At 39.8% G+C, this 120,816-nt stretch overlaps 7 protein-coding genes, 7 long non-coding RNA genes and 1 pseudogene across 15 annotated transcripts; 2 read left to right on the plus strand and 13 right to left on the minus strand.

Moving 5' to 3' along the window:
• Positions 1 to 384: 384 nt before the first annotated feature.
• Positions 385 to 2,222, minus strand: LOC145653804 (phospholipid hydroperoxide glutathione peroxidase-like). The gene is made up of 5 exons (XM_081708047.1): positions 2,198 to 2,222; positions 1,950 to 2,094; positions 1,437 to 1,461; positions 1,210 to 1,269; positions 385 to 1,009 (listed from the first exon to the last, which is right to left on the minus strand). The coding sequence occupies exons 1-5, from the start codon at positions 2,220 to 2,222 to the stop codon at positions 977 to 979; spliced, it is 288 nt and encodes a 95-aa protein (XP_081564173.1). The 3' UTR covers positions 385 to 976.
• A 2,679-nt stretch (positions 2,223 to 4,901) lies between these two features.
• On the minus strand, positions 4,902 to 6,524 carry LOC145653805 (abnormal spindle-like microcephaly-associated protein homolog). Its single transcript, XM_081708048.1, is given in 7 exon segments — positions 4,902 to 5,387; positions 5,478 to 5,518; positions 5,521 to 5,627; positions 5,629 to 5,651; positions 5,901 to 6,055; positions 6,146 to 6,335; positions 6,498 to 6,524. Coding segments are annotated over 7 exon segments (726 nt in total). The 3' UTR covers positions 4,902 to 5,204.
• Positions 6,525 to 6,878: 354 nt separating this feature from the next.
• On the minus strand, positions 6,879 to 9,798 carry LOC145653898 (uncharacterized). The gene is made up of 4 exons (XR_014120138.1): positions 9,699 to 9,798; positions 9,357 to 9,548; positions 7,438 to 7,574; positions 6,879 to 6,958 (listed from the first exon to the last, which is right to left on the minus strand). It is a non-coding gene; the product is annotated as an uncharacterized LOC145653898 (long non-coding RNA).
• Positions 9,799 to 18,497: 8,699 nt separating this feature from the next.
• On the plus strand, positions 18,498 to 20,032 carry LOC145653878 (leucine-rich repeat flightless-interacting protein 1-like). The gene is made up of 4 exons (XM_081708502.1): positions 18,498 to 18,544; positions 18,821 to 18,991; positions 19,563 to 19,642; positions 19,904 to 20,032. The coding sequence occupies exons 1-3, from the start codon at positions 18,539 to 18,541 to the stop codon at positions 19,638 to 19,640; spliced, it is 255 nt and encodes an 84-aa protein (XP_081564628.1). The 5' UTR covers positions 18,498 to 18,538; the 3' UTR covers positions 19,641 to 19,642; positions 19,904 to 20,032.
• Positions 20,033 to 28,239: 8,207 nt separating this feature from the next.
• Positions 28,240 to 32,313, minus strand: LOC145653806 (phospholipid hydroperoxide glutathione peroxidase-like). The gene is made up of 6 exons (XM_081708049.1): positions 32,213 to 32,313; positions 30,362 to 30,411; positions 29,805 to 29,949; positions 29,292 to 29,316; positions 29,065 to 29,124; positions 28,240 to 28,864 (listed from the first exon to the last, which is right to left on the minus strand). Exons 1-6 carry the CDS (start codon positions 32,311 to 32,313, stop codon positions 28,832 to 28,834), a joined length of 414 nt encoding a protein of 137 aa, XP_081564175.1. The 3' UTR covers positions 28,240 to 28,831.
• Positions 32,314 to 32,349: 36 nt separating this feature from the next.
• Positions 32,350 to 33,329, minus strand: LOC145653889 (uncharacterized). The gene is made up of 4 exons (XR_014120130.1): positions 33,144 to 33,329; positions 32,899 to 33,053; positions 32,476 to 32,649; positions 32,350 to 32,385 (listed from the first exon to the last, which is right to left on the minus strand). It is a non-coding gene; the product is annotated as an uncharacterized LOC145653889 (long non-coding RNA).
• A 556-nt stretch (positions 33,330 to 33,885) lies between these two features.
• On the minus strand, positions 33,886 to 36,918 carry LOC145653895 (uncharacterized). The gene is made up of 4 exons (XR_014120136.1): positions 36,706 to 36,918; positions 36,364 to 36,555; positions 34,445 to 34,581; positions 33,886 to 33,965 (listed from the first exon to the last, which is right to left on the minus strand). It is a non-coding gene; the product is annotated as an uncharacterized LOC145653895 (long non-coding RNA).
• An 18,339-nt stretch (positions 36,919 to 55,257) lies between these two features.
• LOC145653807 (phospholipid hydroperoxide glutathione peroxidase-like) lies at positions 55,258 to 56,971 on the minus strand (the record flags this gene model as incomplete). Its single annotated transcript, XM_081708050.1, has 4 exons — positions 55,258 to 55,882; positions 56,083 to 56,142; positions 56,310 to 56,334; positions 56,823 to 56,971. Coding segments are annotated over 4 exons (267 nt in total), but the record flags the coding sequence as incomplete, so codon positions are not given.
• A 2,839-nt stretch (positions 56,972 to 59,810) lies between these two features.
• Positions 59,811 to 61,433, minus strand: LOC145653808 (abnormal spindle-like microcephaly-associated protein homolog). Its single transcript, XM_081708051.1, is given in 7 exon segments — positions 59,811 to 60,296; positions 60,387 to 60,427; positions 60,430 to 60,536; positions 60,538 to 60,560; positions 60,810 to 60,964; positions 61,055 to 61,244; positions 61,407 to 61,433. Coding segments are annotated over 7 exon segments (726 nt in total). The 3' UTR covers positions 59,811 to 60,113.
• A 354-nt stretch (positions 61,434 to 61,787) lies between these two features.
• Positions 61,788 to 64,313, minus strand: LOC145653900 (uncharacterized). The gene is made up of 3 exons (XR_014120140.1): positions 64,266 to 64,313; positions 62,347 to 62,483; positions 61,788 to 61,867 (listed from the first exon to the last, which is right to left on the minus strand). It is a non-coding gene; the product is annotated as an uncharacterized LOC145653900 (long non-coding RNA).
• An 11,187-nt stretch (positions 64,314 to 75,500) lies between these two features.
• Positions 75,501 to 77,215, plus strand: LOC118240838 (leucine-rich repeat flightless-interacting protein 1-like). The gene is made up of 4 exons (XM_035523394.2): positions 75,501 to 75,547; positions 75,826 to 75,996; positions 76,621 to 76,700; positions 76,962 to 77,215. Exons 1-3 carry the CDS (start codon positions 75,542 to 75,544, stop codon positions 76,696 to 76,698), a joined length of 255 nt encoding a protein of 84 aa, XP_035379287.1. The 5' UTR covers positions 75,501 to 75,541; the 3' UTR covers positions 76,699 to 76,700; positions 76,962 to 77,215.
• A 9,428-nt stretch (positions 77,216 to 86,643) lies between these two features.
• Positions 86,644 to 88,248, minus strand: LOC145653884 (uncharacterized). Its single transcript, XR_014120123.1, has 4 exons — positions 88,212 to 88,248; positions 87,699 to 87,723; positions 87,472 to 87,531; positions 86,644 to 87,271 (listed from the first exon to the last, which is right to left on the minus strand). It is a non-coding gene; the product is annotated as an uncharacterized LOC145653884 (long non-coding RNA).
• A 3,093-nt stretch (positions 88,249 to 91,341) lies between these two features.
• Positions 91,342 to 92,598, minus strand: LOC145653874 (abnormal spindle-like microcephaly-associated protein homolog; annotated as a pseudogene).
• A 556-nt stretch (positions 92,599 to 93,154) lies between these two features.
• On the minus strand, positions 93,155 to 96,187 carry LOC145653892 (uncharacterized). The gene is made up of 4 exons (XR_014120133.1): positions 95,975 to 96,187; positions 95,633 to 95,824; positions 93,714 to 93,850; positions 93,155 to 93,234 (listed from the first exon to the last, which is right to left on the minus strand). It is a non-coding gene; the product is annotated as an uncharacterized LOC145653892 (long non-coding RNA).
• A 21,996-nt stretch (positions 96,188 to 118,183) lies between these two features.
• LOC145653885 (uncharacterized) lies at positions 118,184 to 120,311 on the minus strand. 2 transcript variants are annotated; one of them, XR_014120125.1, is made up of 5 exons: positions 120,227 to 120,311; positions 120,059 to 120,111; positions 119,239 to 119,263; positions 119,012 to 119,071; positions 118,184 to 118,811 (listed from the first exon to the last, which is right to left on the minus strand). It is a non-coding gene; the product is annotated as an uncharacterized LOC145653885 (long non-coding RNA). The 2 variants fall into 2 exon arrangements; XR_014120124.1 differs by lacking the exons at positions 120,059 to 120,111; positions 120,227 to 120,311 and adding an exon at positions 119,752 to 119,796.
• Positions 120,312 to 120,816: the final 505 nt, after the last annotated feature.

Below are 120,816 nucleotides of genomic sequence, written 5' to 3' on the forward strand. Positions count from 1 at the left end.
AGTTTGTATGACAGATGTTAAACATTGTTATACAGAGATAGAATTCTGTATTAGGGAGAGTTTGGATATGGAGAAAATTGTTTTGTGGTAGTTATGTAGCTTGGTATGGAACTGGGTATGGATTTGTGTACCTGCTTTTTCAGTGTTCATTTGGAGGCATGATTACTGTAGAATATTAATTACCAAGGTCCAGATTGAGTCATATTGAGTGGATTTGCCAATGCGGAACCATGCTCTACATTTCACCTAGCATGTTTTTACACCTAATTTAGATTTTCATCATAATCAAAATTATATCACTGATGATATACTGCAGTGGTTTGATTAATGTTCCAGTCTTTAATGATGATTTGGACTGATACACAAGAACACACAAACAATATATTTAAAATAAAATATAGTTTAATAATTGTAATAATCTTAATACAAGCGCTATTCATTATGATTTAATGTATGTGCAACATTAGATGCTTTATTATTATTGTTGTTGTTATTTAATGCAACACCACAAGCAAAGAGCTATGGGTCAGCTTCATTTGGAAGACGGCAATAAGTATGTCAACAGATTCATATTCTGTATTATCTATTATGTATGTCTACAAGGACAGAAGAAAAAACAGAACATTAAATACAGAAAAATCCAGTTTAAATGCAAGATTACGTTGTAAGAGTTTAACTCTTATGAGATTAAGAATGTATTAAGAAATACTCCTTTGTGAATTATCATGATGTGAATGCATCAGTAGGGTAGTGGGGGAATCAGGTTCCTGTCCGGTTGACTGGTTGTGCTCTGGTGATCCTCCCAGGATGGAGTGCACGCCAAATGCATCAGGTCTGTCTTTTCCGCAGAGCGGGTTTCAAGACAAACCATCACAAATTCATGGGGTTACACCGCTGACGCACAGAAGTCCACAGGAAAGCCCGGAAACGGGAGGGGGATGCTAAGAAGTTATCTTGCCCAGTGGGAACACAGAGTTTACAAATACTTGGAAAGATCATTCTCTACCACCTGAAATGGAAGAACAGCTATAGCTGCATAATTCTTGAGACAATTCCAACATCTCACTCTGTAAAAACAATCTGATATCATTTGGGTGAATTTGGGTGAAATCTACGAGTACATATGCAATCTTTAAGAGTATAAACAAATTTCTACAATAATTTATGGTGATTTTATGGAGGGTTTTTTGTTGTTGTCTGTTTTCTTACGCTGGGATTATTCAGTGGAGAATATCTCTTCACAACTTGGCCGTCTCGGTCAATGAGGAACTGCACAAATGTCACACACAAACATCAGTCACAACATCACAGCACCTTCTAAGCCAAAAGAGCAGACAAGCAGTGAATTTAAAAACAAGGAACCAGATAGAGAGATACAATGTAATGGTTCTAAATTTCCATAAATAAATGTGAATAGGAGCTAAGGAAGGACATACCTTAGTGAAATTCCACTTGATGCCACTGGAAGGGATGGGAAAGTATATGTGTTTTACCATATGAATCACTACTAGTAATTATGTCAGCCATCATAATGCAGTTACAGAGAGGTAGTGACAGAAAAGTGACAGAAGAATTAAAGCATTAATCCTGCTTTGTCATGTCATGGTTATTGAGCCCTTTGTGAGAAGATATCTGACTTGGCATGTCCCCTTTTGCTGAGTGGGTGCTGAGATGCCAATGTGGCATTACAGCATGTCCATGCAGTGCCATCACCTGGAAAGTGAGTCTGTCCAGTGCCTACACCAAAACCACCCCAAACCCTGCCCGCAAATCAGATCTCTCCAGTATTCAGATCTAACAACGTTCTCTTCGTCCAACCTTAACATTGTACCTGAACCAAATATTCTTGTGGAAGTCAATAGAACCAAGATTGAGACAGCTTTATATTAATTATTACGGGAAATAAATGCTTCTGCTTGTATCACTAAATGGGAATAGTGCTGACTTACTTTCCCAGAAATCCTTTGCCATTAGGCTGTTCCTTTAGCCACTTCCATAGTGGATGTGCATTAGGTCCATTCACATTGATTTTGCTGAACATGTCAAACTGCACATTGTATGACTTCGCAAATTCTTTGATTTGTGCACTGGTGCCTGGTAGTTAAGGTTTTGTTGCTGTTTGCCTCTGTTGTGTTCTACATTTGTTGTGTTGTTCAAAAAGTAAAAGGTCAAAGTTCTTCAATATTCAAAGGCTTACCGAATTGTTCTGTAAATGAGATCATTTAAGAAAAAAAGGTTCTAAGACATTAGGGTTAGGGTTAGAATAATCATATCACCATTTCTCTATAAGGAAGTAAAGTTTCTTTAAAATTTGTGTAATGCAATTCTGGTCATTACCTGAGCTCCCGTGTCACAGATTATTTCTACAGGATACAGGAAAAAAATATGTATCTAAAAGAAAAATGATTATGTAAAAGTTCTGTCAGTTAATAGAAAAATATGTAAATTCTCTAGAACTGCTTAGAAAGATACTGTTAAATGTCTGTAATACAAGTCTGTTCTTTACCTGAACTCCAGAGATCTCCAGTGGGGGCAATCAGGCCATCTGGATCCTCCCTGTGTATTGGATGCTAGGGTTAGGGTTACAGAATATAGAAAACATGCATATTTTAGGAAGGAAATTTTAAAAAAGATTCTGTAAACATTATGACAGCATATAGAAAATAATATATAAATTCTCTAGAACTGCATAACCCATATAGGGTTAGGGTTACAGAATATAGAAATAAAAATATGTCAGTTCTCTTTAAGGACATAGAAAGATTCTGTAAAGGTTCTGACAGTGTGCAGAAAAAAAAAATTTATCTACAAGGATATTAAAAGATTCAGTGTACAAGATAAAATACGTAAATTAGGTACAACTCCTTAGAAAGATTCTGTAACCAGAAAATGTGAAAAAAAAAATAAAAATAATTTCTAACCCTGATCTTAATCTGTTTAATTTCTTCATTTCAACACTTCCACTTGTGGGGGTGAGACATTTTTTGAATTGCATTTTTTATATTTAGTTTTTCCAAAGAAATACGTAATTTCTCTACTAAAGGTGATTAAAAAAGAAAGAAAGAAAGATTATGTAATTATGTAATATCCCATGATGTAATACCCCGAAAATTCCCGCTTCTGAATCTGCGGCTTCACAAGTTCACGTATTTTTTCCTTGGAACCTCACACTTACAAGTCGCAGTTTATCGCGTCTCACGACCTATTTCGTTGTGTCAAGTGTATCGTGTAGCGTGTTAGCTTTGCGTGTGTGTGAAAGTACGGTACGCTACATCCAGAAGAACGGAGCGGCTATTAGACATACCGTTTCATCAAGTTTCCGTGAAACTGCTAAAAATGTATCCAACGTTAGGAATAAATACATCGTTAGGATGTAATCTACGTTTACCTGTACAATTTTAAAGGGTGATGTAAATTATAACATCAATTTTTAAATGAACTTGAAGTGTTTTGGGGAGATATTTAAGGTTTAACATATGAAGATAGGTCCTTTTAGGCCTTTATTAGTTGTCCGTCCAAAATTCGCATTTTTGGACGGACAACGAACATATTCAAAATTCGCGGTGGGGTCTAGGAACGTAACCCCCGCAAACTTTGGGGTACTACTGTAATTCCTCTACCTGTGGTAGCAGTCCCTAGTTATTGCAATTTGTCACATAAACATTACCAGAGTTCTGATGCTGAAAATGTTTAGATTTTTGCCTTTTTCCGATTCCTCAGGCATGGGCTGCTACTGTTGATGGTGGTGCTCCTTATGCTGCTGTCAACAGTAGCACTGAAGATCTTTCCAAGTGATCCCACAACTGTTCATAAGGCAATTGGGAGCAGGGTTATTCTTGGATGCCATTTTACCTGGGAAGATATGGATCACGGACCTCTGGAGATAGAATGGACACTTAAATTTGACCTTCATAAGTAAGATCCTACCATCCTTCTTTATACCTCTGATAAATTATATTCTAACTTCCATTTCCCTTGATGGACAGAGTTTACTTTAACTCTTCGGATCCAAGTCAAGCAGATACATCGGTTATCAATGAGGGGCTCAAGAGGTCAGATGCAGGGACCTACAAGTGTCAGGTGAAGATGGTTCCAGGTATTGAACACCGGAGCCAAAATCTTCATCTCATAGCGGCTCCATCGTTGCCAATCTGCACTGTTGAGGGGACAACTTATATAGGGTTAGATGTGTTTCTTAAAGTGTCAATCAAATGGAACAAGACGAGACGATTTTCTACTCCTGGAACAGTACAGATGGACAGAAAATGCACGAGAACATTCCAGCAAAAACCTTCCCAACTCCCCAGTCTAGTCACGCCTCCTCATCATGGATAGGTCAGTGACAATGTCACTCAGTCTTAGCAGCCACCTAATTGCTTGACTTGGTGAAAGGCTGGCAGTACCCAACAGCTGACAATGTTATCTGTAACAAATAAAAACACTTCAGTTGTGAGTAATGTAAATTAGCTGATGCTTCATAAGTCATGGAACATTTATATATTAGAAAAAAATATATTAAAAATGACTAATACCAAACTATTCTAAAAATATTCAAATCCAAAGTATTTGTCATAGATAGTCATCCAGTTTTTCATCATCATTTAAGTACAAGTAAAAATGTAGTACACAGAAAAGACACGCCTTTTATTGAAATCAATGGTTTAGCATCTGTTTTTATAATATTTCCGAGCTGGCAATGAGCCACCAAATTATGCAGAAACAACGCATATAAAAATGTAAAGGCAAGTACAACAAAAATGTTTCTGAAAGGTTAGATAAGAATATAAAAGTATGTACGAGGTCAGTTTAATTATGAAAAATAATGTTATATATATATATATATATATATATATATATATATATATATATATATATATATATATATATATACACACGCACACACAGAGACCAGCAGCTGGATGGCAACAAGAAGGTCTACAATATCTTCCTGCTTTGCTTTCTGAAGAACTGTTTAAGTACAAAACTGTTTCAAGAACAATCAAACAAAGACATGATACAAAAGAAAGAATTCATGAAATTAAAGTAAAAGTTATCTCTAGTCTTACTCTCCAACAATATAGAGCTTACAGAATTATAGGGAATTTATAAAGTCGGTGACACAGCTTGGCTAGCTAGCTTTTAGTGGTTAGAATAACACGTACAGTTAAGCACACATGCATAGTGTACAATCAAGTAAAGACTTCTCAAACATACCTTGCCATTGACTTGGATTTCTGGGGAGTGGCTTGCAGAAGGATGTTTCCATTTTGTGAGACATTCATCCTCTGTTTGACTTTGGTGCTCTGGGTGTCCATTTTGTACTTTCGTATTGTAAGGTGGTAAACGTTGCATATACGGTCTGAGGCCCTGGGAAGCGTTCTTACCCCCTAGTGGGGGCAAAACACCAAATTAAGTACACGCACCAGCATCAAGGCTTGAATTACTCCGTGTACTAATGACATCCTGGAAATACCCACCATTGCACGTCCTTCATCCTGTACCAAAATCACCAAAATAAACATGCTTTGGTAAAGATGCTGCCTCCTTTGTCAGCCACCTTGTCCCCAGCTTTCTCTCTGTAGATCTGGAGCAGGTCCAAGAGTGTGTCCACAGAGTCCTCCACCTCAAACCGTATCTATGGTTTTGTTGTACTACAGCAAACGGCAAAGCAGTCACACAAGAGACTTGAGACAAACAGAACTCTTCTGACCACATGAAATACAAATGTTTGCATTTGTAATTCAATCAAACAATGACCTATGCATGCAACATTAAGCATAGCATGCAAGGACAAAGCAGAAAACTAAACAGCAGAAAAATATATATAAAATGCAGATCTTTGCTGGCAACAGCACAAGATGCTGCGGATGAATACTGTATATTAGGACATGATCACGTACCTTTGATAAATTGAAAAGAACTTGGATTGCCAAGGTGATGATCTCCATGGAAGGAACACTGCGGTCGCAGCTCCTTATCAGGGTGAAGACGGTGCATGTGGCTCCACTGTTCACAAGGCGCTCACAACACCCTGGTGAAAGTCTGGTTGCAGTCTCTTTAATCACAATCACAACAAAGATGTTGTTTGATGCTCTCACCTTGAAACGACAGTCATGTTTGTGTATTCTGCCCATGGTTCTATTACCTGAATTCTTTAAGGCCATAAGAATGTGGGTATAATTGTGATATTCCAGAAGGTAACTCAGGGCAGTCTTGGTCTTGTGATACAGCTTGTCTTCTTTGGCTTTCCTGTTGACTTTCCTGAGGCAATGTCGGATGGAAATGACCTTGGAGGTATCATGGAATTTTCTTGAGCTATGACCTCTCCAAAGGGTCTAAAGATATCATAAATGTCATTGTTGCATGATATTACAGCTTCTTACAAAAGCATATTGTTAAATTCTGTGTTTTCCCCTGTTCTATTGAAATTCAAGCAGGACATCTCACTGTAATTTCACCATTTGGCAGGACACATTAGCTTGTTTTTGATTACTCACCATCAACTTTCTATCCCCATTTCTCATCTGTCTATAACACCCTCACCTAGAACTGTATAAAGAGTTTGGCAGGCTCTCTGATCACCAGAGAATGATGCAGTGCCTCATCATGTGCTCTCTGTTGGCCAAGTGTTGTCAAAGTTTACTGTGATGTTTCCAAGGTAATTGACACAGCAACCATATGCAATCTAACTATGTAATTTAAGGCAACCAGAGAGTCACCAAATAAATTTTAAAAAACGCAAAACAGACATCCAAGAAAGTTATTTCCCTGCCTGCGCCTTTATAATTCCATGCCGAAACTTTTCTTTCCTGCGTCTCAGAAGGAATCTTCTGGCCATGTGCTGGATAACAGTGGCAGCTTGACTGCGGCGGTGAAACCAAGCCACTCTCTGTACCTTGATGATGCTCTCTCTTTGCTCAAGGTATTGCTTTCTTTGAAGCTTCGCCCTGACCCAATGCTGGATCAACACAAACAAGGCAGAGAGGTGGGCATTTTAGATGGTATAGTAGCATGTCAGGTCTTTATGTTGGGCTTACTTGTTAGTTGTAAATAAATACAAGATCAGTAAAATAGCTTAGAATGTGATATATATATTGGTTGTGTCAGATTTGAGTCAGGTTGTCCAGTCTCAAAAGGCAGCTTCCATGCTTAAATTGAAAATAGTATACTTTTTCCTCCGAAGGCACATCCATGGCCAAACTACCAGTCCCCTGTACTACACCATCCATGAAAAGGTAAAGATTACCAGGTTAGCAGGTACATAGTCATTATTGAATAAAGCTCAGATGTTTGAACACTGCTGTTTGAGTCTATACTGCTGTGAAGACAGAGCATCGGGGCACTTGGACATGCTCATTTTCTGTTGGACATGTTCATTTCATCACACTGCCAAAGCCTTAGCATTAGAATCGCCCGAGTGTGGAAAGAGTTCTGTACCTGGATGTACAGGACGGAGGAGAATTGCCTCCGGGCTGCTGTCAGTGCCCAGTGAGCTCGCAGGGCCCTCTGGATCCTCACCGCACAGAGATGCACTGAACCGCCGACGCACCACAAGCGTGTGCAGCTTCCTATGCCTGGAGACAGGGGTGATGAGAGTAATGCAAAGTTAGAGCTGAAAGGGCATTTTCAGCCATTGAATCTTATGCAGTCCAGTTGCACTTGTGATTGCACTGAAGGAGTGTAATATAAATGTTCAGGTTGTATAAAACAGTGGAGGTCAGGGAGTCTGTTACCTAAACAAACAAAGCTCAATTGAGGACAGGCTCAAGGACTGCTGGGGTCATTAGTGTTAAAGATGACATGCCATGGCTTTGACTTCAATCATGTTCAATCATGTTTACGTGACTGACAATATGAATGGTCACCACCCTCTTTTTAGAAGCTTGTTCTCCCTAGAATGTTGGTCAAAAACAGGCTGCAGTGGCAATATCGAGCACAGCCTGGCAATAGCCAACAGATGCACTGCCCATCATCAATGCAAAACTGTTAGAGTAAAGGAGCAACTACAAAAACAGGTAGAAACGCACGTTTCAGATTTAGACGTTTAACCTGGCTAGAGATGTCTCAGAAACAGTATAAAATATTTATTAAATTGTTCTACAAACATATGATGTTGACCAGTTGGGAAGTGATGCTTCCCAACAGTGATTTCACAACAAAGGTTCTCTTTTCCAATGTATGTAATGGTCATAGATACAGAAAATTGACTGCGGAGTACTTATGCGTTGCCTTGCGAGCTGGCCACGGCAGAAGGCCTGCAGAGTGACGGCGTCAGTAACCCACCTCCTCTGACACTCCTGCTTCACTCTGGCCAGCAGGAATGCTCGGAATCTCTCCTGGAGAATGCCCACTGCCCACCACTGTCCTCGGAATGCACGTCTGTGCTTGTGCATTTGTAAAGCAGCCTGAATGACGGTGGCAACGTTGTGCATCGCTGTTATATTCTGACGTATGCAGTGCCATCTGAAAGCTGCCTGAATGAGAATAGCACACCTAAGCCTCACATATTCCTCATGGTCATTCGTCGCCTGAATATATAACCTGTAATGTTTCTGTATGATAATGGCAGACAGCCTCATGACCTGGAACTTGGTCCATGCCTTCTGAAAGCAACCTGAATCAGAGTAACTGCTTGCTGCTTAAGAGCAATTTCTCTCCTGACCTTCTGACCTCTGTAGCAGGCTTGTAGGAGAACCGCAGCATGGCACAGTCTCAGGAAGTGCTCCCTCTGCTGGCGGGCATAAAGTGTGGCACAGTGTTTTTGCTGAATGGCAACAGCAGTATATTTCATGCATAAATACTGCATCTGGGCACAGTGGGCCCAGAACAGTGGCAGCCTGATGCTTTTGGCTCAAAGAGTGGCTGGCTTTCATACCACGGAACGCTGCTTGTAAAAGCACAGCAGACCGCTGCATCCCCTGTAAGTACAACTTGGCCTTCCTCATCAGTGTGTCTGCTCAGTGCTGAATAGTCCTGGCTGCCCACAGTAGCCTCTGTTAGTCTTGTTTGTTGATTTGCTTCCTGATGTGGGACGGAATGATTACTGCAACCTTCCTTTGTTGTTCACAGAGAAGACATTAAGAATGAAGAGAAATTCAGCCACAGAACAGGGCGGTGGAAGGGAGCTCAGCGATACAAGCTAGCAGATGGAGCCATCTGAAAATTACTCCTCTCATCCTCAAGAAGCACCTTGAAATCCACTGATGGTGACTCATTAGCTAAGATATTAGCTAAGAATTGTTACATTTTTAAAAGGCAGTGCAACTTCCTACCATAATCTACTCACATAAAACATAAATATAATCAGTATACATGTCCTCCTAATGCAGGTCATAAATAATGGGGAGAAATGTTACCATTTTGCTCCATTGCAAAGGAGCAGTCTGAGTCACTGGAGATGTTTAGTTTCACTTTGCCCTGATAGCCACACTTGATGGTCTGGGTGGTTTCCTGGTGAATGTCCTCAGCCGGCAGGCGGCTTGGATGGTAGTGATGAATCAGACAGCAAAGAATTCTGCCACCCGAGAAAGCAACTGTGACATTTTCAGCTTAGAGAGGAATCAAAGACACAGGCTCCATTAACCTCGATTCCAGCCACAATAAACTGTAGTAAATCAATGAAACATTATTGGTGCTTGAGGGGGAAAAGAAAAATCACCCCCAAAATAAACATACACACACAAACAACCACCACCCACCTTTAAACTGTAAAATTCACAGACAGAGTTGACCCAGTCCAGGAGCAGATGTATTTTCTCTCTGGGATGTTGAAATGTTGGCATTTCTTTTGTGCAACTCACAACACATTTATCAGCCCTCAAACAACACCAACATCTGTTTTGTTTTCCATGTTTTCCAGAGGACGCAGATTTTCCTACTGTGGCAGTCAAATGGACGGTCACCCATGTCAACAGAAATAAATGTTTACAAGATAATTACGGTATGTACAGAGCAGAGTTCATCATGGTAGTTAATATCATCAGCATTACAATTTGGAACTATTAATATTAATATTAATTAATATTAAAATTAATAGTTAATAGTAAAATTAATGTTCAAACTATTAATATTAATATTTTAAAAAGTACAATTTTAAATTATTCACCAATAATTAAATACAAGCAATAACATGACTTATCTCTCCATGAGGCTTAGATGTGAAACCTTATAGCTGAATTATATTAGCAATATTGTATCTTATGACAATTCTAATCAATTTTTTAAATGAAATTATCATCCAAGTTTAGAATGCAGTATATAAATGCTGAATCGATGTAAATCTAATGGGTAATGACCAAATCAATTTTACACTGTTGTGAATTTATAAACACAATCAGAGCACACAAAGGATGTAAATCAGAATAAGACAAAATACTTGAAAGTTAAAAATGATTTTCCACAGTAGATTAAGGGTCTTCTCGCTGAGTCCATCTACTATGTCTCTGGCATCGGTGACTGTCCCTAAAATGATTCCAACATTTTATGGCTCATCTAAAACCTCCCACAGAAGGGAACACTGATGCATGTGTACAGGGCACATGGATGATGATCTTGAGTGTTCTAGTATCGTGCTCATCAGACAGGCCATTCCCCTAACCGCCATCAACATGTATACGAAACCAAAGCACTCAATCCCATGTCCCTTCCACTAAAGGTCAAGTGGACCTTCTGACCTAGAATTAAGGCAAATCTCTTGTATCATAGCAAAGAACAACCTAGGATCAAATAAACATATACTGAAGACAAACATTGAAGCGCCTTTTAAAGCTACGCTAAGCGAACGCCGCATCTCAGGTCAACGGCGAGCTTCTGCACGGCGAAGCTGAACTCAGCCAGGGGCGTCTGGCTGTGGGACACAGCGAGACCTAGAAGAGCAAGGTGGAGTGGGAGATTGCCCTCACCACTGAGAAAGTCCCGCGAGAACGCCAGCAGGATATCTTTACTCGTCTGAGGGACCACCATGAAACGATGGAAATCAAAATCAATTCCATGTTAAATTGTGATAGAAATGTAAGAATGAGACGAAACAGATTTAGCACAAACACTAAATCTGACTATAAATACAAGAATGGGAAACAGAGATACAATTAACAACAAACTGTTATGTTCACATGTTTTATTTGGGTGTGAGTCTGTAAAACAATGTGGAATAAGAGCAAAAAATATTTGGCCTTTGGAAGGTTAGTGACTGATAATCACATATACCCTGTTTCAAAGTCTCTTCTACCTTTGGCATAATATAGTTTAGCATTTATTTGTTGCATTGTGATCAGTTAAATCAGAATAGCGCCACTGCAAGGATATCAGAGGAAATGCTCTATTGCTCTCATGCTTATGGTTGAATTAACAGTTGTTTCAGTATGGCTTTGAACGCTAATGTTTTATCTGCTCACACATTTTAGCTACTTAACCTACATAACTAATCCTTACTTTTCCTAGCTCTAGCCTTCGTGTAATATCAACGATGGCGTTTGACGAGAAAGTTCAAGCTTCCTGTACGCGTATTTCTTTTTTGGAAGTCACACAAATCACATACATTTAATTAGTCATTTAATCATGTCGACTTTTTTAGTTTACGTTTTCTTCCACGTAATAAAACACCAGTTAGCCATCTAATGCTATCTCTGAAACTAATAAGAGGCATGTCAAATCCTTGATAGGTTCATCCATGTAACCAGTCTTGTTTGAACGTTCTATATAAATTTGACAGAATGTGTATCCGTATGTTTGAGTTAAGCCCATCATACACAGGATAACGGGGAAATGAAAAAGCTACCGCAGGCAATGTCTGAGATTGAACGCCTTATTTTTAATCGGTCTTTTAGGTTTTCCACAGAAAAGTTATGAAAGAATAATTCTTCACATACAAAATATATGAGGTAGCCTAATACATAGCACCGGCGCAATTTTATGCTTGTTTATGAGTAGGCCTACATTTTGGAAACTGCCGTTTCAAATTGTATTACTGAATGTTTACAGAATCTTTCTATGGAACTGCAGGGAATTTACTTTTTTTTTCTATACATTGATAGAACTTGTACAGAATCTTTCTGTCCTTATAGAGAACATACATATTTTTAGTATAGACTGTAAGAAATTTCACATTTCCTCATAGAGAATACACATATGTTTCTATACTGTGTAACCCTGAGCCTATTCTTTATATGAGGGGAAGCTCGAAGGACTTTTACAGACTTTTTCAACGTTCTTACAGAGAATATAAATAGTTTTCCTATACACTCATATAACACTCAAAGGTTTGGGAATTGAATTAGATGCTTCCCTTTGGAATTTTTTTGAGTCTTCCAAGCTGAGCACAAATTCCTGTATTTTCAGTTTTCAAAGAGCTAAATTAGCACGTGTGGCTTTAGGTAGTGAGCATACCCCATTTCTCCTTGTGCATGGTCTGCTGGTGAACTGTGATTTCTTCGTCCAGTGATTTGAGCTCCATGGACAATGTGGAAAGGATAAGTTTGGAGGCTGCTTGGTTGAGACGGACACCTCTACTGGTGTCGTATTCTCGTATGTGCCGAATTATAATTTTTGTGTGCTAAATATACAGTGCTTCTGAGTGGTTGCCGCTTTGTCCTCTTGCATCTGCAACCACAAACAGGACATACTAAGCTGCCAAATAATAACTGAAGGATTTACAACTTAAGTCTTTCCACGTTTCCTATGAAGGAGAGGTCTCTGCCAATTTCTTTTGTTTTGTTTCACAAGAAGTTTAAAAAATGTATTGACATGACTTCTTGATTGAGCTACGTTTTCTATTTTTTTCCTTTCAGGTCAGCTCCCATCATATAAACTCTGGAACTTCATGAGCACGATGCCTGCAAATATAAAAGAGCAATAATATAAGTGTTAGAAGTAAAATTAGACTGAATCTTGATTGTGTTCAATAGATCAACCATACTGATTGCTGAATGTTTCTTTAACAAGATGCCCAAGTCATTCGACTTGAGGTGTACTTAAATATTTGATTTTTTCTTGTCTGGATCATGGATCTCTCTCACTAGTTTTTTTTCTTCTAGGTTTCTCTGAAGTTGGTTGAAGTGGACAGATGTTTTCATCTCACTGGATGAGTCTGGTGAGAATGATGCACATCCTTCTTTACATAGTTTTTATCATTTAAGGGTTAGGCTTCTCCACAGGGGGCTTGGAGGGGGCAGATGTTTCTCCATCAGTGGAAAGGGTCTGGAGTGTAAGCACATAACTCTTCCTTGATTGACCGCTTGGCTCCATTTTCTGTCGCTACACATCTGGCACTATAAAAAAGATATGGTAGGTGCTGTAAAAGTTATGACCGTATATAAAAAAAAAAAAGTAAATTCTCTACAGGACCTGAAAAATCTTTATACATTTTATGTAATCCATGTCTGCCCTCTGTTTTTCCCTGGTTCTGTTTGGCTGTTCATTTTTGGTTCTTTGTGTGCCCCCTCGCTCTTGTGCCAGTGTTTGTTTGGTTCTGACTGGTGTTTTTTTCTTTGTGGGTTTGGTATGTTTGTACTGTTTGTACTGGCTATTGTGTGCTATGGCTGCCACATTTCATTTGTCTGCTTTTTCTATTTGTTCTTCTGTTGATGAACAGCAGATCTTTCACTGGTGGCTGCTTTATATAAGTTGCTTGTGCCTCACTCTGCTAAGGCGGTTAGCTTCAGTGAAAATGTGGCAGTAATGAAGCAGTTCTGCCTTTTCTCCTCTCATTTGACCTTTCCAGCTCTAGCAGGAGACTCATTGTTCAAGGATGGACAGTGTTTAGATGCACATGAGGTTTAAGCTGAGTGCATTGTGATTTCCATTAATTGAGACAGTGATTCTAAGATATGGTTTCTACACTAATATAAAGAACAATGTAGTCAGTTTGGCATATTCAGCACGCCATGATTTGCACGTTAGTCTTTAGTAAGACGTAAGGCAGATATCTCCAAAAATATTGTGCTAGTTCCTTTTAGTCCTTTCATGAAAATAGTTTCTATTATTGTTAGAAATTGGGCAATGGCTGTCAGTGAGTTTTTGTCTTCTCTCCCAGAGGAGCCTCCCACTAGTGGGGAGTCAGGAATCGGTGAATGTAATGCTCCTCCATCGCCTCCCCTGCAAATGTCCACTGACACCAAGGAAATGAACGTTATCTCAGGTTGTGCTGACTCCTGGCACTAGCCGAGGACAGGGATACACCCCCCCACCCCCCCACACCAAGGGCACCACCTCGTTTAGACGCTTCGGTGCATCCAACAAACCCGGCAACCTGTTCCTATAGGCGGCGGGGCAAGGCAGCTCAGGCCTGGTCAGGAAGGGTGAAGAGGCTGAGGCTGATCACACGAACAAGGTTGAGTTTGCCGTGCTGGACGAGCTGGAGTATTTCAGCGAGAACTTTCTGGAAGCGGAAGACAGGGAGACGAGCGAGTTCATGCCTGAGATGATTGTTCAACAGGAGCAGGTGAACAAGGAGGACCTCAGTTACTTTTATGAGGTGTGTGGGATGTTTCTGTTATTGTCTGCTGAGCAGTTAATTGGCACAAAATTGATTTTGATAGCACTGTAAAAATGCTTCAGTTCAATACTACACTGTAGTGTGATTTGCTGATGATGGCTCTTTGATGGCTTGTCACTAACATATGCAAACATCATTCAAAAACATTGCACAGTAATCCAACATTGCATGATTTCAGTGGGGGATTTGCTACTATGTCAGGGTCATTTAGTCCCAAATACATACCTTGAATCCATTTCCTGGTACAATCTATGATTAAATCTGTGCAAAAATAAAGGAGTTGACTTCCACGTTTAAGAATTATGGTGCTGCTTGAAATTTTATTGTGTAAATAATGAGATATTGGGGCCATTTCCCAGAGAGATTTTAAACCTAAGTCTAATTTCTAAAGGTGAGTTACTTTTGGCTCTGCAGTTTAGTGCAGGACTAGGTTTATTCTATGTGAGTGAAACTGACGCACAATGTGAATCCATTTATTAACTACTGAAAGTGATATTTTGATTGACATTTGTATCATCCAGTCATGTGGCATCACATGATCAGTAAATGGTCGTGTATGGTTTGGGTCTTTTGTGTAGGTCGTGGGCCTCTTCCTGACAGGTGGATCGTGACATTCCACAACTCGGGCATCCCAGTCCACCTCCCTCGGGAGATGAGGGAGGTTACCTGGTCTAGACCTTACTTCCTTGGAACTGAAAGCATCAGAGTATACAGAGTGTTTGGGTCATTCTCACAAAGACCTTCACTTCGCAGCTCTCTGTCACAAAAGCAGGAGCAGGAAAATGGCGACGCGGTAGCACGCCGCGGCCACTCCAGGTCCGATAATGGCGCTATTGTGCTACTATCTGTCGTCTATACTACTTTTTTCCAGCAACTTAAACCACACATACATAGAAACAACAAAGCTCCCTGTATACCACCGCCATAGCCTGCTACACTTAAGACACCATGCACAAACCTACCTGGACGACGGCGTGCTTCAGACGCTCTGTGAGCTCGGGTTGCTATGCGTACCAGGCCTGCAGACCACGGCGTCGCCTAAGTCCGGATACCGAAGGGGAGACACCGCAATGGGACTGAGATCTGGGAAGTTTCCTGGTCATGGACCCAAAATTTCAATATTTTGTTCACCAAGCCACTTTGGTTATCACTTTTGCCACTTGTGACATGGTGCTTCGTCATGCTGGAAAAGGCATTGTTCATTACCAAATTGCTCCTGGACCGTTGGGAGGAGTTGCTCTTGGAGGATGTTTTGATACCATTCCTTATTCATGGCAGTGTTCTTAGCCAAACTTTTGAGCAAACACTCCCTTGGATGAGAAGCAACCCACACACATGAATGGTCTCAGGTACTGGCGCTTGCATGACTTTTTTGGACACCTTGAAGCCTTCTGTACTGCAATTACCCTCTCTCCTTGAAGTTCTTGATGAGTCGATAAATGGTTGAATTTAGGTGCTATCTTACAAGCAGCAATGTCCTTGCCTGTGAAGCCATTTTGATACAATATAATGTTGACTGCATATGTTTCCTTGGAGGTAACCATGGTTATTTAGGGTTTTCCTTCCATGCAAGCTGGAAGAGTAAAAGTTTAGTGCCATTTTACATTCTATTTTTAGTTTCTTGTTTTAAATTGCAAATGTGATCACTGTAACAAAGTACTAATTCCCCCCCCCCCCTAATTTTGTCATTCTTAAGTGTATTCTTAAGCAACAATGTTATATTTACCACAATCTCCGGTGGCAAGCCATACATGGTTCCTCCTACTACTAATTCAGAAGCACTTTGCTTGCACAGCTGATGAAGGACATCTGTCCAAAACATCCTGTACCTCAGTACCTCGGAGAGTATTATAATTACTGGGGCTAATAGGAAAAGCTATTGCTGGCTTATATTTTCTGATAATATTGAGATTAAACAATGGCCTCACTCATTTACATTTACATTTCTAGAATTTAGCATATGTTCTTAGTTGTGTCCTCCAAATGTATCCCTAGCTGGCACAAACAGGAGTCCAAAATCGCCTTGAAACTATGACACTGGCTGAAGCTGTGGCTCAGATGTGCACGAGTGTAAAGGATTCTATCAGTGCAAAGAAGAATGAATTTATTGCACTTTTCACCCATTTAAATCAACAGACCATCTGCTTGCACTACCAATGAACACATTAGTGTTGGCAATGGCATTGGTAAAAGAAGGCCAGGAAAAACATCAATTACAAATGGCAAAGAAAAAGATAGAAACAATGTTAAAAAAAAAAAAGATGTCATAATGATGTCCCATGTCATAATGTCACAAATGAAGGGCATCCCACGCACACTACCATTCCAGATCAGTCTGTGGAAAGACATTGAAGAGGATGGGTCTAACAATGAAACTTTTCAGGTGGTGTTGTGCTAGAGGCATTGAAGATGATTTTGAAGACTATTACAAAGACACAGAAGAGGTGGAATCCAGGAGAGACCTAATTAATGGACGAGCTGAAGGAGCTGAGGGTACTGAAGCAGAGGAGCCCGAGACACGAGCAGCAGGAGGAGCCAGAGCTCCTACAGCAGCACAGCCAGCTAGAGCAGCTCTGCTCACAGCAACATCGACAGGTCACACACACACACACACACACTCAAAAGCTGAATATATCTGAGCTGGAGAAAATGGTTGGTGTCAGTACTCAGTATAGCTGAAGATATCTGAGCTGGAGAGGACCATGACATTCGTCATATATATATTAGTTAGATACATGAGTTTGGGGCACTCAATCTGGTAAAACTATGCACTCCGTATGTATACTATATACTCTGTATGTATACTATATACTCTGTATGTATACTATGCACTCTGTATGTATACTATATACTCTGTATGTATACTATATACTCTGTATGTATACTATGCACTCTGTATGTATACTATATACTCTGTATGTATACTATGCACTCTGTATGTATACTATATACTCTGTATGTATACTATATACTCTGTATGTATACTATGTACTCTGTATGTATACTATATACTCTGTATGTATACTATATACTCTGTATGTATACTATGTACTCTGTGTGTAGTACCTGGTTTAACAGTATACACTCTGTATGTATTAAGTTGCAGTCAGCTCATAATCAAACTTACAAATGTATATATCATCCTACTTAGTGTGTCTGCAGATGTGAAGAAATTAAACAGTACACAGTAAACACAAACATAACCACATTAAACACAGTCATTACCACATTAAACCCAAACCATAAATATATCTTTCAAACTACATAAAATGCCTTTTGCTGTAGGCCATGTTTCCGCAGACACTCACATTTGATGAAAATGTTATTTATTACCTTGTCTGTGGTTTTGAAATCTCATCATCACCATACAAAATGTGTTTTTTTCTTATTGGCATTCTTCATTCTTTTAATACTCTTAGTTGGAGGACATCCAGAATGTGTGTGTATGTGTGTGTGTTAGAGAGAGTGAGGGAGTGGGATAGATAGATAGATAGATAGATAGATAGATAGATAGATAGATAGATAGATAGATAGATAGATAGATAGATAGATAGATACTTGCCTTCAACTACAATGCAGGGTTTCCATATATATATATATATATATATATATATATATATATATATATATATATATATATATATATATATATATATAGGTGGCGCTGTTGTTGATTGCCACTGTCAGCCTTGGCATGCTCACTGGGGGTTTGGACTTGAACAGTTGTAAAGCTCCTTTGTGACATCTGTTGTCAAGAGAGCTATATAAATCAATTTTGATTGATTGATATTCTACTGTTCTGTTCTATTCTATTCTATTCAGTTCTATTTCACTTATGTTCTAATTACAAATGTCTATAGTAGATGTTTAATTACTGCAGATCTCTACACTGACTGACTGTCTCTTAAATCGGGCTGCACCTTGTTAGGCACCCAGGACGGCGTCCACACTGTCTGGTGCCACCCTCGCTTCCTGTGGGGAGGCTTGTTCCAGAGGGGCAGCTATGATGCCTCCATCTCAACAGACAGCGAGGCCTCCATACAGGAGATGAAGGTTATTTGTGTACATCATTTATTACTTACTTGATCACGTACTGCTTTTGCATATATGCATATGTCTGTGAATGCATCTGTATGTTTTGTTTTTTTTGCTGAGTCATGCTTTGAGTTCCTTTGGTTCGCCACTAATGCACATGTTCCCAGAAGTGTGTTTGTGTGTGCATGTATATGTGTGTGTGTGTGTGTGTGTGTGTGTGTGTGTGTGTGCACATGTTTGTACAAACACATAAAAATGACTAAGGCAAACACCCTTTGCTTGGTGATCTTCCAGGATTCACTGGCAGAGGCTAAGGAGATGTATCAGCTGGCTATGGTGTCCAATGCCCAGCTGGAAAATGAGAAGACCGTGTTGATGTACCAGGTGGACACGCTGCGGGAGACACTTCTGGAGCTGGAGGAGCAGCTGTCTGAGACACAGAGGGAGTGTGAGGAGAACACAAAGGTGAGCGAGAAGAAGAAGCCCAGGGTGTTGTGAGTTGGGCGTGGTTCTGTGGGAAACACAGAGTGGTCTAGACCAGGTTTTCTGTGGGTGGTCGTGGCTCTATGAGAAACACAGAGTGGTCTAGACCAGGTTTTCTCTGGGTGGTCGTGGCTCTATGAGAAACACAGAGTGGTCTAGACCAGGTGCTCTGTGGGTGGTCGTGGCTCGATGAGAAACACAGAGGGTTCTAGACCAGGTTTTCTGTGGGTGGTCGTGGCTCTGTGAGAAAGACAGGGGTCTAGGCCAGGTGTTCTGGCGTGGGCATGCTGCTTTTAACACACCCATAAGAGGCTTGACTGTTAGCAAGTGAGCACGGTTAGAGAAAGCCAAGTGTAAATTGTTGTAAATCAATATTTTCATATACTGCTTGACCAAAATAATAATTAAATAACTAAAAGACACCACATTAAATTTCCTCACTGAGTATGAAATGGTGGTGTTCCTTTGGCCGAGGCCAACGGCCAGAGTTAAGACACTGTGAGAACTTTAACCCTCATGTTTGAAACTGTTCCACCCCATGTCTGTGTGCTAGGAGTATGAGCGAGAACACCACGCACATACTGTCCTTCAGTTACAGTTCAGTGAGCTGAAGAAGACGTTGAGATACTGAAGGTAAGGGTTTCCTGTTACCATTACGAACCGCAGGAACCACACTCAGCCACGCACTGCCACGCCTACTTGCAAACACCCCCCATCTGATTCACCAGAGTTCGAGCAAGCACCTGATCCTCATTCTCCTCATTACTGCCCCCTTTATAAGTTTCCCTACCCCACATTCACACTGTGAAATATTGCTACTCTATGGTGCATACCGAGTGCTCTAGAATTTTCTTTGTCTTCGTGGTTTCTGACTTCTGCCAGTTTTTTTTTTAGAGCTCCTCTCCCGCCTGACCCCTGGACACTCCTCACCCCCAGACTCTGCCCCGTGTTATCGACCTTTGAACAACCTGACCTTGAATACCTGCCTGACCCCCACTGATTTGTTTGGTTTCACTATTAAAACCTCTTGCATTTAGATCCTCTTCCTCATGTGTGTGTGTGTTCAATCGTTACCATTTCCAAGCCCTGACCAGCCACTGTCTGGCCAGCTTGAGCTGGAGTTCTCTACGTCGTTTGGTTTAACTGTAAAGTTGCCGACCACTGATTCCGGGCATTTTAAAATGTCCTTCTGCTTAAAGAAATAAAGGCTTTTCTTTATCTTCCTCGAGCTTGAATAGGCCAGCACTGCCATCCAGTTCCACCTAACATATGAAATGTGACACTTGGTGTCACCCACACCTGTGGAGGAACATACTGTCCTTCTTATCCCCACCCAGCTGTTCCTACTCTGTTCACTCGTCTGCTCTCTCTGCTCTGATCTGACTCGCCTGGTGTTCTTCCAGCTCCGTGTCCTGTGGTACTATCACTGAGTTTCAGATCAGTGCTCAAGCAACTTGTCTCAGTTTACCTCATGCAGGTTGCAAATGACATCCATATAGACTGTACAAAGCATACGGACTGTAGCCGAACAGAAACTGTTCAAGGAGGTGTGAGTGATAGACAAAGTCAAGGCGATGTATTGAGCAACAAGTCAAGGAGTGCAAATGAGTGGAAAAGTGGTGGACCTTGCCGAGCAACCTCTCACACAGGAGGAGGGAGGAGCTTTAGAACCTCTCACACGGGAGGAGGGAGGAGCTTTAGAACCTCTCGTACAGGAGGAGGGAGGAGCTTTAGGACCTCTCGTACAGGAGGAGGGAGGAGCTTTAGAACCTCTTGTACAGGAGGAGGGAGGAACCTTAGAACCTTTGGTACAGGAGGAGGGAGGAGCTTTAGAACCTCTCGTACAGGAGGAGGGAGGAACCTTAGAACCTTTGGTACAGGAGGAGGGAGGAGCTTTAGAGGATATGAAAGTCCCAGATAACCAAACTGAAAAGACCACATGACATTTCAATGAAAATATAAAAGAGGCACTTTGAGCACAGCAAAACGGCTCCGAGCCTATTCAGTCTTAGCTGCTGGAGTCTGCATTCATTCCTCAGAAAAGCAAGGTGATGAAGGTACTGTTAAGGAAATTAATAGACCAGGGCTCAACAGAAAAGATCAGGAGCTCATAAAACCCCTGATGGAGCTGAGGTGGCGATGACCAGCACCAGTTGACTGTGTGCGACGGAGCCTGCACGTGAGGTGCTCAGCAGGTCACTGCAGGAGGAGGAGCAGGGAGTTGCTTTATTTCTAGATAGCTGCTAAGAAGCTGGAGCTCTGGACTTTGAGGTATTCACACCAGAGCAGGAGGATGAGCCCAGTGCCGAGACCCGGAAGGAAGCAGATACTACTGGGGACAAGGTGAAAAGCACCAGGATGAAGCTTAGGACAGACAACACACACAACTGCTGTGTTTCATAGCATGGCCAGACAACACACACGACTGCTGTGTGTCATATCTTAGGACAGATTACACACATGACTACTTTGTGTCATAGCTTTAAAAATTTTTTAAATTTTATTTAATCTTATTTTGGAAGATCATTCTTCTTAGTATCAGATATTTTCTTTCTACTACCAATCAGTGTCAGATGAAGAAGTTTCCAGGTATTGAACACCGGAGACGAAATCTCCTGGCGGCTCCCTCGTTGCCAATCTGCACTGTTGAGGGGACAACTTATATAGGGTCAGATGTGTTTCTTAAGTGCCAATCAAATAGAACAAGGCAAACGATTTTTCTACTCCTGGAACAGTATAGATGGACAGCAAATGCTGGTTTCTATCAGTGTGCACTTTGCAGTTTGGAGGATCCTTGGCTTTGATTCTGCTGGCAGGGCTATAATTCTACTGTTGCCACAAAAGGAACAAAAATAGCACCCAAGATATGGGCAATGACATTTTCAAGGATGCCTTGCCTCCAAAAAGAAAGTCTGTGACCTTCAACATCGAAGAGGATGGCGTATAGTTCTCAATGAAGGACATTCGGTTGTGAGACGTGGACTGTGTGATGAAAACCCCTTGTATATACTATATATTTGTTCTGTGTGATTTTGTTCCACAGTCTGTTCCTGCACATTACATATCTATGATTACTTGTGATTAATTCACTATACAACAATTTACATGCTACCTCACAATATTCTAAATCAACTTTTAAAAAAAGTAGAAAAATTGTAGAAAATTGTATGTGGTTTAATCTTTAAATCATGTCAATTTCATTAAACTTACAAAATCTTTATGATGATTAAATATAAACATAAGTTTGAGATACAATTACAATGTTTACACATTTAAAAAAATATATTTTCTCTATAAAGACAAATAAATATTCTGTAAAAACTCAGATTATATATATTTTTTAAAAATGTAAATTCTCTAGAATGCCATAGAAAGATTCTGTAATTCAAGTCTGGTCTTTACCTGAGCTCCAGAAGTCTCCAGTGGTGCAGGTCAAACTATCTGGATCCTCCCAGTGTATTGAATACTAGGATTAAAGGCAGGCTTACAGAATATAGAAAAAATAAAAATAAATTTACTATAAGGACATAGAAAGATTCTGTAAAAATTATGACAGCATATAGACAAGAGTACAGAAAAAATATGTAAATTACCTCTAAGGACAAAATATTACATAACACCGCCACCTGGTGGTGAAAAAATAGTCCTACAAAAAAATGTATTACTTATAAAAACTAGAAATATGTAATTGTTATGTGTTTGTTGTGGAAATATTACATAATTTTCAATTATGTTAATGATATATCTATCATGTATTTTTGCTTTCTCACAATTACCTAAGCTATATTGAAAATTACAGGAAAAAAATGAAAAATGTAACAACAAAAAAAAGACACAATTAACAGAACAAGTCTGTACAGTTAGTAAGCGGACCCTAACCCTAACCCTAACTAAACCTGGCACTGATCCACCTTTAGGCCCTTTGTAAAAGGCTGAAATTACCTCTGCGGTCCGCCTATTACCTAAGAGTCCCATTAGGGTTTCTCGCCTGCCAAAGCTAAAGAGGTTGCCAGGTCCACCAAATCTGACACAGTGGGTTATGAGGACATCCTGGACAAGACTGACTGGTCAGATCGGACATTATTCGATTTTTAGTCCTGTTTTAAAGGCTGATATTACCTATGCAGTCAGCCTATTACTTACGTGTCCCATTAGGCTCTCTGCCAGGACCACCAAAACCTGTGTATCACGAGCATATCCTGGCTAAGAGGGTGTGGTCCACTTTTAGACCAAATTTGCTACAGTATGTCATCAGGCCGTGCTAGATGAGCCACTGTAGTCACCTCTAAGATTGGACTATTTTTGAAGAGTTGGGGCCATATGTCACCAATGAGTTCCAGGTATTAACACAACCCCTAACCCACTGCTACAATGGCCCAAGATACCATTAGATTAAAAAAGATGTCTTCCTACTTCATACATCTTTTGAATATATAATTATTATTGGTAACATCCGTTCCAACTGAACATGTGCTCAGCAAACTGCAAGATATATTCATCCATTATGAACAGTGCAGTACACATCATGTCATTTAGGACAGACTATGTTCTAAACTTCACAGAGCAAGATTGATAATATGCAACTTAATATACAATCTTGTTCCCGTAATCACTACTTTGCCAGTATGCATAAAGCACATAATCTGGAACCTACATTAGTGATGTATATTTTAAAAGTATTCCAATAAACTTAATTTAATTTTAGTATTTGACCTATGGCTCAAGATGTGTACTAGGAAGCAAGAATCATGAGTTAATACATCAGCACCATACACAATGTGATTTTTCAGCCCATTTTTCAATTTATTCATTTGACTATATGGCAGGCTATGTGGCAACTATAAATTAAGATAGTGTTTATTATTGTTTATATCTGATTGGAATTATTTGTACACAAAGTTTTGTCCCATATAAAATGTATTTTACAATGGAAAAGATCTAGAATGATATAATAATGGGAAGCAGTACAATATTTTGAAAACTAAATCACTAATGGACTTGAAATGGGGGCAGCAGTCTTTATTGACTGTTGACAGTGTTTCACAGATACCATTATTCTCATTTTAAGTGATTTATCATTTATTTATCATTTATAAGTGACTTGGCAGGTTGTCCAGATAAAGTACTTCCTTTAAAAAAGTTTGGACTTGGCCGTGCTATATTAAAATGTGCAAAATGGGTTAATTTAATTGCAAAGATGATTGTCATTGGACATGGTGACTATGTTGAAAATACAACATTGTGCAAATTTGACCGATGTGATTAAATTACTACAATAGTAAGAGGTATACACAGACTACGAGGTGGTGTAGCATCACAAGCTGCTGGACAACCTACTGTGTGTGACTGCAGAAATGTCCAGAAGAATCAAAACATTTTTGAAGCTTTGGTAGCATGAAGATTCTCTGTCGCTGCTATGAGGGCTGTTTATGGTGACTGTGCCGGTTTGTGCCGGTACCCAGACATATTGGGATCGTGGAGCTGTTTCTGGGAGAGGAAAAGAGATGAAAGGAAGCAGATCTCTTGAGAGGAAGAGAGTGGAAGGAATTGGATCATGTGGCCATGTAGTGAGGTTGCTGGAAGTCAGACGTTTGTCTGAAGAGAAGAGAAACAGAAGCTAGACACTTGGATGTGGGGGTATGAACACTTTTTGGAAGAGTGGGAACAGAGGAAAAGAACTGGAAGATTGCCGCAACCTTCTCCTGAAAGCAGGTGATGAAATCCTCGGGAGTGAAAGATGAGGGTGGAGGGGGAGGGTTAAGGACCGAAGAAAAAACACTGAAGAGCTCGTATGGATCAGATGCTTATGATTAAAATGTTCTTCTGTAGCAGCATGACTTTGCAGATGGTACTTCCAGTGAGTACTGGTATGAGCTGAGGTCTGAATCCAGGAGAGGTTGTTTTTTTTTCCCCCACTGTCTCTATGCAGTCCTTTTCGATTAATATGACTGAAAATTTGAATTGTAATGACATTTTGGAGTTTTCTCCTGTGGTAATACAGAGCACAGAAGAATCATTAATGAGGGGAGCATAGAAAGGAAAGTATTAGTAACTGTATCCAGGGAGACAGAAGAAAGTGCGTTTTGAGCTCCAACATTTTCTTGGAGCTCAAACTTCACTAGAGGTGTGCTAAATTTTCAGAAGTTCAGAGTGTGCTGAACATTTAGGAGGTGCTCTGTGCAGCACTCTGTTTATTGTTTAGTGTGAAATAGGCAGTTTGATATCAACATAATGGATTTAAATCACAGTATGTTAAAGATCCCCTCAAAAATATACAGTTGTGGCCACTTTGAAGTCGCAAAACAGTGTGGTAATGAACTGTATGATTATTTACTGATATCCTAATCAAGAGCTACTCCATTAGCCATTCTCTGCCATGGTTTTGCGTTGCATAGCCTTGAGAAGCATTCAGCCAAAATTACAATGTCAAAGGCAACGAGAAGTCTCATATTCTCCAGGTTTTATGAAGTGTGGTGCAATTTCCACGACAAATTATAGCCCTACATTGAAGTAAATTTTGCGCACAAAAATGCTTCTAAAATTCTTGTCTGTCTACTGGGAAGTCAAATTTACTGTCTGATATAGACCCTTGTTGAACAGCATTTATCTTGTTTCCATAATAGTCTACACTAACAGATGTTATGTGACTTGTCCTTTATATAGTATATAGTGTGAATTGCGACTATAAGTCTTAGGCTTAAATCTTTACAACATAATTAGCTTTACACAGATGCTTAATTTTTGCAGGCCAATCTAATTTTTTAATACCATAACCCAAGGACCTAAACACCAGAACTCTACATGACAGAGCTGATGCAATGAAATATAGTTACACTTTTGATTTTAAAATAGAATTAAACTTCCATGTGACAGTTGCATTTTCACACCACTATTTCTTCATGCATACCTTCACAATATTCAGCGTATTACTTTCGATTGTTAAAGAATAAATGCTCAAGAAGTAAACAAACAGCAGAACTGTTTGAAAATTAACTTTGAAAAGATTGTCAACTGTTTTTACCTTATAGTTGCAGAAGGAGCATGTGGTGAATTCACTTTGACCAATTGATTCATACAGTATTCCAAAGACGATGATGGATGCCAACGTGCTTCCTATTCATGTGACACCGGTTACAAAGCATTTGATGAAAAGTGGCGGGGAGTAGTAACCTGCCAACAGCCTGACTACAGGGTCGTCCACAGCTTCTGGCGTGTCCACAACCCAAGCTGGGCCAACATCAACACCCAGAGACAGCTCCCGTTCTGGCAGAACTCCAGGCGCAACAAGGGAAGACTCGACTAGTCCTCTCCCTCTGATTAGCAGAGCGAGGTATAACCACGTTATACAAAGCAGCTACCAACAAAAGATCTGCCTTTCTCAAAAAACTGCTCAAAAGACGGACAAACAGAAAAAGCAGACAAATCCAATGTCGCAGCCATAGCCAGTACAAACAGCACAACACACCCCACACACAAAGAAGGAAGGGGGGAGAAATAAAAAACACCAACCAGAACCAAACACCAGAGAGAAGGGGCAAAACTAAAAGGAACAGGCTAAAAAGGAACTACCAGGAACCAGAGGAGAAACAGAGGACGAGCCCCCAATTGTTACGACCCCGTCTAGGCTGTGAGGCCATAACACTGAAAAAGAAATGCAAACGGCTAACTTAAACACACAAAATATATGCTGAAAATGCATTGTAATAAAAACAGGAGTTGGAATAATATCATAATGGCAGAAGGAAATAGTTAAAAATAACAGTCATAGAACTGACATTTATGGTATAACTCAATAAATGTAACTGTAGACTTATATGTAATGAGTCATAATTAACTCCACCCTTACCTTATATATATATATATATATATATATATATATGATGTGATATGATGTGACAGTATTTCCTGTGTGACATAACACGGCATACATTTGAATTTGCATGCTAATTTCTGCTTGACGATCATTATTCATATAATACTCAGGGGTTTAACTAATTCCAGTTTAACCGTGTCATCTCCTTAAAACTTGGGATGTCATTCATGATGGCAGGGACGCAATGTGATCAAGTCAGCATAGTGTTGTCAAGTTCTTATTATTTTATATCATTATGATATCAGAGGAAATTATGTATTTGTTGTTTCTGAGGGAAAAAAGTTTCATATTAAACTTTCATATTAATATAATTTACTCTGATACTTCAAGGAAGAGTATCTGATTTGTTCACAGCATTCATTTGAACTCAAATTTAAATTATTATGCTAAATTATTAGTAAAAAGTAGTGACAGTACGTGAGGGAAATGTGTGGGGAGGCTAACATGTAAATGACTACTAATCAAGACCATTTTTGTTACCTATACAAACAGACAGTAATGCTGAATTAATTTTCTAAGAAACGTTCACAGCCATGTTATCCAGCTTTAATCGTGAACTTAAGAGATCTGATGATAGCAACACTAAGTGATTCTAAATGATTCTCTAATTGGTTTCCAAGACGCTATGTAGCTAGCTATATTATAGCTGAATATGAATGGGTATTATTACAAACAGGTACATAGCAGTTATAAATTTGAAACTGCAAATGGAATTCCAAAATTTGCTTCTCAGTTCTGACTGGTCAGTTTCCCTACCAAAGGTTGTAGGCTTTCAACCTCAATATTTTTTTTGTTAGTGTTTTGTTTTTGTTTTTTAAATTTATCTATTGGTCCACCACCATCCCCCTCTTTAGAGGACTATTAAGACTTAATTTATACTTATGTATTGTTCATGAGGGAAGATACATAAGCGCAAATAAAGAAACAATAAAAAAATAAAATTTATTAATAACACCAGCAGTATAGTATGTACAGTTTGTATGACAGATGTTAAACATTGTTATACAGAGATAGAATTCTGTATTAGGGAGAGTTTGGATATGGAGAAAATTGTTTTGTGGTAGTTATGTAGCTTGGTATGGAACTGGGTATGGATTTGTGTACCTGCTTTTTCAGTGTTCATTTGGAGGCATGATTACTGTAGAATATTAATTACCAAGGTCCAGATTGAGTCATATTGAGTGGATTTGCCAATGCGGAACCATGCTCTACATTTCACCTAGCATGTTTTTACACCTAATTTAGATTTTCATCATAATCAAAATTATATCACTGATGATATACTGCAGTGGTTTGATTAATGTTCCAGTCTTTAATGATGATTTGGACTGATACACAAGAACACACAAACAATATATTTAAAATAAAATATAGTTTAATAATTGTAATAATCTTAATACAAGCGCTATTCATTATGATTTAATGTATGTGCAACATTAGATGCTTTATTATTATTGTTGTTGTTATTTAATGCAACACCACAAGCAAAGAGCTATGGGTCAGCTTCATTTGGAAGACGGCAATAAGTATGTCAACAGATTCATATTCTGTATTATCTATTATGTATGTCTACAAGGACAGAAGAAAAAACAGAACATTAAATACAGAAAAATCCAGTTTAAATGCAAGATTACGTTGTAAGAGTTTAACTCTTATGAGATTAAGAATGTATTAAGAAATACTCCTTTGTGAATTATCATGATGTGAATGCATCAGTAGGGTAGTGGGGGAATCAGGTTCCTGTCCGGTTGACTGGTTGTGCTCTGGTGATCCTCCCAGGATGGAGTGCACGCCAAATGCATCAGGTCTGTCTTTTCCGCAGAGCGGGTTTCAAGACAAACCATCACAAATTCATGGGGTTACACCGCTGACGCACAGAAGTCCACAGGAAAGGCCGGAAACGGGAGGGGGATGCTAAGAAGTTATCTTGCCCAGTGGGAACACAGAGTTTACAAATACTTGGAAAGATCATTCTCTACCACCTGAAATGGAAGAACAGCTATAGCTGCATAATTCTTGAGACAATTCCAACATCTCACTCTGTAAAAACAATCTGATATCATTTGGGTGAATTTGGGTGAAATCTACGAGTACATATGCAATCTTTAAGAGTATAAACAAATTTCTACAATAATTTATGGTGATTTTATGGAGGGTTTTTTGTTGTTGTCTGTTTTCTTACGCTGGGATTATTCAGTGGAGAATATCTCTTCACAACTTGGCCGTCTCGGTCAATGAGGAACTGCACAAATGTCACACACAAACATCAGTCACAACATCACAGCACCTTCTAAGCCAAAAGAGCAGACAAGCAGTGAATTTAAAAACAAGGAACCAGATAGAGAGATACAATGTAATGGTTCTAAATTTCCATAAATAAATGTGAATAGGAGCTAAGGAAGGACATACCTTAGTGAAATTCCACTTGATGCCACTGGAAGGGATGGGAAAGTATATGTGTTTTACCATATGAATCACTACTAGTAATTATGTCAGCCATCATAATGCAGTTACAGAGAGGTAGTGACAGAAAAGTGACAGAAGAATTAAAGCATTAATCCTGCTTTGTCATGTCATGGTTATTGAGCCCTTTGTGAGAAGATATCTGACTTGGCATGTCCCCTTTTGCTGAGTGGGTGCTGAGATGCCAATGTGGCATTACAGCATGTCCATGCAGTGCCATCACCTGGAAAGTGAGTCTGTCCAGTGCCTACACCAAAACCACCCCAAACCCTGCCCGCAAATCAGATCTCTCCAGTATTCAGATCTAACAACGTTCTCTTCGTCCAACCTTAACATTGTACCTGAACCAAATATTCTTGTGGAAGTCAATAGAACCAAGATTGAGACAGCTTTATATTAATTATTACGGGAAATAAATGCTTCTGCTTGTATCACTAAATGGGAATAGTGCTGACTTACTTTCCCAGAAATCCTTTGCCATTAGGCTGTTCCTTTAGCCACTTCCATAGTGGATGTGCATTAGGTCCATTCACATTGATTTTGCTGAACATGTCAAACTGCACATTGTATGACTTCGCAAATTCTTTGATTTGTGCACTGGTGCCTGGTAGTTAAGGTTTTGTTGCTGTTTGCCTCTGTTGTGTTCTACATTTGTTGTGTTGTTCAAAAAGTAAAAGGTCAAAGTTCTTCAATATTCAAAGGCTTACCGAATTGTTCTGTAAATGAGATCATTTAAGAAAAAAAGGTTCTAAGACATTAGGGTTAGGGTTAGAATAATCATATCACCATTTCTCTATAAGGAAGTAAAGTTTCTTTAAAATTTGTGTAATGCAATTCTGGTCATTACCTGAGCTCCCGTGTCACAGATTATTTCTACAGGATACAGGAAAAAAATATGTATCTAAAAGAAAAATGATTATGTAAAAGTTCTGTCAGTTAATAGAAAAATATGTAAATTCTCTAGAACTGCTTAGAAAGATACTGTTAAATGTCTGTAATACAAGTCTGTTCTTTACCTGAACTCCAGAGATCTCCAGTGTGGGCAATCAGGCCATCTGGATCCTCCCTGTGTATTGGATGCTAGGGTTAGGGTTACAGAATATAGAAAACATGCATATTTTAGGAAGGAAATTTTAAAAAAGATTCTGTAAACATTATGACAGCATATAGAAAATAATATATAAATTCTCTAGAACTGCATAACCCATATAGGGTTAGGGTTACAGAATATAGAAATAAAAATATGTCAGTTCTCTTTAAGGACATAGAAAGATTCTGTAAAGGTTCTGACAGTGTGCAGAAAAAAAAAAATTTATCTACAAGGATATTAAAAGATTCAGTGTACAAGATAAAATATGTAAATTAGGTACAACTCCTTAGAAAGATTCTGTAACCAGAAAATGTGAAAAAAAAAATAAAAATAATTTCTAACCCTGATCTTAATCTGTTTAATTTCTTCATTTCAACACTTCCACTTGTGGGGGTGAGACATTTTTTGAATTGCATTTTTTATATTTAGTTTTTCCAAAGAAATACGTAATTTCTCTACTAAAGGTGATTAAAAAAGAAAGAAAGAAAGATTATGTAATTATGTAATATCCCATGATGTAATACCCCGAAAATTCCCGCTTCTGAATCTGCGGCTTCACAAGTTCACGTATTTTTTCCTTGGAACCTCACACTTACAAGTCGCAGTTTATCGCGTCTCACGACCTATTTCGTTGTGTCAAGTGTATCGTGTAGCGTGTTAGCTTTGCGTGTGTGTGAAAGTACGGTACGCTACATCCAGAAGAACGGAGCGGCTATTAGACATACCGTTTCATCAAGTTTCCGTGAAACTGCTAAAAATGTATCCAACGTTAGGAATAAATACATCGTTAGGATGGAATCGGCCAGAAGAATCATCTACGTTTACCTGTACAATTTTAAAGGGTGATGTAAATTATAACATCAATTTTTAAATGAACTTGAAGTGTTTTGGGGAGATATTTAAGGTTTAACATATGAAGATAGGTCCTTTTAGGCCTTTATTAGTTGTCCGTCCAAAATTCGCATTTTTGGACGGACAACGAACATATTCAAAATTCGCGGTGGGGTCTAGGAACGTAACCCCCGCAAACTTTGGGGTACTACTGTAATTCCTCTACCTGTGGTAGCAGTCCCTAGTTATTGCAATTTGTCACATAAACATTACCAGAGTTCTGATGCTGAAAATGTTTAGATTTTTGCCTTTTTCCGATTCCTCAGGCATGGGCTGCTACTGTTGATGGTGGTGCTCCTTATGCTGCTGTCAACAGTAGCACTGAAGATCTTTCCAAGTGATCCCACAACTGTTCATAAGGCAATTGGGAGCAGGGTTATTCTTGGATGCCATTTTACCTGGGAAGATATGGATCACGGACCTCTGGAGATAGAATGGACACTTAAATTTGACCTTCATAAGTAAGATCCTACCATCCTTCTTTATACCTCTGATAAATTATATTCTAACTTCTATTTCCCTTGATGGACAGAGTTTACTTTAACTCTTCGGATCCAAGTCAAGCAGATACACACAGAGACCAGCAGCTGGATGGCAACAAGAAGGTCTACAATATCTTCCTGCTTTGCTTTCTGAAGAACTGTTTAAGTACAAAACTGTTTCAAGAACAATCAAACAAAGACATGATACAAAAGAAAGAATTCATGAAATTAAAGTAAAAGTTATCTCTAGTCTTACTCTCCAACAATATAGAGCTTACAGAATTATAGGGAATTTATAAAGTCGGTGACACAGCTTGGCTAGCTAGCTTTTAGTGGTTAGAATAACACGTACAGTTAAGCACACATGCATAGTGTACAATCAAGTAAAGACTTCTCAAACATACCTTGCCATTGACTTGGATTTCTGGGGAGTGGCTTGCAGAAGGATGTTTCCATTTTGTGAGACATTCATCCTCTGTTTGACTTTGGTGCTCTGGGTGTCCATTTTGTACTTTCGTATTGTAAGGTGGTAAATGTTGCATATACGGTCTGAGGCCCTGGGAAGCGTTCTTACCCCCTAGTGGGGGCAAAACACCAAATTAAGTACACGCACCAGCATCAAGGCTTGAATTACTCCGTGTACTAATGACATCCTGGAAATACCCACCATTGCACGTCCTTCATCCTGTACCAAAATCACCAAAATAAACATGCTTTGGTAAAGATGCTGCCTCCTTTGTCAGCCACCTTGTCCCCAGCTTTCTCTCTGTAGATCTGGAGCAGGTCCAAGAGTGTGTCCACAGAGTCCTCCACCTCAAACCGTATCTATGGTTTTGTTGTACTACAGCAAACGGCAAAGCAGTCACACAAGAGACTTGAGACAAACAGAACTCTTCTGACCACATGAAATACAAATGTTTGCATTTGTAATTCAATCAAACAATGACCTATGCATGCAACATTAAGCATAGCATGCAAGGACAAAGCAGAAAACTAAACAGCAGAAAAATATATATAAAATGCAGATCTTTGCTGGCAACAGCACAAGATGCTGCGGATGAATACTGTATATTAGGACATGATCACGTACCTTTGATAAATTGAAAAGAACTTGGATTGCCAAGGTGATGATCTCCATGGAAGGAACACTGCGGTCGCAGCTCCTTATCAGGGTGAAGACGGTGCATGTGGCTCCACTGTTCACAAGGCGCTCACAACACCCTGGTGAAAGTCTGGTTGCAGTCTCTTTAATCACAATCACAACAAAGATGTTGTTTGATGCTCTCACCTTGAAACGACAGTCATGTTTGTGTATTCTGCCCATGGTTCTATTACCTGAATTCTTTAAGGCCATAAGAATGTGGGTATAATTGTGATATTCCAGAAGGTAACTCAGGGCAGTCTTGGTCTTGTGATACAGCTTGTCTTCTTTGGCTTTCCTGTTGACTTTCCTGAGGCAATGTCGGATGGAAATGACCTTGGAGGTATCATGGAATTTTCTTGAGCTATGACCTCTCCAAAGGGTCTAAAGATATCATAAATGTCATTGTTGCATGATATTACAGCTTCTTACAAAAGCATATTGTTAAATTCTGTGTTTTCCCCTGTTCTATTGAAATTCAAGCAGGACATCTCACTGTAATTTCACCATTTGGCAGGACACACTAGCTTGTTTTTGATTACTCACCATCAACTTTCTAGACTATCTATCCCCATTTCTCATCTGTCTATAACACCCTCACCTAGAACTGTATAAAGAGTTTGGCAGGCTCTCTGATCACCAGAGAATGATGCAGTGCCTCATCATGTGCTCTCTGTTGGCCAAGTGTTGTCAAAGTTTACTGTGATGTTTCCAAGGTAATTGACACAGCAACCATCTGCAATCTAACTATGTAATTTAAGGCAACCAGAGAGTCACCAAATAAATTTTAAAAAACGCAAAACAGACATCCAAGAAAGTTATTTCCCTGCCTGCGCCTTTATAATTCCATGCCGAAACTTTTCTTTCCTGCGTCTCAGAAGGAATCTTCTGGCCATGTGCTGGATAACAGTGGCAGCTTGACTGCGGCGGTGAAACCAAGCCACTCTCTGTACCTTGATGATGCTCTCTCTTTGCTCAAGGTATTGCTTTCTTTGAAGCTTCGCCCTGACCCAATGCTGGATCAACACAAACAAGGCAGAGAGGTGGGCATTTTAGATGGTATAGTAGCATGTCAGGTCTTTATGTTGGGCTTACTTGTTAGTTGTAAATAAATACAAGATCAGTAAAATAGCTTAGAATGTGATATATATATTGGTTGTGTCAGATTTGAGTCAGGTTGTCCAGTCTCAAAAGGCAGCTTCCATGCTTAAATTGAAAATAGTATACTTTTTCCTCCGAAGGCACATCCATGGCCAAACTACCAGTCCCCTGTACTACACCATCCATGAAAAGGTAAAGATTACCTGGTTAGCAGGTACATAGTCATTATTGAATAAAGCTCAGATGTTTGAACACTGCTGTTTGAGTCTATACTGCTGTGAAGACAGAGCATCGGGGCACTTGGACATGCTCATTTTCTGTTGGACATGTTCATTTCATCACACTGCCAAAGCCTTAGCATTAGAATCGCCCGAGTGTGGAAAGAGTTCTGTACCTGGATGTACAGGACGGAGGAGAATTGCCTCCGGGCTGCTGTCAGTGCCCAGTGAGCTCGCAGGGCCCTCTGGATCCTCACCGCACAGAGATGCACTGAACCGCCGACGCACCACAAGCGTGTGCAGCTTCCTATGCCTGGAGACAGGGGTGATGAGAGTAATGCACAGTTAGAGCTGAAAGGGCATTTTCAGCCATTGAATCTTATGCAGTCCAGTTGCACTTGTGATTGCACTGAAGGAGTGTAATATAAATGTTCAGGTTGTATAAAACAGTGGAGGTCAGGGAGTCTGTTACCTAAACAAACAAAGCTCAATTGAGGACAGGCTCAAGGACTGCTGGGGTCATTAGTGTTAAAGATGACATGCCATGGCTTTGACTTCAATCATGTTCAATCATGTTTACGTGACTGACAATATGAATGGTCACCACCCTCTTTTTAGAAGCTTGTTCTCCCTAGAATGATGGTCAAAAACAGGCTGCAGTGGCAATATCAAGCACAGCCTGGCAATAGCCAACAGATGCGCTGCCCATCATCAATGCAAAACTGTTAGAGTAAAGGAGCAACTACAAAAACAGGTAGAAACGCACGTTTCAGATTTAGACATTTAACCTGGCTAGAGATGTCTCAGAAACAGTATAAAATATTTATTAAATTGTTCTACAAACATATGATGTTGACCAGTTGGGAAGTGATGCTTGCCAACAGTGATTTCACAACAAAGGTTCTCTTTTCCAATGTATGTAATGGTCATAGATACAGAAAATTGACTGCGGAGTACTTATGCGTTGCCTTGCGAGCTGGCCATGGCAGAAGGCCTGCAGAGTGACGGCGTCAGTAACCCACCTCCTCTGACACTCCTGCTTCACTCTGGCCAGCAGGAATGCTCGGAATCTCTCCTGGAGAATGCCCACTGCCCACCACTGTCCTCGGAATGCACGTCTGTGCTTGTGCATTTGTAAAGCAGCCTGAATGACGGTGGCAACGTTGTGCATCGCTGTTATATTCTGACGTATGCAGTGCCATCTGAAAGCTGCCTGAATGAGAATAGCACACCTAAGCCTCACATATTCCTCATGGTCATTCGTCGCCTGAATATATAACCTGTAATGTTTCTGTATGATAACGGCAGACAGCCTCATGACCTGGAACTTGGTCCATGCCTTCTGAAAGCAACCTGAATCAGAGTAACTGCTTGCTGCTGAAGAGCAATTTCTCTCCTGACCTTCTGACCTCTGTAGCAGGCTTGTAGGAGAACCGCAGCATGGCACAGTCTCAGGAAGTGCTCCCTCTGCTGGCAGGCATAAAGTGTGGCACAGTGTTTTTGCTGAATGGCAACAGCAGTATATTTCATGCATAAATACTGCATCTGGGCACAGTGGGCCCAGAACAGTGGCAGCCTGATGCTTTTGGCTCAAAGAGTGGCTGGCTTTCATACCACGGAACGCTGCTTGTAAAAGCACAGCAGACCGCTGCATCCCCTGTAAGTACAACTTGGCCTTCCTCATCAGTGTGTCTGCACAGTGCTGAATAGTCCTGGCTGCCCACAGTAGCCTCTGTTAGTCTTGTTTGTTGATTTGCTTCCTGATGTGGGACGGAATGATTACTGCAACCTTCCTTTGTTGTTCACAGAGAAGACATTAAGAATGAAGAGAAATTCAGCCACAGAACAGGGCGGTGGAAGGGAGCTCAGCGATACAAGCTACCAGATGGAGCCAGCTGAAAATTACTCCTCTCATCCTCAAGAAGCACCTTGAAATCCACTGATGGTGACTCATTAGCTAAGACATTAGCTAAGAATTGTTACATTTTTAAAAGGCAGTGCAACTTCCTACCATAATCTACTCACATAAAACATACATATAATCAGTATACATGTCCTCCTAATGCAGGTCATAAATAATGGGGAGAAATGTTACCATTTTGCTCCATTGCAAAGGAGCAGTCTGAGTCACTGGAGATGTTTAGTTTCACTTTGCCCTGATAGCCACACTTGATGGTCTGGGTGGTTTCCTGGTGAATGTCCTCAGCCGGCAGGCGGCTTGGATGGTAGTGATGAATCAGACAGCAAAGAATTCTGCCACCCGAGAAAGCAACTGTGACATTTTCAGCTTAGAGAGGAATCAAAGACACAGGCTCCATTAACCTCGATTCCAGCCACAATAAACTGTAGTAAATCAATGAAACATTATTGGTGCTTGAGGGGGAAAAGAAAAATCACCCCCAAAATAAACATACACACACAAACAACCACCACCCACCTTTAAACTGTAAAATTCACAGACAGAGTTGACCCAGTCCAGGAGCAGATGTATTTTCTCTCTGGGATGTTGAAATGTTGGCATTTCTTTTGTGCAACTCACAACACATTTATCAGCCCTCAAACAACACCAACATCTGTTTTGTTTTCCATGTTTTCCCGAGGACGCAGATTTCCTCTTTGAGTTGTTCCACATCAAGCTAAATGATGTCAACCTAAATGATGAATTATTGCTATTTGATCCATATAAAAAGAAAGAAGCCTGCCTGCTTATTTAAATCACTGCAGTGCAGGGTGCAGTCTGTTACTGTGGCAGTCAAATGGACGGTCACCCATGTCAACAGAAATAAATGTTTACAAGATAATTACGGTATGTACAGAGCAGAGTTCATCATGGTAGTTAATATCATCAGCATTACAATTTGGAACTATTAATATTAATATTAATTAATATTAAAATTAATAGTTAATAGTAAAATTTATGTTCAAACTATTAATATTAATATTTTAAAAAGTACAATTTTAAATTATTCCACAATAATTAAATACAAGCAATAACATGACTTATCTCTCCATGAGGCTTAGATGTGAAACCTTATAGCTGAATTATATTAGCAATATTGTATATTATGACAATTCTAATCAATTTTTTAAATGAAATTATCATCCAAGTTTAGAATACAGTATATAAATGCTGAATCGATGTAAATCTAATGGGTAATGACCAAATCAATTTTACACTGTTGTGAATTTATAAACAAAATCAGAGCACACAAAGGATGTAAATCAGAATAAAACAAAATACTTGAAAGTTAAAAACGATTTTCCACAGTAGATTAAGGGTCTTCTCGCTGAGTCCATCTACTATGTCTCTGGCATCGGTGACTGTCCCTAAAATGATTCCAACATTTTATGGCTCATCTAAAACCTCCCACAGAAGGGAACACTGATGCATGTGTACAGGGCACATGGATGATGATCTTGAGTGTTCTAGTATCGTGCTCATCAGACAGGCCATTCCCCTAACCGCCATCAACATGTATACGAAACCAAAGCACTCAATCCCATGTCCCTTCCACTAAAGGTCAAGTGGACCTTCTGACCTAGAATTAAGGCAAATCTCTTGTATCATAGCAAAGAACAACCTAGGATCAAATAAACATATACTGAAGACAAACATTGAAGCGCCTTTTAAAGCTACGCTAAGCGAACGCCGCATCTCAGGTCAACGGCGAGCTTCTGCACGGCGAAGCTGAACTCAGCCAGGGGCGTCTGGCTGTGGGACACAGCGAGACCTAGAAGAGCAAGGTGGAGTGGGAGATTGCCCTCACCACTGAGAAAGTCCCGCGAGAACGCCAGCAGGATATCTTTACTCGTCTGAGGGACCACCATGAAACGATGGAAATCAAAATCAATTCCATGTTAAATTGTGATAGAAATGTAAGAATGAGACGAAACAGATTTAGCACAAACACTAAATCTGACTATAAATACAAGAATGGGAAACAGAGATACAATTAACAACAAACTGTTATGTTCACATGTTTTATTTGGGTGTGAGTCTGTAAAACAATGTGGAATAAGAGCAAAAAATATTTGGCCTTTGGAAGGTTAGTGACTGATAATCACATATACCCTATTTCAAAGTCTCTTCTACCTTTGGCATAATATAGTTTAGCATTTATTTGTTGCATTGTGATCAGTTAAATCAGAATAGCGCCACTGCAAGGATATCAGAGGAAATGCTCTATTGCTCTCATGCTTATGGTTGAATTAACAGTTGTTTCAGTATGGCTTTGAACGCTAATGTTTTATCTGCTCACACATTTTAGCTACTTAACCTACATAACTAATCCTTACTTTTCCTAGCTCTAGCCTTCGTGTAATATCAACGATGGCGTTTGACGAGAAAGTTCAAGCTTCCTGTATGCGTATTTCTTTTTTGGAAGTCACACAAATCACATACATTTAATTAGTCATTTAATCATGTCGACTTTTTTAGTTTACGTTTTCTTCCACGTAATAAAACACCAGTTAGCCATCTAATGCTATCTCTGAAACTAATAAGAGGCATGTCAAATCCTTGATAGGTTCATCCATGTAACCAGTCTTGTTTGAACGTTCTATATAAATTTGACAGAATGTGTATCCGTATGTTTGAGTTAAGCCCATCATACACAGGATAACGGGGAAATGAAAAAGCTACCGCAGGCAATGTCTGAGATTGAACGCCTTATTTTTAATCGGTCTTTTAGGTTTTCCACAGAAAAGTTATGAAAGAATAATTCTTCACATACAAAATATATGAGGTAGCCTAATACATAGCACCGGCGCAATTTTATGCTTGTTTATGAGTAGGCCTACATTTTGGAAACTGCCGTTTCAAATTGTATTACTGAATGTTTACAGAATCTTTCTATGGAACTGCAGGGAATTTACTTTTTTTTTCTATACATTGATAGAACTTGTACAGAATCTTTCTGTCCTTATAGAGAACATACATATTTTTAGTATAGACTGTAAGAAATTTCACATTTCCTCATAGAGAATACACATATGTTTCTATACTGTGTAACCCTGAGCCTATTCTTTATATGAGGGGAAGCTCGAGGGACTTTTACAGACTTTTTCAACGTTCTTACAGAGAATATAAATAGTTTTCCTATACACTCATATAACACTCAAAGGTTTGGGAATTGAATTAGATGCTTCCCTTTGGAATTTTTTTGAGTCTTCCAAGCTGAGCACAAATTCCTGTATTTTCAGTTTTCAAAGAGCTAAATTAGCACGTGTGGCTTTAGGTAGTGAGCATACCCCATTTCTCCTTGTGCATGGTCTGCTGGTGAACTGCGATTTCTTCGTCCAGTGATTTGAGCTCCATGGACAATGTGGAAAGGACAAGTTTGGAGGCTGCTTGGTTGAGACGGACACCTCTACTGGTGTCGTATTCTCCTATGTGCCGAATTATAATTTTTGTGTGCTAAATATACAGTGCTTCTGAGTGGTTGCCGCTTTGTCCTCTTGCATCTGCAACCACAAACAGGACATACTAAGCTGCCAAATAATAACTGAAGGATTTACAACTTAAGTCTTTCCACGTTTCCTATGAAGGAGAGGTCTCTGCCAATTTCTTTTGTTTTGTTTCACATGAAGTTTAAAAAATGTAATGACATGACTTCTTGATTGAGCTACGTTTTCTATTTTTTTCCTTTCAGGTCGGCTCCCATCATATAAACTCTGGAACTTCATGAGCACGGTGCCTGCAAATATAAAAGAGCAATAATATAAGTGTTAGAAGTAAAATTAGACTGAATCTTGATTGTGTTCAATAGGTCAACCATACTGATTGCTGAATGTTTCTTTAACAAGATGCCCAAGTCATTCGACTTGAGGTGTACTTAAATATTTGATTTTTTCTTGTCTGGATCATGGATCTCTCTCACTAGTTTTTTTTCTTCTAGGTTTCTCTGAAGGTTGTTTGAAGTGGACAGATGTTTTCATCTCACTGGATGAGTCTGGTGAGAATGATGCACATCCTTCTTTACGTAGTTTTTATCATTTAAGGGTTAGGCTTCTCCACAGGGGGTTTGGAGGGGGCAGATGTTTCTCCATCAGTGGAAAGGGTCTGGAGTGTAAGCACATAACTCTTCCTTGATTGACCGCTTGGCTCCATTTTCTGTCGCTACACATCTGGCACTATAAAAAAGATATGGTAGTTGCTGTAAAAGTTATGACCGTATATAAAAAAAAAAAAGTAAATTCTCTACAGGACCTGAAAAATCTTTATACATTTTATGTAATCCAGGTTTGCCCTCTGTTTTTCCCTGGTTCTGTTTGGCTGTTCATTTTTGGTTCTTTGTGTGCCCCCTCGCTCTTGTGCCAGTGTTTGTTTGGTTCTGACTGGTGTTTTTTTCTTTGTGGGTTTGGTATGTTTGTACTGTTTGTACTGGCTATTGTGTGCTATGGCTGCCACATTTCATTTGTCTGCTTTTTCTATTTGTTCTTCTGTTGATGAACAGCAGATCTTTCACTGGTGGCTGCTTTATATAAGTTGCTTGTGCCTCACTCTGCTAAGGCGGTTAGCTTCAGTGAAAATGTGGCAGTAATGAAGCAGTTCTGCCTTTTCTCCTCTCATTTGACCTTTCCAGCTCTAGCAGGAGACTCATTGTTCAAGGATGGACAGTGTTTAGATGCACATGAGGTTTAAGCTGAGTGCATTGTGATTTCCATTAATTGAGACAGTGATTCTAAGATATGGTTTCTACACTAATATAAAGAACAATGTAGTCAGTTTGGCATATTCAGCACGCCATGATTTGCACGTTAGTCTTTAGTAAGACGTAAGGCAGATATCTCCAAAAATATTGTGCTAGTTCCTTTTAGTCCTTTCATGAAAATAGTTTCTATTATTGTTAGAAATTGGGCAATGGCTGTCAGTGAGTTTTTGTCTTCTCTCCCAGAGGAGCCTCCCACTAGTGGGGAGTCAGGAATCGGTGAATGTAATGCTCCTCCATCGCCTCCCCTGCAAATGTCCACTGACACCAAGGAAATGAACGTTATCTCAGGTTGTGCTGACTCCTGGCACTAGCCGAGGACAGGGATACACCCCCCCACCCCCCCACACCAAGGGCACCACCTCGTTTAGACGCTTCGGTGCATCCAACAAACCCGGCAACCTGTTCCTATAGGCGGCGGGGCAAGGCAGCTCAGGCCTGGTCAGGAAGGGTGAAGAGGCTGAGGCTGATCACACGAACAAGGTTGAGTTTGCCGTGCTGGACGAGCTGGAGTATTTCAGCGAGAACTTTCTGGAAGCGGAAGACAGGGAGACGAGCGAGTTCATGCCTGAGATGATTGTTCAACAGGAGCAGGTGAACAAGGAGGACCTCAGTTACTTTTATGAGGTGTGTGGGATGTTTCTGTTATTGTCTGCTGAGCAGTTAATTGGCACAAAATTGATTTTGATAGCACTGTAAAAATGCTTCAGTTCAATACTACACTGTAGTGTGATTTGCTGATGATGGCTCTTTGATGGCTTGTCACTAACATATGCAAACATCATTCAAAAACATTGCACAGTAATCCAACATTGCATGATTTCAGTGGAGGATTTGCTACTATGTCAGGGTCATTTAGTCCCAAATACATACCTTGAATCCATTTCCTGGTACAATCTATGATTAAATCTGTGCAAAAATAAAGGAGTTGACTTCCACGTTTAAGAATTATGGTGCTGCTTGAAATTTTATTGTGTAAATAATGAGATATTGGGGCCATTTCCCAGAGAGATTTTAAACCTAAATCTAATTTCTAAAGGTGAGTTACTTTTGGCTCTGCAGTTTAGTGCAGGACTAGGTTTATTCTATGTGAGTGAAACTGACGCACAATGTGAATCCATTTATTAACTACTGAAAGTGATATTTTGATTGACATTTGTATCATCCAGTCATGTGGCATCACATGTTCAGTAAATGGTCGTGTATGGTTTGGGTCTTTTGTGTAGGTCGTGGGCCTCTTCCTGACAGGTGGATCGTGACATTCCACAACTCGGGCATCCCAGTCCACGTCCCTCGGGAGATGAGGGAGGTTACCTGGTCTAGACCTTACTTCCTTGGAACTGAAAGCATCAGAGTATACAGAGTGTTTGGGTCATTCTCACAAAGACCTTCACTTCGCAGCTCTCTGTCACAAAAGCAGGAGCAGGAAAATGGCGACGCGGTAGCACGCCGCGGCCACTCCAGGTCCGATAATGGCGCTATTGTGCTACTATCTGTCGTCTATACTACTTTTTTCCAGCAACTTAAACCACACATACATAGAAACAACAAAGCTCCCTGTATACCACCGCCATAGCCTGCTACACTTAAGACACCATGCACAAACCTACCTGGACGACGGCGTGCTTCAGACGCTCTGTGAGCTCGGGTTGCTATGCGTACCAGGCCTGCAGACCACGGCGTCGCCTAAGTCCGGATACCGAAGGGGAGACACCGCAATGGGACTGAGATCTGGGAAGTTTCCTGGTCATGGACCCAAAATTTCAATATTTTGTTCACCAAGCCACTTTGGTTATCACTTTTGCCACTTGTGACATGGTGCTTCGTCATGCTGGAAAAGGCATTGTTCATTACCAAATTGCTCCTGGACCGTTGGGAGGAGTTGCTCTTGGAGGATGTTTTGATACCATTCCTTATTCATGGCAGTGTTCTTAGCCAAACTTTTGAGCAAACACTCCCTTGGATGAGAAGCAACCCACACACATGAATGGTCTCAGGTACTGGCGCTTGCATGACTTTTTTGGACACCTTGAAGCCTTCTGTACTGCAATTACCCTCTCTCCTTGAAGTTCTTGATGAGTCGATAAATGGTTGAATTTAGGTGCTATCTTACAAGCAGCAATGTCCTTGCCTGTGAAGCCATTTTGATACAATATAATGTTGACTGCATATGTTTCCTTGGAGGTAACCATGGTTATTTAGGGTTTTCCTTCCATGCAAGCTGGAAGAGTAAAAGTTTAGTGCCATTTTACATTCTATTTTTAGTTTCTTGTTTTAAATTGCAAATGTGATCACTGTAACAAAGTACTAATTCCCCCCCCCCCCCCCCCCCCCCCCCAATTTTGTCATTCTTAAGTGTATTCTTAAGCAACAATGTTATATTTACCACAATCTCCGGTGGCAAACCATACATGGTTCCTCCTACTACTAATTCAGAAGCACTTTGCTTGCACAGCTGATGAAGGACATCTGTCCAAAACATCCTGTACCTCAGTACCTCGGAGAGTATTATAATTACTGGGGCTAATAGGAAAAGCTATTGCTGGCTTATATTTTCTGATAATATTGAGATTAAACAATGGCCTCACTCATTTACATTTACATTTCTAGAATTTAGCATATGTTCTTAGTTGTGTCCTCCAAATGTATCCCTAGCTGGCACAAACAGGAGTCCAAAATCGCCTTGAAACTATGACACTGGCTGAAGCTGTGGCTCAGATGTGCACGAGTGTAAAGGATTCTATCAGTGCAAAGAAGAATGAATTTATTGCACTTTTCACCCATTTAAATCAACAGACCATCTGCTTGCACTACCAATGAACACATTAGTGTTGGCAATGGCATTGGTAAAAGAAGGCCAGGAAAAACATCAATTACAAATGTCAAAGAAAAAGATATAAACAATGTTAAAAAAAAAAAAGATGTCATAATGATGTCCCATGTCATAATGTCACAAATGAAGGGCATCCCACGCACACTACCATTCCAGATCAGTCTGTGGAAAGACATTGAAGAGGATGGGTCTAACAATGAAACTTTTCAGGTGGTGTTGTGCTAGAGGCATTGAAGATGATTTTGAAGACTATTACAAAGACACAGAAGAGGTGGAATCCAGGAGAGACCTAATTAATGGACGAGCTGAAGGAGCTGAGGGTACTGAAGCAGAGGAGCCCGAGACACGAGCAGCAGGAGGAGCCAGAGCTCCTACAGCAGCACAGCCAGCTAGAGCAGCTCTGCTCACAGCAACATCGACAGGTCACACACACACACACACACACACACTCAAAAGCTGAATATATCTGAGCTGGAGAAAATGGTTGGTGTCAGTACTCAGTATAGCTGAAGATATCTGAGCTGGAGAGGACCATGACATTCGTCAAATATATATTAGTTAGATACATGAGTTTGTAGCACTCAATCTGGTAAAACTATGCACTCTGTATGTATACTATATACTCTGTATGTATACTATATACTCTGTATGTATACTATGCACTCTGTATGTATACTATATGCTCTGTATGTATACTATATACTCTGTATGTATACTATGCACTCTGTATGTATACTATATACTCTGTATGTATACTATATACTCTGTATGTATACTATGTACTCTGTGTGTAGTACCTGGTTTAACAGTATACACTCTGTATGTATTAAGTTGCAGTCAGCTCATAATCAAACTTACAAATGTATATATCATCCTACTTAGTGTGTCTGCAGATGTGAAGAAATTAAACAGTACACAGTAAACACAAACATAACCACATTAAACACAGTCATTACCACATTAAACCCAAACCATAAATATATCTTTCAAACTACATAAAATGCCTTTTGCTGTAGGCCATGTTTCCGCAGACACTCACATTTGATGAAAATGTTATTTATTACCTTGTCTGTGGTTTTGAAATCTCATCATCACCATACAAAATGTGTTTTTTTCTTATTGGCATTCTTCATTCTTTTAATACTCTTAGTTGGAGGACATCCAGAATGTGTGTGTATGTGTGTGTGTTAGAGAGAGTGAGGGAGTGGGATAGATAGATAGATAGATAGATAGATAGATAGATAGATAGATAGATAGATAGATAGATAGATAGATAGATAGATAGATAGATAGATAGATAGATACTTGCCTTCAACTACAATGCAGGGTTTCCATATATATATATATATATATATATATATATATATATATATATATATATATATATATATATATATAGGTGGCGCTGTTGTTGATTGCCACTGTCAGCCTTGGCATGCTCACTGGGGGTTTGGACTTGAACAGTTGTAAAGCTCCTTTGTGACATCTGTTGTCAAGAGAGCTATATAAATCAATTTTGATTGATTGATATTCTACTGTTCTGTTCTATTCTATTCTATTCAGTTCTATTTCACTTATGTTCTAATTACAAATGTCTATAGTAGATGTTTAATTACTGCAAATCTCTACACTGACTGACTGTCTCTTAAAGCGGGCTGCACCTTGTTAGGCGCCCAGGACAGCGTCCACACTGTCTGGTGCCACCCTCGCTTCCTGAGGGGAGGCTTGTTCCAGAGGGGCAGCTATGATGCCTCCATCTCAACAGACAGCGAGGCCTCCATACAGGAGATGAAGGTTATTTGTGTACATCATTTATTACTTACTTGATCACGTACTGCTTTTGCATATATGCATATGTCTGTGAATGCATCTGTATGTTTTGTTTTTTTTGCTGAGTCATGCTTTGAGTTCCTTTGGTTCGCCACTAATGCACATGTTCCCAGAAGTGTGTTTGTGTGTGCATGTATATGTGTGTGTGTGTGTGTGTGTGTGTGTGTGTGTGTGTGTGTGCACATGTTTGTACAAACACATAAAAATGACTAAGGCAAACACCCTTTGCTTGGTGATCTTCCAGGATTCACTGGCAGAGGCTAAGGAGATGTATCAGCTGGCTATGGTGTCCAATGCCCAGCTGGAAAATGAGAAGACCGTGTTGATGTACCAGGTGGACACGCTGCGGGAGACACTTCTGGAGCTGGAGGAGCAGCTGTCTGAGACACAGAGGGAGTGTGAGGAGAACACAAAGGTGAGCGAGAAGAAGAAGCCCAGGGTGTTGTGAGTTGGGCCTGGTTCTGTGGGAAACACAGAGTGGTCTAGACCAGGTTTTCTGTGGGTGGTCGTGGCTCTATGAGAAACACAGAGTGGTCTAGACCAGGTTTTCTCTGGGTGGTCGTGGCTCTATGAGAAACACAGAGTGGTCTAGACCAGGTGCTCTGTGGGTGGTCGTGGCTCGATGAGAAACACAGAGGGTTCTAGACCAGGTTTTCTGTGGGTGGTCGTGGCTCTGTGAGAAAGACAGGGGTCTAGGCCAGGTGTTCTGGCGTGGGCATGCTGCTTTTAACACACCCATAAGAGGCTTGACTGTTAGCAAGTGAGCACAGTTAGAGAAAGCCAAGTGTAAATTGTTGTAAATCAATATTTTCATATACTGCTTGACCAAAATAATAATTAAATAACTAAAAGACACCACATTAAATTTCCTCACTGAGTATGAAATGGTGGTGTTCCTTTGGCCGAGGCCAACGGCCAGAGTTAAGACACTGTGAGAACTTTAACCCTCATGTTTGAAACTGTTCCACCCCATGTCTGTGTGCTAGGAGTATGAGCGAGAACACCACGCACATACTGTCCTTCAGTTACAGTTCAGTGAGCTGAAGAAGACGTTGAGATACTGAAGGTAAGGGTTTCCTGTTACCATTACGAACCGCAGGAACCACACTCAGCCACGCACCGCCACGCCTACTTGCAAACACCCCTCATCTGATTCACCAGAGTTCGAGCAAGCACCTGATCCTCATTCTCCTCATTACTGCCCCCTTTATAAGTTTCCCTACCCCACATTCACACTGTGAAATATTGCTACTCTATGGTGCATACCGAGTGCTCTAGAATTTTCTTTGTCTTCGTGGTTTCTGACTTCTGCCAGTTTTTTTTTTAGAGCTCCTCTCCCGCCTGACCCCTGGACACTCCTCACCCCCAGACTCTGCCCCGTGTTATCGACCTTTGAACAACCTGACCTTGAATACCTGCCTGACCCCCACTGATTTGTTTGGTTTCACTATTAAAACCTCTTGCATTTAGATCCTCTTCCTCATGTGTGTGTGTGTTCAATCGTTACCATTTCCAAGCCCTGACCAGCCACTGTCTGGCCAGCTTGAGCTGGAGTTCTCTACGTCGTTTGGTTTAACTGTAAAGTTGCCGACCACTGATTCCGGGCATTTTAAAATGTCCTTCTGCTTAAAGAAATAAAGGCTTTTCTTTATCTTCCTCGAGCTTGAATAGGCCAGCACTGCCATCCAGTTCCACCTAACATATGAAATGTGACACTTGGTGTCACCCACACCTGTGGAGGAACATACTGTCCTTCTTATCCCCACCCAGCTGTTCCTACTCTGTTCACTCGTCTGCTCTCTCTGCTCTGATCTGACTCGCCTGGTGTTCTTCCAGCTCCGTGTCCTGTGGTACTATCACTGAGTTTCAGATCAGTGCTCAAGCAACTTGTCTCAGTTTACCTCATGCAGGTTGCAAATGACATCCATATAGACTGTACAAAGCATACGGACTGTAGCCGAACAGAAACTGTTCAAGGAGGTGTGAGTGATAGACAAAGTCAAGGCGATGTATTGAGCAACAAGTCAAGGAGTGCAAATGAGTGGAAAAGTGGTGGACCTTGCCGAGCAACCTCTCACACAGGAGGAGGGAGGAGCTTTAGAACCTCTCACACGGGAGGAGGGAGGAGCTTTAGAACCTCTCGTACAGGAGGAGGGAGGAGCTTTAGGACCTCTCGTACAGGAGGAGGGAGGAGCTTTAGAACCTCTTGTACAGGAGGAGGGAGGAACCTTAGAACCTTTGGTACAGGAGGAGGGAGGAGCTTTAGAACCTCTCGTACAGGAGGAGGGAGGAACCTTAGAACCTTTGGTACAGGAGGAGGGAGGAGCTTTAGAGGATATGAAAGTCCCAGATAACCAAACTGAAAAGACCACATGACATTTCAATGAAAATATAAAAGAGGCACTTTGAGCACAGCAAAACGGCTCCGAGCCTATTCAGTCTTAGCTGCTGGAGTCTGCATTCATTCCTCAGAAAAGCAAGGTGATGAAGGTACTGTTAAGGAAATTAATAGACCAGGGCTCAACAGAAAAGATCAGGAGCTCATAAAACCCCTGATGGAGCTGAGGTGGCGATGACCAGCACCAGTTGACTGTGTGCGACGGAGCCTGCACGTGAGGTGCTCAGCAGGTCACTGCAGGCGGAGGAGCAGAGAGTTGCTTTATTTCTAGATAGCTGCTAAGAAGCTGGAGCTCTGGACTTTGAGGTATTCACACCAGAGCAGGAGGATGAGCCCAGTGCCGAGACCCGGAAGGAAGCAGATACTACTGGGGACAAGGTGAAAAGCACCAGGATGAAGCTTAGGACAGACAACACACACAACTGCTGTGTTTCATAGCATGGCCAGACAACACACACGACTGCTGTGTGTCATATCTTAGGACAGATTACACACATGACTACTTTGTGTCATAGCTTTAAAAATTTTTTACATTTTATTTAATCTTATTTTGGAAGATCATTCTTCTTAGTATCAGATATTTTCTTTCTACTACCAATCAGTGTCAGATGAAGAAGTTTCCAGGTATTGAACACCGGAGACGAAATCTCCTGGCGGCTCCCTCGTTGCCAATCTGCACTGTTGAGGGGACAACTTATATAGGGTCAGATGTGTTTCTTAAGTGCCAATCAAATAGAACAAGGCAAACGATTTTTCTACTCCTGGAACAGTATAGATGGACAGCAAATGCTGGTTTCTATCAGTGTGCACTTTGCAGTTTGGAGGATCCTTGGCTTTCATTCTGCTGGCAGGGCTATAATTCTACTGTTGCCACAAAAGGAACAAAAATAGCACCCAAGATATGGGCAATGACATTTTCAAGGATGCCTTGCCTCCAAAAAGAAAGTCTGTGACCTTCAACATCGAAGAGGATGGCGTATAGTTCTCAATGAAGGACATTCGGTTGTGAGACGTGGACTGTGTGATGAAAACCCCTTGTATATACTATATATTTGTTCTGTGTGATTTTGTTCCACAGTCTGTTCCTGCACATTACATATCTATGATTACTTGTGATTAATTCACTATACAACAATTTACATGCTACCTCACAATATTCTAAATCAACTTTTAAAAAAAGTAGAAAAATTGTAGAAAATTGTATGTGGTTTAATCTTTAAATCATGTCAATTTCATTAAACTTACAAAATCTTTATGATGATTAAATATAAACATAAGTTTGAGATACAATTACAATGTTTACACATTTAAAAAAATATATTTTCTCTATAAAGACAAATAAATATTCTGTAAAAACTCAGATTATATATATTTTTTAAAAATGTAAATTCTCTAGAATGCCATAGAAAGATTCTGTAATTCAAGTCTGGTCTTTACCTGAGCTCCAGAAGTCTCCAGTGGTGCAGGTCAAACTATCTGGATCCTCCCAGTGTGTTGAATACTAGGATTAAAGGCAGGCTTACAGAATATAGAAAAAATAAAAATAAATTTACTATAAGGACATAGAAAGATTCTGTAAAAATTATGACAGCATATAGACAAGAGTACAGAAAAAATATGTAAATTACCTCTAAGGACAAAATATTACATAACACCGCCACCTGGTGGTGAAAAAATAGTCCTACAAAAAAATGTATTACTTATAAAAACTAGAAATATGTAATTGTTATGTGTTTGTTGTGGAAATATTACATAATTTTCAATTATGTTAATGATATATCTATCATGTATTTTTGCTTTCTCACAATTACCTAAGCTATATTGAAAATTACAGGAAAAAAATGAAAAATGTAACAACAAAAAAAAGACACAATTAACAGAACAAGTCTGTACAGTTAGTAAGCGGACCCTAACCCTAACCCTAACTAAACCTGGCACTGATCCACCTTTAGGCCCTTTGTAAAAGGCTGAAATTACCTCTGCGGTCCGCCTATTACCTAAGAGTCCCATTAGGGTTTCTCGCCTGCCAAAGCTAAAGAGGTTGCCAGGTCCACCAAATCTGACACAGTGGGTTATGAGGACATCCTGGACAAGACTGACTGGTCAGATCGGACATTATTCGATTTTTAGTCCTGTTTTAAAGGCTGATATTACCTATGCAGTCAGCCTATTACTTACGTGTCCCATTAGGCTCTCTGCCAGGACCACCAAAACCTGTGTATCACGAGCATATCCTGGCTAAGAGGGTGTGGTCCACTTTTAGACCAAATTTGCTACAGTATGTCATCAGGCCGTGCTAGATGAGCCACTGTAGTCACCTCTAAGATTGGACTATTTTTGAAGAGTTGGGGCCATATGTCACCAATGAGTTCCAGGTATTAACACAACCCCTAACCCACTGCTACAATGGCCCAAGATACCATTAGATTAAAAAAGATGTCTTCCTACTTCATACATCTTTTGAATATATAATTATTATTGGTAACATCCGTTCCAACTGAACATGTGCTCAGCAAACTGCAAGATATATTCATCCATTATGAACAGTGCAGTACACATCATGTCATTTAGGACAGACTATGTTCTAAACTTCACAGAGCAAGATTGATAATATGCAACTTAATATACAATCTTGTTCCCGTAATCACTACTTTGCCAGTATGCATAAAGCACATAATCTGGAACCTACATTAGTGATGTATATTTTAAAAGTATTCCAATAAACTTAATTTAATTTTAGTATTTGACCTATGGCTCAAGATGTGTACTAGGAAGCAAGAATCATGAGTTAATACATCAGCACCATACACAATGTGATTTTTCAGCCCATTTTTCAATTTATTCATTTGACTATATGGCAGGCTATGTGGCAACTATAAATTAAGATAGTGTTTATTATTGTTTATATCTGATTGGAATTATTTGTACACAAAGTTTTGTCCCATATAAAATGTATTTTACAATGGAAAAGATCTAGAATGATATAATAATGGGAAGCAGTACAATATTTTGAAAACTAAATCACTAATGGACTTGAAATGGGGGCAGCAGTCTTTATTGACTGTTGACAGTGTTTCACAGATACCATTATTCTCATTTTAAGTGATTTATCATTTATTTATCATTTATAAGTGACTTGGCAGGTTGTCCAGATAAAGTACTTCCTTTAAAAAAGTTTGGACTTGGCCGTGCTATATTAAAATGTGCAAAATGGGTTAATTTAATTGCAAAGATGATTGTCATTGGACATGGTGACTATGTTGAAAATACAACATTGTGCAAATTTGACCGATGTGATTAAATTACTACAATAGTAAGAGGTATACACAGACTACGAGGTGGTGTAGCATCACAAGCTGCTGGACAACCTACTGTGTGTGACTGCAGAAATGTCCAGAAGAATCAAAACATTTTTGAAGCTTTGGTAGCATGAAGATTCTCTGTCGCTGCTATGAGGGCTGTTTATGGTGACTGTGCCGGTTTGTGCCGGTACCCAGACATATTGGGATCGTGGAGCTGTTTCTGGGAGAGGAAAAGAGATGAAAGGAAGCAGATCTCTTGAGAGGAAGAGAGTGGAAGGAATTGGATCATGTGGCCATGTAGTGAGGTTGCTGGAAGTCAGACGTTTGTCTGAAGAGAAGAGAAACAGAAGCTAGACACTTGGATGTGGGGGTATGAACACTTTTTGGAAGAGTGGGAACAGAGGAAAAGAACTGGAAGATTGCCGCAACCTTCTCCTGAAAGCAGGTGATGAAATCCTCGGGAGTGAAAGATGAGGGTGGAGGGGGAGGGTTAAGGACCGAAGAAAAAACACTGAAGAGCTCGTATGGATCAGATGCTTATGATTAAAATGTTCTTCTGTAGCAGCATGACTTTGCAGATGGTACTTCCAGTGAGTACTGGTATGAGCTGAGGTCTGAATCCAGGAGAGGTTGTTTTTTTTTCCCCCACTGTCTCTATGCAGTCCTTTTCGATTAATATGACTGAAAATTTGAATTGTAATGACATTTTGGAGTTTTCTCCTGTGGTAATACAGAGCACAGAAGAATCATTAATGAGGGGAGCATAGAAAGGAAAGTATTAGTAACTGTATCCAGGGAGACAGAAGAAAGTGGGTTTTGAGCTCCAACATTTTCTTGGAGCTCAAACTTCACTAGAGGTGTGCTAAATTTTCAGAAGTTCAGAGTGTGCTGAACATTTAGGAGGTGCTCTGTGCAGCACTCTGTTTATTGTTTAGTGTGAAATAGGCAGTTTGATATCAACATAATGGATTTAAATCACAGTATGTTAAAGATCCCCTCAAAAATATACAGTTGTGGCCACTTTGAAGTCGCAAAACAGTGTGGTAATGAACTGTATGATTACTTACTGATATCCTAATCAAGAGCTACTCCATTAGCCATTCTCTGCCATGGTTTTGCGTTGCATAGCCTTGAGAAGCATTCAGCCAAAATTACAATGTCAAAGGCAACGAGAAGTCTCATATTCTCCAGGTTTTATGAAGTGTGGTGCAATTTCCACGACAAATTATAGCCCTACATTGAAGTAAATTTTGCGCACAAAAATGCTTCTAAAATTCTTGTCTGTCTACTGGGAAGTCAAATTTACTGTCTGATATAGACCCTTGTTGAACAGCATTTATCTTGTTTCCATAATAGTCTACACTAACAGATGTTATGTGACTTGTCCTTTATATAGTATATAGTGTGAATTGCGACTATAAGTCTTAGGCTTAAATCTTTACAACATAATTAGCTTTACACAGATGCTTAATTTTTGCAGGCCAATCTAATTTTTTAATACCATAATCCAAGGACCTAAACACCAGAACTCTACAGGACAGAACTGATGCAATGAAATATAGTTACACTTTTGATTTTAAAATAGAATTAAACTTCCATGTGACAGTTGCATTTTCACACCACTATTTCTTCATGCATACCTTCACAATATTCAGCGTATTACTTTCGATTGTTAAAGAATAAATGCTCAAGAAGTAAACAAACAGCAGAACTGTTTGAAAATTAACTTTGAAAAGATTGTCAACTGTTTTTACCTTATAGTTGCAGAAGGAGCATGTGGTGAATTTACTTTGACCAATTGATTCATACAGTATTCCAAAGACGATGATGGATGCCAACGTGCTTCCTATTCATGTGACACCGGTTACAAAGCATTTGATGAAAAGTGGCGGGGAGTAGTAACCTGCCAACAGCCTGACTACAGGGTCGTCCACAGCTTCTGGCGTGTCCACAACCCAAGCTGGGCCAACATCAACACCCAGAGACAGCTCCCGTTCTGGCAGAACTCCAGGCGCAACAAGGGAAGACTCGACTAGTCCTCTCCCTCTGATTAGCAGAGCGAGGTATAACCACGTTATACAAAGCAGCTACCAACAAAAGATCTGCCTTTCTCAAAAAACTGCTCAAAAGACGGACAAACAGAAAAAGCAGACAAATCCAATGTCGCAGCCATAGCCAGTACAAACAGCACAACACACCCCACACACAAAGAAGGAAGGGGGGAGAAATAAAAAACACCAACCAGAACCAAACACCAGAGAGAAGGGGCAAAACTAAAAGGAACAGGCTAAAAAGGAACTACCAGGAACCAGAGGAGAAACAGAGGACGGGCCCCCAATTGTTACGACCCTGTCTAGGCTGTGAGGCCATAACACTGAAAAAGAAATGCAAACGGCTAACTTAAACACACAAAATATATGCTGAAAATGCATTGTAATAAAAACAGGAGTTGGAATAATATCATAATGGCAGAAGGAAATAGTTAAAAATAACAGTCATAGAACTGACATTTATGGTATAACTCAATAAATGTAACTGTAGACTTATATGTATATATATATATATGATGTGATGTGATATGACAGTATTTCCTGTGTGACATAACACGGCATACATTTGAATTTGCATGCTAATTTCTGCTTGACGATCATTATTCATATAATACTCAGGGGTTTAACTAATTCCAGTTTAACCGTGTCATCTCCTTAAAACTTGGGATGTCATTCATGATGGCAGGGACGCAATGTGATCAAGTCAGCATAGTGTTGTCAAGTTCTTATTATTTTATATCATTATGATATCAGAGGAAATTATGTATTTGTTGTTTCTGAGGGAAAAAAGTTTCATATTAAACTTTCATATTAATATAATTTACTCTGATACTTCAAGGAAGAGTATCTGATTTGTTCACAGCATTCATTTGAACTCAAATTTAAATTATTATGCTAAATTATTAGTAAAAAGTAGTGACAGTACGTGAGGGAAATGTGTGGGGAGGCTAACATGTAAATGACTACTAATCAAGACCATTTTTGTTACCTATACAAACAGACAGTAATGCTGAATTAATTTTCTAAGAAACGTTCACAGCCATGTTATCCAGCTTTAATCGTGAACTTAAGAGATCTGATGATAGCAACACTAAGTGATTCTAAATGATTCTCTAATTGGTTTCCAAGACGCTATGTAGCTAGCTATATTATAGCTGAATATGAATGGGTATTATTACAAACAGGTACATAGCAGTTATAAATTTGAAACTGCAAATGGAATTCCAAAATTTGCTTCTCAGTTCTGACTGGTCAGTTTCCCTACCAAAGGTTGTAGGCTTTCAACCTCAATATTTTTTTTGTTAGTGTTTTGTTTTTGTTTTTTAAATTTATCTATTGGTCCACCACCATCCCCCTCTTTAGAGGACTATTAAGACTTAATTTATACTTATGTATTGTTCATGAGGGAAGATACATAAGCGCAAATAAAGAAACAATAAAAAAATAAAATTTATTAATAACACCAGCAGTATAGTATGTACAGTTTGTATGACAGATGTTAAACATTGTTATACAGAGATAGAATTCTGTATTAGGGAGAGTTTGGATATGGAGAAAATTGTTTTGTGGTAGTTATGTAGCTTGGTATGGAACTGGGTATGGATTTGTGTACCTGCTTTTTCAGTGTTCATTTGGAGGCATGATTACTGTAGAATATTAATTACCAAGGTCCAGATTGAGTCATATTGAGTGGATTTGCCAATGCGGAACCATGCTCTACATTTCACCTAGCATGTTTTTACACCTAATTTAGATTTTCATCATAATCAAAATTATATCACTGATGATATACTGCAGTGGTTTGATTAATGTTCCAGTCTTTAATGATGATTTGGACTGATACACAAGAACACACAAACAATATATTTAAAATAAAATATAGTTTAATAATTGTAATAATCTTAATACAAGCGCTATTCATTATGATTTAATGTATGTGCAACATTAGATGCTTTATTATTATTGTTGTTGTTATTTAATGCAACACCACAAGCAAAGAGCTATGGGTCAGCTTCATTTGGAAGACGGCAATAAGTATGTCAACAGATTCATATTCTGTATTATCTATTATGTATGTCTACAAGGACAGAAGAAAAAACAGAACATTAAATACAGAAAAATCCAGTTTAAATGCAAGATTACGTTGTAAGAGTTTAACTCTTATGAGATTAAGAATGTATTAAGAAATACTCCTTTGTGAATTATCATGATGTGAATGCATCAGTAGGGTAGTGGGGGAATCAGGTTCCTGTCCGGTTGACTGGTTGTGCTCTGGTGATCCTCCCAGGATGGAGTGCACGCCAAATGCATCAGGTCTGTCTTTTCCGCAGAGCGGGTTTCAAGACAAACCATCACAAATTCATGGGGTTACACCGCTGACGCACAGAAGTCCACAGGAAAGGCCGGAAACGGGAGGGGGATGCTAAGAAGTTATCTTGCCCAGTGGGAACACAGAGTTTACAAATACTTGGAAAGATCATTCTCTACCACCTGAAATGGAAGAACAGCTATAGCTGCATAATTCTTGAGACAATTCCAACATCTCACTCTGTAAAAACAATCTGATATCATTTGGGTGAATTTGGGTGAAATCTACGAGTACATATGCAATCTTTAAGAGTATAAACAAATTTCTACAATAATTTATGGTGATTTTATGGAGGGTTTTTTGTTGTTGTCTGTTTTCTTACGCTGGGATTATTCAGTGGAGAATATCTCTTCACAACTTGGCCGTCTCGGTCAATGAGGAACTGCACAAATGTCACACACAAACATCAGTCACAACATCACAGCACCTTCTAAGCCAAAAGAGCAGACAAGCAGTGAATTTAAAAACAAGGAACCAGATAGAGAGATACAATGTAATGGTTCTAAATTTCCATAAATAAATGTGAATAGGAGCTAAGGAAGGACATACCTTAGTGAAATTCCACTTGATGCCACTGGAAGGGATGGGAAAGTATATGTGTTTTACCATATGAATCACTACTAGTAATTATGTCAGCCATCATAATGCAGTTACAGAGAGGTAGTGACAGAAAAGTGACAGAAGAATTAAAGCATTAATCCTGCTTTGTCATGTCATGGTTATTGAGCCCTTTGTGAGAAGATATCTGACTTGGCATGTCCCCTTTTGCTGAGTGGGTGCTGAGATGCCAATGTGGCATTACAGCATGTCCATGCAGTGCCATCACCTGGAAAGTGAGTCTGTCCAGTGCCTACACCAAAACCACCCCAAACCCTGCCCGCAAATCAGATCTCTCCAGTATTCAGATCTAACAACGTTCTCTTCGTCCAACCTTAACATTGTACCTGAACCAAATATTCTTGTGGAAGTCAATAGAACCAAGATTGAGACAGCTTTATATTAATTATTACGGGAAATAAATGCTTCTGCTTGTATCACTAAATGGGAATAGTGCTGACTTACTTTCCCAGAAATCCTTTGCCATTAGGCTGTTCCTTTAGCCACTTCCATAGTGGATGTGCATTAGGTCCATTCACATTGATTTTGCTGAACATGTCAAACTGCACATTGTATGACTTCGCAAATTCTTTGATTTGTGCACTGGTGCCTGGTAGTTAAGGTTTTGTTGCTGTTTGCCTCTGTTGTGTTCTACATTTGTTGTGTTGTTCAAAAAGTAAAAGGTCAAAGTTCTTCAATATTCAAAGGCTTACCGAATTGTTCTGTAATGAGATCATTTAAGAAAAAAAGGTTCTAAGACATTAGGGTTAGGGTTAGAATAATCATATCACCATTTCTCTATAAGGAAGTAAAGTTTCTTTAAAATTTGTGTAATGCAATTCTGGTCATTACCTGAGCTCCCGTGTCACAGATTATTTCTACAGGATACAGGAAAAAATATGTATCTAAAAGAAAAATGATTATGTAAAAGTTCTGTCAGTTAATAGAAAAATATGTAAATTCTCTAGAACTGCTTAGAAAGATACTGTTAAATGTCTGTAATACAAGTCTGTTCTTTACCTGAACTCCAGAGATCTCCAGTGGGGGCAATCAGGCCATCTGGATCCTCCCTGTGTATTGGATGCTAGGGTTAGGGTTACAGAATATAGAAAACATGCATATTTTAGGAAGGAAATTTGAAAAAAGATTCTGTAAACATTATGACAGCATATAGAAAATAATATATAAATTCTCTAGAACTGCATAACCCATATAGGGTTAGGGTTACAGAATATAGAAATAAAAATATGTCAGTTCTCTTTAAGGACATAGAAAGATTCTGTAAAGGTTCTGACAGTGTGCAGAAAAAAATATTTTATCTACAAGGATATTAAAAGATTCAGTGTACAAGATAAAATATGTAAATTAGGTACAACTCCTTAGAAAGATTCTGTAACCAGAAAATGTGAAAAAAAAAAAAAATCATTTCTAACCCTGATCTTAATCTGTTTAATTTCTTCATTTCAACACTTCCACTTGTGGGGGTGAGACATTTTTTGAATTGCATTTTTTATATTTAGTTTTTCCAAAGAAATACGTAATTTCTCTACTAAAGGTGATTAAAAAAGAAAGAAAGAAAGATTATGTAATTATGTAATATCCCATGATGTAATACCCCGAAAATTCCCGCTTCTGAATCTGCGGCTTCACAAGTTCACGTATTTTTTCCTTGGAACCTCACACTTAAAAGTCGCAGTTTATCGCGTCTCACGACCTATTTCGTTGTGTCAAGTGTATCGTGTAGCGTGTTAGCTTTGCGTGTGTGTGAAAGTACGGTACGCTACATCCAGAAGAACGGAGCGGCTATTAGACATACCGTTTCATCAAGTTTCCGTGAAACTGCTAAAAATGTATCCAACGTTAGGAATAAATACATCGTTAGGATGTAATCTACGTTTACCTGTACAATTTTAAAGGGTGATGTAAATTATAACATCAATTTTTAAATGAACTTGAAGTGTTTTGGGGAGATATTTAAGGTTTAACATATGAAGATAGGTCCTTTTAGGCCTTTATTAGTTGTCCGTCCAAAATTCGCATTTTTGGACGGACAACGAACATATTCAAAATTCGCGGTGGGGTCTAGGAACGTAACCCCCGCAAACTTTGGGGTACTACTGTAATTCCTCTACCTGTGGTAGCAGTCCCTAGTTATTGCAATTTGTCACATAAACATTACCAGAGTTCTGATGCTGAAAATGTTTAGATTTTTGCCTTTTTCCGATTCCTCAGGCATGGGCTGCTACTGTTGATGGTGGTGCTCCTTATGCTGCTGTCAACAGTAGCACTGAAGATCTTTCCAAGTGATCCCACAACTGTTCATAAGGCAATTGGGAGCAGGGTTATTCTTGGATGCCATTTTACCTGGGAAGATATGGATCACGGACCTCTGGAGATAGAATGGACACTTAAATTTGACCTTCATAAGTAAGATCCTACCATCCTTCTTTATACCTCTGATAAATTATATTCTAACTTCTATTTCCCTTGATGGACAGAGTTTACTTTAACTCTTCGGATCCAAGTCAAGCAGATACATCGGTTATCAATGAGGGGCTCAAGAGGTCAGATGCAGGGACCTACAAGTGTCAGGTGAAGATGGTTCCAGGTATTGAACACCGGAGCCAAAATCTTCATCTCATAGCGGCTCCATCGTTGCCAATCTGCACTGTTGAGGGGACAACTTATATAGGGTTAGATGTGTTTCTTAAAGTGTCAATCAAATGGAACAAGACGAGACGATTTTCTACTCCTGGAACAGTACAGATGGACAGAAAATGCACGAGAACATTCCAGCAAAAACCTTCCCAACTCCCCAGTCTAGTCACGCCTCCTCATCATGGATAGGTCAGTGACAATGTCACTCAGTCTTAGCAGCCACCTAATTGCTTGACTTGGTGAAAGGCTGGCAGTACCCAACAGCTGACAATGTTATCTGTAACAAATAAAAACACTTCAGTTGTGAGTAATGTAAATTAGCTGATGCTTCATAAGTCATGGAACATTTATATATTAGAAAAAAATATATTAAAAATGACTAATACTAAACTATTCTAAAAATATTCAAATCCAAAGTATTTGTCATAGATAGTCATCCAGTTTTTCATCATCATTTAAGTACAAGTAAAAATGTAGTACACAGAAAAGACACGCCTTTTATTGAAATCAATGGTTTAGGATCTGTTTTTATAATATTTCCGAGCTGGCAATGAGCCACCAAATTATGCAGAAACAACGCATATAAAAATGTAAAGGCAAGTACAACAAAAATGTTTCTGAAAGGTTAGATAAGAATATAAAAGTATGTACGAGGTCAGTTTAATTATGAAAAATAATGTTATATATATATATATATATATATATATATATATATATATATATATATATATATATATATATATGTATATATATATATATATATATATATATATATATATATATACACACGCACACACAGAGACCAGCAGCTGGATGGCAACAAGAAGGTCTACAATATCTTCCTGCTTTGCTTTCTGAAGAACTGTTTAAGTACAAAACTGTTTCAAGAACAATCAAACAAAGACATGATACAAAAGAAAGAATTCATGAAATTAAAGTAAAAGTTATCTCTAGTCTTACTCTCCAACAATATAGAGCTTACAGAATTATAGGGAATTTATAAAGTCGGTGACACAGCTTGGCTAGCTAGCTTTTAGTGGTTAGAATAACACGTACAGTTAAGCACACATGCATAGTGTACAATCAAGTAAAGACTTCTCAAACATACCTTGCCATTGACTTGGATTTCTGGGGAGTGGCTTGCAGAAGGATGTTTCCATTTTGTGAGACATTCATCCTCTGTTTGACTTTGGTGCTCTGGGTGTCCATTTTGTACTTTCGTATTGTAAGGTGGTAAACGTTGCATATACGGTCTGAGGCCCTGGGAAGCGTTCTTACCCCCTAGTGGGGGCAAAACACCAAATTAAGTACACGCACCAGCATCAAGGCTTGAATTACTCCGTGTACTAATGACATCCTGGAAATACCCACCATTGCACGTCCTTCATCCTGTACCAAAATCACCAAAATAAACATGCTTTGGTAAAGATGCTGCCTCCTTTGTCAGCCACCTTGTCCCCAGCTTTCTCTCTGTAGATCTGGAGCAGGTCCAAGAGTGTGTCCACAGAGTCCTCCACCTCAAACCGTATCTATGGTTTTGTTGTACTACAGCAAACGGCAAAGCAGTCACACAAGAGACTTGAGACAAACAGAACTCTTCTGACCACATGAAATACAAATGTTTGCATTTGTAATTCAATCAAACAATGACCTATGCATGCAACATTAAGCATAGCATGCAAGGACAAAGCAGAAAACTAAACAGCAGAAAAATATATATAAAATGCAGATCTTTGCTGGCAACAGCACAAGATGCTGCGGATGAATACTGTATATTAGGACATGATCACGTACCTTTGATAAATTGAAAAGAACTTGGATTGCCAAGGTGATGATCTCCATGGAAGGAACACTGCGGTCGCAGCTCCTTATCAGGGTGAAGACGGTGCATGTGGCTCCACTGTTCACAAGGCGCTCACAACACCCTGGTGAAAGTCTGGTTGCAGTCTCTTTAATCACAATCACAACAAAGATGTTGTTTGATGCTCTCACCTTGAAACGACAGTCATGTTTGTGTATTCTGCCCATGGTTCTATTACCTGAATTCTTTAAGGCCATAAGAATGTGGGTATAATTGTGATATTCCAGAAGGTAACTCAGGGCAGTCTTGGTCTTGTGATACAGCTTGTCTTCTTTGGCTTTCCTGTTGACTTTCCTGAGGCAATGTCGGATGGAAATGACCTTGGAGGTATCATGGAATTTTCTTGAGCTATGACCTCTCCAAAGGGTCTAAAGATATCATAAATGTCATTGTTGCATGATATTACAGCTTCTTACAAAAGCATATTGTTAAATTCTGTGTTTTCCCCTGTTCTATTGAAATTCAAGCAGGACATCTCACTGTAATTTCACCATTTGGCAGGACACATTAGCTTGTTTTTGATTACTCACCATCAACTTTCTATCCCCATTTCTCATCTGTCTATAACACCCTCACCTAGAACTGTATAAAGAGTTTGGCAGGCTCTCTGATCACCAGAGAATGATGCAGTGCCTCATCATGTGCTCTCTGTTGGCCAAGTGTTGTCAAAGTTTACTGTGATGTTTCCAAGGTAATTGACACAGCAACCATATCCAATCTAACTATGTAATTTAAGGCAACCAGAGAGTCACCAAATAAATTTTAAAAAACGCAAAACAGACATCCAAGAAAGTTATTTCCCTGCCTGCGCCTTTATAATTCCATGCCGAAACTTTTCTTTCCTGCGTCTCAGAAGGAATCTTCTGGCCATGTGCTGGATAACAGTGGCAGCTTGACTGCGGCGGTGAAACCAAGCCACTCTCTGTACCTTGATGATGCTCTCTCTTTGCTCAAGGTATTGCTTTCTTTGAAGCTTCGCCCTGACCCAATGCTGGATCAACACAAACAAGGCAGAGAGGTGGGCATTTTAGATGGTATAGTAGCATGTCAGGTCTTTATGTTGGGCTTACTTGTTAGTTGTAAATAAATACAAGATCAGTAAAATAGCTTAGAATGTGATATATATATTGGTTGTGTCAGATTTGAGTCAGGTTGTCCAGTCTCAAAAGGCAGCTTCCATGCTTAAATTGAAAATAGTATACTTTTTCCTCCGAAGGCACATCCATGGCCAAACTACCAGTCCCCTGTACTACACCATCCATGAAAAGGTAAAGATTACCAGGTTAGCAGGTACATAGTCATTATTGAATAAAGCTCAGATGTTTGAACACTGCTGTTTGAGTCTATACTGCTGTGAAGACAGAGCATCGGGGCACTTGGACATGCTCATTTTCTGTTGGACATGTTCATTTCATCACACTGCCAAAGCCTTAGCATTAGAATCGCCCGAGTGTGGAAAGAGTTCTGTACCTGGATGTACAGGACGGAGGAGAATTGCCTCCGGGCTGCTGTCAGTGCCCAGTGAGCTCGCAGGGCCCTCTGGATCCTCACCGCACAGAGATGCACTGAACCGCCGACGCACCACAAGCGTGTGCAGCTTCCTATGCCTGGAGACAGGGGTGATGAGAGTAATGCAAAGTTAGAGCTGAAAGGGCATTTTCAGCCATTGAATCTTATGCAGTCCAGTTGCACTTGTGATTGCACTGAAGGAGTGTAATATAAATGTTCAGGTTGTATAAAACAGTGGAGGTCAGGGAGTCTGTTACCTAAACAAACAAAGCTCAATTGAGGACAGGCTCAAGGACTGCTGGGGTCATTAGTGTTAAAGATGACATGCCATGGCTTTGACTTCAATCATGTTCAATCATGTTTACGTGACTGACAATATGAATGGTCACCACCCTCTTTTTAGAAGCTTGTTCTCCCTAGAATGTTGGTCAAAAACAGGCTGCAGTGGCAATATCGAGCACAGCCTGGCAATAGCCAACAGATGCACTGCCCATCATCAATGCAAAACTGTTAGAGTAAAGGAGCAACTACAAAAACAGGTAGAAACGCACGTTTCAGATTTAGACGTTTAACCTGGCTAGAGATGTCTCAGAAACAGTATAAAATATTTATTAAATTGTTCTACAAACATATGATGTTGACCAGTTGGGAAGTGATGCTTCCCAACAGTGATTTCACAACAAAGGTTCTCTTTTCCAATGTATGTAATGGTCATAGATACAGAAAATTGACTGCGGAGTACTTATGCGTTGCCTTGCGAGCTGGCCACGGCAGAAGGCCTGCAGAGTGACGGCGTCAGTAACCCACCTCCTCTGACACTCCTGCTTCACTCTGGCCAGCAGGAATGCTCGGAATCTCTCCTGGAGAATGCCCACTGCCCACCACTGTCCTCGGAATGCACGTCTGTGCTTGTGCATTTGTAAAGCAGCCTGAATGACGGTGGCAACGTTGTGCATCGCTGTTATATTCTGACGTATGCAGTGCCATCTGAAAGCTGCCTGAATGAGAATAGCACACCTAAGCCTCACATATTCCTCATGGTCATTCGTCGCCTGAATATATAACCTGTAATGTTTCTGTATGATAATGGCAGACAGCCTCATGACCTGGAACTTGGTCCATGCCTTCTGAAAGCAACCTGAATCAGAGTAACTGCTTGCTGCTTAAGAGCAATTTCTCTCCTGACCTTCTGACCTCTGTAGCAGGCTTGTAGGAGAACCGCAGCATGGCACAGTCTCAGGAAGTGCTCCCTCTGCTGGCGGGCATAAAGTGTGGCACAGTGTTTTTGCTGAATGGCAACAGCAGTATATTTCATGCATAAATACTGCATCTGGGCACAGTGGGCCCAGAACAGTGGCAGCCTGATGCTTTTGGCTCAAAGAGTGGCTGGCTTTCATACCACGGAACGCTGCTTGTAAAAGCACAGCAGACCGCTGCATCCCCTGTAAGTACAACTTGGCCTTCCTCATCAGTGTGTCTGCTCAGTGCTGAATAGTCCTGGCTGCCCACAGTAGCCTCTGTTAGTCTTGTTTGTTGATTTGCTTCCTGATGTGGGACGGAATGATTACTGCAACCTTCCTTTGTTGTTCACAGAGAAGACATTAAGAATGAAGAGAAATTCAGCCACAGAACAGGGCGGTGGAAGGGAGCTCAGCGATACAAGCTAGCAGATGGAGCCATCTGAAAATTACTCCTCTCATCCTCAAGAAGCACCTTGAAATCCACTGATGGTGACTCATTAGCTAAGACATTAGCTAAGAATTGTTACATTTTTAAAAGGCAGTGCAACTTCCTACCATAATCTACTCACATAAAACATAAATATAATCAGTATACATGTCCTCCTAATGCAGGTCATAAATAATGGGGAGAAATGTTACCATTTTGCTCCATTGCAAAGGAGCAGTCTGAGTCACTGGAGATGTTTAGTTTCACTTTGCCCTGATAGCCACACTTGATGGTCTGGGTCGTTTCCTGGTGAATGTCCTCAGCCGGCAGGCGGCTTGGATGGTAGTGATGAATCAGACAGCAAAGAATTCTGCCACCCGAGAAAGCAACTGTGACATTTTCAGCTTAGAGAGGAATCAAAGACACAGGCTCCATTAACCTCGATTCCAGCCACATAAACTGTAGTAAATCAATGAAACATTATTGGTGCTTGAGGGGGAAAAGAAAAATCACCCCCAAAATAAACATACACACACAAACAACCACCACCCACCTTTAAACTGTAAAATTCACAGACAGAGTTGACCCAGTCCAGGAGCAGATGTATTTTCTCTCTGGGATGTTGAAATGTTGGCATTTCTTTTGTGCAACTCACAACACATTTATCAGCCCTCAAACACCACCAACATCTGTTTTGTTTTCCATGTTTTCCAGAGGACGCAGATTTTCCTACTGTGGCAGTCAAATGGACGGTCACCCATGTCAACAGAAATAAATGTTTACAAGATAATTACGGTATGTACAGAGCAGAGTTCATCATGGTAGTTAATATCATCAGCATTACAATTTGGAACTATTAATATTAATATTAATTAATATTAAAATTAATAGTTAATAGTAAAATTAATGTTCAAACTATTAATATTAATATTTTAAAAAGTACAATTTTAAATTATTCACCAATAATTAAATACAAGCAATAACATGACTTATCTCTCCATGAGGCTTAGATGTGAAACCTTATAGCTGAATTATATTAGCAATATTGTATCTTATGACAATTCTAATCAATTTTTTAAATGAAATTATCATCCAAGTTTAGAATGCAGTATATAAATGCTGAATCGATGTAAATCTAATGGGTAATGACCAAATCAATTTTACACTGTTGTGAATTTATAAACACAATCAGAGCACACAAAGGATGTAAATCAGAATAAGACAAAATACTTGAAAGTTAAAAATGATTTTCCACAGTAGATTAAGGGTCTTCTCGCTGAGTCCATCTACTATGTCTCTGGCATCGGTGACTGTCCCTAAAATGATTCCAACATTTTATGGCTCATCTAAAACCTCCCACAGAAGGGAACACTGATGCATGTGTACAGGGCACATGGATGATGATCTTGAGTGTTCTAGTATCGTGCTCATCAGACAGGCCATTCCCCTAACCGCCATCAACATGTATACGAAACCAAAGCACTCAATCCCATGTCCCTTCCACTAAAGGTCAAGTGGACCTTCTGACCTAGAATTAAGGCAAATCTCTTGTATCATAGCAAAGAACAACCTAGGATCAAATAAACATATACTGAAGACAAACATTGAAGCGCCTTTTAAAGCTACGCTAAGCGAACGCCGCATCTCAGGTCAACGGCGAGCTTCTGCACGGCGAAGCTGAACTCAGCCAGGGGCGTCTGGCTGTGGGACACAGCGAGACCTAGAAGAGCAAGGTGGAGTGGGAGATTGCCCTCACCACTGAGAAAGTCCCGCGAGAACGCCAGCAGGATATCTTTACTCGTCTGAGGGACCACCATGAAACGATGGAAATCAAAATCAATTCCATGTTAAATTGTGATAGAAATGTAAGAATGAGACGAAACAGATTTAGCACAAACACTAAATCTGACTATAAATACAAGAATGGGAAACAGAGATACAATTAACAACAAACTGTTATGTTCACATGTTTTATTTGGGTGTGAGTCTGTAAAACAATGTGGAATAAGAGCAAAAAATATTTGGCCTTTGGAAGGTTAGTGACTGATAATCACATATACCCTATTTCAAAGTCTCTTCTACCTTTGGCATAATATAGTTTAGCATTTATTTGTTGCATTGTGATCAGTTAAATCAGAATAGCGCCACTGCAAGGATATCAGAGGAAATGCTCTATTGCTCTCATGCTTATGGTTGAATTAACAGTTGTTTCAGTATGGCTTTGAACGCTAATGTTTTATCTGCTCACACATTTTAGCTACTTAACCTACATAACTAATCCTTACTTTTCCTAGCTCTAGCCTTCGTGTAATATCAACGATGGCGTTTGACGAGAAAGTTCAAGCTTCCTGTACGCGTATTTCTTTTTTGGAAGTCACACAAATCACATACATTTAATTAGTCATTTAATCATGTCGACTTTTTTAGTTTACGTTTTCTTCCACGTAATAAAACACCAGTTAGCCATCTAATGCTATCTCTGAAACTAATAAGAGGCATGTCAAATCCTTGATAGGTTCATCCATGTAACCAGTCTTGTTTGAACGTTCTATATAAATTTGACAGAATGTGTATCCGTATGTTTGAGTTAAGCCCATCATACACAGGATAACGGGGAAATGAAAAAGCTACCGCAGGCAATGTCTGAGATTGAACGCCTTATTTTTAATCGGTCTTTTAGGTTTTCCACAGAAAAGTTATGAAAGAATAATTCTTCACATACAAAATATATGAGGTAGCCTAATACATAGCACCGGCGCAATTTTATGCTTGTTTATGAGTAGGCCTACATTTTGGAAACTGCCGTTTCAAATTGTATTACTGAATGTTTACAGAATCTTTCTATGGAACTGCAGGGAATTTACTTTTTTTTTCTATACATTGATAGAACTTGTACAGAATCTTTCTGTCCTTATAGAGAACATACATATTTTTAGTATAGACTGTAAGAAATTTCACATTTCCTCATAGAGAATACACATATGTTTCTATACTGTGTAACCCTGAGCCTATTCTTTATATGAGGGGAAGCTCGAAGGACTTTTACAGACTTTTTCAACGTTCTTACAGAGAATATAAATAGTTTTCCTATACACTCATATAACACTCAAAGGTTTGGGAATTGAATTAGATGCTTCCCTTTGGAATTTTTTTGAGTCTTCCAAGCTGAGCACAAATTCCTGTATTTTCAGTTTTCAAAGAGCTAAATTAGCACGTGTGGCTTTAGGTAGTGAGCATACCCCATTTCTCCTTGTGCATGGTCTGCTGGTGAACTGTGATTTCTTCGTCCAGTGATTTGAGCTCCATGGACAATGTGGAAAGGATAAGTTTGGAGGCTGCTTGGTTGAGACGGACACCTCTACTGGTGTCGTATTCTCGTATGTGCCGAATTATAATTTTTGTGTGCTAAATATACAGTGCTTCTGAGTGGTTGCCGCTTTGTCCTCTTGCATCTGCAACCACAAACAGGACATACTAAGCTGCCAAATAATAACTGAAGGATTTACAACTTAAGTCTTTCCACGTTTCCTATGAAGGAGAGGTCTCTGCCAATTTCTTTTGTTTTGTTTCACAAGAAGTTTAAAAAATGTATTGACATGACTTCTTGATTGAGCTACGTTTTCTATTTTTTTCCTTTCAGGTCAGCTCCCATCATATAAACTCTGGAACTTCATGAGCACGATGCCTGCAAATATAAAAGAGCAATAATATAAGTGTTAGAAGTAAAATTAGACTGAATCTTGATTGTGTTCAATAGGTCAACCATACTGATTGCTGAATGTTTCTTTAACAAGATGCCCAAGTCATTCGACTTGAGGTGTACTTAAATATTTGATTTTTTCTTGTCTGGATCATGGATCTCTCTCACTAGTTTTTTTTCTTCTAGGTTTCTCTGAAGTTGGTTGAAGTGGACAGATGTTTTCATCTCACTGGATGAGTCTGGTGAGAATGATGCACATCCTTCTTTACATAGTTTTTATCATTTAAGGGTTAGGCTTCTCCACAGGGGGCTTGGAGGGGGCAGATGTTTCTCCATCAGTGGAAAGGGTCTGGAGTGTAAGCACATAACTCTTCCTTGATTGACCGCTTGGCTCCATTTTCTGTCGCTACACATCTGGCACTATAAAAAAGATATGGTAGGTGCTGTAAAAGTTATGACCGTATATAAAAAAAAAAAAGTAAATTCTCTACAGGACCTGAAAAATCTTTATACATTTTATGTAATCCATGTCTGCCCTCTGTTTTTCCCTGGTTCTGTTTGGCTGTTCATTTTTGGTTCTTTGTGTGCCCCCTCGCTCTTGTGCCAGTGTTTGTTTGGTTCTGACTGGTGTTTTTTTCTTTGTGGGTTTGGTATGTTTGTACTGTTTGTACTGGCTATTGTGTGCTATGGCTGCCACATTTCATTTGTCTGCTTTTTCTATTTGTTCTTCTGTTGATGAACAGCAGATCTTTCACTGGTGGCTGCTTTATATAAGTTGCTTGTGCCTCACTCTGCTAAGGCGGTTAGCTTCAGTGAAAATGTGGCAGTAATGAAGCAGTTCTGCCTTTTCTCCTCTCATTTGACCTTTCCAGCTCTAGCAGGAGACTCATTGTTCAAGGATGGACAGTGTTTAGATGCACATGAGGTTTAAGCTGAGTGCATTGTGATTTCCATTAATTGAGACAGTGATTCTAAGATATGGTTTCTACACTAATATAAAGAACAATGTAGTCAGTTTGGCATATTCAGCACGCCATGATTTGCACGTTAGTCTTTAGTAAGACGTAAGGCAGATATCTCCAAAAATATTGTGCTAGTTCCTTTTAGTCCTTTCATGAAAATAGTTTCTATTATTGTTAGAAATTGGGCAATGGCTGTCAGTGAGTTTTTGTCTTCTCTCCCAGAGGAGCCTCCCACTAGTGGGGAGTCAGGAATCGGTGAATGTAATGCTCCTCCATCGCCTCCCCTACAAATGTCCACTGACACCAAGGAAATGAACGTTATCTCAGGTTGTGCTGACTCCTGGCACTAGCCGAGGACAGGGATACACCCCCCCCACCCCCACCCCACACCAAGGGCACCACCTCGTTTAGACGCTTCGGTGCATCCAACAAACCCGGCAACCTGTTCCTATAGGCGGCGGGGCAAGGCAGCTCAGGCCTGGTCAGGAAGGGTGAAGAGGCTGAGGCTGATCACACGAACAAGGTTGAGTTTGCCGTGCTGGACGAGCTGGAGTATTTCAGCGAGAACTTTCTGGAAGCGGAAGACAGGGAGACGAGCGAGTTCATGCCTGAGATGATTGTTCAACAGGAGCAGGTGAACAAGGAGGACCTCAGTTACTTTTATGAGGTGTGTGGGATGTTTCTGTTATTGTCTGCTGAGCAGTTAATTGGCACAAAATTGATTTTGATAGCACTGTAAAAATGCTTCAGTTCAATACTACACTGTAGTGTGATTTGCTGATGATGGCTCTTTGATGGCTTGTCACTAACATATGCAAACATCATTCAAAAACATTGCACAGTAATCCAACATTGCATGATTTCAGTGGGGGATTTGCTACTATGTCAGGGTCATTTAGTCCCAAATACATACCTTGAATCCATTTCCTGGTACAATCTATGATTAAATCTGTGCAAAAATAAAGGAGTTGACTTGCATGTTTAAGAATTATGGTGCTGCTTGAAATTTTATTGTGTAACTAATGAGATATTGGGGCCATTTCCCAGAGAGATTTTAAACCTAAGTCTAATTTCTAAAGGTGAGTTACTTTTGGCTCTGCAGTTTAGTCCAGGACTAGGTTTATTCTATGTGAGTGAAACTGACGCACAATGTGAATCCATTTATTAACTACTGAAAGTGATATTTTGATTGACATTTGTATCATCCAGTCATGTGGCATCACATGATCAGTAAATGGTCGTGTATGGTTTGGGTCTTTTGTGTAGGTCGTGGGCCTCTTCCTGACAGGTGGATCGTGACATTCCACAACTCGGGCATCCCAGTCCACCTCCCTCGGGAGATGAGGGAGGTTACCTGGTCTAGACCTTACTTCCTTGGAACTGAAAGCATCAGAGTATACAGAGTGTTTGGGTCATTCTCACAAAGACCTTCACTTCGCAGCTCTCTGTCACAAAAGCAGGAGCAGGAAAATGGCGACGCGGTAGCACGCCGCGGCCACTCCAGGTCCGATAATGGCGCTATTGTGCTACTATCTGTCGTCTATACTACTTTTTTCCAGCAACTTAAACCACACATACATAGAAACAACAAAGCTCCCTGTATACCACCGCCATAGCCTGCTACACTTAAGACACCATGCACAAACCTACCTGGACGACGGCGTGCTTCAGACGCTCTGTGAGCTCGGGTTGCTATGCGTACCAGGCCTGCAGACCACGGCGTCGCCTAAGTCCGGATACCGAAGGGGAGACACCGCAAGCGGTGTGCAAGGAAGCAGAAGCGGGGGAAGCGAGCTGGGGTCCGTGCTTGGCTAAAAGCTAATCCTAGTCAAACCTCACACAAATTAACTATGCACTCCTGTTGCAGTCTTGCACATTATCCTACTATCCTACTGTACTAAACCAGCACTGTACTCTGAACTGTTCTGGCTGCTACCAGTGACTGCTATGTTCAGTGCCATAACTTTCAGTTCAGGGTTTGTTTATTCGTATTTTTTCATTTTCTCCTGTATTTTTCTGTAAAGGAATTTGTAAACCTTCTATAGTGTGTCATTGAAATCCAGTGGCTGGACCAGAAGCAGCACAGGACTTTGGATCCTTGGCACTTGCTCTTCTGTTCCCTGCCCAGCACATTTGCAACAGGTGTTCGGTCATGCCAAAGGCTCAGTTCAGGTTCAGGTGTGCGGGGAGCTGGAATAGGGGAGAAATGTGCACTGTCCATCTAGGCTCTGGTGAGCATGCACTGTGATCTGAACAGGGCTGTTTCTGGCATATTCTGATCCAGCACTGACTGCATTAGCACAGCACCACGTTCGCTTAGTTAATACCCACTTATTTAACACTGATTTATTTAATACACAGTAAATCTGGCTTAAAACTGTAGTGCAGGACAGGAGATCTAGTATCAGATGCCTGAATTTATCTCTTGAAGCACATTAGCCACTAGATTCGCCTGTCTCAAGATTTGCATGTTTGTCACTGCGTTTCCCTTTTCTCTGCTCTAGGTCAGATGATGAGACAGATGTTCTCTCCATTCAGGCAGATCATGGAGATCAGTGTTTTCCCGGATAAAAGCTATTCCTTCGTGAGGCATTGTAACGTGGAGCGAATGTGAGGCGGACGCATACGCCGAGAACAGCGAGATTTATTAAGGGAAAATCAATAATCAGAGTCGTGAAAACGGTGCAGGGTCAGTGAGCCAACACGTAGAGTCCAGGAATACATCTTAAACAAACAAATAAAAGCACACGATGAGAAAAAGGGAGCAGGTTATAACAATGATACAAGTAACGATAAGAGCTGACACTAGATATAAAAAAAAAAAACAGGCAAAGAAAACAGTAGGCTGAATCGGAAACAGAGGCTAGGCTTTAGCCAATGACCAGCAAGCACACAGGCAACAAGCCAGCTTTTACTTACACAGGGTAATGAGGACTAATAATGCACAGGTGATGCAAATGAGGACTAATAATGCACAGCTGATGCAAATGAGGACTAATAATGCACAGGTGATGCAAATGAGGTGAAAACCAAAACAAGAACTACAGAAAATGAACCAATGAGACACGGAAACCATGACAATAGGATGCTAGGGAGTAGCCAATCATGACAGATGTGTTGTATCGAGAGACGTGTAAGATAAAGTTAGGACAGGTGCGCTGAAAGTAGCTTGCTACCTAACAGGTGTAACTTGCCATCATATGTACTGTAATTACCATTTCTATTGCAACATACTGTGATTACGATATGCCTGTTCCTATATTAAACTATGCTGGTGTCATTGTGATGTGGCTAAAGATTGATCAGAGATGTTTTGACCAAAACAGGTTTGACTCCCATGAGGTACCGGCTCATGCCATCATGTCTGTGAATAGCAAGTGTATCAATGGCTACATGGTAAAGTGCTACCGGGGCAAAGAAACCGCCAACATGAGCTCCATGCAGCAGATGCCCATACCTCAGATACTAACCATGGCCCCCTAAAGGCATAACCTCAGCACGCTACCCAACCCCCCAAAACACACAAACAAACAGGCACAAGCTCCATCGAATTTCTGAGCAAAACTCTCAGAAATAACCAATAACTACATGTCCTTTCTTTCAGCTTGTACAGTATTTCAGTTGTCAGTTCAGGTGTACAGTCCTAGCCAAAGGTTTTGAGACTGACACAAATTTTGGTTTTCACAAAGTCTGCTGTTTGTTTGTGTTTTTTTTAGATCCTTTTGTTAGATGTTTATATGGTATAGTGAAGTACAATTATAAGCATTTCCTAAGTTTTTATTTATTTTTACTTTTTATTGACAAATACATCCAGTTTAAGCAAAACCCTTTTTTTAAGACTTCTGCAATTTTTCTTGGCATGCTGGATATCAGCTTCTGGACAGAATCTTGACTGATGGCAAACCATTCTTGCCTAATCAGGGTTTGGAGTTGATCACAGGTTCTGTCCACCCTCTTTTTGAGGACTGACCACAGGTTCTCAATGGGACTGAGATCTGGGAAGTTTCCTGGTCATGGACCCAAAATTTCAATATTTTGTTCACCAAGCCACTTTGGTTATCACTTTTGCCACTTGTGACATGGTGCTTCGTCATGCTGGAAAAGGCATTGTTCATTACCAAATTGCTCCTGGACCGTTGGGAGGAGTTGCTCTTGGAGGATGTTTTGATACCATTCCTTATTCATGGCAGTGTTCTTAGCCAAACTTTTGAGCAAACACTCCCTTGGATGAGAAGCAACCCACACACATGAATGGTCTCAGGTACTGGCGCTTGCATGACTTTTTTGGACACCTTGAAGCCTTCTGTACTGCAATTACCCTCTCTCCTTGAAGTTCTTGATGAGTCGATAAATGGTTGAATTTAGGTGCTATCTTACAAGCAGCAATGTCCTTGCCTGTGAAGCCATTTTGATACAATATAATGTTGACTGCATATGTTTCCTTGGAGGTAACCATGGTTATTTAGGGTTTTCCTTCCATGCAAGCTGGAAGAGTAAAAGTTTAGTGCCATTTTACATTCTATTTTTAGTTTCTTGTTTTAAATTGCAAATGTGATCACTGTAACAAAGTACTAATTCCCCCCCCCCCCCTAATTTTGTCATTCTTAAGTGTATTCTTAAGCAACAATGTTATATTTACCACAATCTCCGGTGGCAAGCCATACATGGTTCCTCCTACTACTAATTCAGAAGCACTTTGCTTGCACAGCTGATGAAGGACATCTGTCCAAAACATCCTGTACCTCAGTACCTCGGAGAGTATTATAATTACTGGGGCTAATAGGAAAAGCTATTGCTGGCTTATATTTTCTGATAATATTGAGATTAAACAATGGCCTCACTCATTTACATTTACATTTCTAGAATTTAGCATATGTTCTTAGTTGTGTCCTCCAAATGTATCCCTAGCTGGCACAAACAGGAGTCCAAAATCGCCTTGAAACTATGACACTGGCTGAAGCTGTGGCTCAGATGTGCACGAGTGTAAAGGATTCTATCAGTGCAAAGAAGAATGAATTTATTGCACTTTTCACCCATTTAAATCAACAGACCATCTGCTTGCACTACCAATGAACACATTAGTGTTGGCAATGGCATTGGTAAAAGAAGGCCAGGAAAAACATCAATTACAAATGGCAAAGAAAAAGATAGAAACAATGTTAAAAAAAAAAAAGATGTCATAATGATGTCCCATGTCATAATGTCACAAATGAAGGGCATCCCACGCACACTACCATTCCAGATCAGTCTGTGGAAAGACATTGAAGAGGATGGGTCTAACAATGAAACTTTTCAGGTGGTGTTGTGCTAGAGGCATTGAAGATGATTTTGAAGACTATTACAAAGACACAGAAGAGGTGGAATCCAGGAGAGACCTAATTAATGGACGAGCTGAAGGAGCTGAGGGTACTGAAGCAGAGGAGCCCGAGACACGAGCAGCAGGAGGAGCCAGAGCTCCTACAGCAGCACAGCCAGCTAGAGCAGCTCTGCTCACAGCAACATCGACAGGTCACACACACACACACACACACACACATACACACACACACACACTCAAAAGCTGAATATATCTGAGCTGGAGAAAATGGTTGGTGTCAGTACTCAGTATAGCTGAAGATATCTGAGCTGGAGAGGACCATGACATTCGTCATATATATATTAGTTAGATACATGAGTTTGTAGCACTCAATCTGGTAAAACTATGCACTCTGTATGTATACTATATACTCTGTATGTATACTATGCACTCTGTATGTATACTATATACTCTGTATGTATACTATATACTCTGTATGTATACTATGTACTCTGTGTGTAGTACCTGGTTTAACAGTATACACTCTGTATGTATTAAGTTGCAGTCAGCTCATAATCAAACTTACAAATGTATATATCATCCTACTTAGTGTGTCTGCAGATGTGAAGAAATTAAACAGTACACAGTAAACACAAACATAACCACATTAAACACAGTCATTACCACATTAAACCCAAACCATAAATATATCTTTCAAACTACATAAAATGCCTTTTGCTGTAGGCCATGTTTCCGAAGACACTCACATTTGATGAAAATGTTATTTATTACCTTGTCTGTGGTTTTGAAATCTCATCATCACCATACAAAATGTGTTTTTTTCTTATTGGCATTCTTCATTCTTTTAATACTCTTAGTTGGAGGACATCCAGAATGTGTGTGTATGTGTGTGTGTTAGAGAGAGTGAGGGAGTGGGATAGATAGATAGATAGATAGATAGATAGATAGATAGATAGATAGATAGATAGATAGATAGATAGATAGATAGATAGATAGATAGATAGAGAGATAGATAGATAGATAGATAGATAGATACTTGCCTTCAACTACAATGCAGGGTTTCCATATATATATATATATATATATATATATATATATATATATATATATATATATATAGGTGGCGCTGTTGTTGATTGCCACTGTCAGCCTTGGCATGCTCACTGGGGGTTTGGACTTGAACAGTTGTAAAGCTCCTTTGTGTCATCTGTTGTCAAGAGAGCTATATAAATCAATTTTGATTGATTGATATTCTACTGTTCTGTTCTATTCTATTCTATTCAGTTCTATTTCACTTATGTTCTAATTACAAATGTCTATAGTAGATGTTTAATTACTGCAGATCTCTACACTGACTGACTGTCTCTTAAATCGGGCTGCACCTTGTTAGGCGCCCAGGACGGCGTCCACACTGTCTGGTGCCACCCTCGCTTCCTGTGGGGAGGCTTGTTCCAGAGGGGCAGCTATGATGCCTCCATCTCAACAGACAGCGAGGCCTCCATACAGGAGATGAAGGTTATTTGTGTACATCATTTATTACTTACTTGATCACGTACTGCTTTTGCATATATGCATATGTCTGTGAATGCATCTGTATGTTTTGTTTTTTTTGCTGAGTCATGCTTTGAGTTCCTTTGGTTCGCCACTAATGCACATGTTCCCAGAAGTGTGTTTGTGTGTGCATGTATATGTGTGTGTGTGTGTGTGTGTGTGTGTGTGTGTGTGTGTGCACATGTTTGTACAAACACATAAAAATGACTAAGGCAAACACCCTTTGCTTGGTGATCTTCCAGGATTCACTGGCAGAGGCTAAGGAGATGTATCAGCTGGCTATGGTGTCCAATGCCCAGCTGGAAAATGAGAAGACCGTGTTGATGTACCAGGTGGACACGCTGCGGGAGACACTTCTGGAGCTGGAGGAGCAGCTGTCTGAGACACAGAGGGAGTGTGAGGAGAACACAAAGGTGAGCGAGAAGAAGAAGCCCAGGGTGTTGTGAGTTGGGCGTGGTTCTGTGGGAAACACAGAGTGGTCTAGACCAGGTTTTCTGTGGGTGGTCGTGGCTCTATGAGAAACACAGAGTGGTCTAGACCAGGTTTTCTGTGGGTGGTCGTGGCTCTATGAGAAACACAGAGTGGTCTAGACCAGGTTTTCTGTGGGTGGTCGTGGCTCTATGAGAAACACAGAGTGGTCTAGACCAGGTGCTCTGTGGGTGGTCGTGGCTCTATGAGAAACACAGAGGGTTCTAGACCAGGTTTTCTGTGGGTGGTCGTGGCTCTGTGAGAAAGACAGGGGTCTAGGCCAGGTGTTCTGGCGTGGGCATGCTGCTTTTAACACACCCATAAGAGGCTTGACTGTTAGCAAGTGAGCACGGTTAGAGAAAGCCAAGTGTAAATTGTTGTAAATCAATATTTTCATATACTGCTTGACCAAAATAATAATTAAATAACTAAAAGACACCACATTAAATTTCCTCACTGAGTATGAAATGGTGGTGTTCCTTTGGCCGAGGCCAACGGCCAGAGTTAAGACACTGTGAGAACTTTAACCCTCATGTTTGAAACTGTTCCACCCCATGTCTGTGTGCTAGGAGTATGAGCGAGAACACCACGCACATACTGTCCTTCAGTTACAGTTCAGTGAGCTGAAGAAGACGTTGAGATACTGAAGGTAAGGGTTTCCTGTTACCATTACGAACCGCAGGAACCACACTCAGCCACGCACCGCCACGCCTACTTGCAAACACCCCCCATCTGATTCACCAGAGTTCGAGCAAGCACCTGATCCTCATTCTCCTCATTACTGCCCCCTTTATAAGTTTCCCTACCCCACATTCACACTGTGAAATATTGCTACTCTATGGTGCATACCGAGTGCTCTAGAATTTTCTTTGTCTTCGTGGTTTCTGACTTCTGCCAGTTTTTTTTTTAGAGCTCCTCTCCCGCCTGACCCCTGGACACTCCTCACCCCCAGACTCTGCCCCGTGTTATCGACCTTTGAACAACCTGACCTTGAATACCTGCCTGACCCCCACTGATTTGTTTGGTTTCACTATTAAAACCTCTTGCATTTAGATCCTCTTCCTCATGTGTGTGTGTGTTCAATCGTTACCATTACCAAGCCCTGACCAGCCACTGTCTGGCCAGCTTGAGCTGGAGTTCTCTACGTCGTTTGGTTTAACTGTAAAGTTGCCGACCACTGATTCTGGGCATTTTAAAATGTCCTTCTGCTTAAAGAAATAAAGGCTTTTCTTTATCTTCCTCGAGCTTGAATAGGCCAGCACTGCCATCCAGTTCCACCTAACATATGAAATGTGACACTTGGTGTCACCCACACCTGTGGAGGAACATACTGTCCTTCTTATCCCCACCCAGCTGTTCCTACTCTGTTCACTCGTCTGCTCTCTCTGCTCTGATCTGACTCGCCTGGTGTTCTTCCAGCTCCGTGTCCTGTGGTACTATCACTGAGTTTCAGATCAGTGCTTTGATTTGCCATTAAAGCTGCCCAGTAGAAGTTAACCTATTAAATGCTTCTGATGGAGGAACACTCACCTGGACTAGCTGACCTGTTTCATGTCATGTAATCAGTGGTCTTTGTCTTGTGTTATTTTGAATTTCTTATATTATGTGGCCTGTGTGTATAAGCAGACTTTTGGCATTCTGTATTTTATCTTTAGTTTTCCTATTCCTTCTTCCTGTTGCTCTTCCTGCTGCTGACGGTCGGCCTTAGAGAGGCAGAAGGAATATTTGGATATTATCCGAGATGAGCGGAATGCTTTGAGGGGTGAGGTTTTCCGGCTTAGGGATGCTCTGAAGGGATAAATCTGGAGCAATGTCGAGCGAGGAGGCAATTTAGTTGATCCACCAGGGGATGTAGAATCGGCCTCTAGCTTGGCTCACGACCTGCAAACACCTACCATCACAGGTGACAGCATCTTGGGTAAGATTAAAGACCAGGTTTGTTTTACCTGTTAAATGATTTTATAACACATCGAAATCATTATCCTTTCATGATAAAACATATCATTTGAATTGGTGTCCCTACTCTTAATATGGCAATTAGTGAATATTAATTTCTAACAGTTTGGAGTGCTGCAAACTAAGTGTTGATTTTTATGTTTCAAACAATTGATCCTTTCATCTAAAGTGCCCAGAACCTATTAGGAGAATTAATCATGTACTCTCTCTGTCCAACGGAAGTGAATAATTCATGAAATCAGTGTCTCTTTCAGCTTTTTAAATTTTTCAAAACCTGCAGTCTTCTACAAATGCCTTTGGGGTTCTGCAGTGTCCAGACTGTATCTTATTCATAATGAATTTTATTCCTCCTTCCTGGTGATTTTTTTCCATTCCTTCTCTGCAACAATTAGTCTAAAAAAAATGAATTCTATGCGGCCTTTAAATGTCTTTCCAATGATATTCCAGAGAGACCAAAAGAAAAATAAAGATATTGGAACTGACAGCACAACACGGAAGAACACAAGTCCAAGATTGGAGTCTGTATTTCAGGAAGAAGATCGGAGGTCTGCTTCTGAAGATGAGGACACGAGCAGTGTGAGATCAGCCAAGGCAGCAGGCTTTGTTGCACAGGCGTTAGTGGAACTTCACCACGCAAACAACGAGACTGTGGTGCAGATACAGGACATCCACCCCTCTAAAATATCTGATGGAACAAAAGTGGAGCAGTTACTAAGAGCTGAAAGTGGGGCAGAAGCATGAAGTGGAAGGTTAGAGAACCACAAGGAGCAGAACACCAAGCAACTTGTCTCAGTTTACCTCATGCAGGTTGCAAATGACATCCATATAGACTGTACAAAGCATACGGACTGTAACCGAACAGAAACTGTTCAAGGAGGTGTGAGTGATAGACAAAGTCAAGGCGATGTATTGAGCAACAAGTCAAGGAGTGCAAATGAGTGGAAAAGTGGTGGACCTTGCCGAGCAACCTCTCACACAGGAGGAGGGAGGAGCTTTAGAACCTCTCACACGGGAGGAGGGAGGAGCTTTAGAACCTCTCGTACAGGAGGAGGGAGGAGCTTTAGGACCTCTCGTACAGGAGGAGGGAGGAGCTTTAGAACCTCTTGTACAGGAGGAGGGAGGAACCTTAGAACCTTTGGTCCAGGAGGAGGGAGGAGCTTTAGAACCTCTCGTACAGGAGGAGGGAGGAACCTTAGAACCTTTGGTACAGGAGGAGGGAGGAGCTTTAGAGGATATGAAAGTCCCAGATAACCAAACTGAAAAGACCACATGACATTTCAATGAAAATATAAAAGAGGCACTTTGAGCACAGCAAAACGGCTCCGAGCCTATTCAGTCTTAGCTGCTGGAGTCTGCATTCATTCCTCAGAAAAGCAAGGTGATGAAGGTACTGTTAAGGAAATTAATAGACCAGGGCTCAACAGAAAAGATCAGGAGCTCATAAAACCCCTGATGGAGCTGAGGTGGCGATGACCAGCACCAGTTGACTGTGTGCGACGGAGCCTGCACGTGAGGTGCTCAGCAGGTCACTGCAGGAGGAGGAGCAGGGAGTTGCTTTATTTCTAGATAGCTGCTAAGAAGCTGGAGCTCTGGACTTTGAGGTATTCACACCAGAGCAGGAGGATGAGCCCAGTGCTGAGACCCGGAAGGAAGCAGATACTACTGGGGACAAGGTGAAAAGCACCAGGATGAAGCTTAGGACAGACAACACTCACAACTGCTGTGTTTCATAGCATGGCCAGACAACACACACGACTGCTGTGTGTCATATCTTAGGACAGATTACACACATGACTACTTTGTGTCATAGCTTTAAAAAAATTTTAAATTTTATTTAATCTTATTTTGGAAGATCATTCTTCTTAGTATCAGATATTTTCTTTCTACTACCAATCAGTGTCAGATGAAGAAGTTTCCAGGTATTGAACACCGGAGACGAAATCTCCTGGCGGCTCCCTCGTTGCCAATCTGCACTGTTGAGGGGACAACTTATATAGGGTCAGATGTGTTTCTTAAGTGCCAATCAAATAGAACAAGGCAAACGATTTTTCTACTCCTGGAACAGTATAGATGGACAGCAAATGCTGGTTTCTATCAGTGTGCACTTTGCAGTTTGGAGGATCCTTGGCTTTGATTCTGCTGGCAGGGCTATAATTCTACTGTTGCCACAAAAGGAACAAAAATAGCACCCAAGATATGGGCAATGACATTTTCAAGGATGCCTTGCCTCCAAAAAGAAAGTCTGTGACCTTCAACATCGAAGAGGATGGCGTATAGTTCTCAATGAAGGACATTCGGTTGTGAGACGTGGACTGTGTGATGAAAACCCCTTGTATATACTGTATATTTGTTCTGTGTGATTTTGTTCCACAGTCTGTTCCTGCACATTACATATCTATGATTACTTGTGATTAATTCACTATACAACAATTTACATGCTACCTCACAATATTCTAAATCAACCTTTAAAAAAAGTAGAAAAATTGTAGAAAATTGTATGTGGTTTAATCTTTAAATCATGTCAATTTCATTAAACTTACAAAATCTTTATGATGATTAAATATAAACACAAGTTTGAGATACAATTACAATGTTTACACATCATATTTAAAAAAAATATATTTTCTCTATAAAAACAAATAAATATTCTGTAAAAACTCAGATTATATATATTTTTAAAAAAATGTAAATTCTCTAGAATGCCATAGAAAGATTCTGTAATTCAAGTCTGGTCTTTACCTGAGCTCCAGAAGTCTCCAGTGGTGCAGGTCAAACTATCTGGATCCTCCCAGTGTATTGAATACTAGGATTAAAGGCAGGCTTACAGAATATATATATATATATATATATATATATATAAAAAAAAAAATTACTATAAGGACATAGAAAGATTCTGTAAAAAATTATGACAGCATATAGACAAGAGTACAGAAAAAATATGTAAATTACCTCTAAGGACAAAATATTACATAACACCGCCACCTGGTGGTGAAAAATTAGTCCTACAAAAAAATGTATTACTTATAAAAACTAGAAATATGTAATTGTTATGTGTTTGTTGTGGAAATATTACATAATTTTCAATTATGTTAATGATATATCTATCATGTATTTTTGCTTTCTCACAATTACCTAAGCTATATTGAAAATTACAGGGAAAAAAAGAAAAATGTAACAACAAAAAAAAGACATAATTAACAGAACAAGTCTGTACAGTTAGTAAGCGGACCCTAACCCTAACCCTAACCCTAACCAAACCTGGCACTGATCCACTTTTAGGCCCTTTGTAAAAGGCTGAAATTACCTCTGCGTTCCGCCTATTACCTAAGAGTCCCATTAGGGTTTCTCGCCTGCCAAAGCTGAAGAGGTTGCCCGGTCCACCAAATCTGACACAGTGGTTTATGAGGACATCCTGGACAAGACTGACTGGTCAGATCGGACATTATTCGATTTTTAGTCCTGTTTTAAAGGCTGATATTACCTATGCAGTCAGCCTATTACTTACGTGTCCCATTAGGCTCTCTGCCAGGACCACCAAAACCTGACACTGTGTATCACGAGCATATCCTGGCTAAGAGGGTGTGGTCAGATCTGATACTGGTCCACTTTTAGACCAAATTTGCTACAGTATGTCATCAGGCCGTGCTAGATGAGCCACTGTAGTCACCTCTAAGATTGGACTATTTTTGAAGAGTTGGGGCCATATGTTACCAATGAGTTACAGGTATTAACACAACCCCTAACCCACTGCTACAATGGCCCAAGATACCATTAGATTAAAAAAGATGTCTTCCTACTTCATACATCTTTTGAATATATAATTATTATTGATAACATCCGTTCCAACTGAGCATGTGCTCAGCAAACTGCAAGATACATTCATCCATTATGAACAGTGCAGTACACATCATGTCATTTAGGACAGACTATGTTCTAAACTTCACAGAGCAAGATTGATAATATGCAACTTAATATACAATCTTGTTCCCATAATCACTATTTTGCCAGTATGCATAAAGCACATAATCTGGAACCTACATTAGTGATGTATATTTTAAAAGTATTCCAATAAACTTAATTTAATTTTAGTATTTGACCTATGGCTCAAGATGTGTACTAGGAAGCAAGAATCATGAGTTAATACATCAGCACCATACACAATGTGATTTTTCAGCCCATTTTTCAATGTATTCATTTGACTATATGGCAGGCTATGTGGCAACTATAAATTAACATAGTGTTTATTATTGTTTATATCTGATTTGAATTATTTGTACACAAAGTTTTGTCCCATATAAAATGTATTTTACAATGGAAAAGATCTAGAATGATATAATAATGGGAAGCAGTACAATATTTTGAAAACTAAATCGCTAATGGACTTGAAATGGGGGCAGCAGTCTTTATTGACTGTTGACAGTGTTTCACAGATACCATTATTCTCATTTTAAGTGATTTATCGTTTATTTATCATTTATAAGTGACTTGGCAGGTTGTCCAGATAAAGTACTTCCTTTAAAAAAGTTTGGACTTGGCCGTGCTATATTAAAATGTGCAAAATGGGTTAATTTAAATGCAAAGATGATTGTCATTGGACATGGTGACTATGTTGAAAATACAACATTGTGCAAATTTGACCGATGTGATTAAATTACTACAATAGTAAGAGGTATACACAGACTACGAGGTGGTGTAGCATCACAAGCTGCTGGACAACCTACTGTGTGTGACTGCAGAAATGTCCAGAAGAATCAAAACATTTTTGAAGCTACTATGAGGGCTGTTTATGGTGACTGTGCCGGTTTGTGCCGGTACCCAGACATATTGGGATCGTGGAGCTGTTTCTGGGAGAGGAAAAGAGATGAAAGGAAGCAGATCTCTTGAGAGGAAGAGAGTGGAAGGAATTGGATCATGTGGCCATGTAGTGAGGTTGCTGGAAGTCAGACGTTTGTCTGAAGAGAAGAGAAACAGAAGCCAGACACTTCGATGTGGGGGTATGAACACTTTTTGGAAGAGTGGGAACAGAGGAAAAGAACTGGAAGATTGCCGCAACCTTCTCCTGAAAGCAGGTGATGAAATCCTCGGGAGTGAAAGATGAGGGTGGAGGGGGAGGGTTAAGGACCGAAGAAAAAACACTGAAGAGCTCGTATGGATCAGATGCTTATGATTAAAATGTTCTTCTGTAGCAGCATGACTTTGCAGATGGCACTTCCAGTGAGTACTGGTATGAGCTGAGGTCTGAATCCAGGAGAGGTTGTTTTTTTTTTTCCCACTGTCTCTATGCAGTCCTTTTTGATTAATATGACTGAAAATTTGAATTGTAATGACATTTTGGAGTTTTCTCCTGTGGTAATACAGAGCACAGAAGAATCATTAATGAGGGGAGCATAGAAAGGAAAGTATTAGTAACTGTATCCAGGGAGACAGAAGAAAGTGGGTTTTGAGCTCCAACATTTTCTTGGAGCTCAAACTTCACTAGAGGTGTGCTAAATTTTCAGAAGTTCAGAGTGTGCTGAACATTTAGGAGGTGCTCTGTGCAGCACTCTGTTTATTGTTTAGTGTGAAATAGGCAGTTTGATATCAACATAATGGATTTAAATCACAGTATGTTAAAGATCCCCTCAAAAATATACAGTTGTGGCCACTTTGAAGTCGCAAAACAGTGTGGTAATGAACTGTATGATTACTTACTGATATCCTAATCAAGAGCTACTCCATTAGCCATTCTCTGCCATGGTTTTGCGTTGCATAGCCTTGAGAAGCATTCAGCCAAAATTACAATGTCAAAGGCAACGAGAAGTCTCATATTCTCCAGGTTTTATGAAGTGTGGTGCAATTTCCACGACAAATTATAGCCCTACATTGAAGTAAATTTTGCGCACAAAAATGCTTCTAAAATTCTTGTCTGTCTACTGGGAAGTCAAATTTACTGTCTGATATAGACCCTTGTTGAACAGCATTTATCTTGTTTCCATAATAGTCTACACTAACAGATGTTATGTGACTTGTCCTTTATATAGTATATAGTGTGAATTGCGACTATAAGTCTTAGGCTTAAATCTTTACAACATAATTAGCTTTACACAGATGCTTAATTTTTGCAGGCCAATCTAATTTTTTAATACCATAATCCAAGGACCTAAACACCAGAACTCTACAGGACAGAACTGATGCAATGAAATATAGTTACACTTTTGATTTTAAAATAGAATTAAACTTCCATGTGACAGTTGCATTTTCACACCACTATTTCTTCATGCATACCTTCACAATATTCAGCGTATTACTTTCGATTGTTAAAGAATAAATGCTCAAGAAGTAAACAAACAGCAGAACTGTTTGAAAATTAACTTTGAAAAGATTGTCAACTGTTTTTACCTTATAGTTGCAGAAGGAGCATGTGGTGAATTCACTTTGACCAATTGATTCATACAGTATTCCAAAGACGATGATGGATGCCAACGTGCTTCCTATTCATGTGACACCGGTTACAAAGCATTTGATGAAAAGTGGCGGGGAGTAGTAACCTGCCAACAGCCTGACTACAGGGTCGTCCACAGCTTCTGGCGTGTCCACAACCCAAGCTGGGCCAACATCAACACCCAGAGACAGCTCCCGTTCTGGCAGAACTCCAGGCGCAACAAGGGAAGACTCGACTAGTCCTCTCCCTCTGATTAGCAGAGCGAGGTATAACCACGTTATACAAAGCAGCTACCAACAAAAGATCTGCCTTTCTCAAAAAACTGCTCAAAAGACGGACAAACAGAAAAAGCAGACAAATCCAATGTCGCAGCCATAGCCAGTACAAACAGCACAACACACCCCACACACAAAGAAGGAAGGGGGGAGAAATAAATAACACCAACCAGAACCAAACACCAGAGAGAAGGGGCAAAACTAAAAGGAACAGGCTAAAAAGGAACTAACAGGAACCAGAGGAGAAACAGAGGACGAGCCCCCAATTGTTACGACCCCGTCTAGGCTGTGAGGCCATAACACTGAAAAAGAAATGCAAACGGCTAACTTAAACACACAAAATATATGCTGAAAATGCATTGTAATAAAAACAGGAGTTGGAATAATATCATAATAGCAGAAGGAAATAGTTAAAAATAACAGTCATAGAACTGACATTTATGGTATAACTCAATAAATGTAACTGTAGACTTATATGTAATGAGTCATAATTAACTCCACCCTTACCTTATATATATATATATATATATATATATGTATATATATATATATATATATATATATATATATATATATATATATATATATATGATGTGATGTGATGTGACAGTATTTCCTGTGTGACATAACACGGCATACATTTGAATTTGCATGCTAATTTCTGCTTGACGATCATTATTCATATAATACTCAGGGGTTTAACTAATTCCAGTTTAACCGTGTCATCTCCTTAAAACTTGGGATGTCATTCATGATGGCAGGGACGCAATGTGATCAAGTCAGCATAGTGTTGTCAATTTCTTATTATTTTATATCATTATGATATCAGAGGAAATTATGTATTTGTTGTTTCTGAGGGAAAAAAGTTTCATATTAAACTTTCATATTAATATAATTTACTCTGATACTTCAAGGAAGAGTATCTGATTTGTTCACAGCATTCATTTGAACTCAAATTTAAATGATTATGCTAAATTATTAGTAAAAAGTAGTGACAGTACGTGAGGGAAATGTGTGGGGAGGCTAACATGTAAATGACTACTAATCAAGACCATTTTTGTTACCTATACAAACAGACAGTAATGCTGAATTAATTTTCTAAGAAACGTTCACAGCCATGTTATCCAGCTTTAATCGTGAACTTAAGAGATCTGATGATAGCAACACTAAGTGATTCTAAGTGATTCTCTAATTGGTTTCCAAGACGCTATGTAGCTAGCTATATTATAGCTGAATATGAATGGGTATTATTACAAACAGGTACATAGCAGTTATAAATTTGAAACTGCAAATGGAATTCCAAAATTTGCTTCTCAGTTCTGACTGGTCAGTTTCCATACCAAAGGTTGTAGGCTTTCAACCTCAATATTTTTTTGTTAGTGTTTTGTTTTTGTTTTTTAAATGTATCTATTGGTCCACCACCATCCCCCTCTTTAGAGGACTATTAAGACTTAATTTATACTTATGTATTGTTCATGAGGGAAGATACATAAGCGCAAATAAAGAAACAATAAAAAAATAAAATTTATTAATAACACCAGCAGTATAGTATGTACAGTTTGTATGACAGATGTTAAACATTGTTATACAGAGATAGAATTCTGTATTAGGGAGAGTTTGGATATGGAGAAAATTGTTTTGTGGTAGTTATGTAGCTTGGTATGGAACTGGGTATGGATTTGTGTACCTGCTTTTTCAGTGTTCATTTGGAGGCATGATTACTGTAGAATATTAATTACCAAGGTCCAGATTGAGTCATATTGAGTGGATTTGCCAATGCGGAACCATGCTCTACATTTCACCTAGCATGTTTTTACACCTAATTTAGATTTTCATCATAATCAAAATTATATCACTGATGATATACTGCAGTGGTTTGATTAATGTTCCAGTCTTTAATGATGATTTGGACTGATACACAAGAACACACAAACAATATATTTAAAATAAAATATAGTTTAATAATTGTAATAATCTTAATACAAGCGCTATTCATTATGATTTAATGTATGTGCAACATTAGATGCTTTATTATTATTGTTGTTGTTATTTAATGCAACACCACAAGCAAAGAGCTATGGGTCAGCTTCATTTGGAAGAAGGCAATAAGTATGTCAACAGATTCATATTCTGTATTATCTATTATGTATGTCTACAATGACAGAAGAAGAAACAGAACAACATTAAATACAGAAAAATCCAGTTTAAATGCAAGATTACGTTGTAAGAGTTTAACTCTTATGAGATTAAGAATGTATTAAGAAATACTCCTTTGTGAATTATCATGATGTGAATGCATCAGTAGGGTAGTGGGGGAATCAGGTTCCTGTCCGGTTGACTGGTTGTGCTCTGGTGATCCTCCCAGGATGGAGTGCACGCCAAATGCATCAGGTCTGTCTTTTCCGCAGAGCGGGTTTCAAGACAAACCATCACAAATTCATGGGGTTACACCGCTGACGCACAGAAGTCCACAGGAAAGCCCGGAAACGGGAGGGGGATGCTAAGAAGTTATCTTGCCCAGTGGGAACACAGAGTTTACAAATACTTGGAAAGATCATTCTCTACCACCTGAAATGGAAGAACAGCTATAGCTGCATAATTCTTGAGACAATTCCAACATCTCACTCTGTAAAAACAATCTGATATCATTTGGGTGAATTTGGGTGAAATCTACGAGTACATATGCAATCTTTAAGAGTATAAACAAATTTCTACAATAATTTATGGTGATTTTATGGAGGGTTTTTTGTTGTTGTCTGTTTTCTTACGCTGGGATTATTCAGTGGAGAATATCTCTTCACAACTTGGCCGTCTCGGTCAATGAGGAACTGCACAAATGTCACACACAAACATCAGTCACAACATCACAGCACCTTCTAAGCCAAAAGAGCAGACAAGCAGTGAATTTAAAAACAAGGAACCAGATAGAGAGATAAAATGTAATGGTTCTAAATTTCCATAAATAAATGTGAATAGGAGCTAAGGAAGGACATACCTTAGTGAAATTCCACTTGATGCCACTGGAAGGGATGGGAAAGTATATGTGTTTTACCATATGAATCACTACTAGTAATTATGTCAGCCATCATAATGCAGTTACAGAGAGGTAGTGACAGAAAAGTGACAGAAGAATTAAAGCATTAATCCTGCTTTGTCATGTCATGGTTATTGAGCCCTTTGTGAGAAGATATCTGACTTGGCATGTCCCCTTTTGCTGAGTGGGTGCTGAGATGCCAATGTGGCATTACAGCATGTCCATGCAGTGCCATCACCTGGAAAGTGAGTCTGTCCAGTGCCTACACCAAAACCACCCCAAACCCTGCCCGCAAATCAGATCTCTCCAGTATTCAGTTCTAACAACGTTCTCTTCGTCCAACCATAACATTGTACCTGAACCAAATATTCTTGTGGAAGTGAATAGAACCAAGATTGAGACAGCTTTATATTAATTATTACGGGAAATAAATGCTTCTGCTTGTATCACTAAATGGGAATAGTGCTGACTTACTTTCCCAGAAATCCTTTGCCATTAGGCTGTTCCTTTAACTACTTCCATAGTGGATGTGCATTAGGTCCATTCACATTGATTTTGCTGAACATGTCAAACTGCACATTGTATGACTTCGCAAATTCTTTGATTTGTGCACTGGTGCCTGGTAGTTAAGGTTTTGTTGCTGTTTGCCTCTGTTGTGTTCTACATTTGTTGTGTTGTTCAAAAAGTAAAAGGTCAAAGTTCTTCAATATTCAAAGGCTTACCGAATTGTTCTGTAATGAGATCATTTAAGAAAAAAAGGTTCTAAGACATTAGGGTTAGGGTTAGAATAATCATATCACCATTTCTCTATAAGGAAGTAAAGTTTCTTTAAAATTTGTGTAATGCAATTCTGGTCATTACCTGAGCTCCCGTGTCACAGATTATTTCTACAGGATACAGGAAAAAATATGTATCTAAAAGAAAAATGATTATGTAAAAGTTCTGTCAGTTAATAGAAAAATATGTAAATTCTCTAGAACTGCTTAGAAAGATACTGTTAAATGTCTGTAATACAAGTCTGTTCTTTACCTGAACTCCAGAGATCTCCAGTGGGGGCAATCAGGCCATCTGGATCCTCCCTGTGTATTGGATGCTAGGGTTAGGGTTACAGAATATAGAAAACATGCATATTTTAGGAAGGAAATTTGAAAAAAGATTCTGTAAACATTATGACAGCATATAGAAAATAATATATAAATTCTCTAGAACTGCATAACCCATATAGGGTTAGGGTTACAGAATATAGAAATAAAAATATGTCAGTTCTCTTTAAGGACATAGAAAGATTCTGTAAAGGTTCTGACAGTGTGCAGAAAAAAATATTTTATCTACAAGGATATTAAAAGATTCAGTGTACAAGATAAAATATGTAAATTAGGTACAACTCCTTAGAAAGATTCTGTAACCAGAAAATGTGAAAAAAAAAAAAAATCATTTCTAACCCTGATCTTAATCTGTTTAATTTCTTCATTTCAACACTTCCACTTGTGGGGGTGAAACATTTTTTGAATTGCATTTTTTATATTTAGTTTTTCCAAAGAAATACGTAATTTCTCTACTAAAGGTGATTAAAAAAGAAAGAAAGAAAGATTATGTAATTATGTAATATCCCATGATGTAATACCCCGAAAATTCCCGCTTCTGAATCTGCGGCTTCACAAGTTCACGTATTTTTTCCTTGGAACCTCACACTTAAAAGTCGCAGTTTATCGCGTCTCACGACCTATTTCGTTGTGTCAAGTGTATCGTGTAGCGTGTTAGCTTTGCGTGTGTGTGAAAGTACGGTACGCTACATCCAGAAGAACGGAGCGGCTATTAGACATACCGTTTCATCAAGTTTCCGTGAAACTGCTAAAAATGTATCCAACGTTAGGAATAAATACATCGTTAGGATGGAATCGGCCAGAAGAATCATCTACGTTTACCTGTACAATTTTAAAGGGTGATGTAAATTATAACATCAATTTTTAAATGAACTTGAAGTGTTTTGGGGAGATATTTAAGGTTTAACATATGAAGATAGGTCCTTTTAGGCCTTTATTAGTTGTCCGTCCAAAATTCGCATTTTTGGACAGGCAACGAACATATTCAAAATTCGCGGTGGGGTCTAGGAACGTAACCCCCGCAAACCTTGGGGTACTACTGTAATTCCTCTACCTGTGGTAGCAGTCCCTAGTTATTGCAATTTGTCACATAAACATTACCAGAGTTCTGATGCTGAAAATGTTTAGATTTTTGCCTTTTTCCGATTCCTCAGGCATGGGCTGCTACTGTTGATGGTGGTGCTCCTTATGCTGCTGTCAACAGTAGCACTGAAGATCTTTCCAAGTGATCCCACAACTGTTCATAAGGCAATTGGGAGCAGGGTTATTCTTGGATGCCATTTTACCTGGGAAGATATGGATCACGGACCTCTGGAGATAGAATGGACACTTAAATTTGACCTTCATAAGTAAGATCCTACCATCCTTCTTTATACCTCTGATAAATTATATTCTAACTTCTATTTCCCTTGATGGACAGAGTTTACTTTAACTCTTCGGATCCAAGTCAAGCAGATACATCGGTTATCAATGAGGGGCTCAAGAGGTCAGATGCAGGGACCTACAAGTGTCAGGTGAAGATGGTTCCAGGTATTGAACACCGGAGCCAAAATCTTCATCTCATAGCGGCTCCATCGTTGCCAATCTGCACTGTTGAGGGGACAACTTATATAGGGTTAGATGTGTTTCTTAAAGTGTCAATCAAATGGAACAAGACGAGACGATTTTCTACTCCTGGAACAGTACAGATGGACAGAAAATGCACGAGAACATTCCAGCAAAAACCTTCCCAACTCCCCAGTCTAGTCACGCCTCCTCATCATGGATAGGTCAGTGACAATGTCACTCAGTCTTAGCAGCCACCTAATTGCTTGACTTGGTGAAAGGCTGGCAGTACCCAACAGCTGACAATGTTATCTGTAACAAATAAAAACACTTCAGTTGTGAGTAATGTAAATTAGCTGATGCTTCATAAGTCATGGAACATTTATATATTAGAAAAAAATATATTAAAAATGATTAATACCAGACTATTCTAAAAATATTCAAATCCAAAGTATTTGTCATAGATAGTCATCCAGTTTTTCATCATCATTTAAGTACAAGTAAAAATGTAGTGCACAGAAAAGACACGCCTTTTATTGAAATCAATGGTTTAGCATCTGTTTTTATAATATTTCCGAGCTGGCAATGAGCCACCAAATTATGCAGAAACAACGCATATAAAAATGTAAAGGCAAGTACAACAAAAATGTTTCTGAAAGGTTAGATAAGAATATAAAAGTATGTACAAGGTCAGTTTAATTATGAAAAATAATGTTATATATATATATATATATATATATATATATATATATATATATAATATATATACACACACACGCACACACAGAGACCAGCAGCTGGATGGCAACAAGAAGGTCTACAATATCTTCCTGCTTTGCTTTCTGAAGAACTGTTTAAGTACAAAACTGTTTCAAGAACAATCAAACAAAGACATGATACAAAAGAAAGAATTCATGAAATTAAATTAAAAGTTATCTCTAGTCTTACTCTCCAACAATATAGAGCTTACAGAATTATAGGGAATTTATAAAGTCGGTGACACAGCTTGGCTAGCTAGCTTTTAGTGGTTAGAATAACACGTACAGTTAAGCACACATGCATAGTGTACAATCAAGTAAAGACTTCTCAAACATACCTTGCCATTGACTTGGATTTCTGGGGAGTGGCTTGCAGAAGGATGTTTCCATTTTGTGAGACATTCATCCTCTGTTTGACTTTGGTGCTCTGGGTGTCCATTTTGTACTTTCGTATTGTAAGGTGGTAAACGTTGCATATACGGTCTGAGGCCCTGGGAAGCGTTCTTACCCCCTAGTGGGGGCAAAACACCAAATTAAGTACACGCACCAGCATCAAGGCTTGAATTACTCCGTGTACTAATGACATCCTGGAAATACCCACCATTGCACGTCCTTCATCCTGTACCAAAATCACCAAAATAAACATGCTTTGGTAAAGATGCTGCCTCCTTTGTCAGCCACCTTGTCCCCAGCTTTCTCTCTGTAGATCTGGAGCAGGTCCAAGAGTGTGTCCACAGAGTCCTCCACCTCAAACCGTATCTATGGTTTTGTTGTACTACAGCAAACGGCAAAGCAGTCACACAAGAGACTTGAGACAAACAGAACTCTTCTGACCACATGAAATACAAATGTTTGCATTTGTAATTCAATCAAACAATGACCTATGCATGCAACATTAAGCATAGCATGCAAGGACAAAGCAGAAAACTAAACAGCAGAAAAATATATATAAAATGCAGATCTTTGCTGGCAACAGCACAAGATGCTGCGGATGAATACTGTATATTAGGACATGATCACGTACCTTTGATAAATTGAAAAGAACTTGGATTGCCAAGGTGATGATCTCCATGGAAGGAACACTGCGGTCGCAGCTCCTTATCAGGGTGAAGACGGTGCATGTGGCTCCACTGTTCACAAGGCGCTCACAACACCCTGGTGAAAGTCTGGTTGCAGTCTCTTTAATCACAATCACAACAAAGATGTTGTTTGATGCTCTCACCTTGAAACGACAGTCATGTTTGTGTATTCTGCCCATGGTTCTATTACCTGAATTCTTTAAGGCCATAAGAATGTGGGTATAATTGTGATATTCCAGAAGGTAACTCAGGGCAGTCTTGGTCTTGTGATACAGCTTGTCTTCTTTGGCTTTCCTGTTGACTTTCCTGAGGCAATGTCGGATGGAAATGACCTTGGAGGTATCATGGAATTTTCTTGAGCTATGACCTCTCCAAAGGGTCTAAAGATATCATAAATGTCATTGTTGCATGATATTACAGCTTCTTACAAAAGCATATTGTTAAATTCTGTGTTTTCCCCTGTTCTATTGAAATTCAAGCAGGACATCTCACTGTAATTTCACCATTTGGCAGGACACACTAGCTTGTTTTTGATTACTCACCATCAACTTTCTAGACTATCTATCCCCATTTCTCATCTGTCTATAACACCCTCACCTAGAACTGTATAAAGAGTTTGGCAGGCTCTCTGATCACCAGAGAATGATGCAGTGCCTCATCATGTGCTCTCTGTTGGCCAAGTGTTGTCAAAGTTTACTGTGATGTTTCCAAGGTAATTGACACAGCAACCATCTGCAATCTAACTATGTAATTTAAGGCAACCAGAGAGTCACCAAATAAATTTTAAAAAACGCAAAACAGACATCCAAGAAAGTTATTTCCCTGCCTGCGCCTTTATAATTCCATGCCGAAACTTTTCTTTCCTGCGTCTCAGAAGGAATCTTCTGGCCATGTGCTGGATAACAGTGGCAGCTTGACTGCGGCGGTGAAACCAAGCCACTCTCTGTACCTTGATGATGCTCTCTCTTTGCTCAAGGTATTGCTTTCTTTGAAGCTTCGCCCTGACCCAATGCTGGATCAACACAAACAAGGCAGAGAGGTGGGCATTTTAGATGGTATAGTAGCATGTCAGGTCTTTATGTTGGGCTTACTTGTTAGTTGTAAATAAATACAAGATCAGTAAAATAGCTTAGAATGTGATATATATATTGGTTGTGTCAGATTTGAGTCAGGTTGTCCAGTCTCAAAAGGCAGCTTCCATGCTTAAATTGAGAATAGTATACTTTTTCCTCCGAAGGCACATCCATGGCCAAACTACCAGTCCCCTGTACTACACCATCCATGAAAAGGTAAAGATTACCTGGTTAGCAGGTACATAGTCATTATTGAATAAAGCTCAGATGTTTGAACACTGCTGTTTGAGTCTATACTGCTGTGAAGACAGAGCATCGGGGCACTTGGACATGCTCATTTTCTGTTGGACATGTTCATTTCATCACACTGCCAAAGCCTTAGCATTAGAATCGCCCGAGTGTGGAAAGAGTTCTGTACCTGGATGTACAGGACGGAGGAGAATTGCCTCCGGGCTGCTGTCAGTGCCCAGTGAGCTCGCAGGGCCCTCTGGATCCTCACCGCACAGAGATGCACTGAACCGCCGACGCACCACAAGCGTGTGCAGCTTCCTATGCCTGGAGACAGGGGTGATGAGAGTAATGCAAAGTTAGAGCTGAAAGGGCATTTTCAGCCATTGAATCTTATGCAGTCCAGTTGCACTTGTGATTGCACTGAAGGAGTGTAATATAAATGTTCAGGTTGTATAAAACAGTGGAGGTCAGGGAGTCTGTTACCTAAACAAACAAAGCTCAATTGAGGACAGGCTCAAGGACTGCTGGGGTCATTAGTGTTAAAGATGACATGCCATGGCTTTGACTTCAATCATGTTCAATCATGTTTACGTGACTGACAATATGAATGGTCACCACCCTCTTTTTAGAAGCTTGTTCTCCCTAGAATGTTGGTCAAAAACAGGCTGCAGTGGCAATATCAAGCACAGCCTGGCAATAGCCAACAGATGCGCTGCCCATCATCAATGCAAAACTGTTAGAGTAAAGGAGCAACTACAAAAACAGGTAGAAACGCACGTTTCAGATTTAGACGTTTAACCTGGCTAGAGATGTCTCAGAAACAGTATAAAATATTTATTAAATTGTTCTACAAACATATGATGTTGACCAGTTGGGAAGTGATGCTTGCCAACAGTGATTTCACAACAAAGGTTCTCTTTTCCAATGTATGTAATGGTCATAGATACAGAAAATTGACTGCGGAGTACTTATGCGTTGCCTTGCGAGCTGGCCACGGCAGAAGGCCTGCAGAGTGACGGCGTCAGTAACCCACCTCCTCTGACACTCCTGCTTCACTCTGGCCAGCAGGAATGCTCGTAATCTCTCCTGGAGAATGCCCACTGCCCACCACTGTCCTCGGAATGCACGTCTGTGCTTGTGCATTTGTAAAGCAGCCTGAATGACGGTGGCAACGTTGTGCATCGCTGTTATATTCTGACGTATGCAGTGCCATCTGAAAGCTGCCTGAATGAGAATAGCACGCCTAAGCCTCACATATTCCTCATGGTCATTCGTCGCCTGAATATATAACCTGTAATGTTTCTGTATGATAACGGCAGACAGCCTCATGACCTGGAACTTGGTCCATGCCTTCTGAAAGCAACCTGAATCAGAGTAACTGCTTGCTGCTGAAGAGCAATTTCTCTCCTGACCTTCTGACCTCTGTAGCAGGCTTGTAGGAGAACCGCAGCATGGCACAGTCTCAGGAAGTGCTCCCTCTGCTGGCAGGCATAAAGTGTGGCACAGTGTTTTTGCTGAATGGCAACAGCAGTATATTTCATGCATAAATACTACATCTGGGCACAGTGGGCCCAGAACAGTGGCAGCCTGATGCTTTTGGCTCAAAGAGTGGCTGGCTTTCATACCACGGAACGCTGCTTGTAAAAGCACAGCAGACCGCTGCATCCCCTGTAAGTACAACTTGGCCTTCCTCATCAGTGTGTCTGCTCAGTGCTGAATAGTCCTGGCTGCCCACAGTAGCCTCTGTTAGTCTTGTTTGTTGATTTGCTTCCTGATGTGGGACGGAATGATTACTGCAACCTTCCTTTGTTGTTCACAGAGAAGACATTATGAATGAAGAGAAATTCAGCCACAGAACAGGGCGGTGGAAGGGAGCTCAGCGATACAAGCTACCAGATGGAGCCATCTGAAAATTACTCCTCTCATCCTCAAGAAGCACCTTGAAATCCACTGATGGTGACTCATTAGCTAAGACATTAGCTAAGAATTGTTACATTTTTAAAAGGCAGTGCAACTTCCTACCATAATCTACTCACATAAAACATACATATAATCAGTATACATGTCCTCCTAATGCAGGTCATAAATAATGGGGAGAAATGTTACCATTTTGCTCCATTGCAAAGGAGCAGTCTGAGTCACTGGAGATGTTTAGTTTCACTTTGCCCTGATAGCCACACTTGATGGTCTGGGTGGTTTCCTGGTGAATGTCCTCAGCCGGCAGGCGGCTTGGATGGTAGTGATGAATCAGACAGCAAAGAATTCTGCCACCCGAGAAAGCAACTGTGACATTTTCAGCTTAGAGAGGAATCAAAGACACAGGCTCCATTAACCTCGATTCCAGCCACAATAAACTGTAGTAAATCAATGAAACATTATTGGTGCTTGAGGGGGAAAAGAAAAATCACCCCCAAAATAAACATACACACACAAACAACCACCACCCACCTTTAAACTGTAAAATTCACAGACAGAGTTGACCCAGTCCAGGAGCAGATGTATTTTCTCTCTGGGATGTTGAAATGTTGGCATTTCTTTTGTGCAACTCACAACACATTTATCAGCCCTCAAACAACACCAACATCTGTTTTGTTTTCCATGTTTTCCCGAGGACGCAGATTTCCTCTTTGAGTTGTTCCACATCAAGCTAAATGATGTCAACCTAAATGATGAATTATTGCTATTTGATCCATATAAAAAGAAAGAAGCCTGCCTGCTTATTTAAATCACTGCAGTGCAGGGTGCAGTCTGTTACTGTGGCAGTCAAATGGACGGTCACCCATGTCAACAGAAATAAATGTTTACAAGATAATTACGGTATGTACAGAGCAGAGTTCATCATGGTAGTTAATATCATCAGCATTACAATTTGGAACTATTAATATTAATATTAATTAATATTAAAATTAATAGTTAATAGTAAAATTTATGTTCAAACTATTAATATTAATATTTTAAAAAGTACAATTTTAAATTATTCCACAATAATTAAATACAAGCAATAACATGACTTATCTCTCCATGAGGCTTAGATGTGAAACCTTATAGCTGAATTATATTAGCAATATTGTATATTATGACAATTCTAATCAATTTTTTAAATGAAATTATCATCCAAGTTTAGAATACAGTATATAAATGCTGAATCGATGTAAATCTAATGGGTAATGACCAAATCAATTTTACACTGTTGTGAATTTATAAACAAAATCAGAGCACACAAAGGATGTAAATCAGAATAAGACAAAATACTTGAAAGTTAAAAACGATTTTCCACAGTAGATTAAGGGTCTTCTCGCTGAGTCCATCTACTATGTCTCTGGCATCGGTGACTGTCCCTAAAATGATTCCAACATTTTATGGCTCATCTAAAACCTCCCACAGAAGGGAACACTGATGCATGTGTACAGGGCACATGGATGATGATCTTGAGTGTTCTAGTATCGTGCTCATCAGACAGGCCATTCCCCTAACCGCCATCAACATGTATACGAAACCAAAGCACTCAATCCCATGTCCCTTCCACTAAAGGTCAAGTGGACCTTCTGACCTAGAATTAAGGCAAATCTCTTGTATCATAGCAAAGAACAACCTAGGATCAAATAAACATATACTGAAGACAAACATTGAAGCGCCTTTTAAAGCTACGCTAAGCGAACGCCGCATCTCAGGTCAACGGCGAGCTTCTGCACGGCGAAGCTGAACTCAGCCAGGGGCGTCTGGCTGTGGGACACAGCGAGACCTAGAAGAGCAAGGTGGAGTGGGAGATTGCCCTCACCACTGAGAAAGTCCCGCGAGAACGCCAGCAGGATATCTTTACTCGTCTGAGGGACCACCATGAAACGATGGAAATCAAAATCAATTCCATGTTAAATTGTGATAGAAATGTAAGAATGAGACGAAACAGATTTAGCACAAACACTAAATCTGACTATAAATACAAGAATGGGAAACAGAGATACAATTAACAACAAACTGTTATGTTCACATGTTTTATTTGGGTGTGAGTCTGTAAAACAATGTGGAATAAGAGCAAAAAATATTTGGCCTTTGGAAGGTTAGTGACTGATAATCACATATACCCTATTTCAAAGTCTCTTCTACCTTTGGCATAATATAGTTTAGCATTTATTTGTTGCATTGTGATCAGTTAAATCAGAATAGCGCCACTGCAAGGATATCAGAGGAAATGCTCTATTGCTCTCATGCTTATGGTTGAATTAACATTTAATCATTTCGACTTTTTTAGTTTACGTTTTCTTCCACGTAATAAAACACCAGTTAGCCATCTAATGCTATCTCTGAAACTAATAAGAGGCATGTCAAATCCTTGATAGGTTCATCCATGTAACCAGTCTTGTTTGAACGTTCTATATAAATTTGACAGAATGTGTATCCGTATGTTTGAGTTAAGCCCATCATACACAGGATAACGGGGAAATGAAAAAGCTACCGCAGGCAATGTCTGAGATTGAACGCCTTATTTTTAATCGGTCTTTTAGGTTTTCCACAGAAAAGTTATGAAAGAATAATTCTTCACATACAAAATATATGAGGTAGCCTAATACATAGCACCGGCGCAATTTTATGCTTGTTTATGAGTAGGCCTACATTTTGGAAACTGCCGTTTCAAATTGTATTACTGAATGTTTACAGAATCTTTCTATGGAACTGCAGGGAATTTACTTTTTTTTTCTATACATTGATAGAACTTGTACAGAATCTTTCTGTCCTTATAGAGAACATACATATTTTTAGTATAGACTGTAAGAAATTTCACATTTCCTCATAGAGAATACACATATGTTTCTATACTGTGTAACTCTGAGCCTATTCTTTATATGAGGGGAAGCTCGAGGGACTTTTACAGACTTTTTCAACGTTCTTACAGAGAATATAAATAGTTTTCCTATACACTCATATAACACTCAAAGGTTTGGGAATTGAATTAGATGCTTCCCTTTGGAATTTTTTTGAGTCTTCCAAGCTGAGCACAAATTCCTGTATTTTCAGTTTTCAAAGAGCTAAATTAGCACGTGTGGCTTTAGGTAGTGAGCATACCCCATTTCTCCTTGTGCATGGTCTGCTGGTGAACTGCGATTTCTTCGTCCAGTGATTTGAGCTCCATGGACAATGTGGAAAGGACAAGTTTGGAGGCTGCTTGGTTGAGACGGACACCTCTACTGGTGTCGTATTCTCGTATGTGCCGAATTATAATTTTTGTGTGCTAAATATACAGTGCTTCTGAGTGGTTGCCGCTTTGTCCTCTTGCATCTGCAACCACAAACAGGACATACTAAGCTGCCAAATAATAACTGAAGGATTTACAACTTAAGTCTTTCCACATTTCCTATGAAGGAGAGGTCTCTGCCAATTTCTTTTGTTTTGTTTCACATGAAGTTTAAAAAATGTAATGACATGACTTCATGATTGAGCTACGTTTTCTATTTTTTTCCTTTCAGGTCGGCTCCCATCATAGAAACTCTGGAACTTCATGAGCACGGTGCCTGCAAATATAAAAGAGCAATAATATAAGTGTTAGAAGTAAAATTAGACTGAATCTTGATTGTGTTCAATAGGTCAACCATACTGATTGCTGAATGTTTCTTTAACAAGATGCCCAAGTCATTCGACTTGAGGTGTACTTAAATATTTGATTTTTTCTTGTCTGGATCATGGATCTCTCTCACTAGTTTTTTTTCTTCAAGGTTTCTCTGAAGGTTGTTTGAAGTAGACAGATGTTTTCATCTCACTGGATGAGTCTGGTGAGAATGATGCACATCCTTCTTTACATAGTTTTTATCATTTAAGGGTTAGGCTTCTCCACAGGGGGCTTGGAGGGGGCAGATGTTTCTCCATCAGTGGAAAGGGTCTGGAGTGTAAGCACATAACTCTTCCTTGATTGACCGCTTGGCTCCATTTTCTGTCGCTACACATCTGGCACTATAAAAAAGATATGGTAGGTGCTGTAAAAGTTATGACCATATATAAAAAAAAAAAAGTAAATTCTCTACAGGACCTGAAAAATCTTTATACATTTTATGTAATCCATGTCTGCCCTCTGTTTTTCCCTGGTTCTGTTTGGCTGTTCATTTTTGGTTCTTTGTGTGCCCCCTTGCTCTTGTGCCAGTGTTTGTTTGGTTCTGACTGGTGTTTTTTTCTTTGTGGGTTTGGTATGTTTGTACTGTTTGTACTGGCTATTGTGTGCTATGGCTGCCACATTTCATTTGTCTGCTTTTTCTATTTGTTCTTCTGTTGATGAACAGCAGATCTTTCACTGGTGGCTGCTTTATATAAGTTGCTTGTGCCTCACTCTGCTAAGGCGGTTAGCTTCAGTGAAAATGTGGCAGTAATGAAGCAGTTCTGCCTTTTCTCCTCTCATTTGACCTTTCCAGCTCTGGCAGGAGACTCATTGTTCAAGGATGGACAGTGTTTAGATGCACATGAGGTTTAAGCTGAGTGCATTGTGATTTCCATTAATTGAGACAGTGATTCTAAGATATGGTTTCTACACTAATATAAAGAACAATGTAGTCAGTTTGGCATATTCAGCACGCCATGATTTGCACGTTAGTCTTTAGTAAGACGTAAGCCAGATATCTCCAAAAATATTGTGCTAGTTCCTTTTAGTCCTTTCATGAAAATAGTTTCTATTATTGTTAGAAATTGGGCAATGGCTGTCAGTGAGTTTTTGTCTTCTCTCCCAGAGGAGCCTCCCACTAGTGGGGAGTCAGGAATCGGTGAATGTAATGCTCCTCCATCGCCTCCCCTGCAAATGTCCACTGACACCAAGGAAATGAACGTTATCTCAGGTTGTGCTGACTCCTGGCACTAGCCGAGGACAGGGATACACCCCCCCACCCCCCCCACCCCCCACACCAAGGGCACCACCTCGTTTAGACGCTTCGGTGCATCCAACAAACCCGGCAACCTGTTCCTATAGGCGGCGGGGCAAGGCAGCTCAGGCATGGTCAGGAAGGGTGAAGAGGCTGAGGCTGATCACACGAACAAGGTTGAGTTTGCCGTGCTGGACGAGCTGGAGTATTTCAGTGAGAACTTTCTGGAAGCGGAAGACAGGGAGACGAGCGAGTTCATGCCTGAGATGATTGTTCAACAGGAGCAGGTGAACAAGGAGGACCTCAGTTACTTTTATGAGGTGTGTGGGATGTTTCTGTTATTGTCTGCTGAGCAGTTAATTGGCACAAAATTGATTTTGATAGCACTGTAAAAATGCTTCAGTTCAATACTACACTGTAGTGTGATTTGCTGATGATGGCTCTTTGATGGCTTGTCACTAACATATGCAAACATCATTCAAAAACATTGCACAGTAATCCAACATTGCATGATTTCAGTGGGGGATTTGCTACTATGTCAGGGTCATTTAGTCCCAAATACATACCTTGAATCCATTTCCTGGTACAATCTATGATTAAATCTGTGCAAAAATAAAGGAGTTGACTTCCACGTTTAAGAATTATGGTGCTGCTTGAAATTTTATTGTGTAACTAATGAGATATTGGGGCCATTTCCCAGAGAGATTTTAAACCTAAGTCTAATTTCTAAAGGTGAGTTACTTTTGGCTCTGCAGTTTAGTCCAGGACTAGGTTTATTCTATGTGAGTGAAACTGACGCACAATGTGAATCCATTTATTAACTACTGAAAGTGATATTTTGATTGACATTTGTATCATCCAGTCATGTGGCATCACATGATCAGTAAATGGTCGTGTATGGTTTGGGTCTTTTGTGTAGGTCGTGGGCCTCTTCCTGACAGGTGGATCGTGACATTCCACAACTCGGGCATCCCAGTCCACCTCCCTCGGGAGATGAGGGAGGTTACCTGGTCTAGACCTTACTTCCTTGGAACTGAAAGCATCAGAGTATACAGAGTGTTTGGGTCATTCTCACAAAGACCTTCACTTCGCAGCTCTCTGTCACAAAAGCAGGAGCAGGAAAATGGCGACGCGGTAGCACGCCGCGGCCACTCCAGGTCCGATAATGGCGCTATTGTGCTACTATCTGTCGTCTATACTACTTTTTTCCAGCAACTTAAACCACACATACATAGAAACAACAAAGCTCCCTGTATACCACCGCCATAGCCTGCTACACTTAAGACACCATGCACAAACCTACCTGGACGACGGCGTGCTTCAGACGCTCTGTGAGCTCGGGTTGCTATGCGTACCAGGCCTGCAGACCACGGCGTCGCCTAAGTCCGGATACCGAAGGGGAGACACCGCAAGCGGTGTGCAAGGAAGCAGAAGCGGGGGAAGCGAGCTGGGGTCCGTGCTTGGCTAAAAGCTAATCCTAGTCAAACCTCACACAAATAAACTATGCACTCCTGTTGCAGTCTTGCACATTATCCTACTATCCTACTGTACTAAACCAGCACTGTACTCTGAACTGTTCTGGCTGCTACCAGTGACTGCTATGTTCAGTGCCATAACTTTCAGTTCAGGGTTTGTTTATTCGTATTTTTTCATTTTCTCCTGTATTTTTCTGTAAAGGAATTTGTAAACCTTCTATAGTGTGTCATTGAAATCCAGTGGCTGGACCAGAAGCAGCACAGGACTTTGGATCCTTGGCACTTGCTCTTCTGTTCCCTGCCCAGCACATTTGCAACAGGTGTTCGGTCATGCCAAAGGCTCAGTTCAGGTTCAGGTGTGCGAGGAGCTGGAATAGGGGAGAAATGTGCACTGTCCATCTAGGCTCTGGTGAGCATGCACTGTGATCTGAACAGGGCTGTTTCTGGCATATTCTGATCCAGCACTGACTGCATTAGCACAGCACCACGTTCGCTTAGTTAATACCCACTTATTTAACACTGATTTATTTAATACACAGTAAATCTGGCTTAAAACTGTAGTGCAGGACAGGAGATCTAGTATCAGATGCCTGAATTTATCTCTTGAAGCACATTAGCCACTAGATTCGCCTGTCTCAAGATTTGCATGTTTGTCACTGCGTTTCCCTTTTCTCTGCTCTAGGTCAGATGATGAGACAGATGTTCTCTCCATTCAGGCAGATCATGGAGATCAGTGTTTTCCCGGATAAAAGCTATTCCTTCGTGAGGCATTGTAACGTGGAGCGAATGTGAGGCGGACGCATACGCCGAGAACAGCGAGATTTATTAAGGGAAAATCAATAATCAGAGTCGTGAAAACGGTGCAGGGTCAGTGAGCCAACACGTAGAGTCCAGGAATACATCTTAAACAAACAAATAAAAGCACACGATGAGAAAAAGGGAGCAGGTTATAACAATGATACAAGTAACGATAAGAGCTGACACTAGATATAAAAAAAAAAACAGGCAAAGAAAACAGTAGGCTGAATCGGAAACAGAGGCTAGGCTTTAGCCAATGACCAGCAAGCACACAGGCAACAAGCCAGCTTTTACTTACACAGGGTAATGAGGACTAATAATGCACAGGTGATGCAAATGAGGTGAAAACCAAAACAAGAACTACAGAAAATGAACCAATGAGACACGGAAACCATGACAATAGGATGCTAGGGAGTAGCCAATCATGACAGATGTGTTGTATCGAGAGACGTGTAAGATAAAGTTAGGACAGGTGCGCTGAAAGTAGCTTGCTACCTAATAGGTGTAACTTGCCATCATATGTACTGTAATTACCATTTCTATTGCAACATACTGTGATTACGATATGCCTGTTCCTATATTAAACTATGCTGGTGTCATTGTGATGTGGCTAAAGATTGATCAGAGATGTTTTGACCAAAACAGGTTTGACTCCCATGAGGTACCGGCTCATGCCATCATGTCTGTGAATAGCAAGTGTATCAATGGCTACATGGTAAAGTGCTACCGGGGCAAAGAAACCGCCAACATGAGCTCCATGCAGCAGATGCCCATACCTCAGATACTAACCATGGCCCCCTAAAGGCATAACCTCAGCACGCTACCCAACCCCCCAAAACACACAAACAAACAGGCACAAGCTCCATCGAATTTCTGAGCAAAACTCTCAGAAATAACCAATAACTACATGTCCTTTCTTTCAGCTTGTACAGTATTTCAGTTGTCAGTTCAGGTGTACAGTCCTAGCCAAAGGTTTTGAGACTGACACAAATTTTGGTTTTCACAAAGTCTGCTGTTTGTTTGTGTTTTTTTTAGATCCTTTTGTTAGATGTTTATATGGTATAGTGAAGTACAATTATAAGCATTTCCTAAGTTTTTATTTATTTTTACTTTTTATTGACAAATACATCCAGTTTAAGCAAAACCCTTTTTTTAAGACTTCTGCAATTTTTCTTGGCATGCTGGATATCAGCTTCTGGACAGAATCTTGACTGATGGCAAACCATTCTTGCCTAATCAGGGTTTGGAGTTGATCACAGGTTCTGTCCACCCTCTTTTTGAGGACTGACCACAGGTTCTCAATGGGACTGAGATCTGGGAAGTTTCCTGGTCATGGACCCAAAATTTCAATATTTTGTTCACCAAGCCACTTTGGTTATCACTTTTGCCACTTGTGACATGGTGCTTCGTCATGCTGGAAAAGGCATTGTTCATTACCAAATTGCTCCTGGACCGTTGGGAGGAGTTGCTCTTGGAGGATGTTTTGATACCATTCCTTATTCATGGCAGTGTTCTTAGCCAAACTTTTGAGCAAACACTCCCTTGGATGAGAAGCAACCCACACACATGAATGGTCTCAGGTACTGGCGCTTGCATGACTTTTTTGGACACCTTGAAGCCTTCTGTACTGCAATTACCCTCTCTCCTTGAAGTTCTTGATGAGTCGATAAATGGTTGAATTTAGGTGCTATCTTACAAGCAGCAATGTCCTTGCCTGTGAAGCCATTTTGATACAATATAATGTTGACTGCATATGTTTCCTTGGAGGTAACCATGGTTATTTAGGGTTTTCCTTCCATGCAAGCTGGAAGAGTAAAAGTTTAGTGCTATTTTACATTCTATTTTTAGTTTCTTGTTTTAAATTGCAAATGTGATCACTGTAACAAAGTACTAATTCCCCCCCCCCCCCCCCCTAATTTTGTCATTCTTAAGTGTATTCTTAAGCAACAATGTTATATTTACCACAATCTCCGGTGGCAAGCCATACATGGTTCCTCCTACTACTAATTCAGAAGCACTTTGCTTGCACAGCTGATGAAGGACATCTGTCCAAAACATCCTGTACCTCAGTACCTCGGAGAGTATTATAATTACTGGGGCTAATAGGAAAAGCTATTGCTGGCTTATATTTTCTGATAATATTGAGATTAAACAATGGCCTCACTCATTTACATTTACATTTCTAGAATTTAGCATATGTTCTTAGTTGTGTCCTCCAAATGTATCCCTAGCTGGCACAAACAGGAGTCCAAAATCGCCTTGAAACTATGACACTGGCTGAAGCTGTGGCTCAGATGTGCACGAGTGTAAAGGATTCTATCAGTGCAAAGAAGAATGAATTTATTGCACTTTTCACCCATTTAAATCAACAGACCATCTGCTTGCACTACCAATGAACACATTAGTGTTGGCAATGGCATTGGTAAAAGAAGGCCAGGAAAAACATCAATTACAAATGTCAAAGAAAAAGATAGAAACAATGTTAAAAAAAAAAAAGATGTCATAATGATGTCCCATGTCATAATGTCACAAATGAAGGGCATCCCACGCACACTACCATTCCAGATCAGTCTGTGGAAAGACATTGAAGAGGATGGGTCTAACAATGAAACTTTTCAGGTGGTGTTGTGCTAGAGGCATTGAAGATGATTTTGAAGACTATTACAAAGACACAGAAGAGGTGGAATCCAGGAGAGACCTAATTAATGGACGAGCTGAAGGAGCTGAGGGTACTGAAGCAGAGGAGCCCGAGACACGAGCAGCAGGAGGAGCCAGAGCTCCTACAGCAGCACAGCCAGCTAGAGCAGCTCTGCTCACAGCAACATCGACAGGTCACACACACACACACACACACACACACACACACACTCAAAAGCTGAATATATCTGAGCTAGAGAAAATGGTTGGTGTCAGTACTCAGTATAGCTGAAGATATCTGAGCTGGAGAGGACCATGACATTCGTCATATATATATTAGTTAGATACATGAGTTTGTAGCACTCAATCTGGTAAAACTATGCACTCTGTATGTATACTATATACTCTGTATGTATACTATGCACTCTGTATGTATACTATATACTCTGTATGTATACTATGCACTCTGTAGGTATACTATATACTCTGTATGTATACTATGCACTCTGTATGTATACTATATACTCTGTATGTATACTATGCACTCTGTAGGTATACTATATACTCTGTATGTATACTATGCACTCTGTATGTATACTATATACTCTGTATGTATACTATATACTCTGTATGTATACTATGCACTCTGTATGTATACTATATACTCTGTATGTATACTATATACTCTGTATGTATACTATGCACTCTGTATGTATACTATATACTCTGTATGTATACTATGCACTCTGTATGTATACTATATACTCTGTATGTATACTATGCACTCTGTATGTATACTATATACTCTGTATGTATACTATATACTCTGTATGTATACTATGCACTCTGTATGTATACTATATACTCTGTATGTATACTATATACTCTGTATGTATACTATTTACTCTGTGTGTAGTACCTGGTTTAACAGTATACACTCTGTATGTATTAAGTTGTAGTCAGCTCATAATCAAACTTACAAATGTATATATCATCCTACTTAGTGTGTCTGCAGATGTGAAGAAATTAAACAGTACACAGTAAACACAAACATAACCACATTAAACACAGTCATTACCACATTAAACCCAAACCATAAATATATCTTTCAAACTACATAAAATGCCTTTTGCTGTAGGCCATGTTTCCGCAGACACTCACATTTGATGAAAATGTTATTTATTACCTTGTCTGTGGTTTTGAAATCTCATCATCACCATACAAAATGTGTTTTTTTCTTATTGGCATTCTTCATTCTTTTAATACTCTTAGTTGGAGGACATCCAGAATGTGTGTGTATGTGTGTTTGTTAGAGAGAGTGAGGGAGTGGGATAGATAGATAGATAGATAGATAGATAGATAGATAGATAGATAGATAGATAGATAGATAGATAGATAGATAGATAGATAGGTGGCGCTGTTGTTGATTGCCACTGTCAGCCTTGGCATGCTCACTGGGGGTTTGGACTTGAACAGTTGTAAAGCTCCTTTGTGACATCTGTTGTCAAGAGAGCTATATAAATCAATTTTGATTGATTGATATTCTACTGTTCTGTTCTATTCTATTCTATTCAGTTCTATTTCACTTATGTTCTAATTACAAATGTCTATAGTAGATGTTTAATTACTGCAGATCTCTACACTGACTGACTGTCTCTTAAATCGGGCTGCACCTTGTTAGGCACCCAGGACGGCGTCCACACTGTCTGGTGCCACACTCGCTTCCTGTGGGGAGGCTTGTTCCAGAGGGGCAGCTATGATGCCTCCATCTCAACAGACAACGAGGCCTCCATACAGGAGATGAAGGTTATTTGTGTACATCATTTATTACTTACTTGATCACGTACTGCTTTTGCATATATGCATATGTCTGTGAATGCATCTGTATGTTTTGTTTTTTTTGCTGAGTCATGCTTTGAGTTCCTTTGGTTCGCCACTAATGCACATGTTCCCAGAAGTGTGTTTGTGTGTGCATGTATATGTGTGTGTGTGTGTGTGTGTGTGTGTGTGTGTGTGTGTGTGTGTGTGTGTGTGTGTGTGTGTGTGTGTGCACATGTTTGTACAAACACATAAAAATGACTAAGGCAAACACCCTTTGCTTGGTGATCTTCCAGGATTCACTGGCAGAGGCTAAGGAGATGTATCAGCTGGCTATGGTGTCCAATGCCCAGCTGGAAAATGAGAAGACCGTGTTGATGTACCAGGTGGACACGCTGCGGGAGACACTTCTGGAGCTGGAGGAGCAGCTGTCTGAGACACAGAGGGAGTGTGAGGAGAACACAAAGGTGAGCGAGAAGAAGAAGCCCAGGGTGTTGTGAGTTGGGCGTGGTTCTGTGGGAAACACAGAGTGGTCTAGACCAGGTTTTCTGTGGGTGGTCGTGGCTCTATGAGAAACACAGAGTGGTCTAGACCAGGTTTTCTGTGGGTGGTCGTGGCTCTATGAGAAACACAGAGTGGTCTAGACCAGGTTTTCTGTGGGTGGTCGTGGCTCTATGAGAAACACAGAGTGGTCTAGACCAGGTGCTCTGTGGGTGGTCGTGGCTCTATGAGAAACACAGAGGGTTCTAGACCAGGTTTTCTGTGGGTGGTCGTGGCTCTGTGAGAAAGACAGGGGTCTAGGCCAGGTGTTCTGGCGTGGGCATGCTGCTTTTAACACACCCATAAGAGGCTTGACTGTTAGCAAGTGAGCACGGTTAGAGAAAGCCAAGTGTAAATTGTTGTAAATCAATATTTTCATATACTGCTTGACCAAAATAATAATTAAATAACTAAAAGACACCACATTAAATTTCCTCACTGAGTATGAAATGGTGGTGTTCCTTTGGCCGAGGCCAACGGCCAGAGTTAAGACACTGTGAGAACTTTAACCCTCATGTTTGAAACTGTTCCACCCCATGTCTGTGTGCTAGGAGTATGAGCGAGAACACCACGCACATACTGTCCTTCAGTTACAGGTCAGTGAGCTGAAGAAGACGTTGAGATACTGAAGGTAAGGGTTTCCTGTTACCATTACGAACCGCAGGAACCACACTCAGCCACGCACCGCCACGCCTACTTGCAAACACCCCCCATCTGATTCACCAGAGTTCGAGCAAGCACCTGATCCTCATTCTCCTCATTACTGCCCCCTTTATAAGTTTCCCTACCCCACATTCACACTGTGAAATATTGCTACTCTATGGTGCATACCGAGTGCTCTAGAATTTTCTTTGTCTTCGTGGTTTCTGACTTCTGCCAGTTTTTTTTTTAGAGCTCCTCTCCCGCTTGACCCCTGGACACTCCTCACCCCCAGACTCTGCCCCGTGTTATCGACCTTTGAACAACCTGACCTTGAATACCTGCCTGACCCCCACTGATTTGTTTGGTTTCACTATTAAAACCTCTTGCATTTAGATCCTCTTCCTCATGTGTGTGTGTGTTCAATCGTTACCATTACCAAGCCCTGACCAGCCACTGTCTGGCCAGCTTGAGCTGGAGTTCTCTACGTCGTTTGGTTTAACTGTAAAGTTGCCGACCACTGATTCTGGGCATTTTAAAATGTCCTTCTGCTTAAAGAAATAAAGGCTTTTCTTTATCTTCCTCGAGCTTGAATAGGCCAGCACTGCCATCCAGTTCCACCTAACATATGAAATGTGACACTTGGTGTCACCCACACCTGTGGAGGAACATACTGTCCTTCTTATCCCCACCCAGCTGTTCCTACTCTGTTCACTCGTCTGCTCTCTCTGCTCTGATCTGACTCGCCTGGTGTTCTTCCAGCTCCGTGTCCTGTGGTACTATCACTGAGTTTCAGATCAGTGCTTTGATTTGCCATTAAAGCTGCCCAGTAGAAGTTAACCTATTAAATGCTTCTGATGGAGGAACACTCACCTGGACTAGCTGACCTGTTTCATGTCATGTAATCAGTGGTCTTTGTCTTGTGTTATTTTGAATTTCTTATATTATGTGGCCTGTGTGTATAAGCAGACTTTTGGCATTCTGTATTTTATCTTTAGTTTTCCTATTCCTTCTTCCTGTTGCTCTTCCTGCTGCTGATGGTCGGCCTTAGAGAGGCAGAAGGAATATTTGGATATTATCCGAGATGAGCGGAATGCTTTGAGGGGTGAGGTTTTCCGGCTTAGGGATGCTCTGAAGGGATAAATCTGGAGCAATGTCGAGCGAGGAGGCAATTTAGTTGATCCACCAGGGGATGTAGAATCGGCCTCTAGCTTGGCTCACGACCTGCAAACACCTACCATCACAGGTGACAGCATCTTGGGTAAGATTAAAGACCAGGTTTGTTTTACCTGTTAAATGATTTTATAACACATCGAAATCATTATCCTTTCATGATAAAACATATCATTTGAATTGTTGTGCCTACTCTTAATATGGCAATTAGTGAATATTAATTTCTAACAGTTTGGAGTGCTGCAAACTAAGTGTTGATTTTTATGTTTCAAACAATTGATCCTTTCATCTAAAGTGCCCAGAACCTATTAGGAGAATTAATCATGTACTCTCTCTGTCCAACGGAAGTGAATAATTCATGAAATCAGTGTCTCTTTCAGCTTTTTAAATTTTTCAAAACCTGCAGTCTTCTACAAATGCCTTTGGGGTTCTGCAGTGTCCAGACTGTATCTTATTCATAATGAATTTTATTCCTCCTTCCTGGTGATTTTTTTCCATTCCTTCTCTGCAACAATTAGTCTAAAAAAAATGAATTCTATGCGGCCTTTAAATGTCTTTCCAATGATATTCCAGAGAGACCAAAAGAAAAATAAAGATATTGGAACTGACAGCACAACACGGAAGAACACAAGTCCAAGATTGGAGTCTGTATTTCAGGAAGAAGATCGGAGGTCTGCTTCTGAAGATGAGGACACGAGCAGTGTGAGATCAGCCAAGGCAGCAGGCTTTGTTGCACAGGCGTTAGTGGAACTTCACCACGCAAACAACGAGACTGTGGTGCAGATACAGGACATCCACCCCTCTAAAATATCTGATGGAACAAAAGTGGAGCAGTTACTAAGAGCTGAAAGTGGGGCAGAAGCATGAAGTGGAAGGTTAGAGAACCACAAGGAGCAGAACACCAAGCAACTTGTCTCAGTTTACCTCATGCAGGTTGCAAATGACATCCATATAGACTGTACAAAGCATACGGACTGTAACCGAACAGAAACTGTTCAAGGAGGTGTGAGTGATAGACAAAGTCAAGGCGATGTATTGAGCAACAAGTCAAGGAGTGCAAATGAGTGGAAAAGTGGTGGACCTTGCCGAGCAACCTCTCACACAGGAGGAGGGAGGAGCTTTAGAACCTCTCACACGGGAGGAGGGAGGAGCTTTAGAACCTCTCGTACAGGAGGAGGGAGGAGCTTTAGGACCTCTCGTACAGGAGGAGGGAGGAGCTTTAGAACCTCTTGTACAGGAGGAGGGAGGAACCTTAGAACCTTTGGTACAGGAGGAGGGAGGAGCTTTAGAACCTCTCGTACAGGAGGAGGGAGGAACCTTAGAACCTTTGGTACAGGAGGAGGGAGGAGCTTTAGAGGATATGAAAGTCCCAGATAACCAAACTGAAAAGACCACATGACATTTCAATGAAAATATAAAAGAGGCACTTTGAGCACAGCAAAACGGCTCCGAGCCTATTCAGTCTTAGCTGCTGGAGTCTGCATTCATTCCTCAGAAAAGCAAGGTGATGAAGGTACTGTTAAGGAAATTAATAGACCAGGGCTCAACAGAAAAGATCAGGAGCTCATAAAACCCCTGATGGAGCTGAGGTGGCGATGACCAGCACCAGTTGACTGTGTGCGACGGAGCCTGCACGTGAGGTGCTCAGCAGGTCACTGCAGGAGGAGGAGCAGGGAGTTGCTTTATTTCTAGATAGCTGCTAAGAAGCTGGAGCTCTGGACTTTGAGGTATTCACACCAGAGCAGGAGGATGAGCCCAGTGCTGAGACCCGGAAGGAAGCAGATACTACTGGGGACAAGGTGAAAAGCACCAGGATGAAGCTTAGGACAGACAACACACACAACTGCTGTGTTTCATAGCATGGCCAGACAACACACACGACTGCTGTGTGTCATATCTTAGGACAGATTACACACATGACTACTTTGTGTCATAGCTTTAAAAATTTTTTAAATTTTATTTAATCTTATTTTGGAAGACCATTCTTCTTAGTATCAGATATTTTCTTTCTACTACCAATCAGTGTCAGATGAAGAAGTTTCCAGGTATTGAACACCGGAGACGAAATCTCCTGGCGGCTCCCTCGTTGCCAATCTGCACTGTTGAGGGGACAACTTATATAGGGTCAGATGTGTTTCTTAAGTGCCAATCAAATAGAACAAGGCAAACGATTTTTCTACTCCTGGAACAGTATAGATGGACAGCAAATGCTGGTTTCTATCAGTGTGCACTTTGCAGTTTGGAGGATCCTTGGCTTTGATTCTGCTGGCAGGGCTATAATTCTACTGTTGCCACAAAAGGAACAAAAATAGCACCCAAGATATGGGCAATGACATTTTCAAGGATGCCTTGCCTCCAAAAAGAAAGTCTGTGACCTTCAACATCGAAGAGGATGGCGTATAGTTCTCAATGAAGGACATTCGGTTGTGAGACGTGGACTGTGTGATGAAAACCCCTTGTATATACTGTATATTTGTTCTGTGTGATTTTGTTCCACAGTCTGTTCCTGCACATTACATATCTATGATTACTTGTGATTAATTCACTATACAACAATTTACATGCTACCTCACAATATTCTAAATCAACCTTTAAAAAAAGTAGAAAAATTGTAGAAAATTGTATGTGGTTTAATCTTTAAATCATGTCAATTTCATTAAACTTACAAAATCTTTATGATGATTAAATATAAACACAAGTTTGAGATACAATTACAATGTTTACACATCATATTTAAAAAAAAATTATTTTCTCTATAAAGACAAATAAATATTCTGTAAAAACTCAGATTATATATATTTTTAAAAAAATGTAAATTCTCTAGAATGCCATAGAAAGATTCTGTAATTCAAGTCTGGTCTTTACCTGAGCTCCAGAAGTCTCCAGTGGTGCAGGTCAAACTATCTGGATCCTCCCAGTGTATTGAATACTAGGATTAAAGGCAGGCTTACAGAATATATATATATATATATATATATATAAAAAAAAATTACTATAAGGACATAGAAAGATTCTGTAAAAAATTATGACAGCATATAGACAAGAGTACAGAAAAAATATGTAAATTACCTCTAAGGACAAAATATTACATAACACCGCCACCTGGTGGTGAAAAAATAGTCCTACAAAAAAATGTATTACTTATAAAAACTAGAAATATGTAATTGTTATGTGTTTGTTGTGGAAATATTACATAATTTTCAATTATGTTAATGATATATCTATCATGTATTTTTGCTTTCTCACAATTACCTAAGCTATATTGAAAATTACAGGGAAAAAAAGAAAAATGTAACAACAAAAAAAAGACATAATTAACAGAACAAGTCTGTACAGTTAGTAAGCGGACCCTAACCCTAACCCTAACCCTAACCAAACCTGGCACTGATCCACTTTTAGGCCCTTTGTAAAAGGCTGAAATTACCTCTGCGTTCCGCCTATTACCTAAGAGTCCCATTAGGGTTTCTCGCCTGCCAAAGCTGAAGAGGTTGCCCGGTCCACCAAATCTGACACAGTGGGTTATGAGGACATCCTGGACAAGACTGACTGGTCAGATCGGACATTATTCGATTTTTAGTCCTGTTTTAAAGGCTGATATTACCTATGCAGTCAGCCTATTACTTACATGTCCCATTAGGCTCTCTGCCAGGACCACCAAAACCTGACACTGTGTATCACGAGCATATCCTGGCTAAGAGGGTGTGGTCAGATCTGATACTGGTCCACTTTTAGACCAAATTTGCTACAGTATGTCATCAGGCCGTGCTAGATGAGCCACTGTAGTCACCTCTAAGATTGGACTATTTTTGAAGAGTTGGGGCCATATGTTACCAATGAGTTACAGGTATTAACACAACCCCTAACCCACTGCTACAATGGCCCAAGATACCATTAGATTAAAAAAGATGTCTTCCTACTTCATACATCTTTTGAATATATAATTATTATTGATAACATCCGTTCCAACTGAGCATGTGCTCAGCAAACTGCAAGATACATTCATCCATTATGAACAGTGCAGTACACATCATGTCATTTAGGACAGACTATGTTCTAAACTTCACAGAGCAAGATTGATAATATGCAACTTAATATACAATCTTGTTCCCATAATCACTATTTTGCCAGTATGCATAAAGCACATAATCTGGAACCTACATTAGTGATGTATATTTTAAAAGTATTCCAATAAACTTAATTTAATTTTAGTATTTGACCTATGGCTCAAGATGTGTACTAGGAAGCAAGAATCATGAGTTAATACATCAGCACCATACACAATGTGATTTTTCAGCCCATTTTTCAATGTATTCATTTGACTATATGGCAGGCTATGTGGCAACTATAAATTAACATAGTGTTTATTATTGTTTATATCTGATTTGAATTATTTGTACACAAAGTTTTGTCCCATATAAAATGTATTTTACAATGGAAAAGATCTAGAATGATATAATAATGGGAAGCAGTACAATATTTTGAAAACTAAATCGCTAATGGACTTGAAATGGGGGCAGCAGTCTTTATTGACTGTTGACAGTGTTTCACAGATACCATTATTCTCATTTTAAGTGATTTATCGTTTATTTATCATTTATAAGTGACTTGGCAGGTTGTCCAGATAAAGTACTTCCTTTAAAAAAGTTTGGACTTGGCCGTGCTATATTAAAATGTGCAAAATGGGTTAATTTAAATGCAAAGATGATTGTCATTGGACATGGTGACTATGTTGAAAATACAACATTGTGCAAATTTGACCGATGTGATTAAATTACTACAATAGTAAGAGGTATACACAGACTACGAGGTGGTGTAGCATCACAAGCTGCTGGACAACCTACTGTGTGTGACTGCAGAAATGTCCAGAAGAATCAAAACATTTTTGAAGCTGCTATGAGGGCTGTTTATGGTGACTGTGCCGGTTTGTGCCGGTACCCAGACATATTGGGATCGTGGAGCTGTTTCTGGGAGAGGAAAAGAGATGAAAGGAAGCAGATCTCTTGAGAGGAAGAGAGTGGAAGGAATTGGATCATGTGGCCATGTAGTGAGGTTGCTGGAAGTCAGACGTTTGTCTGAAGAGAAGAGAAACAGAAGCCAGACACTTGGATGTGGGGGTATGAACACTTTTTGGAAGAGTGGGAACAGAGGAAAAGAACTGGAAGATTGCCGCAACCTTCTCCTGAAAGCAGGTGATGAAATCCTCGGGAGTGAAAGATGAGGGTGGAGGGGGAGGGTTAAGGACCGAAGAAAAAACACTGAAGAGCTCGTATGGATCAGATGCTTATGATTAAAATGTTCTTTTGTAGCAGCATGACTTTGCAGATGGCACTTCCAGTGAGTACTGGTATGAGCTGAGGTCTGAATCCAGGAGAGGTTGTTTTTTTTTTTTCCCACTGTCTCTATGCAGCCCTTTTTGATTAATATGACTGAAAATTTGAATTGTAATGACATTTTGGAGTTTTCTCCTGTGGTAATACAGAGCACAGAAGAATCATTAATGAGGGGAGCATAGAAAGGAAAGTATTAGTAACTGTATCCAGGGAGACAGAAGAAAGTGGGTTTTGAGCTCCAACATTTTCTTGGAGCTCAAACTTCACTAGAGGTGTGCTAAATTTTCAGAAGTTCAGAGTGTGCTGAACATTTAGGAGGTGCTCTGTGCAGCACTCTGTTTATTGTTTAGTGTGAAATAGGCAGTTTGATATCAACATAATGGATTTAAATCACAGTATGTTAAAGATCCCCTCAAAAATATACAGTTGTGGCCACTTTGAAGTCGCAAAACAGTGTGGTAATGAACTGTATGATTACTTACTGATATCCTAATCAAGAGCTACTCCATTAGCCATTCTCTGCCATGGTTTTGCGTTGCATAGCCTTGAGAAGCATTCAGCCAAAATTACAATGTCAAAGGCAACGAGAAGTCTCATATTCTCCAGGTTTTATGAAGTGTGGTGCAATTTCCACGACAAATTATAGCCCTACATTGAAGTAAATTTTGCGCACAAAAATGCTTCTAAAATTCTTGTCTGTCTACTGGGAAGTCAAATTTACTGTCTGATATAGACCCTTGTTGAACAGCATTTATCTTGTTTCCATAATAGTCTACACTAACAGATGTTATGTGACTTGTCCTTTATATAGTATATAGTGTGAATTGCGACTATAAGTCTTAGGCTTAAATCTTTACAACATAATTAGCTTTACACAGATGCTTAATTTTTGCAGGCCAATCTAATTTTTTAATACCATAATCCAAGGACCTAAACACCAGAACTCTACAGGACAGAACTGATGCAATGAAATATAGTTACACTTTTGATTTTAAAATAGAATTAAACTTCCATGTGACAGTTGCATTTTCACACCACTATTTCTTCATGCATACCTTCACAATATTCAGCGTATTACTTTCGATTGTTAAAGAATAAATGCTCAAGAAGTAAACAAACAGCAGAACTGTTTGAAAATTAACTTTGAAAAGATTGTCAACTGTTTTTACCTTATAGTTGCAGAAGGAGCATGTGGTGAATTCACTTTGACCAATTGATTCATACAGTATTCCAAAGACGATGATGGATGCCAACGTGCTTCCTATTCATGTGACACCGGTTACAAAGCATTTGATGAAAAGTGGCGGGGAGTAGTAACCTGCCAACAGCCTGACTACAGGGTCGTCCACAGCTTCTGGCGTGTCCACAACCCAAGCTGGGCCAACATCAACACCCAGAGACAGCTCCCGTTCTGGCAGAACTCCAGGCGCAACAAGGGAAGACTCGACTAGTCCTCTCCCTCTGATTAGCAGAGCGAGGTATAACCACGTTATACAAAGCAGCTACCAACAAAAGATCTGCCTTTCTCAAAAAACTGCTCAAAAGACGGACAAACAGAAAAAGCAGACAAATCCAATGTCGCAGCCATAGCCAGTACAAACAGCACAACACACCCCACACACAAAGAAGGAAGGGGGGAGAAATAAAAAACACCAACCAGAACCAAACACCAGAGAGAAGGGGCAAAACTAAAAGGAACAGGCTAAAAAGGAACTAACAGGAACCAGAGGAGAAACAGAGGACGAGCCCCCAATTGTTACGACCCCGTCTAGGCTGTGAGGCCATAACACTGAAAAAGAAATGCAAACGGCTAACTTAAACACACAAAATATATGCTGAAAATGCATTGTAATAAAAACAGGAGTTGGAATAATATCATAATAGCAGAAGGAAATAGTTAAAAATAACAGTCATAGAACTGACATTTATGGTATAACTCAATAAATGTAACTGTAGACTTATATGTAATGAGTCATAATTAACTCCACCCTTACCTTATATATATATATATATATATATATGTATATATATATATATATATATATATATATATATATATATGATGTGATGTGATGTGACAGTATTTCCTGTGTGACATAACACGGCATACATTTGAATTTGCATGCTAATTTCTGCTTGACGATCATTATTCATATAATACTCAGGGGTTTAACTAATTCCAGTTTAACCGTGTCATCTCCTTAAAACTTGGGATGTCATTCATGATGGCAGGGACGCAATGTGATCAAGTCAGCATAGTGTTGTCAATTTCTTATTATTTTATATCATTATGATATCAGAGGAAATTGTGTATTTGTTGTTTCTGAGGGAAAAAAGTTTCATATTAAACTTTCATATTAATATAATTTACTCTGATACTTCAAGGAAGAGTATCTGATTTGTTCACAGCATTCATTTGAACTCAAATTTAAATGATTATGCTAAATTATTAGTAAAAAGTAGTGACAGTACGTGAGGGAAATGTGTGGGGAGGCTAACATGTAAATGACTACTAATCAAGACCATTTTTGTTACCTATACAAACAGACAGTAATGCTGAATTAATTTTCTAAGAAACGTTCACAGCCATGTTATCCAGCTTTAATCGTGAACTTAAGAGATCTGATGATAGCAACACTAAGTGATTCTAAGTGATTCTCTAATTGGTTTCCAAGACGCTATGTAGCTAGCTATATTATAGCTGAATATGAATGGGTATTATTACAAACAGGTACATAGCAGTTATAAATTTGAAACTGCAAATGGAATTCCAAAATTTGCTTCTCAGTTCTGACTGGTCAGTTTCCATACCAAAGGTTGTAGGCTTTCAACCTCAATATTTTTTTGTTAGTGTTTTGTTTTTGTTTTTTAAATGTATCTATTGGTCCACCACCATCCCCCTCTTTAGAGGACTATTAAGACTTAATTTATACTTATGTATTGTTCATGAGGGAAGATACATAAGCGCAAATAAAGAAACAATAAAAAAATAAAATTTATTAATAACACCAGCAGTATAGTATGTACAGTTTGTATGACAGATGTTAAACATTGTTATACAGAGATAGAATTCTGTATTAGGGAGAGTTTGGATATGGAGAAAATTGTTTTGTGGTAGTTATGTAGCTTGGTATGGAACTGGGTATGGATTTGTGTACCTGCTTTTTCAGTGTTCATTTGGAGGCATGATTACTGTAGAATATTAATTACCAAGGTCCAGATTGAGTCATATTGAGTGGATTTGCCAATGCGGAACCATGCTCTACATTTCACCTAGCATGTTTTTACACCTAATTTAGATTTTCATCATAATCAAAATTATATCACTGATGATATACTGCAGTGGTTTGATTAATGTTCCAGTCTTTAATGATGATTTGGACTGATACACAAGAACACACAAACAATATATTTAAAATAAAATATAGTTTAATAATTGTAATAATCTTAATACAAGCGCTATTCATTATGATTTAATGTATGTGCAACATTAGATGCTTTATTATTATTGTTGTTGTTATTTAATGCAACACCACAAGCAAAGAGCTATGGGTCAGCTTCATTTGGAAGAAGGCAATAAGTATGTCAACAGATTCATATTCTGTATTATCTATTATGTATGTCTACAATGACAGAAGAAGAAACAGAACAACATTAAATACAGAAAAATCCAGTTTAAATGCAAGATTACGTTGTAAGAGTTTAACTCTTATGAGATTAAGAATGTATTAAGAAATACTCCTTTGTGAATTATCATGATGTGAATGCATCAGTAGGGTAGTGGGGGAATCAGGTTCCTGTCCGGTTGACTGGTTGTGCTCTGGTGATCCTCCCAGGATGGAGTGCACGCCAAATGCATCAGGTCTGTCTTTTCCGCAGAGCGGGTTTCAAGACAAACCATCACAAATTCATGGGGTTACACCGCTGACGCACAGAAGTCCACAGGAAAGCCCGGAAACGGGAGGGGGATGCTAAGAAGTTATCTTGCCCAGTGGGAACACAGAGTTTACAAATACTTGGAAAGATCATTCTCTACCACCTGAAATGGAAGAACAGCTATAGCTGCATAATTCTTGAGACAATTCCAACATCTCACTCTGTAAAAACAATCTGATATCATTTGGGTGAATTTGGGTGAAATCTACGAGTACATATGCAATCTTTAAGAGTATAAACAAATTTCTACAATAATTTATGGTGATTTTATGGAGGGTTTTTTGTTGTTGTCTGTTTTCTTACGCTGGGATTATTCAGTGGGGAATATCTCTTCACAACTTGGCCGTCTCGGTCAATGAGGAACTGCACAAATGTCACACACAAACATCAGTCACAACATCACAGCACCTTCTAAGCCAAAAGAGCAGACAAGCAGTGAATTTAAAAACAAGGAACCAGATAGAGAGATAAAATGTAATGGTTCTAAATTTCCATAAATAAATGTGAATAGGAGCTAAGGAAGGACATACCTTAGTGAAATTCCACTTGATGCCACTGGAAGGGATGGGAAAGTATATGTGTTTTACCATATGAATCACTACTAGTAATTATGTCAGCCATCATAATGCAGTTACAGAGAGGTAGTGACAGAAAAGTGACAGAAGAATTAAAGCATTAATCCTGCTTTGTCATGTCATGGTTATTGAGCCCTTTGTGAGAAGATATCTGACTTGGCATGTCCCCTTTTGCTGAGTGGGTGCTGAGATGCCAATGTGGCATTACAGCATGTCCATGCAGTGCCATCACCTGGAAAGTGAGTCTGTCCAGTGCCTACACCAAAACCACCCCAAACCCTGCCCGCAAATCAGATCTCTCCAGTATTCAGATCTAACAACGTTCTCTTCGTCCAACCTTAACATTGTACCTGAACCAAATATTCTTGTGGAAGTCAATAGAACCAAGATTGAGACAGCTTTATATTAATTATTACGGGAAATAAATGCTTCTGCTTGTATCACTAAATGGGAATAGTGCTGACTTACTTTCCCAGAAATCCTTTGCCATTAGGCTGTTCCTTTAGCAAATTCTTTGATTTGTGCACTGGTGCCTGGTAGTTAAGGTTTTGTTGCTGTTTGCCTCTGTTGTGTTCTACATTTGTTGTGTTGTTCAAAAAGTAAAAGGTCAAAGTTCTTCAATATTCAAAGGCTTACCGAATTGTTCTGTAATGAGATCATTTAAGAAAAAAAGGTTCTAAGACATTAGGGTTAGGGTTAGAATAATCATATCACCATTTCTCTATAAGGAAGTAAAGTTTCTTTAAAATTTGTGTAATGCAATTCTGGTCATTACCTGAGCTCCCGTGTCACAGATTATTTCTACAGGATACAGGAAAAAATATGTATCTAAAAGAAAAATGATTATGTAAAAGTTCTGTCAGTTAATAGAAAAATATGTAAATTCTCTAGAACTGCTTAGAAAGATACTGTTAAATGTCTGTAATACAAGTCTGTTCTTTACCTGAACTCCAGAGATCTCCAGTGGGGGCAATCAGGCCATCTGGATCCTCCCTGTGTATTGGATGCTAGGGTTAGGGTTACAGAATATAGAAAACATGCATATTTTAGGAAGGAAATTTGAAAAAAGATTCTGTAAACATTATGACAGCATATAGAAAATAATATATAAATTCTCTAGAACTGCATAACCCATATAGGGTTAGGGTTACAGAATATAGAAATAAAAATATGTCAGTTCTCTTTAAGGACATAGAAAGATTCTGTAAAGGTTCTGACAGTGTGCAGAAAAAAATATTTTATCTACAAGGATATTAAAAGATTCAGTGTACAAGATAAAATATGTAAATTAGGTACAACTCCTTAGAAAGATTCTGTAACCAGAAAATGTGAAAAAAAAAAAAAAATCATTTCTAACCCTGATCTTAATCTGTTTAATTTCTTCATTTCAACACTTCCACTTGTGGGGGTGAGACATTTTTTGAATTGCATTTTTTATATTTAGTTTTTCCAAAGAAATACGTAATTTCTCTACTAAAGGTGATTAAAAAAGAAAGAAAGAAAGATTATGTAATTATGTAATATCCCATGATG

This window comes from Electrophorus electricus, chromosome 26, assembly GCF_041902795.1.
Source record: "Electrophorus electricus isolate QZ-2024a chromosome 26, ASM4190279v1, whole genome shotgun sequence".
In the NCBI taxonomy this organism is placed as follows: domain Eukaryota; kingdom Metazoa; phylum Chordata; class Actinopteri; order Gymnotiformes; family Gymnotidae; genus Electrophorus; species Electrophorus electricus.

Coding starts and splice junctions, on each gene's coding strand:
- LOC118240838 (XM_035523394.2), top strand. Junction 75,997..76,620: donor AGTGTGAGGAGAACACAAAG/GTGAGCGAGAAG, acceptor TCTGTGTGCTAG/GAGTATGAGCGAGAACACCA.
- LOC145653806 (XM_081708049.1), bottom strand. CDS start 32,313: ATGGACACCCAGAGCACCAAAGTCAAACAGAGGATGAATGTCTCACAA. Junction 29,950..30,361: donor TGGAGATCTCTGGAGTTCAG/GTAAAGAACAGA, acceptor CTTAACTACCAG/GCACCAGTGCACAAATCAAA. Junction 28,865..29,064: donor CTCCACTGAATAATCCCAGC/GTAAGAAAACAG, acceptor CTTCCATTTCAG/GTGGTAGAGAATGATCTTTC.
- LOC145653804 (XM_081708047.1), bottom strand. CDS start 2,222: ATGATCTCATTTACAGAACAATTCG. Junction 2,095..2,197: donor CTCATTTACAGAACAATTCG/GTAAGCCTTTGA, acceptor CTTAACTACCAG/GCACCAGTGCACAAATCAAA. Junction 1,462..1,949: donor GGCAAAGGATTTCTGGGAAA/GTAAGTCAGCAC, acceptor CATCCCTTCCAG/TGGCATCAAGTGGAATTTCA.
- LOC145653878 (XM_081708502.1), top strand. Junction 18,992..19,562: donor AGTGTGAGGAGAACACAAAG/GTGAGCGAGAAG, acceptor TCTGTGTGCTAG/GAGTATGAGCGAGAACACCA.